Source organism: Catharus ustulatus, chromosome 4, assembly GCF_009819885.2.
Source record: "Catharus ustulatus isolate bCatUst1 chromosome 4, bCatUst1.pri.v2, whole genome shotgun sequence".
Taxonomy (NCBI): domain Eukaryota; kingdom Metazoa; phylum Chordata; class Aves; order Passeriformes; family Turdidae; genus Catharus; species Catharus ustulatus.
In genome coordinates, this window is record NC_046224.1 from 66870916 (window position 1) to 66982010 (window position 111095).

The following is a 111095-nucleotide window of genomic DNA, read 5'->3' on the forward strand; positions in this document are numbered from 1 at the left end:
AAATGCAAACAGATTGTCAGAAATTTCTAAAAGGTCAATTGCCCAAATCTCTAGGTCGCATGCCTTGGTAACAGAGATCATACAAAAGGCGAAAGCTCAGACACATGTGCTTTCAAGCACATCTCTGCTCTAGATGAGTTTCCAGCATCCCATAGAGAGGACAGTCAGACCATGACTGTGGAAGACAAATAGCATAAACAAACACTTGGCATGTTATACACAAGACCAATCCCTAAACAGAGACTTTGTGTTGTGTGTGTATTACACCTTTATCCTATCACATGTTTTGGCCATGGAACATCCTTCTGCAAATATAATTTGGAGATTTTAGATGTGGGAATAATTGAGGTAGCATAGGAATTCTGTTTTTCTGGTATGTGTGAAAAATAATGCAGTATTCACAAAAACTAGTGATGCAGTCATACAAGTTCTCAAATATGGATCTCACCTAGAGTGCTCTAAAAAATATTTTTTTTTTAATTTAAAAAAAAAGAGAAGGGCATTCAGAAGACAAGATGAATTCTTAAACCAGTAGAATAGTGGGATATGTGAGTTTAAAGCTAAATAACATGAGTTGGTTAAAGCAATGTGAGACAGCCTAGTGATCCTCTAACTGTGCAACTGAGATAATGGAGAACCTTAGAGTGTGCCTGATAAGAAGCCAAACTAGTATGGGCAGTAACTGAAATACACCAGGAAAGAAAAAAAGGGCCAAAAATAGATGTGCTGGATAATGTGGTTTTGTAGGATGAGAAGGTGCAGCAGAGGAAGTCCAGGTATTTGCAAGTTGATGTAATGTGTTCAGAGTGGTTAAAGAACTCATGATGAATGGATTTAGGACTTCTCATGGAGATGAGATAAACAGCCAAGTAACAAGTGAATATAGAAGATGATGGCATCACTACTGCTCTTTATATTAGCAAGAGTAAGTACACAGTAGATGCCGTAGCATCTAAAGCTTCTGTGGTTTGATGCTTTTTATACATATACAGTAATTTCACGACTATAAGGCGCACCGGATTATAAGGCGCACTCCCGGGTGTCAGCAAATTTCGCAACTTTGTCCATATATAAGGCGCACCAGACTATGAAGCGCACTATTTTTTTGCAGCGAGAATCTGCACGCAACAAAGTAACGAATTAGTAATGGAATCACGTGATCACGGGGTTTGCTGTCAGGTGCTTAATTTGCAAACATTTTTCACAGATTGGCATAGCCTTTAAATGCAGCCCCAGGCGCTCTCCCCGTGCCATGGGCCCCGGCACTCCTGCCCGCCCCCAGCGCTGGCTGGTATGCCTCACGCGGCTCTTGCGGCTCGCACTTCCAGGTTGGCAAATTTCGGAACTTTATCCACATGTAAGGCACACCTGATTATAAGGCACATTTTCGGGTTTTGATAAAAATTTTAGTTAAAAGGATGCACCTTATAGCCATGAAATTACTGTAATTTATTCCAAGAAAATGATGCATAACATCTTTCTAACACTAAAAAATGGAACCGCTTTATCTCTATTGATATATTGTTTGCAGGACAGCTACCTATAAAAAGGGATGTTGATAGAAATAGGAGTAAGGTGTTCTGTCCATATACTGCCATTTTCATCAATGACAAGGATTTCCATGAAAGTTTAGCTGAGCTATTAGGAAGAAATTCTTCCCTGTGAGGGTGCTGACGCCCCAGCACAGGTTCTCCAGAGAAGCTGTGGTTGCCCCATCCCTGGCAGGGGGTGGAACTGGGTGATCTTTAAGGACCCTTCCAATTCAAACCATTTTGTGATTCTATAATTTGATGATTTATGCATTGTACATATTCAAGAACCCTTCTAGTTCTTCTATGCTTCACATGTAGCAAAAGGAGAATATGCAGATTTAAGCTAGGCAAGTAAGAAAAATTAAAAGAGGAAAAATAAAACAAAAAAAGGTGTTGCACTGATGTTGGAATTCTACAAAGTCACAGGACAGCAAAAATTTATAGCGTTTGAATTTTTCAATCATAATGCATTGAAAAGCAAACTAGCATTTTGTGTTATTCTTGAAAACATTCATTCTGACTTGCACATTATTACAGGAAATATTCTACTTTTAAATAAGATCATTTTAACCAAAAAATTAATTTGAAAAACGTTTCATTTCATCTATTTAATCATGATATAAAGGTGCCACTCTGGAAAAAAAAAGAGTAAGTAAAACCCAAATGCAAGAAAATATATTTGAGGACCTTTTTCTTTTTTAACTCAAATAATAATATTTTTGATCAGGAAGATAAAAGATGCTATTCCATTGCTAAGGGAAATACATTTGTTAGGTACCTCCTCAAATAGGTGGAGGCCATAAGCAAAGAAAAGGTTGGGGCTTAGAGCAGAGCTGGATGTGGGAGACAATGTTCTGGAAATAAGCCTGCTGATGGCAAGTGCTCTTTGTTGTCTGCAGGTAGGGTACAGAGATGGGAGGAATATAGGGATAGAGATTCTATGGCTGAAAATCATCTTGTATAACCAAAGAGCTCATGAGGAAAAAGCAGCTTTTGGAGCAGCAAAATAATTGCAGATACAGAGCCTGGCAGAGGGATGGTGTGAGTATGGGGTTGTTACATTTTATTCATTGGAAGGATTGAGAAATCAGCGGAAAATAACAGGGAATCAGGGAAGATAATGTCATAAAGGAAGTGAACACTGGGAAGGAGGAGTTCATGCTTTTTCATGAAGTTTTGCGTTTTGCCTGCACATTATCCCTCTAAGCCTTTGCAAGCAGTCCCAGGCATTTGCCAAGAGAGAAGAAAATGAAAACAATCCTACTTTTCCACCTCATCCACATGAGAGAGACTGTTTTTTGCCCCTCCTGATTTTACTCCAGGCTTTTCTAATGACTTACTTTTCTCATTCATCACGTATACCCTGCTGCCTGCCTCTTATTCGTTTGTTCATTTCATTACTCTGCACACCTTTCACCACACAGAGGTTACCAAAGTGATGATGAATATTTCAAGGGTGACAAAAGAAGTCATTCATTTAAATAACACATGAAAGCTTGTGCTGTATATTCCCAAGCACATCACTTCTTGGCAGATAATCATTCTTCTCCAGTCTCTTTGTAAGGAAGTACCAAGCGAAAATTATTCAAAATAGGCTGTAAATGCAGAGTTGTGACTGAAAACCAGCAAAATCAAGGCAGATGGATAATGTATAGTTTGGAGTTCCTGTGGTTATAAGACCCTGTGGATCAATTTTTTGAATCCCAGGTTCCATTATAAATTTCACAAACAGCATTCTGTTTCTGGATGTTAACATGCTGAGTGTAGCAAGGAATCAGCTTACAGAAGTCCCTATGGAGAGGGCAATGATATTACAAGCATCTGTTATGCTTTGAGAAATTTTAAGCTGCCTTTTCTTTTAGGGGTTATTACTATGAGCAACCCCACACATGAAAAACCCAAAAGTCATTGCAAATAAAGCTGGAAGAATGAAAAGAAAGGTGCATAGTGTTTAGAATTTCTTTGAAAATCTCTGTACTTATGTAGAAACTTTCCAAAGAAAGTCCCAAAACTACAAGAGAAATTCTACATATTCTGTAGATGGTATTACTCAATCTCTGGGCTATGGCCTTTTATTTCTCTACATGCATTGGAGGAACTCAAGCCTTCAGCTTTTCTCTGCTGGGGTCTTCACAAATGCAGAAGAGAAGGAGACCAGGAACCCAAGAAAGCACAATCCAAGAAACATGCAGAAATAAAGCAGCATGGCAGGGGCAGCAATAAGGTAGGTTATCTTACTAGAGAGTCTTCCAGAGAGCACAGGTCAAGTACTATTTTCTAGCTCATCCTACCAAAAATCTCAAATTCAATAGTTATGATCAAGTAACTTATAAAATTTTTTTGGCTTAAAGGAAGGCTCATCTGTTTGTCATTAATACTCCTTATCCTGTATGTATGCCTACATGTTTCTCTAGGATAGCATTTTTTTTCCCTAGAGTTGATTCTAGCACTAAATATACCTGGAGTTTCCAGTAAAGATAGCTGGAATTGACAATGATAGCAGATAACAACAAAAAGCTTTGTAGTTAGTATACTACAAAGTAGTCGAATGGTACAAGTGATCAATACCTTTGCACAGAACAGAAAGGATTTTGCAAATCTGCTTGCTGCAATTAGGGGTAGTTTCAGAACCCCTTAGGTAGCAATGGGGGACAAACACACGGACCTCTTTGCCTGCTCCAAAGAATATTGTCTATTGTACCAAACCAAGTCTTTTTATATACTAAACTTGAACAAAACTTAACTGAAACTTAACCAAAATAAGCACACATTGGCTGCATACCACTGCAATGTCTCTGTTCACACATTTCTTTACCCAATCTGCTCGCTCATGATGTGGTGTCCATGAGTTTCCCCGACCAATCATTGCCTCATGCACAAGGCGACCATCAACCCACCCTCCAGCCATCCAACCTGCAGCTGAACCCTTCCCAGTGTGCTTTTTGGTGAACAAAAGCAAACAGAAGTGAAGAGGATTTAACAAAAGTGAAAAAGGTCCTTATTCTGTAAGGCTTTTCTTATTTCCCACACCCTTATACAATATCCTTACAAACTGTAAATTATATAAATTCCTCAGCATCCAGGAATAAAAGCCAAAACAGAAATCAAGTCTCCTAACTTGTGCAAATAAACCTTCCACTTGGCACGAAAGTGCCTAATCAGTGGTGAATTTCAATCAGCTTTTCATTCAAGATTTGCCTTGTAGGCTTTGATATTTTTCCTTGTATGACTTTACATTTGTTCCATCCTTGCCAAGACCTTCTATTGGTATTTTGTGTGCTACCAACTGGCTATTGCTGCTAAATAATACATGCATATTAAGTTCTCTGCTTGGGAAAATCATTATATCTGAGATGTCTAAAAATCCCCACTTCTAGAAATAGTGCTACAGCAGCTCCTGCCCAGGAGCTTCATCAAAAGGAGAGTATTGATACATTGGTTATCTTGCCATCTCAAAGTGAAGAGCCGGTGCTGGGTATGCTTTCACCTAGCAGCTGAAATATTCAGAGAAGTGATTGACAACTTCCCCACTTGAAAACTTAGGTCAAAATCAATGGTGCTTCCAGCTTTCGAGGAATTGTTGCTACTCCTGTAAATTAACATCAGTCACCTTGAGAAAAGCACTGAAAATTGAAGAACAGACCTAAAGCCTATTTAAGTAGTAGCTCATCATCAATTATATTTAGACAGAGCCCCCTGTACTGAATTCACCCATCTTTCAAGTAATTTAAATAACTATGAACAGAAAGGGGTCGGCAATTATTTAAACCTGAAGTGTATCTATTCTTCATAGGTCCTTGTGAAATACTGCATTTGTCCCATTAATTTATGCTAACACTTTGTCTCTCATTAGTGGTTTAAAAAGACCAGTCTGCATCTCTGCAGACTGATTTAGTCTGAATCTCTTTTTCCTTGCTTAAGATGAAATGTGACTTGCTGAGGACTCCATAGCTTATGGGAAAGGGCATTTGGAACTAGGAAAGCGCATTTAGCAAGTGAAGAGAGTGCTGTCATTTGCATACTATCAATTTAATTTAGCTTTGTTATTTTTTGGCAAGACATGGGTAGACTTGAAATTACTTGCCCTACTATGCAAAACATTAATCTCTGTTCACATATTGCTGTTCTAGGAATATTTGTTGCTGCAAAATAATTTTAATGCCATGAAAAGTAGCATTATTCTGAAACCTGTCTAAGAAAACTAAATTTCTTTGCTGGAACTCATAGTGCATCATCAGGGTGATCAAAAATTAGAGGTGGCTTTTTAATAACATTGCAAATGCCTCAGGCAAATGTGAGCAGTTGTACAAAGATGTTGCATAAAGTGTTGTTACACGAGTAAAGTGATTCTTAAACATTGGGGACTATTGACTGCGTCAAGTGAAGTAAGCCCAGCTACACCAATTAGTGCCAATAACTACATCTTCAGCTGACGTGAAGTTTTCAATGAACATTAGGATAGAGGTGTCTAAAAAGCACTCAGGGACTGATCCTTGCTGTGCAAAGTACTTGACAGAGCACATTTACAACCTAAATAACCTGTGGGCTAAAGACAAGGTGATAGCAAATATCGACAACATGATTTCTCTTTCTCTCATGGATTTACTCTAGAGAAATAAGTCTGAAGAGACTAGGAGCTAGGAGATACAGTTTGAGCAGCAACCAGAAAGACAGAATACTGAGCGAGAACTGTGGACTGCTGCCTTTTGTCTGGAGAAATGAAGGTTGTGTGGAGATCTCGCAGTATCTGAAGGCCTATGAGGAAGCTGGAGAGATACTCTACTTCAGGAACTGAAGTGACAGGATGAGGGGGAATAACTTCAAACAGATGGAGAATAGGTTTACATTATATATTAGGAAGAATTTCTTTCCTGTGAAGGTCTCGAGACTGGCACAGGTTGCCCAGAGAAGCTGTGTCTGCCCCACCCCTAATAGGGGAGGTTGGACAGGGCTTGGAGCAATCTGCTCTAATGGCAGTGGGTGGGACAAGATGATCTTTAAGATCTCTTCTAACACACAACAGTCTGTGATTCTGATTCTGTCACTCTTTCCCTATTTCTGTTGAGTGCAGGCTCTGCTTGGCTCTCCCCTCTACCATTTCATCATCACCACATGATTGAAGGAGAGACTGTTGCCTCTGAATTGCCACTGAGCACTGCAGGGAAGGGAATCCCCTTTCTCCACTGCTGGCACCCTTGTGGCAGGTTTACCCCTCTTCTTTCAGAGTGGCTGCAGAACACAGAAACAGTGGGAGTGCTGTAATGCTGCTGAAGTCCTGTCCCAATACTGGTGAGACAAGCTCTGAAAATAGGTTCTGTCACATCACCAAGACTGCCCTTGTTCCTTTCAGCATGAAGCTGGTGGTCTCAGGGTTACACAAACCCTCAGCATCACACAAAATTAAACAGCCTTCCCTGGCAGGGGATGGCCAAAATGGAACAGCCTTCACTGGCATCTCACTGGACTGAGTTAAATTTTGCTTTGTACCAAACAAAGCCAGATGAGAGTAAAAAGTTAAGCAGACCTTGGCCTCCAGGGTAATCAAATAAAATGGATTGCACACAACTCATGCTACAATGGGCCAGTGAAAGCCAGTGTCTATCAGCTGTTAAGGTAATACATGAGGAAGCAACGTCCAAAACTGAATTAAGAAGCTAATGTAATGAACATATTTCCAGGAAGGGAAATAAAAGGTCCTGAACTTCTAGGTAAGTCCTAGAATTCAACGAGATCTCCATTTTCTAACTACATTTCCCATAAAACATTATCGTGTCAGTAAAAATTAAAGATGTAATAACATTTGTACTACACCTTACATTTCAAGATTTAAAAATGAGCATTTAGAATCCTAAAATTATAATGTCTCAAAAGTGCAGCTTGTTTCCTGTCATTACTATCTATTTCAGAATCAAAATTTGTACATTAATTGAAGATTCTTTTTGTCAATTCATATGTATCAAATTATATTTTCTCTGGGATGGTTTCAATACACAAAATTTTGCTATAATATTTCGAGACAGATTTTTTTTTTTGTCTTCAGTAAAAATGTCTGTGCAAGATCCACTCAGTGAATGCAAAGTGAGCTGCTAGCAAGCAATATCACACAGAGACCAGCTTTATGGCTGGAAATGTCACACAAAAATCCAAGATACAAATTAAAAAACATCACACAATTCTGTCCACGTTAGATGTCAAAGCAGCAATCTGGAACTCCAGAGCCAGATACATATTAAGGGCCTGTACTCTGGGGTTTTTTTTTTTTGTGTGTGGATGAACTGTAATCACAGCTGCTTGCTTTGAGAAGAGCAAAAAATAATCTGCTGCTGTCAGCATTGAAGCTCATTGAATTTCTTCTCACGCACATGCATTCACATACCCCAACCTGACAAAGCAGAATTTACACTGTATTAAACAAAAAGATAAGGACAATTGAACTGATCTCAGTGTTTAAATACGCTGTAGCATTTTGATGTCCATAAATCTTGTAAAACAAAGCTGAAAAAAAATTAAGAGCACTAAATTTGGCTATATACACGGGGCTAAAATAGGCTCAGCTGGTACTTCCTGAATGCAAGGTCACTGGTACTGTGGCTTTGGAGAAGGAAAAAACTTGAAGGAGTGGGAAGGAAGCATCACTTACTTGTAAGACAAGAACGTATAGGAAAATCTCTCAAGTGGTAAAAAAACATTTAAATTAAACTAATAATACCTATCTAGCTCATAAATATGTAACCCTGGATCTTTCTGTCTTAATTTTCTTCCCATTTTTTTGCTGTTGCATTTTTAGCTTTCCTGTCTGTAGTCAGGTCCCAAAACTGCAGTGAAATATCCTGCAAAGTATATATTTGTCTTTGTGCTTCCCATAAACTGACCACAGGTATTTTACCTCATCTCTTTCAGAGGGTTTACCCATTTCTTTTCATGAGACAGAGAGGCTACTAAGGGCACAGATGAGCCAGCAAAATTCTGAACACAGCTGGACACAATGGTAAATAAATTTGTTGTTTGCATAAGCAATAGTCACTACCTCGCCTCCAAAGGTCAAGTCAGCTGTAGCATCCAACACCTTTGGCTAATGGGCTATGTAAGGAAACAGCACAAAATCAACTGAATAATGAAAACAGATTTAATACAATCTCTTTTGCATCAATCCAATTCTAGAAGACTGCACTTTGTACCAGAAGAATGACAACCAACAGCGACTGGAGCCTCATCAGTAGGAAGGCTAAAGGAAATACAAGCCCCTTGCACCATGTTAGACCAAATATAATTTGGGTAATTGCTGTTCTGCTCTTCTTCTCTGGATAGTAATGTTATTTGCTCCTTCCTCCCAGTTCTCCCTGAGAAAAAACCCAACACAAATCCTCTAAGTAATGAGTTGTCAGCAAGTTCTCTGAGGTTGTTACTTGACATACTCTGTAATACTGACAGAAAATAATTTCCCCTTCCCTGTCATTGTCAAAAGGCACTAAGACATTTTTACTATGTTTTCTATCAATTCAAAAAAGCCTGTACAGAAAAATGGCCTTACAGAAGGATAATCCCAACACATAGTACTTTGCAACCAAAGCTTTAAAGGGCTGGAGGAAGGGCTGTTTAGCATATCACAGGGGAGAATCTAAAAGGGCATCAAGCACTGATCTCTCCCCCTTTGCGCAGTCTGTCTACAACACTGTCTCTCCTGGACAGTGCTGTATTATCTCTACACACTTATCTTTATTTTGCACAGGAGAATTGACATGGACAAGCACCAGGGTGCTCAGTGTGGTAGGCACAAGGCATCATCATACAAGTTAGAAACATCGTGGCATTGATCTGCAGCTAAAATCAGGGAGTCAGCACAGAGCTGTGGCAGTGAGCATCTGTGCAGCCAGAGCCCAGGAACAATGGGAAGCTCTCTGTCCAGTAAGCATGGTGTGCATGGATGCTTTGCATTGCTCACCACATAGAGCATGAGGCACAGCCCTTGATAAATAACATAGATGTGGGTAGTGTCTGAGGCCTAGGAAAAAAAAAATTGAGCCAGTATTTTTCCCAGGCTGCTGTCACTTCTGACTCTCTTTCCCAGGAAAAAGGATTCAGAGAATTCAATAACATAGACCGTTTCGCTTGGCAGTGAGACCAGGAATTCTGCAAGCAACACTAGGTGGAGGCTGTGTCCACCAAGGTACCTGGGCACTGCAAATATGTGGAGCTGGCAAAAGTATTTTCTGGCACTGTCTTCGTGCAGCCTTGATGTGAGCATCCACTACAGCTAGAGAACAGGGCTTCGAAAATATTAGAGGATCCGGATCTGTTTTTCTAGGAATAAGCCTCTCTCCACTGATGAGATCTCCTTAAAAGTGTCCTCTAGCTTTCACTTCTCACTTGTGTCTCCCAGGTCTCTGCTTCACACCAGAACCTGGAGGACTGGGTGTTAACTGGACTATGAAATTATCTGCTCAGTCACAAATTTAGATAAGTTATTTTTATAGCCTTGGACAAGTCCTTCAACTTCTGAATCATTTTTGCTGGATGCTTTAGAGGAATAATAAAGACTCCCAAAGGAAATTATTAATATTATAGTGTGCTTGGGCTGCAAGAATGCTACCCCAGGTTACCTCTACATACTGTAAAATGGGAGCAAAGACCTACACCTGTCCTTGCCTTTACCTATATCTACCTTCTCCTTATGCCTAAAGGCTTTTTTAAAAAAGAGCACAGTGTTCACTTCCACAGCATATAAAATTTATTGATGCAACAACATCAGCAAGTTAACTGTAGCATTGTTTTTTAAGCTAGGTGAGCAAAACAAAACTGGCTACTATGCACTTCAGTATACTACCACACTAATGCCACATAGATAAAAGTACAAACCCCGTTATCTCATGCTTTAAGATAGATATTAAATTCAGTCATTCCTGAGACAAGTATTGCAGGTTTTTCTTTATATCATAGCCAGGAGTAGCAGCATGGAACTTCTATCAACAACAATTCCTCCAAGTCTAATTGAATCATCTCAAACTTCTCTGCAAACACAGTTATTAGATAGTCTCAAATAATCAAAGATATTTGGCAACTTGCAAAGCTAGGTTACTTGTTGACTACATTGAGGGTATATTTTTAAGATACAGATTGTTTTTGAACTCAGCATTTCTCAAGGGCACTACAATTCAACAATGACTGCAAACCTTTACTTTCATGTTTGCACAATATCTGGTTTTCTGTGAAATAAATACACATTCTACCATTATTTCTTAAAAAAACAATGCAGGAGGATCCTGTACAGACTCTTGGAGTCTCTATGTACAACTAATCCACTCACTTCCACTTCAGTGAAGTTTTTTTGATTTAGCAAAACTCACAGGGCACAGTGATAAAGCAATTACTATGTCTCGCTAGACATGAGCTAGGCACCTCAGTCTGAATTTGTTTTGAAGTCTGCCTTGCCTTAAGACCAGCTCTACATGAGATAAACAACTGGATGTAACACAAATCACTTCCCTTTGGATGCCCTGAGAATGTTGTCCCTTGGCTGTGCTGGATGATTGCACCACCTGAAGCAAAGCAAAGCTCTTCTGGTGCTTTCAGTGCCACCTCTTTTGCTACTCCCACAGCTGTACTGATCCTGCACAAGTAGCCTTGTATCCTCCTTATGTCCTAGAAACAACAAGGTGGTTCAGAGCTGTTAACGTTGGAAAAGACCTTTAAGATTATCCAACCATTTACCCAGCACTGCCAAGTCCACTGGTAAAACCATGTCTGCAAGGGCTACATCTTCACGTCCCTTAAACACCTCCAGATATGGTAACCCAACCACCTCCCTGGGCAGCCTATTCCAGTGCTTGACTACCTTTCCTATAAAGGAATTTTTTCCTCATCATTATGGTTTTGCTCAGCATAACAAGAATCTTTGATAGTACTTTCATTGTCAAAAAGGTCCACAAAGTTACTAAGTTTTAAACATTAGTAATCAACTAAATATCCACGACAGGAGCAGTATAAGCAGATGAAAATAGGTAATATTCTGTGCTGAGCTCTGGGGTATAAACAGGGCTGAGGTGAGATGGGAAGATGAAAACATCCCAGCCTCAGCATCCAGAAGCACAGAGGTCACAGTGCTGGCACAGGCACAAGAATGCAAGAGGAGGATTAAGGCATTGGCTGAAATACTGTACCAGACAAAGCACAAGACCACTAGTCTCACACAGACAATAAGCAGATACAGAACTGTGTGTTTCAAGTAAAGATGCTACTCAACCACCTCATGGCTGAAGGGCAAACTTACCATTTTCCTTTACCACTTAGAAGAAAAACATGCCATCTGAACCTGGAGAGACTGGGGGAGGCTTCCTCTCACTGGGGAGAAGCCTGTCATCTTATTGAAGCATTTTGCATGAAAATCACACATGGGAAAGATGGGCTGTGTCACCCCCTCGCTGTGGAGCTTTCCGGGTGAAGGCTCCCACAGTTGGGCTCCTCTGCACAGCGGAAGATGGGCAGTCACTGCACCTCTGACCAGAGGCCTTCCCAACACACACCCAAGGCCTTTTCCCCCCACTCCCAGGTGCAAGGGCCTGTTCAGGCCTGGCTGCTGATAGCTCTGGGGCTGTGGTCTCCATCCTGAAGGTGTTAGGCTTGTGATTGCGAATGTGTCCAGCCCTGAGTCCTTACTTAATCTTATCTTCATCAGTGAAAGGTCTAGGGCCTCTCAGAGCCCCATTCAGGGTGTGGTGGAGGTCTCTGCAGCTTTTATAATACCATTTTAAAAGTCCTTCATGAAAATGTGTAAGTCATAAACTATAATATTTCAGTCTCTGACAGACCTCAGAGGGTACTGGTGGACCTGAACACTGATTATAGAGTCCATGCCGTGCTCATGGCCTGAGGCAGAGAAGATGTTTGTGGGAGCCCTGGTCCAAATCTTTAGGAGGGTCATCTGATCTCTCTGTAGAAATGAATCTTTCAGTTACTGAGCTTCAGCAACCCTACAGCAGTGCCCATGCCTCAGCTGCTGGCTCCTGAATGGGGGAACAGGGAAGGCATCAGCAACTCCAGGCACATCTGGGATTAGAGAGGTGGTGCGTGGGGTGGGAGCATGACAACTATCACAAGAACTATTTGCTCCAGTTCATTAAAAGGACCTTCCACATCTCCACTTCCAACACCTCAGGAGATGGCCCTGCTGTTATAGATATGCTGGGCAGCCAGGACTCTGCCTTTCAGTACTGCGTGTCCATGTTTTTTCCTCTCATCAGGATCTTTCAAAAAACCAATTAATGCCTCAGCAACCAGGGCCTGATGAAATCAAAGGGTGCTAAGGTGGTTGTGTTTCTTGTCTCCATTGGCCCACAAATGTAGACACAAGCTTGACCAGAGACTGATTTTCTTGCAGCAGGCTCAGCATGTTGCTGGAGTTCATCAGAGGGACTTTGGAAAGCAATACAAAGGCATTTTACGTAAAGAGCTGGTTCCTCCACTCTCAGGCACTTCATTGCTTCTAGATGCATTGCAATGGTGCAATCCAGTGGCTGGTTTGGATAGTAACACAGTGAAACTGTACAAACTAATCCACTGCAAGACCAGGAAGCACTGAAAAGGAGCTGCAATACCACAGTCTACAGAGAAGCAGTGTCATCTATCAGTGAGTGATCTTAAAGAGATGCATAGAAGATCCATGGGTTTTTTGATTAGAGAGGCTCAGGACTGGATTATTGGAATCAATCAATTCTCTATGTGCTATAGCTCCTCACAGAACTGCACAACCCTCACCAGTATTTTTCTGAGTGTGATTTCTCTGTGGTGCTGAGCACACTGGCACCAAGTCCAGCACCACATTGCTCTGGAGCAGAAAACATGTCCCAGAAGAGAACCACCAGGGAGCACACTACTTCCACAGCAGCCCTCCAGCGAGGAAGGGACCCAGCCTCTAAAAGACATTAGCATTGCCACCATCAGTAATAAATCAATATTTTAAATATGTTGATTTTCTGAGGGCTAGCTTCTGGAGGCTGGAATGTGGATGTATTAAATTGGCTACTATGGGCATTTTGACCTGGAGAGCACATGGAGAGATGCAAAGTGGACCTGCAGGATTCTCATTCCACTAGGAAATGGTATAGGCTTGCTACCACTGCTCACACAAGGAATCACAGAGGTGAGGCCATGGAAATCTCACAGAAACAGAATGTTGAAAATCCTATTCTGAAGCCTGACTTATCCAGTGAAGGATGAAGAAGGATCTCAAAACCCTGATAATTACCTTTGGGCTCCCACTCTGGGAAAGCATCATCTCGTGGGAGTGACTTAAGCAAACCTTGCATGGTGCTCCTGAAAACCTCTGGTGGGAGGGGAAGCATTTAGGAGTCTACCTTACTCTGTAGAGTTTTTACATGTGATTCAGTCTGGAGAAAAGGGAGACAAGACATTACTAAAGGAAGTTGATCACCACTTTTGACTGTATGAGATGGGAAATTGTCTTCTCCAAACCAGGCTGCAACACGAATATATCCAAGGAAATGCTCACTCTTGGATCATCGTCTTCCTATCTTCACCTCCCATAATTCTTGGCCATGCAAAAAGGAGCCCAAGAAACAGATCCCAAACCCCAACAAGGTTATGGTGGAGGTCTTTCTTTACAGCTTGTAGAGCCAACAACTTGTAGGAGAATAGATTGTGGGAAGTTAGGAATAAGGCTGTAGCTGAGCTTCACCTGCAATGGGGTGCAGCAGTATAAGACAGGTGAACAGCATTGAAGGAGAAGAAGTGTGGAATGCTGATGTGTATTGACCAATCACAAAAGAGTAAAAGAGCACACAGGTGTTATGCATGTGAGAAAGAAAGGTATAAAGTGTTAGGAGCAGAGAGAAGGTTTGGTTTGGTGGCTGTGCTGCAAGGAGGAAGGGTCAGGCAATTGTGTAAGGGACAAGAAGGAGTTAGCTGGTTGTGCAGAGGGAAGAAGGAGGAGGTAGAAGAAGTAACAGAGCAGGAATAAGGAGTCAGTGTTGCATGATATTGTCTGGGGGAAGTTTACAGAGAAAAGGTATGAATGTTTTCACCACAGGATAATGAACTGATGGTGCCAGTCAGTTTGAGACTACAGTCCAGAGGTGCCAAGCACTGACACTGACAACAAGCTTGGTCAAAAAGGTGACAGCAGCTAGATTAATGAGGGAAAAAAGAAATTCCAGTGGAAAGACCAAAGTGCCTAGCCCCTTTGAGTCAGCCCTGTGTCTCACTTCTTAAGCATGCAGCCTGACACTGACACACTTCTAAAAGAGCAACTCCTTACATAAAGCTAGCTTGTGTCATAGAGTGTCCCAATGAGATGGCTAGCAGGGTTACTGTACAGCAGAAGAAATAAAAACAGTACAGTCATCTGTATTAGAAATAGGAGGAATTAGAGGAATGCACCCCGGTGCATACCAAGGGAAGAGAAGAAAGAATACAGGTTTGATTTAATGTATCATCTGTGAAAAAATTAAGTAAAAAAAACCCCCCACCCACTACAAAATTCCTGAACTCCATTTAACAAGTAGGAGGAAAATATATGACAGTTTCAAGGATAAGGGAAAAAAAACCTTATCTTCCTGTCTATGCAACCGTTTAGCAGTGACTTGGGGCTATATCTGAATATTCCTACAACCCAAACTAAGACTGATACATCTGCTGCATTTGTAACAATACACTAAAATTGCAGCATTACCACCCAAGAACCCCTGCCCACACACAAAGCTTAAGAAACAACTTTTGAAAGATGCTAAAGAGGTGATATCAAATTTGTACTTCAGTGCAAGCAAGCCATTAAGTGATTCTTGCTGATAAAAAGTTGGGTTTGTCCAAGTCTGCACAGTAACCTCATGCAAGGCTTTTTGAAAGTGCACGTGTAAAAAGGAGGTATCAAAGCCCAGTTTCTTCTCCTGATAAGTGTGGCACCAGTTTTATTCTGTTTCAACGTGATTTGCCAATCCCAGACTGACAGGGCCAGATCCTGAGCTGTGCCAGATGCTGCAGTCTCTGACGGCAGAAGGTTCTCTGATGCTCTATAGATGAGCTTAGTGGAATGATCTGGATGTATCCATACATTGTGGATGCATCTGTAGTACCTTCTAGGGCTTGATCCAAGCAAGACCAATTTCCAAATAATAGAGCTTTCTGTCAATAATCAGTGATTACTTGTTTATAGGAAGTCAAAGAGGGACTAGTGCCACCACAAATACGTTTGGCTGCATCCAGATCCAACAGTAAAGCCTGGTACCTAAATGCCACTTTGGGCAGGAACAGAGTCTTCGGTGCTTTATCCAAGTGAGGGAGAAATTAATCTGGAAAATAATCCACACCCCAAGCTTGCTTTTCTAATCAATATTCATCATATCCTGGAGAGTGCAGCTGATCTCCTTTCCCCTCAATGCGCACGGCAGAGGCTGGGGAGCTGCAGGAATGTTTGTGCAACAAAGGCCTTTCTTCATCCCTTCAGTCAACATGCCCTGGGGAGCTTTCTTCAGAAAGCTTTTATCCACTTGACCACTGCCCGGTTTGTTAGCTGTAATGTGTACTTGGTTGCCAACACTCCTCACTTCTGAAGTGGATGACACAAAAAACTGTTAAAAATAATTTTAAAAGCCAGTTTTACCAAAGATTGAGAACATTTGAATGATAAATCAGGTTTTAAATTGAACCAGTGAAACTGAAAATGTTTTCCTCCCTTACCTTGACATATTCTTCCCCTCACAAGTCTTATAAAATTCTCCACTCAAGAGCTGTATACAATTTTTTCTTCAGAATAATTTCTGTTCATCATCCTTCCCCAAGGAGGTTTGAACAAGATTTAAGAATGGGGTCAATTACGAAGCTGCTGGTACAGATGTGGAGTGAGACCTTAGAATCACAGAATAGCCTGGATTGGAAGGGACATCAAAGACCATCCAAGTTCCAACCCTCTGCCATGGACAGGGACACCTTCCACTAGACCAGGTTGCTCCAACCCACATCCAACTTGGCATCCACTTCCAGGGATGGGGCAGCCACAGCTTCTCTGGGTAACCTGTGCCAGGGCCTCACCACCATCACAGGGAAGATATTTTTCTAATATCTAATCTAAAGTGCATTTGAAGTCATTTAAGTTTTTCCCTTAAATGGTTTACATCTTCTGTCTGCTCTAGCACCCACATGCCATCCTGCTTCCAATTTTTAGGCGCAGCATTTCCATTTCAACTTTTTCCACTGTATTTTACTGTGTAAAAGGATTGTCTGTAGACGCCCCAAGAGTTACCAACTTCTCCAGCTTCCTGTTGTGTGTTACCTCCCACATGACTGTACCTATAAGGATTAAGAATGGCTTAATACTTCACAGCCAGTGCAGTTTTTCTGACAGACAGACATTGCTGTAAAGAACTAGACAGCACAAATACCATATCTGTATTTTAACATATGACTAAGGGTGAGATCCAGATGCTCACAAACTAGCAACCTTTACATCTGTATCTGAAAACAACCCAGTTTGTGATCACAAAAACCAGAACATTATAAACTCAGATTTCCACAGAACTACTGAAAGTGAGAAGATAATTTTCCTCTTAGGAAATCAAGCCCAATGTCTTCCAGGTTTTTGATTGGAAGAGATGAATGAAGCATGAAGCAGAGATACTTGCTCTTGGGTGTTACTGAGCATATTCAGGCCTGACTGAACACCACAAATTTCAGGGAGATCTAAATTATCTACAGTAATGGGCAATAAAAAGCTCAAAGCTGTTAAGAAGAGCACACGGACTGGAGGAAAACAAAGTCATGGAAGTGCTCAGAGCTCATAAGGTATTAAAGAGGTAACATCAGCTAAAGAAAGCAAACCTAGTGACACTGTACACCGGTCAGTGATGATTGCACTGGAGGAGGAAAACCAAACAAGACATGTAGACAGATAGGGAATGGATGATACATTAGAATCAATTAGCATGTATGGACCTAAATCAGTGGTACAGCTGCATTAAAAGAATGTGATCACCCCACAATTAAAAAAACAAGTGTTAGGGATGCATTGCCAATTGACATTCAATCAATCATCCTCCAACACTCTGTCTCCTCTCCTCTTGCTGTGCACATCAAACCTTCAACCAACAGACAATCCACTCAATGATTCAAAATGTAAGAAAGACTGGTAAGACCATTATTCCTGTGTTCTGAAGAGGTATAGAGATATTAAGTGACTTAAATCTATGCAAAATCTCCACAGAAGACATGGAATTAAGTCACCTCTGTCTCTGAGTTCCAGCCTAGCAATCTGATCCTGAGTTATCTTCACTGCAATGACAAGAGTGCCCTAAGAATTTTCTTCAAATCCTCATCTCCTAACCCAAAGTTCAGAGGGTTAGGATTTTTAAATATAGCTAAAACTCTGCCTACGACAACTCAATTTAGCAAGTGAAAAAAAAAAATAATCCTAAAATGAATAAGAAATAAATATATTCTGGAAGAGTTTGCAACCTTAAACTGAAAATGCTGACAGAGACCCTCAGTAAGAGAAATACATACTTAACCTCCAATCTCTCATCTTACAAAGGCAAGCAAGTAACAGCAGACTTCTGGCAGGTTTATTCGCACAGCAGCTCCATGGCTGTTCAAACACTCAGTTTTCTCTTCCCCTCTGCTGTGGCTGTGGCAGGGCATCCTGGTAGCTCTTCTCTCAGGTAGGTAATCCTGCTATGGGCAGGCAAGCAGCCATCTTGTTACTCCAATGATGCAACACAACATCAGAAAAGGCATAATTTCGAAAAGAATATGATGTTCTCATTTAATTAGTAGTCAAGTTACCTGCTTGGAGAATATTAAAATTAAGTATAATTACATGTCTTGGTTTCAAAGCGAGGTGTCTGCTAAGGAAGGCAAGAGCCTCCCTTGGAATGGAAAATGTAAAACCCCTTGCCCCAAACTATTATAATTTTGAAATTAAGGGGCTTTCAGGCAAAGATATGAGAATAGGAATAACAGCTCTTTACTAGTATGTATAATAAGGCAAACAAACAATAGCATAATAATAACTACAGCATTAACATTGACAGCATTAACAACAAACAGGAACTCAGTCCCAGCCTCTCACTTTCCCCTTGGTGCAGTTCTGCTCACAGCCAGCAGGGGCGTTGCTGGCTCCCAGCCGGGCAGGGCAGGTGTGGTGACTCCCCCACGCCTGCAGGGGGCGCTGTGGCGCAGGCTCAGGCACCACACGGTAATGGTGGCTCGGCCCAGATGGGAAGGGATGAAGGAGGGACTTTGCTTCACATACCCCGATCCCAGTGCCCCTCCAGGACTCTTGGAAGCACCAAGCTGGAACAGCAGGAATGAGCTAAAGATCCTGCCTGGTGGACGAGATGTCTCAGAGAGCTCCGTGGCTGTAGCTGGAGCTGCTGGATGTCCCAGCAGGGCAGGGGTGCAGGGCTACAGTGCAGAGAAACACAGAGCAGTGCCAAGAGTGGCAGGGGTGGGACAGACACAGTGGGCTTGGGATTCCCGGAGCTCGAGCACATGGGGATAGGTCCCTCCTTTAGTGAGGTAGGTGATAATAAGTTCCAGAGTCAGGGGCTGCTCTCACGAGCAGAGGCTCACCCCACAGAAGAAGAAGCAGCTCCGCGCTGGGTTATGGTGGCAGCAGCGAATTCCTTCCCCTGAGCAACAGCTCCAACCATCCTCCTCTGAGGCTGAGACAGAGAGACAGACAGAGACAGAGAGTCCCAAATCTCGTTGTATCTCTGCCATAAACAGGAAACCCCAGGTAAAGAGAGAGTAGCCAGCTGTACCCCTCTCCCTGAGGTGACGACTTCTTATTTCTTCTGTTAAGTATCTAGTTGTTATTATCTCCTAGCAACATGTATGGGGGAAAATTACTTAAGCAGGGGGAAAAAAACCCCAAAAACCCAAAAGGAGAACTCCTAAAATCCCAACATTATGACATTGAGATAGCAGCTCCTTTCTGCTCATCACCCCAAGAGTACCTTCTGAGAGCAATACAGAGGAGTAAGCAGAACCTTTAAGCAAGGTAGGGGAGGTCCAAAGAGATGACTCATTAGCATGATTGATGAAGCCAAGTTTAACCACTTGTTTTTTATGGAGCAACTAGGCCAACAGCACAGCACCTGGGGGAGTTCACATCCACCTGTTTGTGATATTCTGGGACCACAAGAAACATTTGAACCACTCTCTGGGACTTCTTTCAATAGCTAGGGGAGTTTAACTTCTTGGTATAATCTCAACCCCTCAGAGGTCCCAGAGGTAATGTCAGAGTGATTGGGATCCACCTTAGATACCTTCAGTGCTCTTCAGCACAAAATTTATTTCTTTTCCTTTTAAAAGTGTACTTTTGACTTTGTGGAAAGGTGCAACAAGAGTATGACTGCAAACCAAGCATTTCATTTTCCTGAAGAGCATGATGGCAAGGATTTATGTATTATTAAAATGACTACATATGTTCTTTGCAGCACTGCTGGCTCAATTGATATCTGGGTTTCTGCTTCCTTCCTCCAAATTTCGGTACTTTTCTCAAAGTTCTGGAATGACAGTTACACCTCTGTAGACCACAGCTCAAAAATAACACTAAAGAATTTCTGACACTTTCATTTTCAAGATGTTCTTACAGCACATTATCCTAGTAAAGGAGCAATCCATACATTTCTAAGCAGAACCGTAGAGGTATCAGTTACTTTCACACATTCACGTTTCTGTATAATGGCCTTAGGAGAAGCTGGCACACGGCTCTTCTGTTACCACACCTCAGAGTTTAGAGTTTAGTCAGATTTAGTCAAAAGCACCATCAAAACCAGTGTGCCAGGAGCTAACTGAATAATGAAAGTGATTTTCTCCATTCCTGTGACAGAAAAGCCCTCTATTTGGACAGCATTATTTGCAGCCAATTATTCTGCTACTTCCAGCAGCGCTCCAGGAGCTGTATTACTTCTCCACAGAGCTCAGGAGCTGTTCATTAGGTTAAACTCTTTTAGTCTCCCAGTTCCTTTTGCTTGCATAGTGCTCACTCTGCAGTGCCAGATGACAGGAGCTTTGTTGCTCTGTATTAACCTTCATAGGACTTTGGAACCTGTGCCAGCCAGGGAAAGAACAGCTTTGGATTCTTGGATTAGGACATACCACAGTTTATCGTAACAGTGGAAGGGTGAAGAGGAGTTAACTGGTATACTCAGAACGCCATTTCAAGGCTAAGCTCAAGTCACACTGCCCTGTAGCAGGATTTGAAAAGTTCAAAGTCCATCAGTTCATAAATATATTTTGGCAAGAACCTGCACTTTCTCTTTGACACATATTTCTCCTTTGTAATGACTCTGTAGTTTGTCTCTAAGACTCCCATATTCCTGACCTGCTTGTACTGGGATTACAAGTAAATTCTACCTGTCATACAACAGATGCTTCAGGAATTGACAGATTTCTCAGAAGTGCCACATTCAGAGCAAATTAATACAGCCTTGGAAGCCCAGACACAAGGAAACTGTGTCTGAGCTGAGAAAACAGTAAAACAGAAAATGAGACACCAGGCATTGTGTGACATCAGGAAGCATATTTCTGTTTATTTGCCTTTCTTCAAGAACTCTAACTCACCATTAGGCAAAGGAGTGCATACAGGATGTACAAGAAAAAGATTAAAAGAAACTTCTTTATCGTATTCTGTGGCATGAAAGACCACAGTCTTTTGTATTTGGTTGTTTGTTTTTAAAAGGATATGTTTCTACTCTGGCTGAGGTGTTACAGCTCAGAGAACAACCCATCACCTGCAGGAAATCTCTTTAGAAAATTAGAAGTGAGTACAGCTGTTTGCTGAGCTGTTTTCCTGAACAAACACTGTGAGCTGGACTAATAGCGTCTTACCAGACACTTGTGAATTTGTGAACCCCAAAGTTTATAAAGAAATAGGAACTCCATCTGCAGGGATAGGGAAAAGTGGTTGGAGTTGCTTTCCCCTCAGCAGATTCCCACCTGATATAAACTTGTATTTGTTCAGTACAGCTATGATAGCCTGGCCAAGGTTCTGCCCAGGCACAGACAGCTTGCTCATAGTCCAATTCACTTCCTTAGTAATTTTCATATATAATACTAAACCCCACAGTTTGTCTCCTAATATCCTTCACACAATGCTCTGTCTGTTCACATCCACATCGTATGCTGATGAATTGGAACAGCCTCGGCCAAAATCAATGAAAATGCCTTCAGAATCAGAGTCGATCGACTCCAAAATCTGATCCACTATGTTCTCAGGACTGGAAGAGGGAACTGGAAGTAAGGAAGTGTCTCTGTCTAGCTCAAAAGACCTGTGTGGGTTGCCAACTGAGTGGAAGAGTCCTTTCTGTTGCTCAGCTGTGCTGAGCTTGCTGGAGCACTGCACTGACCCAGTGCTGGGCCTCTCCTGGTCCCCTGGCAGTGAGCTTTTCATTGTTGTCATGGAGCTTTTGGAACCGCTGTCCATGATGGTGGTGAGGTTGGAGTACCCCTGGAGCTCCAGGCAGGAGGTCATTTCTGAGACAGAGTGCCTTCGGATGCCGGTTCCGTTGGCAGCTATGCTCTCAGTTTCATACTCGGCCACTGGTGTCAGTAGTGGATTGTTGTAGCTCTTTGATCTCACCACAGGATTCTTGGCAAGGATGTCACCCGACTTGGAACGTCTGAAGAACCGCTTCTCTGCAAACAAAGATCCAGAGTAATATCTGCAAAGCCTCCTGTTATGGTACTAATAATTATGAGTGTTCAAAAGAAATGTGAAGTCCTGAATATTCATAAGCTTTTCTTGAATGAAACTTTTCGAGAAGAAGACATTTTGCTGGTTTTGTAGATTCATAGGCTTCAGATTTGCTATATTTCTTTAGCATCCTGAAGACCCCAAATCTATCTTTACAAATAATAACTGAGATACCCTTATATTCACACAATTTCAGCAGCTGAAGTAAAACATTAAATACAGTGAGAGAGGTGACATACAGTTCTAAATACTGCCTTTAGACAAGAACAGAAAGTGCAATTCTGTTCTTTTTCAAGCTATAAAAGTAATTACTCATTTCTAGTAGCTGAAATTTAACTTTTCCACCCATTCTGGGAAAATAAAGTCTCTTCAAATTTGGAGCATGAGGATTAAGACAGGCAGTTTTTGTACTAATTTTAGAAAACTTTCAAAGTATTGTTCAGAGACCACACAAGGGAGAGCACCAGAGTGTTTGAAAATGTTGGCTAGAGGGCAGTGCCCACAGAAACCTCTTTTTGGAGGAGCAAATCTGCACTCAATCCAGCAGTGACTGCCCGAATGTTGTTAACCAAGCAGGATTTTCACAAAAAATAAGCAGCAGATGGCACCAAGTGAGCATGGAGCTCCCTCTCTGGCAGTAGTTTAGCACTGGAGTGCACTGGCAGTGTGGATAAAATGACCATAATGAACAAAAACACCACCACTCAAACTCTGTGCAGGTGTTCAGATTCACTCACGCTATAAGAAAAAAGAAAGTGGTGTGAATAATAGGTCTCACTTTTGAAGCTTTCTTTTTACTACCCTCACTTTGCCATCCCATGAAAGAAGCACAACGGGATCAGGGGATCAAATTATCCTCTGGAAGTCAACCACAGCCACTGCAAATAAACTCTCTGCTTTAAATCAGGGTGCTGGCATATGTCCTCTGCAAACTCTGCAATTTCCTTTACGTATTCCAATCTCTTAAAATTATGCTATTGTGTAATTATGTGCTTACCTGGACACAAATTCTAATCATATGCTGTACTACTAAAAAAGCCAATTTCTATATTTAAGATTGTATTTTGCAGTTGTGTCTGCCTCAGCAGTGAAATCATCTGATCCAAGTTAATTTTTGGACTTTTTCTTTGTTAGGAGTTTGAGCTGGCAAACAGAAAAGGTTCCTGGGGCTATGAACTCTGGTCACAACATTCAGCATGCTAGCAAAATAGTTGAAGAGAATTAGATGCATTAGTTTAAAAGAAACAGCCACTTATAGAGTGAGCTCACTTGGATCCAGGTTCATTGATTACAGTGAGACACATTTCAGGAGTACTGCTGTATCTACAACCCAGACCGCAGCAAGAGGAAGTGCTCAGCCCACCAAAACCTTCCTGTCATCTGCAGTCATGTAATTAAGACATTTATTTACTAACAATTCATTTCACTGGTGTTTTATTCTCTTTGGGTGCATTTTTTCTATCTTGACATACAATAATTTGTATGTCAAGTGACTGACAAATAGAAAATATCAATTTGGGGCTCCATTTAAATGCTTCTGGTCTTTTAATGGCAAGCAATGAATACAAAGTAGCAATCCTGAACCATTTTCCATAAATAACTAGCCTCTATCTATTCACATAAAACTAATTTTTTTCTTAAAACACCTGCTGCAACACAACCATTTTGCCATTCAGCTTCAAGCGAGAATCAACTACTTTATTGACCATTTCTGATAAGCAAACAGATTGAATTGACTATAGAGAAAATGCGCAATTGAACTTACTTTCCCTTCTGTCTGCTCTATTCAATCAGGCCATCCCAGTATTTACAAAAAAATACTCAGGTACTACCACATTTCCTTTTTCATTTATGCTGGTAGCATCCATCCCCCTTGTATTTTCAACAGATTGCATTGCTATGTAGGCTATTCCACCTTTATCCTGGCTAAATCTTGCCATCACAGAATTCACCAAAGACTTCACAGCTCCAAGAATCAGAAATTAAGCTGAAGGGAACTCAACCTGCCACCAGGTCAGCCCACATTTCCTCTTTGCTCCTTATGAACATGATGGGTAAAAAATGTCTCAGCAGTGAAGATACAATAACCTCCAGAGGAAATGCATGTGAAATGACAGATTTTTCCTCCCTGTAAAATGAGTTCTCCCTGCTGTGTGAGACCCACTTTGTATTTCTTATCTCCATTGGGATGGAGAACAGCAATCTCCTATTCTGCAGAAAGTTTTTACATACTTGAAGGGGGTTATGTGTTAGTCTTCTCTAAGACAAATTCCTACTCTCTTCACTAATGTTAACAGCCTTGTACAATCTTTGTGTACTAATGAACACTAATGAAAGTGAACTACTGAATATTTTAGAAGTGGCTTCTTGCTTCTTCCTCTCACTATCCATAAAGCATCCTGTGTTAAAGCTCTCTTGTTAAAAGGTAGAATGGAAATGCTAAACACATTCCAGATTAATTTTACTGATTTTATTACTGAGCACTCTTATGATGATCTGTTTTTATCTTTTGCCATTGCAAGTTTCATTGTGACTCTGCACCTTGCAAAGAGCATGGTCTTAGAAAAGAAGCCTGATATACTCATGTAAGCATGGGCAGTCACCTCTTGTGCAGGCCCTGGACCTGCATGGAACAAGGGAACAAGGTTTTGTGCTGTGCCAAACAGAGTCTGTGTTGTTCTTACCCAAAATACAGGCAGAGTGCGTGAAGGGTCCGTCACTGGAATACAAACCATATGTGCCCAAGTAAGGAGAAACAACTTTCTGGATCAGGGATTCCAGTTTCAAATAGTCTTCAGTCACACCTTTTGACTCATGAACCCCCTGAAAAAGAGGAAACACCCAAGATGAGCACTGCCACCTCCAACCACAAGCTCTCCTGGCTCACCAGGGCAACCAGAGAAGAACAAGCATTTTCACCAAGTGAAAGCAAAGGTGCCCTGCAATGTGATCCTGGTCTGCTGGTACAGCTGATTCCTCTTCTGTAAAGCCAAGAGATGTGAATCAGATCAGAGCTACTTCCAGGATATTTAAATCCAGGAAAGTACATCCTGCTTAGTGCACAGCACTCAGGGAGGGATAGAGGACATGACCTGTGAAGAGCAATTAAAAACACCCCTGGACTTTTTGGTATTGAAATCTTACAGTGACTGACAGCATTAAGAAAAAGGTGAAACCGAGACCCTCAGAAATATTTCTTCCGGGATATTTTAAACAACCAGTATTTACAGTAAAGAAGTTTGTTCTCTTTCCTCATCCCTCCCTGGCACCTATAATTTTCCAGGCAAAAGTCATTATAATTAGTATGGTAAGAGTCATCCACAGGCAAAATGTTTAGCCTTTAGTTGTTAACTCTGCACTTCCGCCCACAAGCACACTTGTTGGGCTGCAGAGGTGAAAGAAAAACCTTGCAGAGTTGTATTCTCCCTTCAGTTTACAGCAGCAGAGTGTGTGCTCCTGCGATATCTGAGCAGAGCTCTGCACACTCAAAAATAGGATACCTCTTGCAATATGGAGCAAATACACATTTTCCACATGCTCAACACATCATGGTGCAGAATTAAGATCCTAAATACCATACTCAGCAAGAACTCTGCCAGAATCTAGATTTCATTATGTGTTCCTGAGTTATTGTAAAAAAAACGACTCATTGAGATAAAAGTCTCTGAAGAGCAATATAAAGATCAGATGAGTAAAACTGCAACACTTCCTCCAGCACATTAAAGGATCCTGACATTCAGGATGTGTTCACAGCTCAGTACAACTCACCAACCAGAGTCTAGGGTGATTCTCAGATGTGTTTCTGAATGGCTGATCCACCCCCTGGTTGCTGTGCTGCCTCAGTGCTGCATTGTCACTTGATAAAAGTTTATGAATGAAAGACAAATAATGGCCAACAGAGAATTCAAATTTGTACAGAATTGGAATTTGGCCAGGATTTGAATTCCAGTTCAGCAGTTTTTAAATATCAAATAACAATCTTCAATGTTGTGCCATGTCCTGATAAAATCTGGGACATCCACAAATACATACTTGAACACAAAGGCATATCCAGTGGATCTGAAAGCTTACAAACATCAAAGGAACAGCAGAATGAGCCCACAGCTATACTGCCAGGCAAAAATAACATTGGAATAATTCAGAAGACTTAATGAAGGTGCACATATTATTTCCAAATCATTACTGGCCTATTGAGATCTGTTCCAGGGTTTTTTGCTGGGATTTACTCAAGCCCTCAGAAAGGCAACATGCCTGCTACCTTACTACATATTCACAATCTCATAATGATCACATCGAGCAAAGGGCAGGGCTTAGGACATCCTGCATCAGGCTTCCACACTAAATACCTCTGTAACTGGTGTCTTAAACATGACATATATGAGTGCAGAAGCCAGTGATATTTAGCATAGCTCATGCACAGGCTTTGCTGTAGATCTTTATTTACTTTTCTACCATTTTAGTATTTTTTATACTTGTGAAAGACAACTAGCTAAGTATCAGCTGTGGAGAAAGAACCCAGTAGTGTTCCACTGTGGGGAACTGCAAGTTCTTTTAAAAAGAGATGGTCTAGAACAAAATTAAGCCAACCAAGACTGTTGCAGTTGTTGGAGACAGGCACACAACTGAATACACCAAAGTTCATGTGACAACAGTCCACATTTATTAACGGGAGCCCCTTTTATACTGGCTTCAAATTTCCTGTGCTTACACACCTGATGGGTTGGGGTCTTAGCACCACCCACCTCACTGACAAATTAGATGTCTGCAGCCTTGATTGAATGGGATTGGCTGGGGTCCCCTGTTTGAGTTTGAATCCAACCTATCATTGCCTCATCCGAGATTTGTTATTTCTATTCTCTAAGGAGCTATGCTGGTTGAGTTGGGGTCTGTTAGGGCCAATCCATCTGTGCAGCTTACAGAACAGCTGTAGCTCTCATATGAGACAACCTTGTATCCGAGAACTGTTTTTGGTAACCAAAAACAACAACAACAAAAAAAGCAGCCCCACTGAAAAGCGCTAGAAAAGACAGAGGAGGAGGAAGGAAAATGCAGAAGGAATGGGGGCAGAGAAAGAGCGAGACAGAGAGGGAAAGCGGGCATTACCAGCAGCAGGATGGATGCTGTCGGTGTCCCCGTGATGGGGATGTGCCACACGCTGCCTGGCAGCTCTGGCAGAGGCTCGACCCCACAGCACGGCTCCACGGCCACGGATGGCTGCACACCAGGGCAGGGCAGGGCACTCAGGCAGGAGCTGCAGAACCTGGGCAGGGTCACGGCGGGGATCGTGGCACTGGGCTGGACCGGAGGAGACGGGCTTGGACACACATGGCTCAGGCAGGGACGCAGGGGCAGGGTGGCAGTCAGGGACACGAGGAGGCAGGACAGGCAGGAACTGGGATGGGCGAGTGGGCAGGGCAGGACAAAGGCCACACACGAGGCACAGAGGTCAGCTGTGTCCTGCCAAGCGCCCAGATGGAGGGAAGGCAAGTATGGAAGAGTGAGCAAGGGTCAGCAGGGGCAGGAGAGCCAAAAGGCAGGCTGGAGCCAGGGCAAAAAGAACAAAACGCAGGCTAGGACCAGGACAAAGAAGCCCCTGCAGGCTGGAATCAAAGCGAAAACGCAAGCCTCAAAAGGCCCCCAAACTCAAAAAGCCCCAACTCAAAAATCCTCAGTCACCCAGCCAAGAGAAAGGAAGTCTGGAAAAGTCCCCAGAGCTTGTGATGCAGCTCCTTTGATAGCCCTGGCCCCTCCACAAGTCTGCCTGCTGGCAGGAGACCACTGGCCTGGTCCAACCTTCCACTGCGGCCCATGGTGGAGACCTTTGCCATCAGACTGAAGAAGACTCTCTGGGGGGGCAGGGACTCTACTGTCTCATGTAAGCTGTGAAATGGTTGCCAGGAAAAGTCTCCCCAGAGACAAGGCCTACTCCCATCTTCTTCTAGTTGTCTCCTGCCCATGGCACGTGTGCAATCCCTCGCCCACATGGCTCTGGCAATCAGTGTTGATACAAATGGAACTAAATTGGCTCCTCACAAACCTCAGTAACTCACTAGTGCCACACTGCCCACAAAGCTACTCCTACCACCAGCAGAACCGTGTGAGTAACAGAAGTGTCTGTGCCTAGTGGCACCTTAACAGTGTCTGATTTCCTACCAGCCTTCAGGTCTGAAGAGTTCTTTAGGTGACTTGTGTTCTTATGAACTCCTCAAAAGCCAGAGCTATATTCTGCATGGACTGCTGCTCTTGCAGGGACACAAGGAGACTTCCAGCAGCTCTGCTGGGCTGGGCTGGGCTCCTGTGGTAAGCTGAGAGGATGGAGACTCGACGCCCAAGCTACAGTCACTGGGATAACTCTCCATCATGGGGCCAGGGAGCTGTGGAGGGCATAGACTCACCTCATCCCCCCACTGCTGTCCTCCAGCCAGCTTCTTCTTCAGTCTTGCCTTCAACCTTCATTTCTGCTCTTTCAAAGCAGTGTTAATCTCCACCTCTTTTTCATTTCAGTGTCTTTTAGTTGCCACCTTTGAATTTACCATTACATCATAAACCACTCAGTACTGACACAGCCTGCTGTAAGTTTTAATCCTTAGCTCTGCATTCCAAGGGATTCTTTTAAAAACATACTGAAAACTCATAAAATATGTACTGTTCCCTGGAGCCAGTGCTGACTTCTGCCTTGGCACAAACATGCTCTATCACTTAGGACATCCTTCCTGCATTACCCATTGTTCAAAGCTTTCCTGAAGGGACCCGATGGTTCAATCCCCTTAAACTTTTTACTTGCTGTGGAGCTTCTGTCACAGCAGGAGCGTAACAAAGTGCAGATTCTGTCCTGACTCTGAAAAACAGTGTTTTTCCTGCATTCCTTTCTGCTGTCCTACTCAATGACAAGCACCCTCTGGGCCTCTATTTTACCAAATACAAGTACATCTCAAAGTTCACCAAGGACAATTTCAGCTTTCCCAATCTAAACTTTCCATATGATCTAATAACACTGTCACTTATTTATATATCGCCCCACCTCAGGTAGCCTAGAAAAGTGTCTGCAGACTCAGAGCAAGCTTTAGGAGCCTGGAAGAAGCTTGTTTTGATTTAGATGCCAGGCCCAAGGGTGCATTTAAACTCCCATCTCCCCACCAGTGGTTTCTAACCCATCCCCTGTGCCACATGTGCAACGACCTGTTTGTGCAAGACTTCTGGTAGAAGTTTAGGAATAGAGGAAAATACAGTTATTATAAATGTTTCATATAACTGTATGTAAAGATAGATAAATAGATATGTTGTATGTATAGACATCTGTGCACCTATCTACATCAGTATCTATATTAAGTCCCTTTTAGACCCTTCCCCAAATTTGTGATTTGTGATTATAAAGGCAAACAAAATGAGCTTTAGAGTTAAGCCAACCTGGATGGTGATTTGTGTCACAACAGTCTCTGAAAAAATGATGATAGGACTTAAAAGTCACCAATAAAATAGTAATAGTAATAATAATAATAATTATTATTATCATTATTATTATAGTATTTTCCTGTTGTTTTGGGAGTTTTTGCTTCTTGTTGTACTTACTGCTCAATGCCTTACTAGTTCAGTATGTCACTATGAAGCAATAAAGCAAAAGTCATAAGGCTGGCTGCTTAGCTTAAAGAAGCTCTAGCACAATTTGGAGCATTATCAGTAAAACAGAGATTCCACCCGTACCTTTAATGCAATATTTGCTCTGCAGACCTACAAAAACTTACTTAAAAAGATAACTGTGACCTTTCATTAAACCAATCTCATTTTACTAGGAGAGTTTCATGCATTTCTGTGAGTGTGAGATGTATCTATTAAATTCTTCAAAGGCCTTGCCTGACCTATTTATTTCACAACTGAGGGCCAAAATGGCTCAATATCAAATATCTGCAAGCACCTTAGTACTTTTGGAAGAGTGGAACTGCTGAATCAAATCCTCACATTGGTCACACTGTTTCAAAATGCAACCAGAGTCACCTCATTATGTCTCCATTTGGAAAGGATTATAATGTAATATTATGGCAAGAGTCTGCCCTACTCTGAAGGCATTGGGATAATAAGGATCTGAGTCCAGAATACAGAACTATGGAAGACATCTATCAAGAACAGAGACATGCATTACTGCATTAAATATAGTACCCAAGTCCCAAACTTCATTAACCTTAATTAAATGGTTTTGAAACCAAAAATTTTCTATAGTATTTCAAATGCATTAAAAGGGCCCTATGCATGACTGGTTTTGATATGTAAACATGCAAGGACTCCCAGAAGGGCCACATCCTTAAAGACTTCCGGTTATTTATGTATCTACTTTATGAAGACACTGTCCCATCTGCTAAACCAGCCAGGTGCATGGACCCCATTGCTACACTTGAGTGTGGCATTGGAATAACACTTTCCTTATATTTAGGAACAAAACCCTGTAAGTCAAATCCACAATCATTCCAGCAAGTACGGATGCACCAAACTGCTCAGGTTTCCATCTCAGTTAATTCTGTTAACTAACCATGATACTGATTTTTTGAAGGGCACAAGGGCTTCTTGTGAAAGCACGATGGAAGGAATACATGAGTAAACAGGTATGTTCAGAAGAATAGATGAAGAAATTGTACCTAAGCACATAAGGCTACGGCCTCCTTTTTGAATACGTACAATCATAGAATCAGAGAATGGTTTGGGTTGGAAGGAACCTTAAAGCTTATCTCATCCCATACCCTGTAGGGACACCTTCCACTAGACTAGGCTGTTACAAATCCCGTCCAACCTGGCCTTGGACAATTCCAGGGATGGGGCAGCCACAGCTTCTCTGGGCAACCTGTGTCTCACCACTGCCACAAGAAGAATTTCTTCTGTATATAGGATTTTTCTAAGCTTTGAAGTCCTAAAGTGGAGCCATCTCAGGTAGGCATTCAAGGATGTAAAGAGTTGTTCTTAAAGATAACCTTAAAACATGTTCAGTGTTCATTACTTTAACCTTTTATATGCCCTTCACCATATATGGAATGCTTTGAAGATTTTTTCAATAAACATAAATTTTAACAAAAAATACTGCTAAGCCATTATTAACAATGTATCTAGGCACAGGCTACCTGACTTGTAAAGCTGCCAAAAACATAAACTCTATTTTGATAACATTTGCCACAATTTTTCTTTAAATAAATCAATTTTTAAAAATCATCAAATGTCCTTGTTTTGTTTTACCACAGCAACGAAATAAGCACAATCACAAGTCATTACTTCTGTTTCCTATTACATTAATTTTTCCCACCTTATTCTTTTCTCGAAGCAGTGAACATGCAGGCAAGTAATCCTGCCATCACTCCAGTTTGGTGGAGGATACAAACCTGTCTGCAGCCTCTGTCCCTCTGCAACTAGGTGGCCATTGCTGCACCCAGGATCTTTAATCACCATTATAACAGAAATACTTTGGTTTTTTTGTTTTAAAAAAGACACCTAACGTTTCACCAGATAGCATCAGCACTTCCAAGTGACTGTAAACCAGGCTGCCTAAGTCCAGCCCATTGGGGAGGTGCTCTGACTATGAATCGCAAAGGAACCAGAAATTAATCACCTGCCTAACACCATTTCTCACCTGATCTTGGCTACTTCCTTTCCTCAGGCTCTGGTAAGAAACTCAGACATGAAGCAATCCCCATAGATAATGACAGCCATGAAAAACAATTTAAACCGCTGTTAGTTTGGCACATATTAGACAGCCTGACTAAATTAGGATACAGAATTTCAGGCCTCCCACACTTTTGTGAGCAGAGGTAGGGTGTGTTACGTTCTCGTCTCATGGAAACCTGGCACATGGCAGAATGGAAGTTGGGTTTGTGCATCCTTTGCTGCTTATTCCCCTCTCTTCTTACCCTAAAAATTGAAGGTGAAGCTGCAGATCTCCTTTTTACCTGTATTATGGAGCAAAGAGGTAGCAAATCTCCACCATTAATAGCCTGTGCAGACAGTCCAATAAAGAAATACAACTTTATTGGGTTTGCATGGCAAAGCTTTGGTACCAGGGTGGGGGGTACAGGGGTGGCTTCTGCAAGAAGCTGCTGGAAGCTCCCTCCATGTCTGGCAGAGTCAATCCCAGATGTGCTTCAGGACAAGGCTGAGACAATAGAAACGGTGGTAACACCTCTGTGACAACATATTTCAGAAAAAAAGAAAAAATAAATTTTGTCATTGCAGCCAGGGAAGAGCGGGGTGAAAATGTGTGAGAGAAACAACTCTCCAGACAGCAAGGTCACTGAAGAAGGAGGAGTAGGAGATGTTCCAGACACTGGAGCTGGGATTCCTCTGCAGCCCATGGCACAGACCATGGTGAGGCAGCTGTGCCCCTGCAGCCCATGGAGATCCATGGAGGATGCAGAGATCCACCTGCAGCCTGTGGAGGAGAGCCATGCCAGAGCAGGGGGATGCCTGAGAGAGGCTGTGACCCTGTGGGAGGCTGTGGAAGGAGGAGCCCGTGGTGGAGCAGCCTGTCCCTGAACGACTGTACCCATGGTAGGGTGACCCATGCTGCAGCAGTTTGATGGGGACTTTCACCACAGGAGGGACTCAGCAGTTTGCAGGGATCTGTTGCCTGTGAGATGGACTCAGGTTGCAGAAGTTCATGGAGAACTGTCTCCCATGGGAGGGACCCTGGGGGCAGCAGGGTAACAACTCCTTTCCCTGACTAGCAGGAGAAACAGTGGGTGATGCACTGACCATAGCCCCCATTCCCTGTCTCCTTGTGCCACTGGGGTAGGAGGTAGAGCTGGGAAGGAGAGGGATGGGAGGAAGGTGTTTTTGAGGTTTTATGTTATTTCTCATTATCCTGCTCTCATTTTGTTAGCCATAAATTCAATTAATATCTCTAATTAGACTCTTTTGCCTGTGACAGTATTTGATGAGTGATTTCTCCTGATCCTTATCTCAACTCTTTAATATATTTTCTTTCCCCTGTCCAGCTGTGGAGGCGAGTGATAAGAGAGGCTTTGGTGGGTGTCTGGCATCCAACCCACTACATGGGAGCTTGCTCCTGGATCACAGAGCAGCTTCAGCCTCATTGTCCTGGGAATTACAGCCTGTTCACAAGTACTTGCTAGCACAGCACTATGAAGAGCAAAGATGAAATTTTCTTTTTCTTTTTAAGTATTTCTGGTAGCAGAAGAATGATATATTCACCATCCCATCCAACTGCCTTGAAATCTTGACAATAAATGGGTTACACGGATGGAAAAATGATTTCACCTAAAAATCCTGCAATGCACCTGACCAGAGAACTAAGCACAGAACTCACAAGAGCTGGAGACAGAAGAGCTACACCTAAAGCTATCACATACTCTGGCCATCAGGCACACCTCAAAGGGATCTCTCAAGTATGGCAAGAGACCAGAAACAAGCCTGGTTGGTGGCTGTTCTTGCTACCCAGCTGCTTTTCATGGATGTTTGATTTACGTAATTCCACTTCAGGGCCTTAGCTGGATCCCCATCTGGCCATCACTCTTTCATGCCTGATTCCTTCCATTTTTACCCTTTGCTTCATCCCTTTGGCGTCTGCTGTTCCATATTACCCCACATCCATCCCGAGCTCCTCTTTCAGTCCATGGGCAAGACCCCTGTCAGCTGCTGAGCTCCTCTGCTACATAAGCCTCTCTGCATTCACCTTTACCAGAGGCTGCTTCAGCTCTGCCTGGACAGCTGCACATACATTGCCTCAAGTAACTCCTCACTCAACTGTGTATGAAAATCATCATAAAGAACTATTAAATGCCCAAACTGCTTGTGATTGACCAGCAGTAGCTCAGTGTTTCACTGACTACCTATAAAAGATCACAGGTTCTGTGTTTTCCAGTTCTGACTAATATTACCCACCACCTGTAACACCTAGAGATAAATGGCAATTGCTTTTCACTTCCCTCTTTAGCACAGACTATTAAAAGACCATTTACCTAGCAGATTTGAAAGGTACATTGAGAAGTATTTCTAATGTCTAAAGGCACCCTAAAAACTGGAAGCAATGGAAGAACTACATGCCCACCTGAAACTTGTGGATGTGCTAAATCAATGACTGGTCATTGATTAAAGGCTGGAGCACTCACCTTGTACTTTAACACTTCAGCTGATCAGCATGTGTACATGAGTAAGTATTGGTGCAAAGGATTGTCTTCTGCTTCAACTGACAAACTGCTGGATAGCTTTTAAATGAAAAATAAAAAAGAATAAAATACAACATAAATAAAATCTGTGTTCCTCCAGACCCAGGGGAACAAACAAACAAACCAGACCTTCTGGACCCAAGCCCCAGGCCCTGCCAGTAGCAGACAGAGCACTAAGGGATGCACAGCATGTCTTGGTGCTTAGGTTACCAACTTCTGAACTCAGGAAAGAAAGGAGAAAAAGGCAGACTTCTGTATTATTTAACAAAGTAATTTCAGCAATGATCACTCTTAGTCACTTAATGGACCAGAAGAGCAAAGTCCTCTGCCCACGGATAAGAAGTGACTGTATGGTTCAGCTCATGGCCACATAACACACTCTGGACCTCAGTCTGCTCGACCATCCTCCAGATGGGGACACCAGGGGCACCCTTGGTGGCTGGACTCACACCTTTTTGCCTGCCAACAAAATGCTAAAACAGTCTTGACCTGATGCTGTGTGAAAGGAAACACTGCCAGAAGCATTTACAGGGTCAGTTCTGAAAGCAAAATGAGGTCCTGGCCTCATGTACTGCCCTGTCTTAACCACACAGGCAAACAGCTAAGAAGTGTAACTATTTTCTGCTTAAAAGCAGCAGAAAAGGAAAACTCAGTTTGACAGAAAGAAACACTCAGGCAATGGTGACATACTGGGTAAGAATCGTTGCCCAACCACTCCTAGAGAAAACTGAAAAGTCACAAGGCAGAGAGAGTAATATCTGTTATGAAAGCACATTATTCAGCCAACACTGCTGGTGGAGAATTGATAGGGATTTGCAGACTGCACTGCACACCCTGGTGACCACTTAAACAGCAAGATGTGCCACTTGGCATGGTCAAAGAGAGAGCAGCAGCCTTGCTTGTCAAGCTTTGGAATCCAGACCCCTTACAGGTCAGGACTACTTGTTATCCCACTTTCACAGCCTTCTGGAACCTGAGTAGCACAGACCAACCCTGCTTCAGGGCAGGCAAGAAATCACCATGGGGAGGAGCTGGAGACAAATGAGTCACTAGTCCTTGCCACATGCATCATCAATGGCACACTACATGCTCCCAGTTACACTGTGGGTCACATTCTGGATGGAGGTCTGCAGTCCTCCATCTTCCTTAGAAGAGACATATGCACATACTTTACAGCCAAACATCCAATTCACACTCATCTTCCAGACAAAATCACAGACCACTCACAGACAAAACAATGGCAGCAAAGTCACGTTAGGGTTTACTTCCTTGAGAAGAGGCCTCAGGAGTTGTTGCCAGATACATACAACTTTTGTTTGCTCTACAGCACTATTTCATTGTCTAAATCCACCTAGCATATGTTCTGGAGGAGACCACAGTGGTTCTTGGAGCAGCAAGTGTTGCCCAACAGCTGAAGCCTTCCTCTAGTGCACAGCTGTTCAGGACCTGCTGCTCTTACTGCACCACACAGCATTGTCTTGGAAGTCTCCTGTTCACACGCCCTCCATCTTCAGTGGCCATGCACAGCACTCCAAGGAATGCTCAAAGATCTCGTTCTTATACCCACTGCAGGAATTCACAGGTAGGAGGACATACTGGGTTGTATCACCTCCAATGCCCACCCTGTTCCCAGGATGCCAGTCCTGCAGAGCAAATCCTGCAGCATTATACAAATTTTTATATCAGTATTGTACAACATTTGTGTAGCAACATCCAGCCTCTATTTACACATGCAGTCAATGCAAACTGGTGAGTAAACTCATGGAAGTATTAGATGTGATAATGGATTCTACTCAGCTTTTGCTAACTTGACACCAAGGGTAATGAAATGCATAGAATCAGCCATGCACACAAAGAAAGGAAATAGGGCATGCTCAGTGCAGGCTTTCTTGGAGGATATGTTGGCGCTTCTAGTAAACAGGGATGTAAAAACTTGCTGCATGTGACTTTGTAGTAGCCCTTAAGCTTAAACAATCTGTGCTAGAAATCATTTAACAGTCAAGATGAAGATTGTCAATAACTGATACAGTAACTAGTTTCCAGAAAAAAAGCTTCGCTACTGAGTCCTCAGAACAGAGGGGAGGATGCATCTCTGGTACTTTTGCAAAGTGTTTTTCTTGCGTGGTAGCAGCTTTCCTATTTAGGAGTTGGGTGAATGCAATGCTGAATCCTTCTGCTCAGTCACCCTCAAAAACGATGTTTCCTGATGTTCAGAGAGCCTCTCTGTGCCTCAGTCTGTGCTCACTGACACTGAGAACTACTGAGAAGAGTTTGGTTTCATCTTCTTTACATTCTCTCTTCAGGTATTTGTAACAATTGATAAGATGCCCCTGAGACATCTCTTCTCCAGGTTGAACAGCCCCAGCTCTCTCACTCTTTCCTCACAGTCTTTCCTCCTGTCCCTTTACCACCTGCTTTGTTGGACTCTCTCAAGGAGGTCCATGTCTCTCCCATCCTGAGGAGCCCAGACTGCACACAGCACTCCAGCTGTGGCCTCACAAGTGCAGAGCAGAGGGGCAAGATATCTCCCTGACCTGCTGACAATTCTTTGTCTGATGCAGCCCAGGATACCACTGGCCTTCTCTGCAGCCAGGACACACTGATGGCACACATTCTACCAGTTCCAACAGGGCTCAGCATTTCTGGAGGACTCTACATCTGAGAGCTTCAAGTCCCATAAAAATGCTGAGTAAACTCACTGTGAGGGATTACAAGATCAACTGATCCATTTTGGAGAGACATCTCAGTAATGAAATTCCTTGCATCCAAGTAACTGGGAGCAAGGGACAAGGACTGAGAGTTTACTGTACCTGCTCCTGTTTCTAGCCCACTTGTCCATGTTTGCTAGGCTAGAAAACTTCGGGTACTTCCTCCTGGGTTTCCCTGACTTATGCTACTTTCATCCCCAGCAAACAACTCTGACATTTGTTATCCTTTAGAAAATAGATTCAAAACAGAATCAAAACTGCTTCAAGCAAGGACTAAATTTTGCTTTCTTGAAGCCTGTGTTGACTAAGCTGACCTGATCTGCTGGAGGTCTGTGTGCTGCCTTCCCCACAGGGCTCCCTCTGCCACAGCCCAAAGGCAAAACACGAAAATGTTCCTGGGCTAGGAAGAAACAGAAGTCACACCTTTGCAGACTGGAACAAGCTGGAATAATGTAGTTTGCCCTCTGAGAGGGCTCTTTGAGCTCTCAGTGGAGGGTTCCCCCCAGTGGAGGGGGCTGAGAATTCACAATGGATTAACTTCCATTAAACCTCTCAGACTATATTATGTGTGTCTGCTAACAGATATTACCTCATGGCAGAAGGAAGTGGGAAAAGCAGGACTTGTATATAACACATTCTTATATGCTCTAAGTCAGAATAACCCCTGGTAGGTTAACAATTTTATACCAGTTTACAGCCACAGGAAGCTGTGCCCTATTTTCATTCCTAGGCATTGGTATCCTTTCTGCACATGCTGGACAGATGCAACTGCATAATTCATGGTTGTATTGTTATGAACCCTTGATAGTGTGGTCTCACATTATTTTTCCTCTCCATTTTATCCTAAAGCATTGGCATATTTGTAAAAGCCTCCACCTCTTGCTTTTCTCATGGCAACAGCATCACAGAAGGGAGAAGCAGAGGAGTCTGCCATTGCCATATTGACAGAAGTCAGCACTTCAGATCCCTGTTACTGCCTCAGCAAGAAAGATCTTGTCATATTTACTTTAATCTCCAGCAAGTGCCAAATTTTGTCAATGTCAGTGTGAGAAGCTGCTCTGTCTCTTCCTTCGCATTACTGGTGGCACTGAGGCACAGACAAAAGATAAGGAAGACAAAACACCCAGCCATGGTTTGAGTTTAGCTGGTGAGTTTTTCAAATGGCTTGGCTGCACAAGAATAGGCAGCAATAGGATTTTTCTTTCCAGAAGGAATCAAACACTAAAAGCAGGCTAGTCTTTGCTTGACCTACAGATATCCAATGTCTTATGTTTCTTTAAACTGTCATTAAAAATTTTATATGGGACTGTAAAAGAAAAAGCAGATGATAAGGACCAGTAAAAGATACTAAATTATTGAAAGTGAGGAAGTTAATTTGAGGCTTTAAATACTGTGCTTAAGATTCTGCAGGAGCTGAGTAGCCAGTTCATTAAGTAAGACCAAACAAAAATAATGGTATGCATTTCTTCCTTTTATAGCTTTAGGGCTGGAGATTGTCTGATTCTCACCTAAGTGACACCCCTGGGCACAGGCCAGAGCAGACAAATAAGCTCCTGTGACTTTTCAACAACTGAACAAATGAATCAATACAAAGATGAGTGTATCTGAAAAGCTGTTTATGGAATACATTTGAGCTGGACTTAGTTTATCTGCATTAACAAATGCTTTAGGACTGTCACATTACACTCACGGGCAAATACGCACATGCATGGAAATGCACATGCAGCCCTATGCAGAGATCACCTGAGTTGCCAAATAATAAGATGTGATGTTTAATGCTGCAGAGAATAAATCTCACTTTTTTAGGTTCCCTCCTGAAGTTTTTGCTGATCTATACACTTTAGGTTCATCTGACATTGCTGGGGAATTGATGACTTTTAAGTCTGAGCATTCAAGACTTTTACTCAGTCTTGGGTGTTTCTCATTTATTTTAAGAAAATCCATCTTACATTTATTTTCAGGCAGCTACTCAAAGAGAAAAAAGGATGGCACAGCCCTCCCTCAGTGCATCCAGACTGTTTTGAAGAGACATCCAAGTAAAGGTTTTGAAGAGCCACAAACATTAACTTGACTGTTGTTACCCACTTGTGAGGATTTCTGACATTGCCTTTCAGTCACACTCCCCTTTTAAATCATTAATGAGCATCCTCCAAAGTGCTTCACCCTTTGAAGGTGACTGAATCTACTCCAAGAATTTTCTTCTTTTCTGAAATACACTTGAATAGACTGAGCAGACAGGTCAGCTGCACCTTCTGGATTTAAAAAAAAAAAATTCTATTTCTGGTGGCAACACAATTTTCATCACCAGTACTCATCCCTGTAAGCCAGAAAGCAGCAGATCACCTGTCTGTCCTGACACTTTGCAGTTCCTTTTGAGGAGGCTGAGCTTCCATCAATCCCAGAACACAGAAGTTCAGGAGTCCAGGAGCCTGGACCTGAGGCAGCCCTCCGGGCTTGTCACAAGAAAGCAACACATTCCTACATAACAGTTCAAGTTCAGTTTAAAAGTCTTTGCCAATTCAAAATACCTGGAAAGTAACTGATTGGGTCTAGAGCCAATACCCTTTCTCAGCAACCCAATGTGTGGAAAAAGCAAATACCAGCATACAAAATCTGAGTTCACAGCCAGTGCACTCCCCAAACACAAACAGTCTGTGGATTAGGAAGAGCCATCAGGACGGGCTCCAAAGGGCTGAGTTTCCCTTGTCCAACACCTGCCAAGGACATGCAACTCCACACTCTGGCAAAATTCACTAATATTCAGAATTCTTACAATAACCATAGAGAGCTATGTACAATGGAAACCAAAAGATGCCCTGACCTACCTCTTGGCAATATGAATACTACTGAAACAAAATTTGTTTTCTTCCCTCAGTTCTTGCTAGTGCTTTAATTTAACCCACATAATATCACATAGCCGCCTCCAAGGAGCAAGTCTTCTCCTTGCTTCTGTTTTAAACATTATCAATATGGCTATATGTACAACCATATTCTAGAGCTTTTTAGGCAACTACTGCCCAATTCCACCTCTACTACACAAGGGCTTTAGCAGAGCTGGATTAACTTCATACTGCCTAGACATCTGTTCTCACATGTTCAGAGAACAAACAATAGAAATATCCCACTGCTTGTTCCAAGGTTTCGTTCTCTTCAAAGAAACAAGGCTCATGAGTGATACAGGAGGAATGAAAGATGTATTTTTTCCTGGAGCCCAAGAGTCAACCTATAAGAAGAGGACAAGGAGGCCTCTAGGAGACTTCTGACCACTGAGGCCAGTGATAATAGTCATAAAATCACTTTTTAAGATATTTGTCTCCTTATTTCCTTCCATGATGTAATTCACTGTCCTAGATGTATTGAAAATGGTTTAACCCTTGACCCCTGTGGTATTCTGTGGTCTGACCCCTTTCCTTCCCCTCTCCCCTCTGACATGACCTGGTTGGCTGGTGTCCAATTCCCTCCACTCCCATTCTGAGCCTTGAAAATCCCTGTGTCCCCTGTACTCACTCTCTTTCTCTCCTGGAAGCCCTCCAGAAATAAACCTTGGAATTTCTTCAGGACGAGAGAGCTTCTTTTGTTATTTTTTATTCTGTCTATGCAGGGACCTGAGGTTTCCTCCTGGAACTGAGCTAGCCTAGGAGCAGGGAGAAGTCTCTGCTACCCCTGCACTTCCATTCCCTTTTTGTCCATCCATATACATCTACTCTCTCATGTATCAGGTTGCACAATCTGTAGTGTAGAGACCATGTTTTCATTGTGTTTACACAGTGCCCAGTGCATGAAGATTCTTGTCTAGCAAAACAGGAGGCTTGGAGACAGCTGGTGTCCAGTAACAGAAGCAGATGACAGCTCTTAGCGTAGAAGAAATTTAATTGGTTTTATGCAACAGTCACTCCAAGTACAACTGTATTTTGCAAAGCACTTTTCAGACAGATTTCAGCTAGATTTCTTGTCAGAGAAAGTATTGGTTTTTTGTTTGGCATTTAGATCAGAAAGCACAAAATCACAAGGCTCTTCCTAATGACTTCAAACCAGAGGCCTCTGGATCCACTCTCGTGAGCATGTTCCCTCTCTGCGTACCTGCCTTGTCCCACCACAGCTGCTACCCTCTGCCTGATGGATGGTCATCCTCAGCCAAACCATAGCCATGGCCAGCCACTTTGCTCATGCCAAAGCCATAACTGGGGGCACTGGGAAGGGCTGTGCATGTAGCTGGCATGATCTGTCACATCACTGTAACCTTGTGCTACAGAAGTTTCGCTGCCACTGCCATGTAGCTCACTGGTATCAGAACAATATTCACAACAGAGAATGGTTTAAATCTAATAATGCAATCTGAGTCCTGGTCTCTTACATGATTATCTGTTTACCTTTTAATTGCTTGCAATACCTAGGTAGTGGTAAGTTAATGAATTTCACAGTACATGTCACATCTCACCCTGTTTCTTCTGCAGTTGCAACAAAACTAAGGATAAGACTGTGAAATTACTGATAGAAGGCAATTAACAGTGTCTACTCACCATGGGAGACAAGATGCCTCCAAGAGACTCATTCCATCATTCCCCTATCTTTAGTAAATCACAACAAATTAGCCTTTTTATTTTTGGAAGAAATACACCACAAAGCAGTTGCTCTTTGCAGAAGTCCCTATGTCACCATTCTGTTTGCATGGGTTGCTGATTCTGGCACTGGTAACCACACACCAGGAGAGGAAAAGCTTGGGGATGAGGCAGTTCCATACCTTTCACAATTCTTTCCCTTCTCAGTGCACCTTCTGCAGAGAAGGCCAAAGCTAAGACATTTTATATACAGTAATTTCACAACTATAACGCGCACCCTTTTGACGAAAATTTTGATCAAAACCCGGAAGTGTGCCTTATAATCCAGTGCACCTTACATATGGACAAAGTTTGGAAATTTGTCAACCCAGAAGTGCGAGCCGGGAGCCGCGAGGGGCGGCCCCCCAGGAGTGCCGAGCCACACCAGCACCGCGAGCCAAGCTGCGCCAGCCGCGCCAGCCGGCACCGGGGGCGGGCGGGAGTGCCAGGGCCTGTGCCATGGGGAGGGTGCCTGGAGCTGCATTTAAAGGCTACGCCAGTCCGTGAAAAGTATTTGCAAATTGAGCACCTGCCAGTAAACCCCGCGATCCTGCGATTCCGTTACTAATTCGTTACTTTGTTGTGTGCGGATCCTCGCTGCAAAAAAAAAAGTGCGCCTTATAGTCCGGTGCGCCTTATATATGGACAAAATTCGGAAATTTGCCGACACTCGGGAGTGCACCTTATAATCCGGTGCGCCTTATAGTCGTGAAATTACTGTAATTTGTTTTATCACCCTGTTAGCTTAAGTGGAAACAAGTCTTCCCATAATAATGAACTTCTATAGCATACAGAGAGAAACAGGCAAGCATCAAAACCCCAGGAATCACTCCCATGGGAAAATAAAATTCAGTTAGGCAGGAAAAGAGACAGAAAGCAACATATGGGAAGGTAAAAGGTGACAATGCAGCCAGTAAGATGATGGGAGAGCAAGTATCAGTGTTCAAAATGCAGGGAGCTCTGTGCAACCCTTTCTCTGCCACAGGAAAGGCTCATGGAGCAGAAGAATGAGCACATGGGCTGCCTCTCAATCTCCTGGCAGGAAGCTTCTCCACTCACCTTGTGCCTGCACAGAAAGCTTTGGGCATTAGGAAGGTAGAGGTATGGTGAAACCTGTTCAGAGACCAGCCAAGCTACTGCACACCCTGCCCCAGTTCAGTGCTAGGAACTGAGAGTGACCTGGTTCCAAAAACCACGGGAAAGACCATGTTTGCAACACTAGGAAATGACCCCATGCAGCTTTTCTGTTAGAAATCTCTTTTGACATTCTTCTTGTGAACTGTGCCTGGTGAGTCCCAGCAGAGCAGAATGGTGAGGTGCTGCAGCAGCAACCCTGACCACAGGCTTGGCAGCCCCCGCCACCTGCACAGACACAGCTCGGTCACAGAGACAAACCCTTTTGTGCCAGGTACTGGTAAACACTGCTCAGGGTGCTCAGAGTGGGGTGGCTCAAAGCTCTGTGATAACAGTCAAAAAGTTTGTGCCACCTCCTGAGGACCCCACCTGTAGTGCCCTGGGCAATTCAAAAGCTACTATTCCCTTGTGCCTTTGTCTGCCTGGGGTCATTCAGGGAAATGAAATTATACTAACTAAATTAAGAACAGAAATCTGTTAAGATAAATTTTGCTTAGGCCTCTGATGGAGAATTGAAGCATCATTAATTGCCTCCCTTCCTTTAATTCTCAGAATGAGTGTCCATACAGACTTCTAATGAGATTTAATTAATTTTCCTTAAAAGTTGGCTTACTTTAACTTTCTTCTATTCCTCCTGTAGACAACTCATGAATTACAGTATTAAATCACTCTGACTCAAAGGATTCTTGCACCGTGGGAATACTTCCTGCTCAGAGTTTTTCAACTCAAAATTTATATTCTATTATTTATTTCTATTACTATCTTTTATGCCAGATTTAATCTACTAGCCCAAATGGGTCCACAAAAGACATCTGCACAGATTAATGTAATTAGTTAAAATCTTCTCCCTCTCTTACTCAACAAAGTTACAGGGTCTGCAATGACATGCTAATTCAAGTTAAGAATGGTTTTACTGATTTCACTCTATTTTGCTAAGGATTAAGGATTTGCCTAGCAACATACTTGTACTGGTTTTAATAGACTGGTTTAATTACTAGAGGCAAACTCCAGGAGACATTATTTTAGTTTAACCAACCCTACCTGAAGACATATCTTTGGTTAAGTAACTGGTATCCTTCACAGAACTGACACTTTCCCTAATGTAAGGTACTCTTAAAATGCACCATGAGTGTAACTCCCAAAGGGAATCTGCACAATACAAACTGCTTTCAAAAATAATTGTGTTTAATTGGTATGGGCAAAGTTACGGCGTGTTCTGAAAGACCATCCTTCTGCTAAAGATGAGGGACAAGATGCACATTTAAGTTACTATGACATGGTGTTCATGAGACAGGTTCACATATAACGAAGGAAAACTATATCATTTTAGGTTGCTTTCCTGATTTTCTGCTTCTTAAGTTTACGAAAAGTGGTGTTGTCAAATATGCTAAGAGCTCAAGTGGCAATTGACTTCCATTGTCCTTCCACTGTTATAAAGAGGGTCCACATGAGTGCAGAACTATTGAGGTCTATGGTGCACAAGCATGGGCTATGTTGGAGTTACTACTGAACAAGCCCCTGCCTGTCAGGAATGGTTAGGAGTAACCACCACTGCTCCCCAACCTCTGCCCCTAGAGACATAAAAATATGAAGAAACTCAAAATCAAATATGACAAGTACTCTTCATCAGATGCTATGCCTTGTTAAAAATCCCAGCAACACAAATTCATTCCAGGACAACAAACCTGTGTCAATTCAACTACTGCAAACTGCACTTGCTGAGAGACAATAAATAAAGTAGAAAAAGAGAGAACATTGCACAGAAACAAATGAATCTACAAAATATTCTGAAGTGCGAATCTTGAGGGCCAGATTCTCAGTTTTGCATGTGCTCTGCCCTTTGTGTCCTGGCTGCAAGACTTCTTGCCTGACTCTTTATGGGGCTGGTGCAAACAACACAAGCAAACCACCCTTTTACTAGGAAGGAAGAAAACATCCAAATTTATGCATAACCCAGAGAAAGCACAGGTTTTTGACACGGCGATTTGTATTTAAATAAGGTATACAATATATTTATTTATTGGTTTCTTCTTTTTATGTCTTCTAAACCAGGAACTCAGACAAAGGTAAAGAGAAATTGAAAGCATGTGGAAACCTCACACCCACACCACTTTGTTCAACCTATGCTTCAGGTCTAAGAGACTTAGTAAGAAAACCTCCCAAAAGCAACCAGCACTTGTGAAAACCTATGGCAACAAAGAATTGACTGCAACTGGCATCACAGTGTTACAGTACCTCTATACCTGCAGCTTTCTGATAGCAAAGGGTATTTTGTTTTTAACCACTCTGCTGTCCTTTGTTTGCTGTGTTGCTGCTGAGATGAAAAAACAACTCTCTGCATTTCACTTTCAGATCTTGCAATGTACTTTTCCGCTCCTTTAAAATGGTAGGAATTTTGTAGAAATAACAAAAAGATCATACTGGGCAGCTTTATGCATTTATTTTGTCTTCCTTAACAGAGACAACAGGCGAGGGAGTTCAAAGGAGGCACAGAGAGTCAAAGAGGAAACCACAGGTTTTATTTTTTTCTTCAGAGCTTATGTTAAGTGAGGCCTCATCCTCCAGCATGAGATACTGTGTTCTGTTTTGTGAGACCTCATCCTTCAGCACAAGAGATACTGTGTTATGCTCTTCTCATTTTTTTCAAACGTGTCAGGTCACCCTGAGAGATTCTGTGAATTCAAATAACCCTGATGTTAACTGAGAGATGCAGATGAACACTCTTTAATTCTTCTCTTTCAGCTTTCTCAGACCTCAGGAGAGACACCTGGAAATAAGATGTTCCAGTTTCAGCAGCCAGGGTAGTCTTTGACAACATACTTTGGGAAGCAAGTCAGATAGTGATAGTTTTGCTCTTTGTTTCAGAAAGTTCTTTTGTTTACCTGTCTCCCTCCAGTACCCTCATTTTACCCAAACTGAGCTCCTGTGCATCATTCTGTGCTGAAAAGCAGTTTTAGTTCTTTCACTTCCTTCATCCAGAACTCTGCTCTTGAACTCCTTGCAACTTAAAGAGGAGCATCCTGGAGGCACTTCAGCTTGTTCTGCCTGTGAGCAGCCATGAAGGATTAACATTTCAGTTTGTGCTTTGTAACTGAGTCAGGCTATGCTGGCAAACAGCAATTTGAGTGATACAAGGCCCTTCTTCCGAGCTGTGATGAAACTACCACTGACTGACAGAACAGGAATATCATTCCTCCCAGAGCTCTCTCTTTCCTCCAAGATTGCTGGCTTGTAATTACACCAGGTTATAGCACTGGTGAGAAGTAACTCTATTGAACTGAAGAACCTAAGTCTAACAATTAACCTGTGGACTGATCTCTGCTCCTTTCAATGGAGCAGCTCCATTTCCTCTTTAAAATATTACCCTTTCTGTTCAATAACTTGTCTCCTGACAAGTATCAGAATTTCTCCCCTACACCATGAGAAGTTAAAATATAATACCAGATGCACCCTGCATTAGTTCCCAAAGCTCTGCCACTTAATCAGTCTAACAGAGTGGTGCATTTCAACCTCTGACATTACAACTGCTGTCTTACAGAACATGAGCTATTCCTTAACTACATCACACAGTTGCATGAGGCTGTCAAGGACAGAAACAGGAAATCTCAGCACTAAGTTCAACACTTAGTCCAGAGCCAACATCACTGGCATCACCTTCTACCTCTGGGAGTCTGCTCCAGTCACCAAGTTTCTTACAGAAGAGGTATTCACAGTGGACACAAATCAGGATTAGACAACATCCCCATCAAGACATCATGTCTCAGCCCAGGAAATCAAAGCCTGCAAGACTACCATGTGCTCGTTTGACAGTTGGATTGCTCTCTTCCAGCCCCATTAACAAATGGAGTTCAACTAAATGGAGAAAATTCCATTATGTCACTAATGTATAAAATTTGCTTTTGTTTAACACGACATTTGAGTTCAGAAAAAACTCTTTGCTCTGAATTCCAACTATTGACTAACACCGCTAAGTATGTAAATAGCTAATTCCCAGATTTTCTTCTGACCTTTTCCCACAATACCCATTAGGTCTTAAACCACAAGATTAGCAGAGCTATTGCCAAGAAAAGACTTTCACCATCCCCACTACCCAACCATAGGCAAAGTATGCAGAAATAAACACCCAGGGGCAAATTCCCTCTCACTTGGTTATTGATTTCCATGACCAGCTTTGCAACAAGAATGGATTTGACCCTTTGCCCTAAACGGGGCATTCACAGTGCTAACACTTTGAGTTACTGAGGAAAGCAGATTTGCAAAGGAAAAATCAGGATGGTACTCAGCTGCCAGCCCTGAATCCATTGAAAGCCAGATCCTGCCCACAGGTAACACAGACTTCCTAAAGTAATCACAAAAAGCTTGCAGACCTGTTAGCAACATTGCTGCTGAAGCCTGATTTAGAATGGGCAGTTGACCTCACACCTGGGAAGAGCTGAGGCCTAAGAACATTGCTGTGAAGAAGGTTTTTGCAATGGTACTGTCTGGTGTGGAGTCTCTGGCATCTGCTAACGCAGCTGGGGTCATGGTTCAATCACTGTGAATTCCTTGATGCCTCATTACACATTTCATGCTCCACGCACCAGCTTTTCCCTGAGGCTCCTCTCCTTTCTCCAGACACTAGTTTCCACGAGACTCCCATACTGCTGTCACTGTGTCACAATCAGCCAGCAGCTTCAAGAAGCTTCTGGAAGGTGGGGGGGGCTATGAGAAGAGAGACAAGACCAAGTAGACATTCCTATATGATAAGTATCTTTTTCTGAGACACAGGTTAAACACTCCAAAAAATGGAGACTGAGATACCACTGATTTCAGTGAGAAGTGAAATCCCATTTCTTGACCCAGGAGAGAGAATCTTACTCCTTTCCTCAATTTTCAAAACTGGCCTCATTAGATTATCATCTAATCTAGATGCTCTTCAAACAATTTCAGATACAGAACTAATTCATACTGTGATAAAGAGCAAAAAAAAACATTTATTAAAACAATCAGAAGCCACAAAAATCTCAATTTCCTCACCCTTTAAAAGTCCATTCCTGGTTCTCTCCCTTCTGCCTCATTTCTTTTCCCCACATCGTACCTCATGCTTTTCTTTAATTAAGCAAATAAAAATATCTTAAAATTGCCTTTTGCCTGGAATTCCTCATTTTGTTTCTCCTACTACTACACACACAGAAAATATCTAACACTGAAGGCAAATACCAGTATCTGGTCCTAATGTTTTTATATCACCTATTTTGTAGAATTTGGTTCCAGTGACAAAATGTGAGCATGATTCAACCACTGTTGTATGAATTGTATGTTGACTTTGATGCCTACTCCATCAAATGAAACTTCATATCCTGAACTGTTAATGCAGTAACACACAGCATCTAATGGCAATCATATCATCCCCACAAACTTGTCACCTTACAAAACTTCATGTTTCAAGGCCTAGTTGCAAAACAAGTCTGCACTCTCAAATCTCTGGATCTTATGGCATATCTACAGTCCCTACTTTTAGATATTAGGATGTTTAGAAATTAGATATTTTAATTATTATATTACAATTATTTGTATTATACCATTATATGTCACATTATTATTACTATATTATATTATTATTCTATGCTATATGACATAAGTATAATATTATCCTATTGGATAATTTAGACACTAGCCATTAGGATATTAAGATACTAGAATATTAGGATTTCCATATTATGACCACAGGAGCGCAGAAGCTCTGGCAGTCTGGGTAAGAAGTTTTCAATGAATGAGCAAAGTCAGAGACTGTTTAAGAAGACTTCAGCAACACAAAACAAAAAGACAGGCTGAGAAAAGTAACCAATTTACCTGAAGTATTAACAGCATCTGAATAATAGATGGTGGAACTCTGGCTCTGGAACGGGATAATGCATCTTCCAATTTTATATTGAGGGTAATTATATTCCTAAAATGCAGAAGAGCCAATTGCCGAACCGAGGGCTCCTTTCCCTTACAAACACAAAGAAAGCAAGACAGATTATGAGCAGTGTGAAAATGAGTTTCAAAATCCTCTGTTCTAATTTCTTCCTCCACTCCTGAGGGATTGCAAGAAGGGTAAACCTAAACGAAACACAAAGGAAACATAACAAAGGACAGAGCAGCCCCCTAAGTCTGCACAGTAAATTTGATTTGGCAGTAATTAACTCTACACATGCTGACTGCACCTGACTGCAAGTGGAGAGCATGAAGGGTTAGGGTGGGATGAGAGCTGGATGATATATGAATATTCTATATTTTAACAGTACATCACAAATTAAATGCATCATAAGTTCACAAAAACTTATGGTCGAATTTCCATTATTTTGTAAGATTTTAAGTACTCCCTGTTTACTGTCTTCCAATTCGGCAGGAATCCTGACTCACCCCACCTGTGGATCCTCTTTACAGTTTGAGAGACTTCACAATAAGGCAGGAGCAGAGCTGAAGTTTCATATTGCATTTTCAAAACCATCTCTTTTCAGTTCAAGAATACCTTCTCACTGAGGAAAACTCACAGCTGAAGAATGTAACTGCAGCTCTATCTGCAGAAATTAATGTAGATCTTATGTAGATCTGTAAAACTGTTTTTGTTTCTGCCATAAGGGGTTTTTCCTTGGGTATACATGGCTGTACATATAGAAGGTTTGGTATTCAACTAGTGTTGACTTAGGTCTAAAACAAAGAAGACTGATCCAACCCATTCCTTTTCACTTTCTAAATTATTTAAACTGCAGTAAAGAAGGTCCCAAATCTGCTCCAGTTGCCAATTAATAGAATTTACCAGAGCACATAAGCACCAATTGGGTTTTTGGAAGAAACCTCAGAACATGAGCAACTAGATCTATATGAATTTACATGGTACTTAGGACTCTTAAACCCCCAAGGTTTCTTTTGGAAATTCAAGTAACTATTTCCATCTAACAGGGGATAAGACTTGCATTGCTCAAATATTTTCAAAGGCCTCAGAAACACAACAGAGAATAGGGCTGTTTGGTGCAATTTTCAAAACAACTTATTGAGTTCTAATGCTGTCAAGTGCTTCATAAAAAAAGGCTTAGAGCCTACCTATATCTCTGTGTCCAAATATCTTGGATTTAAATTACAGGGCACTTAGAAATATCTCCCATTGTGTTCTAGTATGTTTTTAATAACATCTTATTTCTATTGCTTTAGAGTTTCTAGTGGCAGCACAAGTCATTGGGTGAAGCAGCCCTGTATGTTTTCTGAGTTATTCCCTTTCAGAATTAAATTCAACATGAAATAGCAGCTTTTCCTCTAAATTCATACCTGTAACTGTCTGAAAATGCAAATGGTAATACTGTTAGCACTTGGGCAATCACTTTAGGAATAAAGTCCACTTGAAAAAATAGGAGAAGGTTTCAGAAGTTTCCCCAAATATATTCAGGCACCAAGTTTCCACTAAAATCTGTAGGTGTCTATGAGAAACTGCAAAGATCATTTGCACTTATCTGGTACAGATTTCCTTGAGACTTCAGTGATAAATACTCTCTGGCTATCACTACATTAGAAGATCAAGTATCTATTGTGTATCTAAAATTACTAGAGTCAAAATCTGTTCTCATTTGAACCGGTCAAACTCCATTGACTTTGCTGTTCACTTACCATAGCATAGAATTTGATCTCAGAAATGCAATTCCTTTTCAAAAGCAGAGATGCTTCAAAGACAAAATTCACATTGCAGAGAAGGAAATGCATATATTTAAATCAACACAACTCCACTTATTTCACTGTGCAACACTTCAGTTTATCATTCATAATCCTTTTTGACTTTTAGTGTGATTGACAGATGGACTAACCAGCTCCTTGCACTTCACTTTTGTTTTTAAAGTTCCCTTTCATCTTTTCCATCCAAGCACTGCAAACCATTTGTGTAAGTAACTTATTTGCTTGACATGACTAAACAGAACAGCTGCACTGGGAGATTGGCCCAAGGAGAGAAAATTAAGGATTGTATCAATCTGCTGATGAACCTGTAAAGTAGCTTTTTCCAGTTTTTCAAGATTCTATGATAATAGAGTAATTTTTTCACCTGCACAGGATAGAAAATAGCTTGCAGCATGGGCAGGACATCACTGAAGAAAAAATCCCAGGTTTCAGCTAAGGTATCCAGTAGTTTCTGCCCTGCAAAAACACAAAACAAACTAGTGAAGAGTTTTGGTTGTAATCAGCTAGCTGCAAAAATTAAAACAAGCAGGAAACAATGTGAATCTGCTACTATATGCTAAGATGAATCATGTAGCAGCTACTATTAATAATATGGAATTAGTTATCCATAGTGTTATGTATCAGATCCTTCCATATTTGTGTCTTTTCAGCTGACTCATCTAATGTTCCTAATTACCTCAGAGAGTCTGAGGTTACTCAGGAAAACCCTGTGAAGAATGAAGAGTAATAGCCCAGGTTACATCCTCCTCTTGCAGTAATATTTGCTGGACAGGATTGTGGAGGACAGCAAGGGAAGGACACTGCTGGTTAAATACGGAAGCATTCCTGTAGGGGAATTTACCCCACTGTGCTCCCTCCTGCCTTTCAAGCTGCAGGGCAGTAGAGCAAACCACACTCTGTGGAGATGCTCTGTAAAGCATCCTCTCAAACTGATCCCTTGCAGCTTTTCCACTGTCCCCTTTTCCACTTACACAGAAAAACTCACCCAAGATCCATGGAAAAGAACAATCATGTTAGGGCTCTAATTTTTACTATAACTTTCAAGCAATGCAGTTAGAATTTGCTATGGGGTAGTCCTCACAACAAGGCCACCTTCATGTCCACTCCTTCCCAAGCTGCAGTCCCCTGGAATCCTCCCCAGTGGAATCTGGAGAACCTCTGGCCAGGTTGTACAACCAAGCTGGACATTAAGTTCCTCACAGAACATTTAACACAAAATGCAGGACCCAAGATCCACAGAGGAAATCTGGTTCAATAAGTGGGTTCTGGCTTCAGATTCCAGTTCCTCAAAGTGACCTTGGACAAGCTCTTTATCATCCTTATGCCCCGAACCCAACTGTGAGAGGAGAGCAATGCCCCTGCACCTCCACCAGCAAGTGTAATGGAGATAAAGACATCAGAGATTCTGACCTAGTCGGACAAGACAAAATGACTTACCAGGAGGCAAATTCAGTAGCAAACAATCAATCAATCAATCAATATTACTATTGGTGCCAGAATGTGATACTATTCTTAATTTTTGTATTAGAGCATTACTTTGAGCCTCAGCCAGGAAGTATTTTGCCCAGAATTACACACACATCACAAAGCAATAATGTAGGAAAGCACTGACACTGCTAACCACACTCAAAGTTAACCAGCTGCCAGTCTTTGCTATGGAATACCTGATCCCCTTGCCTTTTTAAACACATGATGAATAACATCAGCTCTGGTGAACCTGAATTATTTCCAGGTTGATGACTTTAAATTCTTTCAGTGACAGATGTAGGTCACTACACTATACTGCAGCTGCTGGCCTGTGGAACACACCAAGGTCTCCTTTTCAGCAGTTCTCTCTGTCCTGTACAGTCATGTAAAAGACTGAAAAGGGTGTTCTCTGTTTCCATTTTTGAAACCTTTTAAAATAGGTTTAGTTCCAATAAAATACAGCAGGGAACCAAATAAAAAAAATCTAGCAGCTGTAGCAGTAATAGTAGTAATAATAATAACAATGTGATAGTAGTAATAGTAATAGTAATAGTAATAGCAAACATGTGTTGGTTTTGGCTGGGATAAGTTTAATTTTCTTCCCAGTAGCTGCTAGTGGCTGGAACAGTGCTGATAACACAGGGATGTTTTAGTTACTGCTGAGCAGGGCATGCACAGAGCCAGGGACTTTTCTGCTCCTCTCCCAGCCCACAATGGAGGGCCTGGGGGACACAAGGAACTGGGAGTGGACATGGGTGGGACAGCTTTTCCCAACTGGCCACAGGGACATCCCAGACCATATGGTGTCATGGTCAGCATACAGAGCTGGGGAGAGAAGAGCAAGGCAGGACACTTGGAGTGATTGTGTTTCTCTTCTCAAGTCACCATGGTGCATCGTGGAGCCAACTTTCCTGGGAAGGCTGTACACCTGCTCATGAAAAGTGGGAAATGAAGGCTATTTTGTTTTGCTTTTGTGCATAATGTTTGCTTTACCTATTAACTTGTCATTATTTCAACACACCAGTTCATTCACTTTTACCTTTCCAACTCTTCCCGCCATTCCACAGAGGGAAGTAAGTGAGTGGCTCCATGAGGCAGAGCTGGTGGTTGGGGTTAAATCAAAAAAATAACCTTGCATTTTAATATCCAATATTAGCGCCTGAAATACCGACATTCTTCCAAAATAAAGCAGATAACTTAGGAGAAGCCCAACCACTACACCCTGAAGGCAGAGTTTTAAGGAGTTAAATTTAGTTCAAGTTAAATTTAGTTCTAGTTCCCACAAGGTGAGGTTAAAAGCCCTTGTAAATCTGGTCCTTTTCAAATCTTGTTGCTAGAGTAGTATGAAGTAAATTACTCTGTTGAGGTAAACATGCCTTTACCGTCACGCACTTATTCCATCTTGTGGGAAGCTTGTTTTGAAATGTAATGGATTTCTGCACAGCAACTCAGAAAGGCTGCAGAGTTGAATGACTTAGGTGAGAAGGCCTTGTATTGAGGGCTGTGGAAGAATTCCCATGATTTGTTGATCATGAGCATCTTTTACACGAAGGAATGTGACTTACATGTGCTATCAAGGATAGATCCTTTTCTTACTGTCAGGCAAAGATCTCTACATTTAGCATAAGCATTTGCTGGATTCCTGGAAAGTGGGTTACTCTAAATGCTGATTTTTATGAAGCACAATATAGTCAATTTTGTATGGCATAAAAAAGCATTTGGTACTTTTCATAGGGTTTCTAAAAGTTAATTGAAACTCATGAAAGAAATGTAAGAAGAAAATTCTTCCCTTTGAGGGTGGTGAGGCCCTGCCTCAGACAAGCTGTGGCTGCCCCACTCTTGGAACTGTCCAAGGATGGGTTGGACAGGTCTTGGATTAACCTGGTCTTGTGGAAGGTACCCCTACCCATGGCAGGGGGTAGATCAGGATGATCTTTAAGGTCCCTTCTGACCCAAACCACTCTGTGATTCTGTGATTTTCAAAATCTTCTGCAGCACAAAGCCCCTCTCCAAAGTGTGGGTTTTTTTCTCTTATGAAAACTTCAACACCAAGCGGAGAGAGAAACTCAAACCACGGGATGGGAACAGACCCAGGAAGCAAGCCCTGCTCAGAATGGGAGCTCCAAGACTTCCGTGCATCCAACTCTGTCTTGGGTGTTTTGAGAGCCATGGAACCACTGACTACAGGATGGACACTGGGGCATTTGCTGCCAATAAATGGAAATTCCAGCCTTGGAAACTCAAGTCCACCAGCAACTCCCCAGGAAAGTTGTGTGTCAGAAACACCTCTGCCTCTGAATCAGAAACCTGAATTACTGATACCCTCCTGTAACTTGCCAGCTTTAGAGAGATAACATTTCTGGTCACAGACTTGAAAAAAACATGACCAGTTTAATTCCCACATTACCAGAATTTCTGGCCATATCTTAATGGGCAACCACAAAATGATACACTAAATCAAAAACCAAAATAAGTTTAAAATTAACAGTTTATTGAAATTTGGTATTTCCTAAACATGGTCCTATATCTGAAAGCCCTTTAGTGGTCTCACATTTTTGGTTTTCATCTAAGCTTTGATCTCAAACATCAGATACAGTATTTTTGATTTTCAAGCTGGTAATACTAGGAAAAAAAAAAAGGATTGGACTTTGATAGGTCTGTATCTCATTTGCTGATTTGATACTTACACAACTACTTCCTTTGTGATTTACAAAGCAGCTACAAAGGCCTTGCAATCCCTACAGCTCCCCTTGTGCTCTACAAGCTTTTATTTTATATAATCAGGGAATTCGGTGTTCAGCTTATGGACTTTCACTACTTTTTTTGTGGGTTTTGGGGTTTTTAATGTGATACTGGTTTTCTTTTTGTGGTGTTCAGGGCTATTGTCTGTTTGTCAGAAAAGACTGATTCCATAACACTACCTTTATATGATCAGTTGTACTGTCAGTAGTGAAAAGTCACATCCAGGATTTATAGATAGCTGAGACTAATGGAAACAGCCATCTCCAAGCCCCTGCTTAAGTTGTATATTTAGACTAAGTGACATTATGACTGTATCTTTGGAAAAGGAAAGGTGCATTTCTTTAAAACAGCATTCTCTACCCAAAGATCTTTTAAGATGTTTACATGGGCAATGACTCTTAGAAGTCGTTATGAAACCTTTTCACCATCAGATGTATAGAATCACAGAATCGTTTAGGTTGGAAAAGACCGCCAAGATCATCAAACCCAACTATGAACCCAGCACTGCTAAGGCCACTCTAAACCATGTCCCCAAGTGCCACACCTACATGGCTTTTAAATACCTCCAGGGTTAGAGACTCCACCACTGCACTGGGCAGCCAGTTCCAATGCCTGAACAACTCTGTTGGTGAAGAAATTGTTTTCTAACATGCAATCTAAACCTCCTCTGGCACAACCTGGATGTCAAATCTAGGACAAGATGGCATATTTAACAACACACCTAAACACCACACAATAGCATAAGACAAAATAATGGCGACTTTAAACCAACACATCAGGTGGAGGTTTATCCTCGATTTTATTTCCAGAGGTGGCACCTCCAGAAGCTGTAGACAGTCAAATGGAGCCTTGCCTTTAAAACAAGAGAACAGTGCCTGACCTCATTTATGTCAGCATGACTCCAGAATAACTCTTAAAACAAGCTAAAGCATTATTTTGGACTCAGATACTTTAACTGGGATGTTTGTGCTTAGTTTTTTGTTTATTACACATCTCAATCTATTTTCACTTTTCCTGAGCAGGATACAGTTGAAGGAGAATGAAGTGTCCTTGCTGGAGGCAACCTTTCCCTGACTCCCTCAATGCTGCTCTAGGCAACCACCTCCCCTTATGAAGGTTAATGACCCAAGAACAGACTGTGGGAATGGATTGAGACATTCATAGTCCCAGGAAGATAGTGGAAAGCATACCAGTGCCTCCAGAGTGCATTTGTTAAAACACCTATGACATACATAGCCATGCTAAAATCCAAGTTACCTTCATAAAACCGGATCTTGTCCCTTAGGATCACCATGCCTTTTGTGAGCAGCTGATTCTGTAAATAAAATATAGACTACATTTACTCCCTTCCGTACTTCCCTACAGCCACCATATTTCAGATTTTGTTCATTCTTAACTTTAGACAGTGAAAAATTTTTATTTTAAAAATTGATCATTAATTATTGCTGTGTCCATCTTATTTACAGGATAAATAAGACACTTGGGACACTTGTGAAATGATGTTACAATCACCTGCTATTTTTAGGACAAGGGATGTATTTTGTGCAGTACAAAGTGCTTCTCAAACTTCAAATGACTGACCTATAAAACGTGTATTTAGAGAAGCAGGAAGAATATTACTTCAGTAGACAGTGGTACTTCTAAAAGTCTTTTCTAGTAACTCTACTGCAATGAACTTCAGTGGTTTACTCAAGGACTTCAATTTTAAGCTAAAAAACTGTCTCAAACCTCAAGAAAGACAGCAATGATCTACAGAAAACACAGTGACAGGTTAGGCTTTCACTATGTAACTATATGAATGCATATAAAATCCAAATCTCATTAATCCATTCATTTCAAAACCACAGAGAAGTCAGTGGACATCTCTGAATGGTTACAAGGGTCTCCAGGTCATAATTTAGAGTGGGCAAAAATTATTTTTCTCAGTAACATAAAACGGAATTGGATTCAAATAAAGAAAACACAGGCCTACCTGCAGATACTCAGTGAAAAATGATCCCAGTTCTGTTTTCAGTAATTGCCTGTATTAAAAAGAGCAAGAAAAGAATTTGTGTAATCAGCAAATCACATTGGCTGTGCACTGCATGAATGAGGGGAAGTCACTAATAGTAAATCATTTTGTAGCAAACACACTTTTTGTGTGTGAGCACAGAGACTGCCATTAATGACTAACTACAAAGAGAACAAACAGGGTCAACAATACCAAGACTCAAACCAGCATTTTTGTGTGTTGAAAAATATTTCCTATCATTTTAGATGCCTCAATTGCGCATCTGGAAGGAAAATAAGATTTGATGAGAAGAGGATGCTTTCCAACCTACATCCATTCAGGAGACTAAAGACAGCTGAAGTTTCATATAGTTTCAATAAAAAAGAGGCAGGAATTTAACAGTTTAGCTCTGCCTTTCATGGTTCCTCTACACTAAAACCTACAAAGCATCCTCAGAGAGCAATTGAGATTCCCATGCAAAACAAAATCCCACAAACTCTAAAATTCAGAAACTGAATTCAACTCAGTCCATATAAGCCTGTTTGTATCCAGATAAAATTTGCCACATGCTAAAAAGATTTGTTATTTAAATCTCACATGCTGGATGATAGATAATACTTCTCTTCAGTCAGGTCACTATTTAGATGCATAAACAACAGCTTGGACCTTATAGAACTGTAGCCCCAGCTGGGTTTTCTGAACACATCTAAATCTCTTCTGAAAACCTGTCTGCATGACCATGTCAGGTCCCATGACGTAGTGATGTCAAATGTGACTTAAAATCCAAACACTCACTTCAGTTAGGGTAATTATGTGAATTATACATTCAGTAGCATGTCATCTATCCATCTGTGTTACATCTTTAACTGACAACTGATTAATCAAATTATTTAACTAGTAAATAAAGAGACATCAAACCAAACCAAATCCAGCATATTCTGTACAAGTCTACAGGACTTGATTCTGATGTTCTTACAACACATGCTTCCGCACAGCCTCTTGAGATCTCCTGAAAATTCAGGAAAGAGAGAAGTATGTCAGGAGGCTGAAATACGGTATCTTGGTTTATTTATCCTTAAGCATGTGTCCACATTGACCTCACAGCTCTGGAAGGTCTAGTCAGAAATTAAACAAAAAATAAACAGAAGGAAGGGCATTTTCAGACGTTCCTAAGCATCAAAGTCTTTTTCAGCCAGAAACTTGATTAATTTGGACAAACTATTCATGAACAAAAGTTCTGACAGCCAGCTGAGGCATTATCCATAGGTCTGCTGCTGTCATGAAGAGCTGTTAGGTCACCAGCCCCTTCAGCATGTAGCTGCAATGTGTGTGGGAGGGGACAGGTCTGGCAGCACCCTGAGACTCTGCCCTCAAAAGCAGCACTGACAAGCCCTTGGCAGGGGTAAAACCCACTAAGGTTGCTCAAGTTCCAGTGCCTTTAGAGAAGTCAAAGAAAACAAGGTTGTGACAGCCAAATTGTAGCATGTTCACTCCCAAGTGGAGATTTACTCTCCAGTGAGGTGACTTTTTCTAGATCACAAGTGATGACACCGAAGGTTCATCTTACTTTGACCATGGATAGACAGATTATTTTTAGGTTGAGCTAACAAGAAAGTTGCAGATTTGAATTCTCCTATGAGAGTGACTATTCATTCTCATATATTTCTTCATCCCACTGTTTCAAGAAAATACTGGTATACTTGATGCTGACAGACTTTTCTTAATTTTCTACCCTCTCCTCAAGCTAGCAGCTCCAGATGGATTCCTCACAGTCTTCATGAGGTGATGTGCAACTACCTTCTCTTTTAGTATTTTAGGTTCTACTGATAAATTCTGGTAGTTAGGTCAGGAAATAAAAATACATGTTCTATTTATCCAATAGCCAGCCTTCTGATAAAAAAAGATCCCATTACATTTCCACTTTTTCAGCTGAAATCAAACAACCAGTTTTTGGGTAATTATATGCACTGGACTGCACCACACCAGGCAGCCCCACACCTACATTAACATCTGTTTACAGGGCAGAAGAACTGACAGCACAATTCATGCACCTGGTTTTCTGAATCCCTAAATTACAGATACTTCAAGTTACTTAATTAATTTCTAGTGAAACAGTGAGGTCCTTAGGCCAAATCAGAACACTGGTATTTGATATTCTTTGTATATATTAATTTAAAAGAGATCCACAACAAGACTGGATCCAGGATATTGCCTGCAGTTTCTTTTTCATCCTTCCTAATTTCCTTTAGCAAACAACAGCTAGGCCATCAGATCCTGGATAATTTCAATTACTGACCAACCTTATCTAGACATGTGGAAATCATGATGGAATCCAGGTAAAAATCTGACTAAACCTGAAGGAGAACCCTGACCAGACAGCAGATCCTATTTCAAGTACATCTGAATTTTAAAGCAGGTATTTTGCACTCCTAAAGCTTCTCTATCACTGACATCAGGTCTTCATTGCCTGTGTAAAGACTTAATAAATTAAGATGATAATATGAATTCCCTTAAAATGTGCTAAAATAGCTCCTGACTTTTTCTCTTCCCTGATGTTACTTCATAGGTTCATTTTTAAATTAACTCTTGCAACATGACTCAGAATGCAAAGTATAACACTGCATAATAGATGCTAAATAAAATTAAATGAAGCAAACAAGTGATTTTACTGCATTTGAACTCTGGTTGCAAAAGAGGAAATGCCACTAAAACGTGCTTTGCTTGCACCATATCAGTATCCTGAAACTCAGAAAAGAGGCAGCTATAAATATGCATTAGCTTTAATACAGGACATTTAGCTTCCACTGTTTCCCTTTGCTTCTTATTCTTTGTCTTAAAAGTGGTCAAAATAAACACTTTGAAATTACATATGTACACTAAATTAAAAAGGAGAAAACGCTATTTGATTATTAATATTGCAGACATGGACTAACAGAAAACAAAACATATGCATGGAGATTTTTATTACTAGACTTTTGACTCACTCTCTAATAAATCACCCAGTAAGGGCCCAGAAGAAGGAATCCACATACTCCAGTGATACTCCAGTTGCTGGGATTTTACTGTGCTTCATCAGCTTTAGCAGAAGAATTCAGGAGTCCTAGCAGTGTGAGAGAAACTCAACTCCCACACTGGTTTTACTGCAATACGGATTCTGAGGGCTGTGTATGCAATTTTGTATTTAAGGCCACTTTTTAATGCCACAGGAATGGTGTGAAAAGGCATTGGTGTAAACAAGTGGCAGCTCTTACGGGCCAAACTTAAAAGAAAAGTAAATGTTACTGTACAGATTTGTACCCATTGATGTTTCCTTAAATAATCCGGGTTCAAAACCTTGAAATGTGTGTTCAGAAGTTTTACATATTTACTTGCATGTATGTGACACATGGTCGTCGAATATGTGACATTCCTGAATCAAAACAATGGTGTGCAAGTTTTGTTCAAATATTTACACTTGATCTGTGAGTCAACTTGGATATTCAGGGTTTATTATGAAAAATATTCCAGAATCTGTTCTAATTCAAGTGGTAAAGTAAGGTAACTTCTTCTACTGTCCTGTAACTATTCAAGAAAGTAACAAACTAATGTTAACCATTTACCTGAATGGTTCCACACTTGAATTCTGCCCAGTAGAAATAACAGATTTGCTTCTCAACTTGTACTTGTGGGGAAATGCATCAAAAACAATTGTAAGGCAAGTGTACACTTGTTTCACTTCTGAGGTCATGTTTATGTATCAGGTATTTTTGCACTCAATAATAACATTAACCCAAAGAAAGTTATTTTGAAATAAATAATAAAAGCAAGAAGACAAGTACTTTTAGCATGTGTCAAATCAGAAATTTCATCATCAGCTCAGGTTTGAGGCACCAGGCATTCTCCCTGAAGTGAGCTATCAGCTGAGATACCAACAAAGCAGTATTATCCCTACCTGAACAAAAAGAAGTGGGTCTATCAAGTATCAGCAAAGCTGTTCATAAAATGGAAAAAAAAAGAAAAAAATCTTGCCTGTTCAGCCACATGAGATGCTGCAATAAATTCAACTCAACTATGTTACCAAGCATCATTGTGGTGCAGGGTTTATAGGCAAGTAAATTAAAGCAAAATTTGGGCACATTTCTATCTATTTGTTGGTTCACAAAAGGTTATACTTGTCTGACACATCAGCAGAAAATTTTTCCTCTTCTGTCCCTCACCAGCAGATGAGCACATTAGGAGAAATGCATTGGGCCAAGAAATTTTAGTGCAGAAGTACCATTTTTTGTCATTTAGCTTTAGCTGAAGAATCCTAACAGCACCTACAATAATAATGATTAACCACTATTCCAGTAAGTAACTCAATGTGATTGATGGATCTCATGCTGACAGACATCCTAGGAAAAGGGAATAACTAAGGATCATATCTGAAGACAGCTAGGGAATGTAATAAGCTGTCTGTCTTTTGTAGTTGCAGATTCTTTTCCACCATTTATTTTATGAAGTATTGGACAAATTTCTATAAGGAAATCTGCTACCTTGCCCTTGCCAGTGAGAGAGTTTGGTAAGTAATAATAAGTGCTGAAAAAGTAGTAAAATGTGAATGTAAATCCAGGTATCAGTTTATACCTTGTAAATTTTCTTTTCAACTGTAACTTAACTCAATGGTAGGGTTTTGTCTTTTTTTTTAAGGGAAGAAAGTTCCCATTATACATCCCACTGGTCTACAGTTAGGCTGTTGCAGACAGTATCATCAGAATATGGGGGAAAAAGTTTGAAGCATAAACAGTGTCACTCAGGCCATGGTGTTTGACGGGACAGCTTTGTCACTTCACATACATTCATGTTGTGCAGAAGGAGCAGTAGATCTAAGGGAACACCAGCCAGGACATCTTTCCTTGCCATGTCTCACTGAGTGCTTGGAGGCTTTACCTCCTCCACAGATGCAAGGGAAGCACCCCAGAGTGGCACCTCTGGAAACTGGCAGTGTCACTGCTGTGCAGTAGGGCTGAATCACTAGAGGGGTCCAGGTTTTCCCTTCCTTAGTTTTAAACCAGCACATCAAGAGAGACTCTGAAATAAACACTATTGGTCAGGGCTGAATTCCTCCCGCAGAAGGAGGGATGGATCAGCTCTCACCCATAGTGAGATGCAGACACACATCTGTAGCAATGATTACTGAGACAAAATGGACTGTGCTGGTCAAAACTGCCACTGGGAGAAAACCATAATGCTCTGCAGAAGCTGTGGAGTGTGAGGGCTGGCAAACAGTGCTGAGCATCTGGCTGAGAACACCTTGTGTGGCCAAGTCTCTTACCTGACTCCTTCATTGAGGTTGTAAAGTTCATGGTCTGGGAGACCCTTACGCTGGAATACCGCTATCACTCCATTGTGGATACTGAAAGAGGACATGATGAGTCATTAGTGCCCAGTAAGATTTGAGAAGGGTATCACCTCCACAACTATCCTAGCATTTCTGTCTAGACAATTCAGGACCTTTTAAAAGTCAGAGATGACTTCCAGTACTCCACCCAAAAGGAAATTGCTGCCCAGAAAACAGATAAATCATCTTTGAAAATCAATTTTGATTTGTTCAAAATCAAAGTTTGTTCACTGTTTGAACTCAGTGATTTCAACACCTGCACATCTGAAATCAGTAATTTCAAAAACTTAGGCCAATATTTTTAAGTACTTTAAGTATGTCAACTATAGCTTTTAATACATTCACAGTTTAAGCATATTTGAATTATTTGAAAATATCATTTTTATCTCTATGGCTCACTGCAGAGACAGCTAACAGCTTCCACTGCACTGGAGCCTGTGCAAGGCAACAGCAATCAGCTTTAGAGTTCTGGAAAGCAGGACAAGGACCAGATTGCCCATCCTGGAAGTACAAGGGTGTGGGGTTGCTGTGTGTTGTCAAGAAAAGCTAAAGGTGGTTGGTATCTGTTCAAAAAGTCTCCAGGGGGAGTAAGCTTCATTCCTGCAGGTGGAAGAGCTTATCATGGAATCACAGGATGTCCTGGGTTGGACAGGACCTAAAGATCATCCTGTTCCACCCCCTGCCATGGGCAGAGACACCTTCCATTAGAGCAGATTGCTCCAAGTCCCATCCAATCTGGCTCTGAATCCATCCAGGGATCCAGGGGCAGCCACAGCTTCTCTGGGCAGCCTGATCCAGGGCCAGATCCAGCTGCATGGGGCTGATCCCACTGCAAGGGGATGTCACTGAAGGAGCTATGCCGGGCAGCAGCAGAGTGCTGTGGGAATGCCAGTGTCCACGTTAAATTTTCCCAGGCCCATAATAAGACAGCTCCTTTCAATGCCAGCTGGGAGCAGAGGATTGGCTGGAAGGTAAATTCAAAACTGTTTACTGAGAGGTTCAAAATGCAGGCACACAATAGCAAAGAGATGCACTACCAGAAAAGCTCAGCCACCTTCATCTAAGGACAAAAGAAACCAAAAGTGGCAAGTGAAGGGTCTGACCCACTGTGAAGAAATACAGATGCAGACAGAAATAAGAACCATTATCCTCTTCTCTCCTGTGTTCCTTTGAAGATGTTTCTGAGGCCTTACATATGACTGCTTCCACAGCAGTCCCTCTTTCCCCCTATATCTGCAACTGCAGACATACATTCACAATCTAACCCAGATTATTTTGGTTGGTTCATGCAGACACACTCAATTTATGATTATTTGAAAATTGGCAGATAAATGTCTCTGGTATACAGTGAAGTGACTCGGGTATTTTAATATTATGAGTAATATGGGAAGTAAGATTAATGTAGTGAATAAAATGAGCAGTCTTTTCACACTCTTCTGATTCAGAAATGAACTTTGCAAAGTTCCCTGCCAAACTTCCGCAGAGAAGAATGACTAAATATCTTTCCTAAAAGGCAACGTGCTTTATCTCTTTCTGGCACCCCTTTCTAAACAAGGGAGAGGTCTTCTCTCTCCAGATTAACAGGTCCATCATTGTACCTCAAAAAAGTAAGGGAGAGCAAGCTTTTTTATCCAGAATTAAAGGGGACAGGTTGTGAGCATTGAACTTATTGTCTATATAGCAGAACAGCATCTACATAAAACATCCTAGCAGAGAACTTTTAATCTGCCTGGAATCTCCCTTGTAGTGAGGGACAATATCCTTGTCTCCAAAACAAGTCTTGGCCTCATTAAGTTGACCTTTCCTTCCATCACAGACAGCTTGTACGGAGGGTGCAGGATACAGCCCCTGCCTGCAGGTTACATGTGAATGGCACTGGAACTGGCCCTCCACACTGGCTTGAGACACAGAGGAGTCGGAATAACTGGGATGCTGCTGGTGGCCTCAGCTGGTGTTAGGATACTGAAAAGTTTGCTTAAATCTTCTGTTACCTTAAGCTAATGAAAAAAGCAAACCTAGACCTTGCCTAAATCAATGGGTTTCTATAACAAGTGATTGTTTAAAAAGATTTGGTCTGAATGGTATAAAGAAAATCTGAGCTGCTGCTTACACACAGAAGTCCTGCAAGATATTTGAGGTGGGTGGATCACTTTACTTGTGCCTGCAACCAGCTTACATTGAGGCTCAAGTCAGTAATATACATAATTAAACTTACATTGCAATAGTTAACCTGAACCGAAAATGCCTTGCAAACTCCCTTCTGTACCTCTTTTACAACATGAAAGTTAATAATGGGTGCACTCATGCACTAATATTACTGTGAACACCTTCTCTGTAGTTGCTTTGTGTGTAAGTGTGTGCACAGAACACGGTGCTGCAGGAAACAAGAGAGTCCAATAGAGCCCAAAAACCTCTACAGAGGAGGGGAAATCAGGATGTAAAAACTGAAGAGACCAGGTTTTTTTGGGGGGATTGTCTTTAGAATGACAACAAAATGTTAAATAGCTCCAGCAACGTATTGTGCTTATCTACCCCACGGGAGCTACAGATTGCCAAAGAAAACCAGCTACAGCCAAGGCAGCACTCACAGCCACAAAAATCAACTCAGCAGCCTAAGAAACTTCATGTCTTTTGAAAGACAACTCATTCCACATTTGACTGAACCTCCGAAGGAGGAGGTGGTTCCAGCTGACCAAAACGTGGGGAATGGCAGCTCCAGCACACACACCATAGACTTCCCCCACCATTAGCTTCACCATGAAGGTATTTGGAAGGTGTAAATCCCTGGAGCAGAGAGCTGGGTGCTTGCTGATCGCACTCCCAACCAGCCCAACAGAGGCAGAGTCAAGGTGGGCAGGGTGGGGTGGATTATTCTGATTTTTGCACAGTATCAATCTATTATTTGCTACTGCCAATTTCTGGCAGAGAAATTTTTCTGGCAAATCAGCAGGACAACACTGACATTCCACAAACATCACACAGATAATTTTAGTTCTCTAAAGCAGTCACTGCCTTTGTGTGCAAACAACATAGGTGAAAATATCATCGTGTTTTTACGAGGTGTTTGCAAATTCTCCCCTGCCCAGAGCTCCAGGTGAAGTCCAGAAGAAAAAACAGTGCTGTGTGAATAATCACACCCTCTGACTATCTACCAGGCAGTTAAAGACAATATTTTCATTTCAAAAGGGATAAAATTAGGGCAATTTTCATCTGCACAGTTACATGATCAGGTAATTAACAATAATTAACTTGATAAATTTCCATCAAAAACTTCTTGAAGACACCCTTGCTCCAAGAGTAAAACATCATTTTTCTGAATTAGCTTAATGCAATTGGGAAGAGTTCATTTTCAACACAGCTTCAGTCCAGCTGCAACTCCACCAGCTTTCCATGAGGCCTTGACCCTTCCAAAATAAGCTTGCAGATGCTAATTCACTTATGTTCCTGGAATTTCTACCCAAGGTAAGGCAACCTGGAAAGAGGGGTAGGCTGCAATGAAGCACTTGGTCGTACAAGTGAAAATAAGCTGGTGTGGAAAACTCCCTCTTCAAAGAGTTTGGGAGGCATTAGTTCACTCACTTCATCAACTATAATCACTGCTCTTACACACCAAGAAATTGAGACAGAGAGGTGAGGAGACTTCCTGGAGGTGTTGCTAAGAGTTACAGTAATTTCACGAATACAAGCCGCAGCAATTTGACAAAAATTTTGGTGGAAACCCGGAAGTGCGGCTAATAGTCGGGGGCGGCTAATATGTGAATAATTTTCTGACATTTACAACCCCAGACGTGCCAGCCAGAGTGCCGAGCCAAGCACCGGCCAGTAAAAGCCGGCATTTCGCAATTGTTACAGTGTTACCGTGTTGCCCTGGCTCCCTGCAGGCAGCACGGGGGGCGGGGAGAGAGGCGGGAGAGCTCTCTTCTTCCCTCCTCTGCTGCAGCCTGGGGGAGGAGGGGGGGGCCGCCATTGCCGCAGCCCGGGGAGCCGACGGGAGGCCCGCACAGCCATTGCCACGGCCCGGGGAGGAGGCAGGGTGCTTTGTCCGCGCCCGCCGCCGGCGCCACGGGCACGGGAAAGCTCCGTCCCCGCCCGCCGCCGCTGCCGTAGGAGCTGGGGAAGCTCCATCCCTGCCTGCCACCGCGGGGCAGCGCCGACCCGGGGTGACCGAGCCCAGGGGCAGCGGCGGCCGGCCCTGAGCGGCAGCACCGGGCTGGGCCACCTGGCCCCGTCAGTGGCCCCTAGCGGGCTGAGCCTGCACAGCCTTAGCTCAGCCAGTAAACCCCGCCCTCCCGCGGTTCTGTTACTAATTGCACGCGGGTCCTCGCTGCGAACGACAGAGCGGCTTATATTCGTGTGCGGCTTATCTATGGACAAAAACCGAAATATTTGCCAACACCCAGAGATGCGGCTTATACTCAGTGCGGCTTGTATTCGTGAATTTACTGTAATATCTCCATGGACTATAGGACAAAGAAGACTGGTTTCCTGCATTCAAGGAAGCGTAAGTTATTCTGGAGGGCTCTGGGGAGTAGCAATTCCCTACCACCACCCCCTGTTACTGTAGTCATGGCTGGAAAATGCTCCATGGAGAGCAGTGGTGGCTGGGCCCATGGGAAGTCTCCTTCACCAGCCCTGTTCTCCCTCCCACCTCACAGTGAGGTTCTGTCTGCCCCCCATGCCCACAGAGTGCCAAACACTCCACAGAGGGCTTCAAATAAAGGGCCAGGGGAAAAAGGGTGATCCTCAGACATGCAGAAATATTCAAAAATATTTCTAAATAAAAACTGAATAACAGAAGAAAGAGGAAAACATGCTGGTCTGGAATATTTTCTCCACTGGAAAAGCCTTCCTGTGATCTGAAAAAAAAATCATCTAAAAATAGGAGATGAAAGTTGTTTTGCATAAAAGTTATTTCACAGCAAGCTGTTGTGCTTTTTACAGCCCTGGAAAAAATTAGTCCAGACCATAAAATCCTTTCAGATTTGGTACGTCTCCTCGGATTTACTGCTGATCTCACTAATGTCACAAGCAACTTACCTGTTTTCTCCACCTTTTCTTTGCTATCTCCTACTCCTTCATGTCTCTATGAATGTTTTGTATTTTTCCTTGCATCAAAGAGGATCCAAGAGCTTTTGACTAGAGGCTTTCCCAGAGCACAACTGTGACAGTATCAGCTCCTGATTAGGCAGTCTGTGCTAGCTCTTTCAGAATGAAACCCTGCCATGGATTTTATTTGGCCTGAGTGGGCCCCCTGGTGTGTGAGCTCAAGATTAAAACCCCTGGGTTTCCCTCTCCAATTGGTCTAGTCAGCATTCAGCCCTCATTTTTTGCCTGAAGCAGAAATGGGGGTTGGGGGCGAGAACTAGAATTTAAGACAGTGCTAGTGAAAAAATTGACACTATTTTAATCCAATGCAAATTCTGTGAGCTGTAATGAAGTGTATTATTCCACTGTGTTGTTGTTGGTTTCTAGAACTGCACTGTGTTTTGCTGCACAGATGTGGGGTTCATGGGAAAGCAAGCTCTGAAAAAGCCATTATATAAAGTCTCATTTGCCTAATAGTAGACAGCAGCTTGGCACCAATTTCCCTTTGATGTAACAGTGCTGCGAAGTTTCACAGCATTTTAGTTCGGACATGAAGGGAAGTCACCAGGGAGGAAGTGACTTTCCTTGCTACCAGAGTGGAGCTCCCCCAGTAAGCTGAGTTAGGCTCCTTCAGGTTGTCCTCCCCTGGTGTCAAAATGGAGAAAGAACCCTCAGGTATGAACAGTCTGAGCTGAGACTGGTGTGAAGGGGGCAGAGGTGGCAGAGGGGACATCACTGGGTCACGGTGGCCATGCACAGAACAAGTGCAGAAGGGCAGCCATGCATCCACCCCCTCCTCCAAAAACACCTGCAGTGACAGACCTGCTGTCCTGCAAAAGACCCCACCAGCAACACTTCAGCTTTTCAGTCCCTGGCATGGCCAGCAGTCTTGCTGTGCCCCAAAGATCTGCCTTTCGGCCAGTTTGTGCAGGGCTGAACCTGCTGTGTGCTGCGCTTCAACTCTCCCCACTTCAGCTCTCATGAACTGGATTCAAAGTTTCTTTGAAAAGCAGATACACATATGCCACACCCGGCCACAGTTGCTAACATTAGGCAAGAAAACAGCAGACATTTAAATATAGAACAGCCAGGCTTGGTGAGAAAGGAGAGCCCTGCTGGTGCATCTTGACTTCCTTGATCAGCCAGCTCTCGTGCTTACACAGAATGAAACAAAACAAGCAATCATTTCATTTGGAAGGAAAAATATTCCTGGAAACCAAAGTGTGCAAAGTGTCCTATGTTGGGTTGTTTGTCCACAGCCCAAGATTTTAAAGTCTCAGACCAGATTTCTGGTGAGTCAAACTTTAGATGTCCAGGAACATTACAGTCTCCCCAGGAGAGATGAACAGATTCCCTCAAGACTAGACCATGCTATATATGTCAAGATGGACATGCAGTGGTGATAGGTGACAGCAGATTATTTCTTAATCCATTCAATTAAGTATCATTTAAGACCTGACCTTCCTTAGGATAAAGACACAGTTTTACAGTAGAATATCCAAGTTTCTTAAAAGAAACAGATGATACAAGTCTTTCTGAGCCTGAATGAACTACCCCCACTCACTCTTTCACCCAGGAGAAAGCCTTGCACTGCTAAATAAGAAATAAAGGCCTTCCCTTTCCCCATGCAGTGCAACCAGCTCATATCTGCAACGCCTGCCATAGCTCTAAGCTGTTAATGCAGGCACACGATGCACACTTGAATTGCACCCACACGACAACCCCACTATTGCTCTCAGGTACCTCAGGGGAACATGCCACCAAAAAGAACAGCCTGGCAATCCACGCACTTGGGAAAGGCAGCCCAGGGGTGGAAAGCACAGTTAGGTCTGAGTTCATGCAAAGCAGTGATAGGACGACTCATGGGCACCTATTCAAGGAACAGGCAACGGGACAGTTGTGTAATTGTTTGGATGAAACGTGCAAATGTCCCGCTCATTGACTGGCAAGCACTTCTGGCCAGAACAGTACCTGTCCTGTCCAAACCAAAAGTAAAACACTCTTGCTTCATCTCAACTAGGAAAATCCTCTAGTCTGAATATCAGCGGCCCTAAGCCTGGAACTCTCTGCCTCCTAGCAAGCCGGGTGACTGATCTGCTCTCCATTTGCATCTGCTTCCACATCTCCCTCCCCACAAGCAAGACTTGGAAAAATTAATCCCTGCCAACAAAAGCTGTCAGCACACTATCACAAAAAGGCTCTGGGGACTCTATTCTGTCACCTTGATTCCCACCCAGGAGTCTCTTACTCTCTGCTGCTTTCCTTAGGGCTACTGGCCAAATTAAGTCCCAACTGGCACAACTCAAGATGGCCCAGTCTATCCTTGAACTACTATCACCATCCATCCACGCATCAGGTACAGCTCAAGGCCATACAAACAGCATGATATTTGAGAAGAAACTCAGTCTCTGTTGTTATCAGCACAGTTTCAGAGTTTAGTGCACTCTTGGCATTCAACAACTACTTCTTAATACAGACGTGAAACCAAAAATCAAGTGGTGAGAAGGACAGAAGATATGGTATTTTATATTTTTATCAGAATTTTAGCAAATGTGTCTGTAGTTCACTGGTATTTTTCTTCCATGGTACAGTTTACAGTTCATGGTACAGTTGTACCACCATACAATTATAAAATACTACAGATGACACTTTCCAAGCTGTGATCCAGGAAGTGACATTTCATTTTCAAAAATGACCTAAGAATTTAATTCCTAACAGTTTAGAGACTTAGTTTCATCTTTTAAGATTGTCTCCAAAATGGACATTAAGATGCTTTCTGAATAGCTGAGCTAATTGATACATTCACAATATAATGTTTGCATAGGTTGTCTTGTAAAACAGTCGTAAAATTAAAATGTATAAACACAATAAAGAAAACAATCAGGACTTACTTTCCCTGTCCAAAGTGCAGGTGCTTGCATGTGTACATACACATATGCACTCATCTATTTGTACTAACATGAGTAAACTTAGCAGACTTTATCAACTACCAGCAACAGCCATGGATATGCAGATAATAGTATATATTTAATAGTTGTGCATATATATTTTTTTAAAAAAATAACCTAAGCTAAACAAACTTTGAATAAGAACATCTAGATAGACACAAAGATGTATTTGTTGCTAGATCCTGTGAAACAAGTAGCTGTCTGTCACAAAGGCTGAAGGGAAGGCAGGGACATCTCTTTGTTATCAGCCTTCAGAGAAAGACTAAGAGCAAAGGTAAAAAAGGCACTCCTGTGTTTATCTGAGTGGGAGCTCCAGTGCATGTACCAAGGCAGCCTGTGAGCCTGCCAAGGCAGGAGCCAGGCAGCCCAGCCTGCAGCCCACAGAGCAGCTGTCAGTCCCACTGCAGGAGCACGGGGACAGTGCCAGGAGCCAGCACGCTGTGTGACCTTACCTGTTCCAGGTAGCGTTGGAGCAGGCCCGGCGCTGCTGGGTCCCCCGCTCATCCAAGGCTGCCTGCTCTCTCTTGCCCAGATCACTGAGGCTGGGCGAACTCATGAACTTCAACCTGCGAAGAGTCCTCATGGTCAAATGTGTGTTTGCGTGTGGCAGCTACAGATACACCATCCTGTTTACACACACACACACGCAGCTGGAGCAGCGGTAGCAGCAGCAGTGCGAGCAGTTCCCTCCGTTTGCTGTTCAAAAAAGAAACTTAAAAGAAAAAGAAGAGAGAACCAGTCTCTACGGAGCACACCTCTGCCAGCAAGAAAACAAACCTTTAATCAGATCAACTCTGACGTCATCAACTGTGGTTAATAATTTCTCCAGTCCTTTCAAAAAATAAGTCGAACTTCTGGCTGCTGCTACAGCACATTGAAGGGGCCCCTTGTAAGCACAGCTGCCCCAAGTGTGACGGCTTCCCTTCCCCGTGGCCCCAGGCACCACGTCCCAGGAATCTCACTCAGCACTGTGGTGCTCCACCTGTCATGGGAACCACTTGGCTCCTCCAGCAGCCTGGAGGGGTCGTGCAGCATTTCCCAACCTCTCCCCTCTCTTCCTGCACTCATAAATGGAAATGAAACTGGAAGGCAACAGGCAGGAGAAAAAAAACAAAACAACCAAACCCAAGTAACCAATGCTGACGTGCTGAGGCTTTACTGGGAAGTTTCATAATCGCCTGTGCCCTGCCACCTTACGACACTGAACACTCTCAGTCATACATCCACACCCTCAGAGGCTGCTCTGGCTCAAAGCCTCACACAAAGGATTGGCAAGCAATATAACTGCAGAATGAAAAGCAATGGTCTGGGGTTTAGCATTTGGAGGAATTTGTGGTGGTGCACAGGAAAGCCAGATGCTTTGCCTTTCTCTGCCTTTTATTTGTTTTATTTTATTTTTAAATTGCACAACTTGAGGCATACCAAGTTTCTACAAAAGCCCCAGGTGTCTTATCTTCAAAGGAAAAATCTTTCTTTCTGTGACTGCAGCAGTGGAGCTGAAGGATATGCTGCTACAAGACTCCACCCCATGCTTAACTTGCTGTCACTCACTTGCAGTTCTGTTTTAAATCCAGGACTGGATAATCTTCTGGGGTAGTTTGCAACAGACTGAGCCAGAATGTAAGAACTACAGCATTGATCTGCAAATACTCTGGTAAAAGCCACAAAAGGCTCGCACTCACTGCAAAGGGGTTTCAACAGAAGAACTTAACCTTTTTTCCTTTTTCTTTTTTTTTTTTTTTTTTTCCTTCTCACTTTCTAATTTCTCTTTTCATCTCTGATAGCCTGTTGTCTAGATTAAGGTTATAACCAGATTTCTTGGTGTCCAAATAACATGACAAAGCTCACATTACAGGAAAACTCAATTTGTCACAGAGAGCTCTGCCCTATGTGCATCATATGCTGACATGTTTTAGTAAAAAAACAATTCCTCTCACTATTCAATCGCGGTCAGATAGGATTATTCCATATAAATATTTACTTCTAAAATTTGTATTTGGTGTTAGCTCCATGGGAACTAATTGCTACTTAGAGAAATAAATCTGTGTGCCAGTTTTAGCCATAGTGGTTTTACCCAGTTGCTTGAATTAGCAATGTATTAATTGCTCTTCCCACACTAAAATTCTCAAATATACAAAGAAACATCACAATAGATGGCATATAGCATTTCCCTTTGGAAGGGACCTGCAGCCCCACATTTAACCTATGGTCAAAGACATTACTATCCCCAGTCTCTTCCAGATGTTTAAATCTTTCAAACAAACAATAAGTTTGCTGCCAGTATGTATATGGCAGCAAAAGGCAAACAAATACAACCATGTATATGTGTATCTATATCTATATCTATCTCAATGTTTTAAGGGATGAAATGTCTTCTGCAGCATACAGATGAGAGAGCAAACACAGCTCCAGCAGAACACTGCTTTATCCAAATATGATGAAGGGCATTCCATTTCTGTGGACAATATGGCTGGGGAGAGCAGCAGAACACAACTCAGCCCAAGCTTCTGCTAAGGGCTCAGATAAAATCTTTGTCTGCCTTGTTCAGTGAAACAGCTAGTTAGATAAGCAGCAATGTAATTCCATCTAATTTCATTTTCCACCTAGCTCAGTTGCTTTTCTGCTTCTCACTTTCTGTGAATTTGATAAGTTTTGCAAAATGTTATTATACTGGATTAAATCCTTGGATTTTTAAACTCTTTGATTCCATCTGTAGGGTGAAATATTACACCTGTAGAAGTCATCCTATTTATGTGCCACCCCATTAATCCCAGTAACCAGTACTAGACTCAGAGTCAACGCATGCACCAAAACCACAGGTGAGTCGGCATTCCAATCTCCTGAAAAATTCTGTAATTACACTTGACCAAATGTTGACTTATGATAAAATAAATAATTTTCAACAAGGGCCACGTCTACCCCTGTAGAGTAATAATACTTCACATTTATGCCATGCTGTGAGTCCACGGGAGTTAGAAGGAGACTTCCAGAAGGCTCAATAAGGAGCACTACAAGCTTCTTAAACAACTGTACTCAGCACAATCACAGAGCTGAGACTGTTAAGTGCTGGTAGGTTAATTCATTTAAACCCAGCATGCCGTACATGGTACTAATACCACTACTTAGCTCACACAAAACCTGCAGCTGAAAGGTTAAGTAGTTTAATCAGAACCACACAGCCACCTCAGTGAAGAAGGCACTGTCAGCCCTAGTTCCTTCTCTTCCCCCCCAATCTCTCTCCTCGTAAAAACAGGCCTGCCTCTACTAGAAAGAATTCTTTGATCTGTGGGGCCCACATCCTGTGAGTGACTGCACAGCAAGTCCCAGAGTCACCAGAGTCATAGCGCAATTTCTGCTTACCTGGACTTAACTTCTATCTCAAGGACTAAAACAATATATAGGTAGATAAATACAGGCTGGAAGTTGAAGAGGATTTATGCTTCTACCAGAAAACCATGCTAACATACAGATCCAGGAACTCGTATCAAACACTGCTTTTAAAATCACAAGGGTTACTCCACGGTTACCTCTTGATACGTCAGTTATGTCTGCAACGTTCTTGCTGGGACCTGTGGTTTAAATACTGCATTGCTGTGCCTAGAAAATATTAGAAAAAAAAAAAATCCAGGCAGTCCTCCCCAAGCATACACTCAGTTTCAAAAAAATGAGGTTTGTTGGAGAAAAAAAAAATTATTTACCTAATGTTATGTAAATTTTCACAGTTTAATTGTACTGTCTACTTACAAGTTTCTTTTTGGCCATGACAAGAAGTGAAAAGAAGCAAAAAGTAATGTTCACAATGCAAAACATTAAGAAATTCTCAATATATGAAATTCATAATAAAGCTGTTACTGCTATAGGTCAACATGTCTTAGACAACACCACTCAGCTACTGCAATGACAGGTTAGCACTGCAGTGGTATCGGTACCAGTGGGACGATATAAACAGTAAGAATTTGCCATCTCAGCTTTATTTACTATTCAGAGCTTTGCCATGAAAGAAAACAACTCAATAAATAAAAATTCTAATTGCAAAAGAAAAAAAAGCAGCCCACTACTTCACTTTATCTCCCTATCTCGCATGGAGAAGAGAGCAGAACTTCCTATAGTGACATTGAGTGGTGTACACTCGGCAAAGAAGAGAATGGTAAAATGTCTCTGTGGCAGAAAGGAGTTAAAAATCTCCCTAGAAAAATGCACTTTACTTTTTCATAAACTACACCACAAAACGTAGGGCATGCCTTGACACATGCCAAAGCTCAGGAATTAGTCTTCTTAGAGAGCAGCACAGCCTTCTTAAAGGCACAGCACATCCTGCCACGCCAGCAGACAAGAGGCGAGACAGAGAGGAAGGAGATGCAACCATCAGGAAAAAATAAAAAGAGCCAGGAGGAAATGAAGTTGTAAACCTTATGACTCATCAATTCCTTTGCTACAGTATTTACAGAAAGTTCCTTTATCATCAGAAAACAAAGAATAAAAATAATAAAGAAAGCATGAAGGTAAACAGGGTCTGTTTACACCTTTCCTCCTCTATCCCACTGACTCTTTGCAACCTCTGGAGATAAAGGTATTCTTAAGGGTGCCTTTTTTTTTTTAATTGAGATTAGTCCTTGCTAAACTCTTGGTTTTGCTAGCTCTTTATCTAATTTCTTCCCTCACCACAGTCAAGCACTGATTTGCAAGAGAGGACTTGGCCTTACTTATACATCTTCCCAACCTTTGGAACATCTCCTGTACTTCTGCATCCCACAACCAACCATGCCTGCATGACCACAGCTGCCTCCCTTTGGACAGCTGGGCTTTCTGCCCCTTCACCTCCGTGTGGGATTCATACATGGCATTTGTCTTTTAGGCTGTGACAAAGAAATGCTCATTATCTTCCTGCAAAGCAATCACAAGGTAACATCCAAGAAGAGCCCTTTGACCAGGGCTAGAAAGGGATGTTCTGCCCCTGTCACTACTTCTGCAGTTAATGGTCCATCCTGCAAAGTTTCAGACCCGACCTTCAGGCAACCCATGGCTGCTGCATTTCCAGAGATACACTGGCTTCCACCAAACTTGGCCATCCATGGCATGGCAACCTGCAGACAATCAGGGTTCTTTTCCTGGACCTTCCCTTTTCAGTGTGAGGCAGAACAGCATGAGTGTGCCCAAGAGATTTTCTCAGCAGAGAGGCCTGCATCTGAACAAAGAACCATCCAGACTGCAGCAACCACCTAATTGTAGTTTCTTTTCAAATTCTGCTGATAAATGATATTTATTAATTGTATACTGAGCTTCTCAGCCTCCCCACCTTGATCCCTTCCTGCTTCTCCTTCACGCTTTGCTTTTGTACTCCCTCTTTGTTTTTTGTCTTTCTTGGCTAGTTAATTCTTCCTCATATAAAGGGAAATATAAAGGGAAAGGAAAATAGTTGGTACTAACACAATATTTGCAAACCACTCTTCAGCTGGCTCTCAGGGAATCAAGGCTTCAGTTTGCCTGTTTGGACTATGAGCTCTTCTTTACCCTTTTTACTTAGGGGATTTACTCTGTTTTTCAGCCAGCAAAACGGGGCCCTGAACTCAGATACAGACCCCAGTCTCCAGCATAATCTTACACAGGTTGTGAATTAAGCAATACTTGCTGAAAGCATCCATGAAATCCCACTCCCTTTGTCAGCAGTTTTTGGTCTTACAGAGCATAGCCATACAAGTAGTTCTTAAAATAGAGTAGACAGCTAAATATTTTTTTGTCTTGTTCTTCAGGATAAAGGCACTAGGAGAAAATTAGGACAGGAATATGCCTTTTACACCCCCATCCAAAACATTAAGCTTTCCATGATAAATCTACACTCCTAGCTTATAGTATTGCTCCTAGTTATCTCTGTCAGGGTTCTGGGAATTAAAGACAGAGCAGTGGTCCAAAAAAAAAAAATGCACTGGTTCTGCTGGAGAAAGTGAGGACCAATGCTCTGGATTATATGACCTGTGGCCTTACCACCTTCCAATCACATGCACCTAGGAAAGGATGTGGGTTTCTGAGTGCCAAATGTACCTGTTTCAGGTATTACTGTTGCCCACTCAGTGAATTAACAGCCCATTGTAACAAGTATATACTCCAAGACAAGTTCACAACTTTGCTTTAAATGGAAGTCAAATTTTATACTTTGATTTAGAAAGTAAGGTCTCAAGAGTTCTGATCAATAAGTAAATTAAACATTTAAAATACTTTGTGCTCTTATTACAAGAACATGAAGCAGTGGAAAATTAATCTTAGAAAGTACAGTAATTTCACGATTACCAGCTGCACCTGATTATAAGCCGCATGTCCAGGTGTCAGCAACGTTTAGGTCTTTGTCCATATATGAGCCGCACTGGATTATAAGCCACACTTCCGTTCGCAGTGAACTTTCACAAAGTTGCCAATTAGTAACAGAATCGTGGGATTGCGGGGTTAACTGGGAGGTGTTGACCTTGGAAACATTATTTCCAAGCAAAAAAAGATACAGACAATAGCTGCGGCAGCGTACCCTGTAAGTTTTATCAACAAGCGGAAAAAGATACGAACAATAGTTTGGTCATTTTACAAGCATTTCCAACAGATCCGCATTGCCTTTAAACAGCCACTCAGCCGGGCAGCTGCACGGGCGGTTGAGGAGCCAGGCAGCCGCGTGGGTGGCTGGGGAGCCAGGTGGGCAGGGAGCTGGGTAGCTGCTTGGGTGGGCGGAGAGTCAGGTGGGTGGGGAGCTGGGTGGACAGCTGGGTGGACGGGGAGCCGGGCAGCCGTGGGGGCAGGTGGGGAGCCAGGTGGGCGGGGAGCCAGGCAGCCGCGTGGGCGGGGAGCCAGGCAGCTGCACAGCCGCACAAGACTGAAAACACTGAAAAAATACAGAGAAATATCATGGGCTTGGATCAGAGGCAATGCCCCGCCGCCAAGGCCGCGCAGGCTCCAGCTCAGGGCTGCTGTGGGCTCGCACTTCCGGGTTGAAAAATTTCTGAACATCATTCATATATTGGCCGCTCTGGAGTACAAGTCGCACTTCTGGGTAAGAACTAAAACTTTAGTCAAAACGGTGCAGCTTATAATCATGAAATTACTGTAATTGAGCTCATAATACACATGATTTTTGGCCTTCCTGAGTTCTGTGTCAATTCTTTACTAAATTGCCATCTTGCATAATTTTAATTGGCTCCCAGAACACCACGACCTTGATGCAGCAGCTACAGTATCTCAGTGCTGTCTTCTACAGTTATATATGGCACTGTGCCCTCCAAATCTGTGAACCCTGAGAGAGGAGAAGCGTGTGCTGCACAGTGCTATTTTTCTTATATCCAAACATTTCTGATCCAAGGTCTTCCAAGAAGGCTCTGATTGCCTTGGAAGGTCACCAAGATAAAGAACCAACCCACTTCAGCAACTCACCGAGTTTCTAATGAACTGCACTGGCGGGCAGCCGTTACTTACAAGTAATATCCCGTCTTTCTCTCAAAGCCATGACATCGCTTGCATAATGCTCTCTCTGAGCATGGCTAGAAGCATGAACTGTGCCTTGAGATTACTGTCCCCTCCTGTGCCTAAGTCAGGGAGGTTACTTCAGATCCAAGCAATGCAAGAGCCAGCTCTGCAAACTTGGGGGATCTTTGACTCTGGTGGTATCACACTGCTGTTATTTGCGCTGTACTATAGCTCTCTGAAACAAATCCTGTAGTCCTGCAAGAATCAACAAAAGCCTGGTATTCAATACAAATTGATTATTTCAGAAAATTCACCATTCTCCCTTTGCCTCATAAGAATATCTTTCTGAATGGAAAAATTGCCAGAGAGACTTAAAAGACAATCCAAAATTGCAACATCTGTCTGTGCACTTGGACTCTGCAGCACTCAGCCTGATGGAACTTTCACAGGATGAAAAAATGGGGACTTTTTGCCATCCTTCATACACACATCCTTCACACTTTCTCATGCTGAGGCAGTCCCTGCAGACTCAGATACTGGGCAGTACAAACAGCCAGAGTATAAAAAGCCTTAATTGCACAAATTATTTTACACTTGTACCTTTAAATCTTCATTTCACCAGGTCAGCAGGTCCACGTATGCATCACATTCTGAGTGTTTTCTCAGGATGTTCTGGGAAATAATTTATCTCAAAGAGTAGAGTGATGGGATTTTTTAGACTCCACAGCAAGGTTTGGACAGTCTTCACTGTCACTGCAGCTCACTAGTCAGTCTCAGTCTTCAATCAGACACAATACGGTATCAACACCTGAGTTATCACCTAGGAGGAATGTCTCATCATCAAGGAGGTAAAGCACATTCCATTACATTTCCTTATAGGAAACATTTTTTCCCCACAAGGTAGCAACAACTAGATACTTAATTGTACTCCTCCTTCTCTAAAGTCAGTTGTCTTAGGCTGCAATAAGGAATGTGATCAAAAGTGTGAGCTGGGGCTGTGTCACTTCAGGCGAGTAGGGAGGGAGCCCTGAAAACAGCCATGTAAAACACAAAAAACCCCAATAAAACGTGCCTGTCTGTGAACACATGCTTCCTAGGATATTGCTTCTAACTACATTTTAACTCTGATGAGCTCCTCACAGGGCAAAACAGCTTAACTCCCACAAAGGTTTACAAATCAATGGCTATTTGTCACATGTGGGTTTTTTAATAAAAGATGCTCCTCTTTGGGTTTTCCAGCAGGCATGGAAGGGGCAGTGATGGCAGGGCAAACACAACAGGAATCCCTGCTACTTTCCTCCCCTAGGCAGCCTGAGGGAGCACCCAGTGCCATCCCCTCTTTAGAGGGGCCAAAATTCTGCACCCCTCCTTGGTGTGAGATGCTGCCCACAGGACAATCTGTGACCCTGGCAAACGAACAGAACCTTCCTGTCTTGCACTTTTGCTCAGTCCTCCACCCATGGAACACAAGGTTTCTCCACCGACACTCATACTTACCTGAACAGCAGTGGCACCACTGTGAGTCTTGTAGTTTTGCTGCATCTTTAAAGCTTTAGGCCCTGCTGTGATATTTTGGTGCTTTCAAATCATAGGGGCCATCAGTCAAAAGATAGAAAAGGGGGAAGTGATGTTTCTTTTTCTTCCCCCTCAGTCTCAGAATGGTCAGAATCTGAATTAATTTTATCCTGTGTTGGTTCATATTTTTTCCAAGCGAGTTCATGCATTTCTAGTTGCAGAAATAAAAGGTCATGAATCCAGCCAACTCACTCTCTCTCCTAAAAGGGGTGAATCCCTTCTAAGGAGTGAATCACCAACATATGGAAAGAAAATAAAATAAAATGCAAAAATATCTTCTGTGGGACTGGAATCATAGCTGCATGCAAAATGGACAAATGGACAAAATGGACAAGGGGACTTTGGATGCCATTTGTTTGCATCAATTTTTAGGTCATCTGTTTAATTTGACTGATGAACATGGGGAAGAAATTAAACCAAAACTTTCATCTTCTTGCTAAAAATAAATAAAACAGTCTTGCTTTCTGCAGTGTTTGTCTATGCAGCACAAACCTTTGAGCAGACTGGAGGAGTTAGGGAGGAGGACAGTGAAAGGACTCAAATCACTTTTTCATAAAATAAGGTTAAAATGATCCTGGCCCTCATCTAATCCTCCACATGTTCAAAAGGAGATATGTGCATGAATATATGTGCATGTCATTATGTTGGTTTTATTAGTCATCTGTTACAGAGATTAGTTCCAAGAGAAAGTTTTGGATCTGGATCTGAACTCCCTGAGCAAGAAGAGTATCCAGAACTGAACTTTTGATTACAACTGGCATAAAGATAATTTGAATCCAGGCTTTTGATTCATTGACTGAATTTGGATTTCCTTGATTTGTTTTGTACAAGAATTTAGCATGTCAGTTGAAAAGTAAACACAACTTATTCTGCTGGAATAAAATAGAAAATTTCACTGTTTTTTTACTGTAGTATATTGTTACTTATCTAATGCTTTCAACAAAACAAAATCTTGGTTCAAATGTTTTCAAGCATTCTTTTTAAAAAGATGAAAAGCTTTCCAACTTATTGCTGGTACTCAATAGTATTAAAAAAAACCCAAAACAACAAACCAATAAACAGTATAGAAACCTTAATTTTAAAGGCTAAATTATTAATAGTATATAACTGTCCTTCCCTAGGAGAGGGACTAAACTTTTGTAGTCAAAACCAAAGGCATCCAAAACTATTAGATACTTTATGACTTAGTTGAGAGGTTTAATGAAAATATAATCTGGACTCACTTGCACTTCAGCTCAAATGAAGAACACAAGTTCTAAAGACATCATAAAAAACCCAATCAATTTTCAAACCCATATCATGATTTTTTTTTTAAGTCCTATTTCAGAAATCCTCATCATTTAACTTCTGGAGGATTATTCAGACCTCAGTGACATGACATGAAGAAAATGGAACAGGAATGAAAGGTACTACTTTTACCTTCCTTTACTTACCACAAAATTCAATGTAATAAAAGTAAGCTGTTACACAGTAGAATTATTTCACATAGTATTAAGTGGTAGATCTACAGATATTCATGCTTGTATCTGTACTTTACTACTGCCTGTACTTGTGAGATTGCAAATAATTAAAAGGATTGAAATTGGAAAGAGCATTTGAATTACTTTCTTCCTTTTGTTTAAATTCTCCATAAGAGCTATGAAAAGAGAGAAGACCATAGCAACAGCAGTATAGTGGCCTGGGAGGTCAGAACTGGAAGGTGCAGTTAAGACACTCTTGAGATAAAGATCTGTCATTCCAGTTTGATCTTCCATTTTTTAAAGCTCATTCAGCTCTAGCTACTAGAAATGTGCAGAAAAATTTAGATCTCATTCTGTAACTGCTGGAGAAAACTGGACACATTCAGGGTGCAACGCATTGCATCCTTTAAAGGATATTTCAGCCTGGGTAGGAAAGTCATGGTGCGTATGTGCCTGCTCTCTCCACTGGCTATAAAGAGATTATAATGTGAATTGTTCAGATATGGTATGGTATTCCAAGTGTAAATACCTAAAATCAGACTACATGAATGTCATCTCCAGCTTTTTTTTGCCTGATTGATAATAATACAAGTGTAAATAATCTGGCATCCAATTAACGAATGTTTAATTTCCTCAAGTACGTGCTCTGACCCTCGATGAAGAAATCTGTGAGAACTATTACTGGTACAAGCTCAGCTGCTATTTCAAGGTGGGAGATATTAAATTAGTATTTCTAGGAGAATCTGCTGCTGACCAAAGGCATTGAGAGATTGAGAGAAAAAGGGCAAAGGCTTTCATGAGACAGCCTCAACAGAAAGACTGGCTAAGAACATCTTCTGGCTAGGGAATCAAATGAAATTTTAAGGGAGGCTTCAGCTCAGAGTTACACCCTCCAGCAGGTGAACAATAATTGAACAATAAATGAAAATACTGCCAGGTTCTCCTCCTTGTAGGAGGAGAGCAAAAAAGGGAGCAAATGAATAGTTACAATTTTGCCAGGAATTTCCCATAATTACTACAAAAATGAGAGTTCCTCTGCTGTGACACAGTAAACCTTTCTAACCTCCTTTATTATCTCAACACTCTCCTACTGACTTCTGTCTCCTCATGAGCATAGCAAATGTGTCACTTTGCCATTTCTGACTAGTCCTGACACGCCAAGGCTTCTGCAAGTGCTGCATTTGAAACCCGTGACATTTCAATGAAATAACACAGGACACATCCAGAAAGTAACATACAAACCTATGTACAGTAATTTCACGATTATAAGCCACACCCTTTTGACTAAAATTTTGGTCCCAACCCGGAAATGCGGCCTATACTCCAGAGTGGCCAATATATGAACAAAGTTCGGAAATTTCCCAACCTGGTAGTGCGAGCCGTGGGTCCAGCCGAGCTCGCGAATTGAGCATCTGCCAGTAAAACCCACAGTCGCACAATTGTTACAAATTAGCTACTATGTTGTGTGGCAGGGAAAAGCGGGCTGGGCTCCCTCCCGCCAGCATCGCAGGGGAATGTGGGCTTCCTCCCTTCCGCCAGAACCACAGGTGAAAGTGGGTTCCGTCCCTGCCTCCTACTGGCACCGCGGGGCATCGCCAGGCTGGTGCAAGCGAGCCTGGCAACAGTGGTACAGGTGGCGGGCAGGGGCGAGCGAGCCCAGTAGCAGTGGCAGCGGTGGCCGGCTGGCTGGCCCCGCTAGCACCGCGGCAGCGGCCACCCCACTAAGCAGCGGCAGCTGGCCCCGAGTGGCCCCGCCGAGCGGCAGCATCGAGCTGGGCCACCTGGTCCCGAGCCGAGCCAGTAAACCTGGCAATCACGCAATTCTGTTACTAAATCGTTACTTTGTTGCACATGGGTCCTCCCTGCGAACAAAAGTGCGGCTTATACGTGGGTGCAGCTTATATATCGACAAAGAATGAAAAGTTGCTGACATCCGGAAGTGCAGCTTATAATCAGGTGCGGCTTGTAATTGTGAAATTACTGTACATATACTGCCTTTGTACAAACATTGGCAAGGCTGTGGCCTGCAGATGTAAAGTAATGGTGGCCTGAAGCCTTCAATACCTGTTTTCTATGGCCCCGTTACAGTACAGCCAGACTCCTAAGATCTTTAAATTATGGCATACCAAATGAAGAGTAAGTAATACTTTCAACTATAAAAATACTTTCAAATATAAAATTTTAATACAATAAAACTGTAAGCATTGCTTAAAGTTTACTATATTGCCAGCCAAGTAATGCATTTTTGCAAAGAAAAAACCCCAAGTGGTTATAAAATACTGGGTTTGCAGTGGGAAGGCAGTCATTTTTCATAAGACATTGATATTTCCAGTCAGCAAACACTCTGTCAGGGTGGCAAGTTGCTCAAGATATAATGTCTAATAATGTCTTTTCACATGGTAGGAACTCTGATCTGACTGTCCAGCACAGTAAAGTTACAGATTACATAGCAATCTATAAACAGTTTATAATAGGATAGTTTGTAAATGCTGCACTAAGAACAGAGGGCTTACACGTGTGTCTGTTTACTCTGAGTTATTTAGAATAAAAAGTCTAACAGGGAATAAATCAAAGATTGTACACAGTGAACATTTAAAATATTTCAGTGAACCATGAAAGCAGCTTCTAGTTCTGCTGGCTGTGGCTGAATCTTCCTGGGAGCTATAGTTGGAGTTGTGGCTGACAGAACTCATGTTTGGTAGCAGATTAGTTGGTAGACCAATTATTTAGCTAAGAGCAGATGTGGGCATTTGTTTTATAGAGAGTTGTAAAGTTCAGGAGCAGAAACTTTCTGGGTGCACTTGAAATAATGCAAGCAAAGGTAGCAGGGATTTCCTGCCTGAGTAATTGTTCCCTCACCTTTTCCAGAAGAATCACTTAAGAAGAGAAAAGCAATACCCATACTCCTCATGACTTGGGACTATCAAGTTCCCATTGTACAATATCCCCTCTGCTACTGACATCCTTAACTCATGTTAGGGAAGGGAATTCCCTCTGGAAGGGAATCCAGAGTGGCATTACCTGAACAGCATTCTTGAAACATTAAGGGACAAAAAGTGCAGCATGAGGAAAAACACGTGATCTCATTTTTCTCTCCATCTGAAACGTCTCTGCCCAGTTTAAAGGACAAGATAAATTCTGCTGCAGGTTTCAGCCTTGAATACATCCCTGGAAGTGTTTAAGGCTAGGTTGGACATAGTTTGGAGCAACCAACTCAACACTGTGACTGTGATTAGAGCCATGCACAGTTCTGGCTACAGGGGACCATTTACTCCAACAGCCTGGGGTGAGATAAGCAACACTGTAGGAAAATGTAGCTACCACTGCAATAAAGTAGCACAGAACAGGATTTCCTACCATTCCCACACCACACAGATTGGGAAGAAAGTATGCATTACTAACAAGTAAATCGAAATGGAAGTTTTCAAGAGTCAACACTTTAGAAAAGACCTCATTCCTTAAAAAGCAAAGGAAAAAAACCAAAGCCATGGCAAAGGTTAGATTCTGCAGTTTAGTGATAAAGTAAATAAATCTCTATACATTCAGAAAGAAAATTCCTTCGCAGGAGGAAATTGACACTTGTTTTCTGGGAAAATTTCTAAGTTGTTTTGAAAAAAACAAAAGATCCTACATGAGATGATAATGTTAAAAGGAAAACAGAACAAAGAGTAAGTACATTTACTTTCCTTTCACATAAATGCACTTGCACACCACTGTACACACTCTTCTTTTGATGACTAGCATTTAACAAAAGTGATTTCAAGAAATCATTAAAAATATTTTTCTTCCTAAAAACCTTGACTCCCAAACACAAATCCAATTTTAACAATGAATATTAAAGGTTTGGCCAGGCCTCCCTGCAGAAAAGCTGCAGCTGTCTAAGACATTCCTACAGCTCAGCTGTTCAGTGTCCCTTCTTGCCACACCCACACATATATCCTATATGGGTCATTTGAGAATTCCTTGGTGCTTTAGTGCACAGCCAGCCAGGGCAATTAAATCTTTCTCTGCAATACTGACTGCAATCTTGGTGAACAGTAGTTGAATGCTCTCGTTCAGTTTGAGGGCACTGTGATGAGTGACACCCCAGCTTTTCCATCACCCAGTCTGGTTCTCCTCTTCAGGGCTTTTTTCCTCAAGTACACAAAGTTATGTAGAGGCTTCTCTCAGACAGCAACAATTCAAGCAATTTTCTATATTGCTTGCTCACAATCCTGATTCAGCTGTAAATGGATTACCAACTGAAAGTTCATGCATAGCATTTTCTGAGTTGCATTAAAGCTAGATGGATGCAGACTGACATGCACTGATGCTAAAGACTTCAAAGTACTGCACTATTATTCAGATATTTTCCTGTCACAGAAATTTTGGAGGAGAGATGTTAAACCTGCCAAGTCCAACAAAACAAACTCTCCAAGTGTCTGAATTCAGAAACATTTTCCAGCTGGAGTTAGTATTGCAGAAACACGTGCTTACCTGCTAAAGGAAGAAGGAAACAGGACTGTTTAGTAAACAGGGAAGACTCTGCAGCAGGTTTCCAAGAGTCAACATGAAAATTCTTGACAGGCAATACAAGCTGGTTGAAAAAAGTCAGGCCTTGCATAAAAGTCACCTCTGCAACAAAAGATGAACAAAAGATCAGAACTGTAAATACTGGTAATCTACAAAATGTTTTGTGAGTGCACTAATAAACCCATAATGACACACAAGCACAATAATCAGTGCTGTTCTACCTCATTGCTGACTCAAATATTTCTTCTTGCACTTTTCCCTTTTCTGTTTTTTTTTTTAATTCATGGGGAGCAATTCATTGGCACCAACATTAAAACCTATACTTATCTCTAAAGATGGCAAGAGAGCTTCCATGGGCACAGACAGTGCAAGCAGTTCTGTGTCCCACCATTAAGGAGGTGACACAAAAAGGTCTGAAATATGCTGCATGATCTACTGCGATCAGCTTTGGAGAGCAGATGTCCGGGAAGGTCCAAGAAAGTCTTAAATATATCACTTAGAAATACTGGGAACTCTTTCTTTAGGGCTTCAAATGATGGGTACAATATCACTGTCTGCCCTGGGCTGGTCTTGAGGTGCCTCTCTGAGGTGACTATTAACACAGTTAACATCCCTAGAGTGGATAAACAGATGAAGCACAGAATTATGTGACTTCTAACCACAACATGAACACCTTCATAATTTAAAGATTATTTTTCCAAATAAATATAGAACAATAATAGGAAAATCATATATGTGTGTGTGGGTATACACACACATACATATATACATACATACACCATATACACACAGATACATAGTGGTATTCACATGCATCCACATTCTGTGTACAGTCCTTCATGCCTTGCACTTTGCACAGTCATTAGTAGCAACCCAACACACTGCTAAATTTAACTAAAAATACATGTATGTCCTTTTTGGCTTAGTTCATCCTCAGTATAAACCACTCTTACTTTTGTTTGGTGACACTTCATACTCACTTTGCAAGGATGTGACTGCATGTGTTTAAAAATAGGTGTTTTAAAGTTAATCTTTGCTATGCTTAAGAGAACTAAATAATCCCCTTATACTCTCTCTTTTGTCTGTTCCACAGGTATGAGTTTCATTCTGTTACCACTTATTTTAGGCAAACTTAGTGGCGTTAGCTAATGTCAGAGCATTGGGCAAAGTCAGAGCGTTGGGCAAAGTCAGTGCATTTTGCCTGCAACGTGTTCAGGAGCACAAACACAAGCAGCTCAGCAGAGAGCTGCAGAACTGGAGAAATTACTCTCAGCTTCGAGGCTGCAGAGCCTTGAACTGGTGTCCTGAGCACTTGGGCCAAGGATAGGGAAACCAACCTGCCAGCATCCTGTGGGAGATAGCACATGAACAAAACCGACATGAGGGATGTAGTACAAAAACACAAAGTACAAACAGTCATGCCAGAGCAACAACAGCTGGACACTGCATGAGGATATGAAAAACTGCTCTAATTGTATGAGAAATTCCAATTATGTGCTTAGGCCTGAGCAGCAGGTGTCTTAGCCACAGCTGACTTACAAGATAGACCCTGGGCAATATGTGAATGACACCATCAGTATTATTTAGCTAAAAACAGATAATTGAGATGCTTATGCTATTTAACACCAAACCCAACTTTAGAAACTTTCACATGACCTTGTGTAATTATCTGCAGAAAAGGTAGCATTTTAAGAATGCTAACATGAACAGAGACTTGGTTGTAGGATATTTTAGGGGAAACCCTCCCACCTGAGGTCTGGGCTCTGGCCAAGCCCTGGTCCCTGCTGGCCAGGAAATGTGCCATCAGATCCAGGAGTTTCTGTGCTAAATTATAATCAAGCCACTTTGACTTGCTGATTGGGGCCTATAAAACCTGGACCCACTTTCAGAGTTAATTTGGAGATCTCACCTTTACACACTGTGTAGGATTTTCCCAATTGCTGGGAAGGGTTCTCCAGGTCCTCACTGTGAAACGGGGTTCCCCACTAACTGCAGGCTCTGGATGATGGTAAAGTATTTTGGTAATTGGTCATGTATCATCTTTCTCAATCACTACCCTCTCTCTCTAACACTAATGATTAGGTGCATTACCTTGCTTATTTTTGCTTGTTGCTAAAGCCAAGTGTGTAGTTTTACTGCATGTATCATCTTACTTTTGTGTTGCCTTAATATTCATAGTAAAATAAGATCATTCTTTCCATTGGTGTCTGTGTCCTTTAAATGGCCCCATCAATTGGCAGAACACCTCCTGACTTCAGACAGATATTACAGACAGTACAATAATAGCTAACTAGGTCTCAAAAAATGAAGCACTTACAGGTATGAAACAAGCGTTTTGCTTTGAGAACCTGCTTTGACATTTCTATGCTAGCAGATTAAAAAAAAAAAATCCTACATTTTGCCTATAATCAGTGATTATTTGATCTGCCAGGATAGTAAACAGACATCATAGTGCTATTCTTTAGGATTTAGGGGGGTCATTTCAGAATAAAATTCCACTGCCTTTTTTACTTTACTTTGATGATTAAAGCTCAGGTATTTCATAAATGTAAGTATGAATTATAAATTATCTTTTTTTTTTTTACTTTGTGAAATACATTTATCTTGCTTTTATCTAATATTCAGTATATCCTAAACTATGCATAGGTTCAGGAGAAAAAGAGAATGCCTAAAATAACCCAACCCAGGATGCTGTTGGCACAGAAGTTCCAGGAGACTGTAATTAAATATTCCTTTTTCCAGCTGAGCAATCGGTGCATTCTTTGGCAGATAAAGCAAATGAAGAATTCATCTGTCATCAAGTATTGATGCCATCCCTTAAACCAAGCATTTCCCAGAAGCAGAATTTCAGAATTGCACGACAGTTTTCTCAGGCACATACTGATGGCCTACCCCTCCATTTCATGCCAGGTATAGCAGCAACTGCAAGGCTCTCAGAAGAATCCCTGTTAATGACCCAAAATTACCTCAGGCTGTAGCTTTAGAGATCTGGCCAGAATGGAAATAAACCTGACTCCAGAGGTTTTGGGACCCTAAAGCTGCCACAAAATCCAAAGCCACCTCAAACTGCTCTGAGTCACAGGGCAGTAAAATTTCTACATAAATTCTATGTGTGAGGCAGAGGAGGAAAAAATGCAGTGTGGTTAGTGATGCTGTTTGGGACTTTGTTCAAAACCAAAATGTTACTCCTGGTTGAGATGATAGTTGTCCAGGTGTTATTGAACATACAATGCATGCAAAAATAAAGAGCAAACCACAGGGTCACTCCTCACAAGTGCATTACAAATAATACAACTGTCCTCCCTTTCTAAGTGACCGTATTATGGAATTAACTTATTTGTGTGGGTGAAATTGATTTCTCATACGACATGAACTTGCTTAGTGAAGGCAGTATCTATTCCTCCTCAGTACAGACAACAAGAACTGCTGTAAATCAGTATTGCAGTGATGCCCCACTCATCATCTATTGCTCAGCCAGCTACAGCCTGAGAAATCAGTCACACAGACTCTAATTCCAGCTGTTACTGTAGATGTCTTTCAAATCAGTCATGAGTAGCCAGAAAATAATCCCTATGTCTCGGTTTGAAGTATAGGTGTCTGCCAAGGGAGGCGGGAACTTCCTTTGGAATGGAGAATTCTCCCTTCCCACAGAATTATTGTATCTTTAAAATTAGGGGGCTTTCAGGCAAAGATACAGGAAAAGGAGTAACAGTTCTTCCCTAGTATGTGTGTGTAACAAGGCAAACAAACAGAACCGAATCCCAGTCCCAGTCTCTCACTTTCTCCTTGGTGCAGTTCTGCTCACAGCCAGCAGGGGCGCTGCTGGCTCCCAGCCGGACAGGGCAGGTGCAATGAGTCCCCCACGCCTGCAGGGGGCGCTGTGGCACAGGCTCAGGCACCACACGATAATGGCGGGCGGGCTGAATGGTGAAAACAGGCTGGAACCCAAGCAGGAACCTCGGAGCAGGGGCCAGAACAGCAGGGTGGGCTCGCCCAGGGCAGAAAGCAAGAGGCAGCAGAAATTCCACAGCTGTAGCTGGAACCGCGGGAGCATCCCAGCTCCGAGCAGGGCAGAGGGTGCAGAGCTGCAGTGTAGCAAAAAAGCAGAGCAGTAGCAGAAAAGAAATGGTGGGGGGCAAGCAGCAGCAGCCCAGCTTGGAGCAGGGCAGGGAACGGTTCCCTGGGAACGGGAGAGGGCTTGAGATCGTAGGGGTTTTTCCTGAGGCACCCCAGTAGATGGTGAAAGTCTTTTTTTAGTGAGTTATGTTATAATAAAGTCCCAGGTCAGTGGCTGCTCCCACAAGCAGAGGCTTGCCCCATGGCAGAAGAAGCAGTACCGAGATGGGCTTCAGCAGTGGCAGCAAATTCCCTCCCCAAGCTGTAGCTCCGACCACCCTCCTCAGAAGCCGTGAGACAGAGCCAGCAGCTACCCCAGCCCCTTCTTTTTCCTACCCAGTTCTTGTGGTATCTCTGCCCCTCCAAGAGAAACCCTCAGATAAGAGAAGCTCAGCCAGATGCCCTCCTCCCCTGAGCTTGGCAACATTTTTTGTCTCCCCTAAGTACCTGGTGGTTATTGTCCCTTAGCCACAAAATGGGACAAAATTCCCTGAGAGAAAGAAACAAAAGGAAGAATCTTACACCCCAACACCCTATCATTTCAGTGACTGCATTCGACAAAAGGTGCAAGTCAAGAATCAAAGCTCTCCTGCACATGGTGATTGCAATTAAACTCTAATCAGCCTGGCAGGCTGATGTGATCAGGGTCTGTTCTGTTAAAACCCATTGTGGCTCTATTATGGACTTATCCCTACTGCAAAACTTTAATTTGGGGCTGCAATGACAGGGAAGTGTATCGATGGCTGGGGACTGAGAAGGCCTCGCTCACTACTTATAAAATTTTGCCAGCTCAGCTCAATCAACCAGAAGTGTGGAAAAAAAGTGCATGGGAAGAGTGAAGTGAATATAAATATAAAATCATCAATATAAAATGCACCATTCATACTCTTGGCTTTATTCTTCAAGTTACATGCACAATGATTTTCCTTTTCTTTCCTTTATTTCAATGGTCTTATGTACTCCTAGCATTCCCCTTCCCTGCTACTTAACTAGTCATCCTACAACTGGTACCAACAAAAATCCACATGGTTCAGCCTATACTCAGCTTCCCAAGCACCATGGCTCACTTTTCTTTCAAACCTGTGAAAGGTTTTTTCTTTTCTTTTTTTTGCCATCAATAAAAAGATGACATTACAACAGTATGGCTTTACATCAATGATCTTTCTCCTTCAAAACAACACTTTGATGAAATAAAGTTCTTACTATAAATTCAAATTACAATTAAAGGATGAATTCTGAGGAGTTCTGGCTAAAGAAGGTAGAGATGAACTTTCCTGGGGCAACATGGTACCTCAGACAAATAATTAGATTGTTTTCAAGGCTGACATTTCATAGCAGATTTTTTTGCTGACAGTCTGTTTCTGTTGCATGTATTCTAACTTTGTTTTCTATTGCATTAGAGACACTTACCTGCTTTTGTATCTGTGAGGTCATAAACTAATGAAGACTGAAACCTAAAGGAAATAATTCTCCCAAAAATCTTAAAAGAAGCCAGACGAAAAAGTTACAGAAAGCTCTTCATTTAAAAGTGTCAAATCTAACTCTAGAGACAAAGAGAAAGCTACAATGTACTAAAAACAAAAATGAAAATTTAAGGGGCTGATTACAGCATTAACATGATCTAAAAGCATCAATATATCCCCCATCTTATCTCAGATTATGACTATTTCAATACTCAAGGCTCCTACTTGAAAGCTCTCTTCACACTTAGAGCTCCAGTAGCTCATATTTAGGATCTCCCTCATTCTTCATTTCCTATGGACTGACTCCTAAACACTAAGGACTAATTGACTGCAGGAACAATTATGCAAAGATCCCTGCCAGCCACTTACATGGGTGAGAGTGGTGATGCTCCAGTTTGCAGAGAGCATCAAGTGAACTGCATTTCACAGCATCCCAAGTCTAATTCATATTCAGCTAAGTGAAAACACCTCACAAGCAAAGCTTCCAAATGCAACTGCATCACTGCCAGCATTTTCACACTGCAAGCAGGCTGTGAATTTAATCCCAGAGATAGAAACATAGCATATTCTTCAAGGGGTGAACTACAATTTAACAAAAGAGATTATAAAAACATCATGATGGTAATGTTCCTCAAATTCATAAATGTCTTTAAAACTGAGACTTTTAAATCTTTCTGCACTGCCTTAATGAAAATAATAGAAAAGTATTGAACAATTTCAGCAGGAAAAGACTAGAAAATCCTATTCATAGTATGCATAATTTGAAGTTATTTGCCTTTGACGTATTAGTGCCTTGGTTTACAGGTTGCCCATTTACAAGTCTCACATTAAAATCAACATCCCATCGTGATTTTAATAAAACATTAAAGTTTCAGGTTAACTCAAGGAGAAGAGCTCTTGGATGGGTGGGCACAGCATATCTAGACACCAGAAATTCCCTTTGAACTCTCCATGAGCTCTTTCAGGACAAAACAGAAAGATTTCTCCTTTGCTTCCATTAAAGCACTTGAACTCATGAATTTTTGAAGCAGCATTTAGGGGGTTTTGCTGCTAGAGGATGCAGTGAGTGTAAACGAGGTCATTTTGTAAGAATTTCGCTTGAGAATCCGCTGGCTCTCCTTTACTGGCTCAGTCACTTTAGGAATCTCAGAAACAAAAACTATCAACTGTTTTCCCCCTGAATTAGAAAAGTGAAAAAATCCAGGTAGGATTTTTTTGTGCAGCAGCCTAGTACTACCTCTGCAGGAACACTTCTCTGCCCACCCCAAAAAAACAAAATAAAAAAAATGAAATTTAAAAAAAAAAAGGCATTCCACTTCATCTTCCTTTGCTTTTGACTGAAATGCCAAATCCCAACATCAACATTTCTTACTGGCTTTCTTCCTCGTTCCCAAGAGCTGTAGGAGGCAGGAAAAGAAAAAGGGAACATGTCAATTTGTCCTCCTGTTTATGAGCAATTGCTGCATGGTGGGGAGATCCTGCCCAGAGACATCCTCACCCAGTGAGCCCAGTGCTCAGCCTGTCTGCAAGGGGTGTCAGACCCCATGTGGAAAACATCTCCAGGTATAGCAGCTTCCTATTAAGAGTAAGAGTAACCCTCTAAGGAAAAAAAGACAGTGATGGATGCTGGGCAACTTGGACTTACGGCCAGCTTAGAGAAACAAATCTCACCCTTCTCATCCAAGCCACTGCTCCTGGCACAGCCAGCAGCAAGCAAGCTTTGAAAGGAGCATGAGGAGAGGGGGAAGAGAGGCATCTGACAGCAGAGCAGAGCCAAGAGTGACTTCCAGTGCAGCAGGAATTTATAGTCTGCATGGCAAAAAGGAATTACTAAGTCACAACACACAAACCCCTTTGACAATTTATCTGTCTCTTTTCACACTTCTGTAGGCTTTGCTGAATATGCTCTAAGGATCACCAAGGTTATCATTAACATGCCTACTCAAACCACCAGACTTCTGGCACACCACCTTTCAGGAATTCACCTCTCACATGGCTTTACTTTCAGAGCAGGGCTGGGCTTACTTATTTCCATGGTGGGGATCACAGAGCCTGACGATGCCAGCAACAGCACCAGATGGACATGTGCAGAATTTGTAGTGGAGCTTTACAAGAGATGCTCACAAGGCCCCAGTGGCAAACAAAACCTGTGAGTGGATGGCCAGACTTGGGCAAAAGGAATGGAAAACATTGTAATTCTCAATTTCTGGAGTTACTATGACTACAGGGAAACTTTAAAAAAAAAAAAAATTAAAAAAAATTTTAAAAGGAAAAATAAAGAGTTTAATCTTTACATGGGCAATACTCTACCGTCATGAATCCTGAAAATAGAAGTAACTCTCACTTGCATTTAATAGTATGAGGGAAATAGGAAACAAAAATGAATAAGAATATTAAGTAGGCAGTTCATCCTAAGTTCATTAGAGATGGCTTTCAAGTCTGCAAAGAGAAATTTAAGAAATTATGCCACTACTATCCCTTCTGCCTCTCCTCCTACCCTACCAAAGAAAGGATGGTCAAAGGGCTGTGTTCTACTGTTGCTGTGTAAATTCTGAGTGGCATCAGCTCTGCTGCCAAGGGAGGTGAAGCTTCACTGAAGGTGCCAGATGAAATAGTAAGATACTTTCTGCTCCAGCAGCCTTGCAGGTTTTGAAGAAAGCAGCAAATAGCTGGGGGCAGCAACTTCTTATATTTCCTCTGACATTTCTACCCCATTCTGAGACACAGATTCTGACTCTGCATGGCATGGCAGCTGCTTAGTCAAAAGCTTCCCCGGGAAACCCAGAAATATGAGAACACAGCCTGCATCTGCTGCCATTCTCAGAGCACACTACTGCCTGAACCCCTTGAGAATAACAGGAGAAAAGGACATAAAAGAATCTTTTGCCTCCTCTCCAGTGAGGATGGTATGCCTGAACATCAGAGAACAAACTACTGTGGGAGGAGACAGAGCAAGTCTCTCATATCTTAGTTCACAAAGTCTGGGGTGGCGTGAGTATAGGGCTGGACTTACACAGAGGTTGGCAAGTTCATGGTTCCATTGATTCTCCACAACTGAAACCAGCCAGAGGCTGTATGAGCCATGCACCAAAGTTAGGGCTCAGTGTGCTGGAAGCAGTACGTAGGGAATGGTTTTGTGGGAAATAAATTAACAAAAAAAGAAGAGCTGAACAGAAGCAGCAGCAATTATGGGGCTATCACAGAAAGCATTTGGATTCAATCAATTGTCTTTTTGTGCTCTCGCCATCACTAATTTATAGCCCTACACTGCAAATATATGTGATGTAAAGACTGCCATCCCATCATGACCTCTCTGCACAGTTATGAGACACCTTGAGCCCCTAAACCATATTCAGATTTTCTGTAATGACTCGCTTGCAGAGCTATTCTCAGGGATTAACAACTGCCTGAATGGTCCTTCAGACTCAAGAAGGGACACTTGCCAGTGACTCATTTCTGGAAAGTCTTTATCATCATTAATAACACCAGGAGAGGAGTATCCAAAATTGTGTTGTGCTGGATTTTTCTTTTTTTAGGTTGAGTACACAAACTATTCTTCTATGGATGTCTGCAGTACTGGATCCGGACCCAGGGTGTCATGAGACCACATCAGAGGCTGTGGCTCTGGGAGAGAAGTAAATCCCACATTCCTTGCCCTGGGTGAATCCCTGAAATACCTCGAGTACCCAGTTGATATTTCAACAAAGGTATTTACAGCCATTCACAAGAGTACACTATACCTTTGGAATTTTTGTTTAGTTTTGTGTCTGTTACCCTGCAGTTCATGCATGTTTTCCATAGCACTTGATGCAAAGAGCATTTTCTTCACAATTAAAAGGAGATCATCTTCCGCATATCCCAGGAGCATTGGGACCCTCAAACTGCGCAGCCCTGGGTAGCAAATGGACCTGAGCTAATGAAGTATTTAAACAAATCCTTAACTAATTTTAAGCACAGTAGTACTACCACTGTAACTCCAACTGGCCATTCTCCTTTGTTTCTAGATAACCTATCAATGTTCCAAAACTGACTGTGCTGCAGACGCAGGATTTGGTCCAGAAAAAGCACGTGCACTGAAATGTTTGGCTCCCAAATTGTAAAAGTCTCTGAAGAGAAGAGTGAATTGAGAGAGAGAGAGAGGATTTGTAAGGTTTTCAAGCAGCTAGAGAATTTGCCTCAGGGTACATTTTGGCTATTTAGCAGCACTAGTCTTCAGCTATTCATGTTCACCATACAAGTCGTTCGGCTGTCTGCAACGAGTGGAGAGACAGCAACCTGTCAATGGCAGAGCAGCTGCACCACTCCAAGCAGACAGATGGTGAGGATGCAGTTCAATTCTTTCCTCCCTTTATTTCCCTCCTATCATCTTATTTTATCCAACCCCTCTCTCTCTCCCAGTTCTTTTGGCAGGGGGAAGGAGATCTACTTGGACCTCAGTGTGCTTAAAGAGTAAATTATGTTTTCGATCCAATTACTTCCTGGGTCTCTGTAGCAGCAATCTGTCCTCACCCCAGACAGAAAGCAACTGCTGTTGCACAGCTGGTCTGGCACCAGCAGTGCTGGCAGATGAATGGCAGGCAGGTGTGATGTCACTTCAGCTCACAAGCTGAAAAGAAATCAAGGAAGAAATCCCTGCCTGTTGCAAGAGAGAGTGTGATTTGGAAGCTGTTCCTGCAGAGTGGCTGGTGGCTTAATAAGAGAAAAGCCTAATGGATGAGTCCACTAATTCTTGGATCATGCCAGCTGGCACTGGGCATTTATTAGAGGACTGAAGGAGGCTCCCAGATCCTCACTGGCATCTAGCTGCCACGGTTGTGGGCACACAAATACGAATGCCCAGGATCATCATGAGGGCAAGACTGGTATTAGATGAATTAAAGATAAATAAGCTTACCACAAGAAGAAGGTAATAAAAGGAACCCAAATTCATCAACATAAAGAACAACTTAAGACTTCTTCCCCATTCTACTTCACTTGACAAAGCAACAAGTTACTTGGACCACCCAACAGCTTGGCAGCTTGGCTGAAGCTCTACACAACTTCAAGCTTTTTAAAGTACAGTAATTTCACCATTATAAGCCACACCATTTTGACTAAAATTTTGGTCTGAACCCGGAAATGCGGCTTATAATCAGGTGCGGCTTATATATGGATAAAGAACAAAAAGTTGCTGTTTTAGTTTGGAGGACAGGTGTCTGCTGAGAAAGGCAGGAGCTTCTCTTTGAAATGGAGAATGTAAACCCCCTCCCTCCAAATTATTATAATTCTGAAATCAAGGAGCTTTCAGGTAAAGATATGGGAATTAGGAATAACAGTTCTTTTCTAGGGAAATCAAAATAGAAATACAGTACTACAAAGAAACAAACCCCAAACCCTGACAAAGTCAGAGTACAACCTGACACCCTGTCAGGCAGGGTGTTGGCAGCAGTCCCATTCCATGGTGGCTGCATCCTCCTGCAGTGACAGATGTGATTCAGTTGGAGCAGTGCTCCTGTACAAGGTGTAGTTTCCCTCTGGAGGTCCAGTGGTGATGTGGAGAAATCCGGTTTTCCTCTGGAGTCCAGGGGAGAAAGGGGCTCCCTTAGTGTCCCAAAACCTCTGTTTTTATCTTGGTAAGAAATGTTGGGCTCTTCCTCCTGGCTGGAGCAACTTCCAATGGGATGCAGTAATTTTATCAGTCCCACAGTGGGACTCAATGGCCATGAGCAGAAAATGACTGGCTGGAGGAAGGATGGGTTGTGAAAAGATAAAGAACAATGCCCCGCCTGGTTTCAATGGATGGCCCATTAGCAGAATATCTGCCGTTGAGATAAGGATCACTGCCCCTGCCCTCAACAGATGGTGATAGAATAGATACCTTTTATCACACTCTGTATTGTAACCCAAGACAGTTGCCGACATCCGGACATGCGGTTTATAATCAGGTGTGGCTTATAATTGTGTAATTACTGTAAAACCCTTTCCAGTCTGGGTGGTGGTGTCTTTTTCTTCTCCATTTTCGTTTGCCAGGTTGGCCTCAGAGGTTTTCCCTGTCATGTCGTCACACCTATCAAAATTTCCAAGACCACTGAAATTTTCACACATGAATGGGTGGATGAGTTTGTCTCCAGCAAAGGAAGAGTTACGACCTCCTGAGAGAACACAGGCCTCCTGCTACTAACATGGAACTCTGTGAGCTTTGTGAGTCTGTATAAAAAGCACATGGACAAAAAAAGACACTCAGCTTCGAGCATCAGTCTCTCACCAGGTAAAATAAAGCAAAAGAGCTGATAGAAAAACAATACAATTTGGATAGGAATGTAAAGGTGAACATTTTGCAGACTAACACATTATCAAAGCTCACAGGAACCCTCCAACTCTTCCAGAACGGCTAAATGAATTTATCTAAACCAGTCTCTAAGCTTGTGCTTGGACACTGTCACCCTGTGCAAACAGATCCCTTAGTGGGTGCAAGCAGGAGGGTTAAAGCAGTCACCAGCATGGGGATCCCTCCTGCCTGGCCAGAAGAGGAGCAGCCTCAGCAGAACTAAAGTGCCACCCTCACTGAAGCATCTCCTATCCACGGGTTAACCTGAGCTTTTTGATTTTACTTCATCTGGTTCTGTTCTGCTAAGCAGACACATGCAGGACCAACTGCTGGCAAAGGGGCACTGCCAAACAGCCAAGGCAAAAGGGCTGCTCCATATTTTAACTGGAAGCAGTAATTTGCAAAGTTGATGGCAGTGCAGCACCTCAATGCAATTTTCTGATGGGACAAGAAGAACCCAAACCCATGAGCTTTTTAAACACTAGTTCCACTGCCCTGTTGCAAGCATGTGACAACCCTATGGGAATAGTAGAAGTCATTTAAAACCTGAACAAAGCTGCTTCTTTAACAAAAGATGATACAGTTGAAGAGTTTTCAAGCTTCCATGAAAACAGAGGAAATGCTAGAGACCTGATATGACAAGTAACTGAAGAACAACACGGTTTAGACTTTAGATCCAGTGGCACAACCCAACCAGAAGATTTTGCTACATATGAAATGAAAACCCGGAAAATCTTACAAAATTACAATAGCAAAAATTAGGTGATAACTGAAGAGGAGGAAGAATCTGGGTATCAAGGCATACTGGGGAGCTCGTTGAATCTGTGATGGTGGAAAATACCGACCAGTAAGAGCTCTAACCTTCACAAAATGCTATTGTCCAACCTCTGTTGAATTAGAGAGCACTGTTTCTCCACTCCTTCCCAGCAGGTCAGCTTGAGAAGCTGCCAAGGGTCCAGGCAAAACAAACTAAGAGGGAAATCCCCCCCAAAAACTAACCCCAAACCTGAAAGGTGCTCAAAAGCCTGCAGAAACCTAAGCACCATTTCTTAGACTTTTAATTCAGGGAAAACTCTCTCTCATCTCCAAGGGCAATCACACCTCAGTAAAAATAAACTGCAAGTCAGGCAATTTTTCCCCCAGACTTTATGGAGCAAATACCAAAAATGCAGTTGTATTGAAAGATTTAGAATTATTTCTTGGGGTTTTTTTTGCATTATTCTCAAACTATAAAACCTCATTCATAGACTCACAGACCAAAATCTGACAGAGGCAGATGCTGTGGAAGGCAGAACAAAAAAAGATAATTAATCAAAAAGAGAAGCACATGTTCTCCCAGGATACATTCTAGGCACAATCATTTATGGGTAACTAAAGAACAGTGAAAGCATTTCCACAAAATCTCACAGCAGGAAGCCACATGACTCAAAAACAAACCTCAAAACTCCTATATCCCTTCATTTTCAAACAGTGAGGGAGAAAAAGGCATTGCAGGATGTCACAAAAGGCTGGTGGACTCCATTTATGCTGAGTCAGCACCTCACTAAATACCAAAGATGTCACTGAGATAAGGCAGCAGTTCACAAGGAAAGATGGGCCAGGTAGATCCTTGGTGCTACATTCTCCACACAGGGTCAGTGCAGCTTTTTAATTTCTCAGCAGCACTTTACTTAAAGGTAATTAAAAAATTAACTTCCTTCCTCAAAACTAATTCTGAAGCTTCAGAAGAAGCTGAAAGACTACTATGAATACTATGACTGTTATTAAATCCTGGGCATTCCTTCAAATTAGTTTACTCTATACACCCACCAGAAATATGCTGATTTTGCAGAAATATTGATGGGATGATGTATGGTAGCTCTCACCTGATAATTAAAGGGCAGAAGAAGAGAGACAGTCTTTCTAAAAGGTTACATTTCTGCCATGACAGTGATGCTCAAGGAAATGAAAAAAAAAAAACCCAGCCAAAAGGAGCCCTAAAAAGTGAAAGACAAAATCAAAGTGAAGGGAACCACTCCCTCCCTACCAGCCCTCCAAGTCCATTTTCTGCAGGGATGGAGCAGTCTGTAGGCAGGCCTTCAAGGGCTGATTTAATATGCTGCCTATGTAAGGTGGTGGGATTTGACCAGACATCTTAAAGTTTTGGCAAAAAACAATAAATGCAAGAGCCTCTCTTGCCCTGCCTGTCCTACTACAGTAACAGAAACAGGTTGAGCTGGATCTGGCATGATATTAAAAAGAAATCCAACAGAATTAAAGAAGGGTGTAAGTGCTCTATATTTCCCTACATGGTCATCTTCAAGCCTTGAAAACTTACATGTATTTGTTTCTAATCTTTACCAAATTTGACCTTCACTTTGAGACAAAGCTGAGAAAAAGGAGGCAGGTAAAGGCTGGCAGAGAGTATGAAATCACCTGCAAAATGAGAGATTAACACAGATGCCTTTGTGCTCATGGAAAACATACAAAGAGAAGTGACAGGGGAGATGCTGCCAGGGAGCCATGAAAGCACAGCTAACAGCAGACTGCAGGAGGCAGTAGGCAAATACACCAGAGGGAGTCAAGGGGTTTTGATTCAGTAAAAAGCTCTGCTTATTTCTGTTTGAGTACAAATATTCTCTGTGTAACAAGAGGACCTCCAAGCTTGGTATTCCCATAAGAGAAGGCTCTTCCCCCGAGACAGCATTAGACAGACTGGCTTCAGGCCCAAACACAAAGGCATTTTGGTGGCTGAACCAGAAATAACTGACATGAAGGCCAGACTTCTGTTCTGCACTAAAGGTGGTGGGTTGAATTGGTGAGTTTTTAAACTGCTTTAGCTTCATGGTGACTTCAGAAGACCCAGGTTTTCTTGGGAATTATTTATGTCCTTGTTTCCTGATGCCACTGTCCCCTACTGCCTGACCTTGCTGGGACAAGGTACAAGATCACAGTAAGATGCAGCCAGCTGTTCTGTGCCAGTATCCATCTTTCACTGAGGTACCAGAGAGCTGCCATGCACTTCACTTAGGTGAGGTACAGCAGGGCTGGCCAATCTGCACTCTTCCCTAAGTTATTCTATGCATAAAGGACGTAGTACATATTTCCCTTGTATTTCTTCAGGCTTGTAATATTTGCTCTTATATTTAGTGGAAATTAAAAGCCTCCAACATGACCTAGTACCTTAATTCACATGATTTTATCTTTTAGGCTGTTGAAAATAAAATAAAATTAAATTAAATTTCATTAAATTTCATTAAAATAGTCAACAGACAAACATAACCCCAGAGAGTAATAGGTTTACTGTAGTAATTTACAGTTCTTACATGGAAGAAACTGAAACATAATCACAGAGACTGGGGAAGAAGGAGAGATGGGAAGCAGGACAGTGCCAAGACATGGTTGTCAGTGCTGCAAGATTCAGCTACAGCACAGGATAGCACTGTTGGCATGGAAAAGTTCCAAGGAAGAGGGCATACAGGGCTGCTGTACCTAAAAACTCAGTACTGAATAATCAGCACCTTTGGCTATTCTAAATGCACAGTCATCACTCAACTTCTCTGCACTCACTGACTTCTTACCCATGTGCTCCTCCAGAATTCATCCAAGTCTGCAAGAGGACCCCAGTCCATCACATCCCCTCAGCAGCTACAAAGCAAGACATGAACACTGAGATCTGTTTGCATCGAGGCTGGACTCACTGTTACCAGACATGTCCTGCCACAATCCATTTAACTTCCTCACGGTAAGCCAAAACCACCATAAATTAAGAACAAAACAATATTGGTCTGAGCAGGATCTGCAGCACTCACATGCTAAAGATTTCTGTTCCCAAGGTAGGAAGATAAGGGCTTTGCTGTAGTCAGCAAAAGAAAGTGTTTTTAAAGTATAATCAAAGCAAGTCTCTTTCTTACACAGCTTCAAATGTCGCCTATGACTTTGCAAATCCTGACCAAGGGCACTGTCTTGCAGCACTTTATTCCAGCACAGCACTCTGTGCTGCTCAGTGGTATGAACTGTGTTCAAATTCCACTAAGTCGACTTTTTTTTCCCCATTCTTTATCAGCTTAATAAATCTGCTCCACTGCTGCCTCATTCATAGAGGCAGGCAGGAGATTGTGCATCATAGCAGATTCAGGAGTTAAAAAAAAACAAAGAAACAAACAAACAAAACCCACCAATAAGGGGGAACCAAAGCGAAGGCTATTATTTGCTTATATCTGGGATCTTTGAATGCATGCACAGAGCTCTGCAGCCAGCCAAAGCAGTAGCAATGACTACCCAAGCTCCCTCACACTCCTCCAGGAGGTCTCCTAATCACTGGGGCTATCCCAAACCACAACGTGCCTCCAGACTATATGGGATCCCATCCCAAAGGAGTTGGGGCATACCCAGAGATCAGATTATTGCCCCAAGTTATGTCTATATTGTTCAGTAGGGCTTGTGGATAGAAACCCATTCTGAGCTCTTCAAGGTTCTACCAGATATGTCTCACCAGGTTTTGCAAAGCTCAGGTGAATCAAGCAGGAATCCCAATAGTTGTGGCAGCTATTCCATTGGCCTTCAGGGCTGTGCAGCATTCTCAACATTCCCAGTAAGAGCATGAAGCAAGGAGCATCCAAGTGTATCTCCCAGAGTTTTAAGCTACATCCAACCTTCCCAGCAGCTGATGGCCACCACAGAGAGGCCATCCAGGATCTGGCTGGACACACATTCTCCTGGCTGAAAACAATGGCAAGCCTCATACACATTTCACCAGCTGCATCAGTACAAGAAATACATCATCTAGTCCATAATGTGTGCTTCTGGGAGTCATATTCAACTCAATTCCCCAAACAAGGTTACACCAGGTCCTAGGAAGGACACACTGCACACACAGCAGAGTGGCGGCCTCTGGTTTAAAAATAGTGGCTTAGCTATCATGCTCAATCTGTAAACACTGTATGTCCATATGTTTATCCATGTACATCTGCATGGAAAACTAAAGGAAAAACAAGGAATGCTTAGGAAAGAGCCTAGCTCACGCCCTAACATCCACAAGCTCCATGCCTCTGAACCTCTGCTGCTCACAAAATCACACTCCAGGCTCAAGTCTTCAACGAGCTCGGAGCGCTCAACACACAGGAGTCTGTGTTCAGCAATGCAATGATTTGTAATTTCAGTGTGCTTTTATCATTCTTCATGCCATAACAGACTCTAGGACAATAAATGAACCTTTCTAGTTTAACCATCTCTGAGGGAAGCAGGACACCCTTCTACACAGGATTATACTAAATTATTTTAAATTTTTAAATGTTTTTCTCCTGTTATTTAAAACTGTGAATGAAGAAGCTGTTGCAAGAAGGCAAGCAAACAAGAAGGCTAATAGGAGGGACACTCAACTTCCAAGCATCTATCAAGCATTTGCTTGAATGAGAGGAAAAGGAGGGAAGAAGAGAGGAAAAATTTTCCCTATGCATGCAGATGATAGGTAGTCTTTATAAACTTAAATTCTTGCACTTCCAACAAGCACGGGAATTTTTTCAGCAATAATGGTGCTCATTTTTAACTATTATTTCCCTAAGCTGGAGATTTACTTTCTAAATGCTGCTGAAGTCTGTAGAGGTCTGAGCACAAGGCAGTTAAGAGGAATCTCTCTCATTTAGCCATAAAACAAAAGTGTTAATGTGCAAGACAGGGAATGCACTTTGCTTTGTGTTTATACTCAGCCTAGCTCAGGGTGGTCTTAGTGCCTCAACCCAAGGGTTTAAAGGTAGGAAAAAAAAATCACCAATAAACAATAGATACTAAGGCAGATGAGGAACTGGAATTATTTGTTAAATAAACATGACAAAGGTTAATAGAGTTAGCACCTGTGGGATGTTCCATATGCTACAAAATAATTAGGAAGGCCAGGATTATAGTGCGAATGATCAAGAAACCTTCCTGAGAATTCAGGGAAGATCTTGATGTATTCAGAAGGAAGTAATAGCTCTGCAATTCAGTTACATCTCTCATTAAGCATTGTTAAAAACTCCATGAAAGGGAAATGAAGTTAATTGAATTTAAATCAGCTAATAAATATTCTTTTGCATATTCTTTTCCCAGAAAAAATTTAAAAGAAATTATGCCAGGAGTGTATTACCAATATCGAAAACAGCAAAAGAAAGAATTTACTGTACATGAGTAAAATAAGCTAAGCATAAATCTTGTATCTTATTCTTGTCTGGGATAATTCTTCAAATCAAATATTCAGGTAAACTGGGAAATGGTGACTGAAACACAGTATACATAGTGCATTGGAAAAAATTCACCTTTTAACCTGGATTAATATTTGCTGTCTGTGTAACTGCAGACAATTCTGGTAGTCATACAAGCACACAGTTAAGCCTGAGTATCTCCAGGAAATAGCTTAATAATGATAAATGAACAGAAGTCAGGCAGAATAAAACAGAAAATCAACTCACACTGGAATTATACATTACAGAATTAATTTGGGAAGCATGCTGTAATGCCAAATTTGATTAATGGAAGCAAATCTCACTAATTCAAGCCAACATCTGGCTTCTTATCTGAACTTTCCAAGCTGCTTCTCAGTTACACAAAACTGGCTTGGATATTTTGTAAGAACAAAGTCTCTCAAATTTTCCAATATTTTCTGTCGTCAAGGATGCCAGAATTACCACAAGAATGTATTTTTCCTGGCACTGTGAACTGCATTTATTCAGACTTCACTGATAGGTGTCCTGTTTTGAAGGCCAGGTATCTGCCAAGGAAGGTGGACTACACTACAGGATAATTTATACCACGAACTTTAGGAGTAGTGGTTTTGTTGCGCCAGTCCAAACAAATAATCTGTTACATCTGATGACCCACCGACAGCAGCCTTTGCCTAGCCCTCCACAGCAAATATGAAAATAAATTTTAAAAATACCAAAACAAAACACCACAAAAACCAGCAAAACAAACAAGCAAAACCATGCCAACAAAGTCTGGTAGCCAACAGTGCAGCAGTCAGGAATGTACTGACACTCTGCCCTGAAGTTCTTAGTGCCCATATTTTAAAAACTACAGTAATTTCATGATTATAAGGCACACCTGGTTATAAGCCGCACTTCCAGGTGTTGGCAACTTTTTGTTCTTTGTCCATATATAAACCGCACTTTCATTCACAGCGAGGACCCACATGCAACAAAGTCACGAATTAGTAACAAGCACGCAATCATGGGGTTTGCTGGCAGGTGCTCAATTTGCAAACATTTTTCACGGATCGGGGTAGCCTTTAAACGCAGCCTAAAAACTAAAAAATACAGAGAAAAATCACTCACTTTTATTAAACCTGCTGGCTCTGCTCTCGCCCAGGCCCGCCGGTGTTGGGGGCTGGGAGCCCAGTGGAGCCGCCTGGAGGGGCCATGAGGGGCCAGGGAGCGCCGCTGTTGCCCCAGGGCCAGGGAGCACTGCCGCTGCCTTGCCACCGGGGCCAGGTGGGCTCCAGCTCGGCTCGGGGCTGCTGCGGGCTCGCACTTCCGGGCTGGGAAATTTCTGAACTACATCCATATATTGGCCGCTCTGGATTATAAGCCGCACTTCTGGGTTCGGACCAAAATTTTAGTCAAAATGGTGCGGCTTATAATCATGAAATTGCCGTAATTGCCATACCTATGGAGACAACAGTGGGCATTCCTTTTAAAGAGAAATTAGAAGGTGAAATTTATTTACCTGATAATTGCCAAATCAAATCAGTTTTCTGGTATTTCTCTAGATCAGCATATAGTAGTTTGAAAAAGAAGTGGCCCTCCACTCTTCCTGGAGAGAGCCTTAACACAGTATTTTACAGAAAGAAAAGTTAATACAACGTTGAAAGGAAAACCAGCAGTACTGGCTTTCAGCGGGGTTGGATGAGCACATCCAAGCTGGGTTAAGTTTCTGGAAGTCACTTAACTTCTCCCAGCTTTCTGATTTCCTTTGCAACCAAGACAACAAAATCTCAGAACTTCTTTTCTTCTAAATCTTCACTATAAATGGACGATGCAGGAAGTGAAAATCTTATTCCAAGTCACCAGATTAAGAACTTCTGTGACTCAAGTTACACTTAATTAAAAGAGGCTCATCCTCAAACCAGCATTGTAAATGCTTGTCCATGTGTTACCTGCCTGCCCTTCAATAAACCATTCATGCTGAAGACAAACTGTCTCCAATTTTTAAAGCAGCCACTATGAATTAGAATAAACATAATCCTCCCTATCTCACAACAATATACCATCTTGGAGCCCTTATAACTCCACCAGTTCTGCAGGAAGAGTATCTATATAAACTCTTAGTTTATTGTGGGATACAAGAAATTTGGTTACAACATCAAATCACCCAGGAGATGCAGGTTATCATACATTGTACTCCTCAGTGGTCTGATCAGACTTTTCATGAACCGACCCACCCTGTATCTGAAGAGAGAAAGAGAACAGTATCATGCCTGTGCAGTAACACCATAAAACCCAGAGCTGCACAGCCCTCCAAAATGGCTCTTCACACTTTAGCAACAAGTTGTGCCTATCACTGGGCTCAGCAAAGGAAGCTGCAACTGCTGTCCAATACTAGCAATTTTTGCCAGTAATGGCTGAAACTTAAAACAGGAAAACACCACAGGCCTGTTGCTTTTCAGCTTTTCTTTAAGAGGAGAATTCAGCATGGGTCCAAGAACACAAATTAACAAAGTCAATGCAAACCCAGTAATATTTCTAGTCCAGCCTGCTGTGCTCACCACTTCCATCACTTGCCTCCTCCCATATTCTCTCACCACATGATCAGAACAGAATTCAAGATGCTCCAGCATTTGTTTTAAAGAATAACAGCAGACATGCTAGCTGCCAGCAAATGCTCATGTATTTCCTGGATCAGAGGCTAAAGATGGAATGAGACCTATTAATTCATCCATACAAATCCAAGCTACCAGGTAGTAACTGCCCTTCCAGCAGACTACAGAGGGGGGCATAGCAGCCAACTTCCAACAGAGGACCTGTTTCCAAAACCTCCACCCTAAATCCCCAGGCACAGCCAGGGAAGATGTGACTCCGAATGACCAGCCCTGCAGAACATTTTTCCCTGCTCCATGTGAGTGTTACACAACACCAAACATTACCACCATTTTTCATGGAAGATTATTTAGCAACATTGCAAGCAGCTTTTCTTGATGTTCAAGTTACCTTCTCTTTTGCAGCCCATTATATCTAATCACACCCTCTTGCAAAGGCTAAGAGATTATGTTTCTTGAGTAATCAGACCTGAAATCAATAGAGTCTTTACTTCTCAGATAATCTATATTATTTTTAATCATTCCTCAGAAACAAGTCACTGCTCTCCTAATCAGCTCCTTCCGTTCCCTCAGAAATTTTCCAAGGGTAAGTATTTACAGTTATTCCAGGGAGCCAAAAGCATCCACACTGCACACGTAAAGCCTTCTATTCATAACTGGGATATCATGGACTACTGTGCTGTCAGTACTACTGCTGCACTGCAGCAGCCACAGCCAAGCACAGGCCCTTGATTTGTTCCAGCCCTGTGACTGCAGGTGCTTTTCACACCCAATACACACATTGACCTATCAATCATTTTCTTCTCTCTTTCCAGCCTTCAGTCTCCTCAGATTGTTCTGCATCGTTGGTCTGTCTGCACAGGGACAGTTTATTGCCAATAACTGCAGGCACCTAAGTTTGACACATGAAAAGGTAAAACCCACCAATGTCTTCTGATGCCTTTCACATTCCTCCTCCAGTTGCCATCATCCTGGCTTATACATCTCACTACTCCTGAGAAGAAACATGTCTTACTCTCGTAGAGGAAATGCATCTCCACATTCTCGGAAAGAGCTGCTACTTGTCTGCTCGCACAAGCAACATAAAGGTAACTCTGTGGTGATATCCAGCATCTTTGGGATCACAACTGTGCCCCTCTATCCACTCATCAGCCTCCCAAGCAGATTGAATTTCAGCTTAAGCAACACAAAGTATATTGTGGCTATCTAACGGGCAGAAAGGGATTTGGACATTCCAGTTTCTGTGAGTTTTCAAGCTGTTGCAGGGTAATGTGATGGAAAGTAAAGATCTTTCAAGTGAAAATATCTCAGAAAAATAAATTGGCGTCCCATTTGTTTTCAGAACCAGTCTTCATTTCAGATCCATAATCATTAAAAGAAACAATCTTCAACTCAATTGTCTGAGCAGAGGAATGCCCAGCATCACTGTGCCATTTTCAGTTAGCTGTCAGGTTTCATTTAGCATTCTGCACTGGTCCTACAGCTTGGTTCCCCTGGAAATTGTAAATGCAAATGTATTTCCAGGATGGCATGAGAGAACAGTATCAGAATTTTACCTCACACAACAGCTAGTTGCTCGGTTCCATTCAACTCCCTTTTCCTCATTCTCACATACAGAGATTTGCTGCTACTAAAAAAAAAAAAGGCTTAAACAAGAAAATCCTGCTATTTTTTCCTGTTGAAAGACTTTCCCTCACTCTTTTGTTTAAACAAACCTAAACCACAGCTAAATAATGCTTTAAAATTGCCTACAGCTCAAACATGAGACACAGAGCAGGCAACGAATTTCTTTAATAGCAGGGAATAACAGCACTTAATTCAAATCATCCCCATACATTATCTTCCATCTTCCAAGGGCTAAATACACACTAGCTGATTAATTACTCTTTTAGCAACACCTCAAACTCATTGGTCTTATCCTAGGAAATAGGAGAAAGCAAACACCTCTGAGAGGATGTGCTGCTGGACAAGCATTTGTCATTTTTTCTCTTCTTTGTGCTCAGTGTCAATGAGTCCTGGACCACAGATATAGGCAGATAATCACCAGCTCTTGTAAATCAACAGTTCCTTGAAAGACTGTGACAGGGTTATTGGAGAGGCAAATTTTTCACTGACTTTTTATGAAGGCATTTATTGAGCAGTGACATTGAAAGAATTCAAACAGTGTTAAACGATCAAAACCAGACCTAATAGTTCTCCCCTGGTGCAAAGATGTACTCAACCATATGTGAGACCAGCCACTCATGTAAATGGAGGCACAACCTCAACATAGCTCAGCAGTTTGTGCTGAGCTACATGAGATCAGAACGCATTCTAGAAATTACAGCGCCTTCATAGTACAGTAAAACAAGCTCCAATTTTCACATTAAAGAACAGCTTTTTGATTTGCATTTGTGATTTATTATCAAACACATACACAAAAGTGATACTTTAAAGGAAAATTAAGAAATTGGCTAGGTCAGCAAGCATGAATGATCTGAGCCTCCAGCTCTGGACCAATCTATCTTGCTGCAGTTAATATCCATATTTAACTCTACTGTTGAAAGAGGAAATACTATTTTTAGGCATTACCTATTACTTTTGTTCAGAGATTAAGTGCCACATACAGTTCTATTACTGTATTTACAGAGCTATTCATCAATCATAACTGCTTCTACATTAAAAAAAAAATTGAAGTAATTTTACTGGCATGCCTTATTGTGGCTAGATTTTACAACTGTAATTCTATCTGTTGTAAAAATTAAATGGAAGCACCTCTTGAATGGAAATGGTGGAGTTATGACCCTAGGATCAGATTTTTTTAAGTGCTCAGGGTATGATTTTCTTGTCTGTTGATGATTGAGAATTTGGCTTACAATAGACACATTTCCCTTACTGTCTCCCAAAGTACTCTGGATATAAAAGTTTGAATACTGAAAAGAAAGACCTGGAAATCTACCAATTAACTCTGGAGCCTAAATACAAGCTAGGAGTGTTCAAAAATCTGTCTCTGCCTTGGGTGATGAGTAAGTACTTCTGGAAATTCCTCTTACACTCTGTCTCCTCTGCAATGTCTTTTTTACTGAGTTCCACTGGGACTGTGTCTTAATTCCATATTCCTTCCAGAGTTTTCCCCTAATTAAATTGTTAATAAGAAACAGCAAGATGAAGCATTAAGTCACTCAATCAGTGATGTATATTATAGATATGAAATCCCTGTCAATACATTGTTTCACAACAAGCCATTTATCACTAGTCTACCACAGAGGAACTAAATTTATACACTGTATTCACCTGACTCCTAGAATGAAGTTTCAGCTCTGCTTTGGCTACAGCAGACGCTACAAACAATGAACAGTTTTGCCAGGCAGTACCAAGCTCTACATTCAATTACATGCTAGATCGGTGCATTATTCTACAGCTGGCTGGTCTACAGTGAACAATTCCTTTAATTAAAGTTGTAAGAAAGCTGCCTAATCATCACCTAATAATTGTCTTTTCCTAAACGCTAACAGGTGCAAGAGACAGAAGAGATGACAAGAATTTATTTGAAATGAAGCATCAAAATTTAGTTTTAGACCTACCTTCTATTATTTGTCAACCTGCTAGAAAATACAAAACCTGATTGTTTCCTGCAATTTAGTATGATTTGCTGACACGTATGCTAGCTGGAAATGATAAGCATTAGGAAGGCTAAACAATTTCCTTAAATCTTTTTTTAAAGGCTGTTCTCTCTTGTTGCTTCTGCAGTATCAAAACACAGGAACACATCCAGCCTAACACATTCCTGAAGAACACGAAGACACGCAACCTTTACCAACGATCACTTGTGCTTCAGTCTTACAGCTGCCGAAACTAACAGCGACCGCACACACACACTGAAAGGGACAAGCCCATCCCCTGTAGGAGCCCTCGGAGACAGTGCATTTCAGGGTGGAAACATGCAAAATCATTCTACAAAAAATATTTTGCTCACGCATGGAGGTCTTGCGTGAATAAAGCTCACAGCAGCCAGACCACAGCCAATTCTAGTTATCTGAGATCTCTATTCCAGACTGGAAGAGAAGGAGAGCAGTGTCTGCACAAAGACTGAACATTCATGCAGGGAGTTAAACCTGGGAGCTCCAGCATTCCCAGGGAGCTTCCGAAAGACGGCCAGGGCTGTGTCTCACCGCAGCTCACAGCCATAAACAAAGCCAGGAGCCCCCCGCGCCCGCCGCTCCCCGAGCCCCCGGCACCGCAACCCGCGGAGCACAGAGCTGCTCCCCCTTAGCCCGGCCAGCCCCGCGTTGATGGACCCGGCGGCGGCATCACCCGCTTCCTCCGCACCGCACGACCCCCACTCACCTCGCCCGACCCCGCACGGCACCTCCGAGGGAAGAGCAGCAGGCGAGGCGAGGCGAGGCCCGGCCCGGCCCGGAGGGTCGCGGGTGCGGAGCGCCCAGGAGCGCTGCCGAGCTCCGCCCGGGGCAGCAGCAGCAGCCGCACAATGCGCGGCCGCGGCGGCCACGCCGGCGGGGCGGGGACGGGCGGGCCGGGGGCGGCCCCGCGGCGCCGGGAGGGGCGGCAGGAGGAACCTGGCTGCGAGCCAGAGCCTCCAGCCGCTGGATCGCCCAGCCCCAGCCCGGCACGGCGCCGGGGTGCCCCCAGCCCCGGAGTGGGTCGCGGCGGTGCTGTGCCACGAAGAAATGATGCTGCTCCAGGTGCTCCAGTGCTGGAGGAGCCGGAAGGCCACTAGGAAGCATCACACCTTCTTCCACTGGCGCACAGATCCGGGTGTGCTGAGGCGAGGGTTTTGCTGGAGCACACAGTGCCGCGTGGGACTAGCCGGAGTGTTCTTCATGGCCCCTGTATCATCCCAAACTGGTGGTAGTTTTGATCTGAGTTAAGGGATTTTAGGTACGTCTTGCAAGGGTTTAAACCAAAGGAAGATTTATAAAATCAATTCGACCTTGACTTTCAGCCACATCAAATCATAGCTTGGTGGTGATATCTGGCAGGCACTAGTTTCATACCTGCTTCAGTTGTCCTGCTTGAGGGAATGACAGTGCCAAGAAGCAAGTCCAAATGACAGGCGTGTTTGCATGTCAATACCCCTGTGTCACGTCACAGTACCGTAGGTTTCAACCTACATAGTCTTAGGGACTGTTTGTGCTTCACAGTCTTACAGTAGAAGCTGGACATCACCACTTACTGCAACAATTTGATGCAGTTTGCATTCCAACCAGAATGACTTCAAATGGTGACGGTATATGAAGGAATCTAATAGAGGAGAAGTAAGGATCATATTAAGGAGTCCCCCTTGGCAACGTTCAGGGCAAATTATTACACTTTTATTACGCTTTGTTGTCTGTTTCTTGAC

General features: G+C 42.2%; 1 protein-coding gene across 4 annotated transcripts; it reads right to left on the reverse strand.

The window, feature by feature from the left end:
* Positions 1-21048: 21048 nt before the first annotated feature.
* LOC116995752 (proline-rich protein 5-like) lies at positions 21049-110129 on the reverse strand. Of its 4 annotated transcripts, none has more exons than XM_033058694.1 (10): positions 110081-110129; positions 85066-85203; positions 70567-70680; positions 62016-62096; positions 56705-56753; positions 55990-56047; positions 50888-50979; positions 48667-48807; positions 24921-25059; positions 21049-22178 (listed from the first exon to the last, which is right to left on the reverse strand). In XM_033058694.1, exons 3-10 carry the CDS (start codon positions 70668-70670, stop codon positions 21628-21630), a joined length of 1215 nt encoding a protein of 404 aa, XP_032914585.1. In that variant the 5' UTR covers positions 70671-70680; positions 85066-85203; positions 110081-110129; the 3' UTR covers positions 21049-21627. The 4 variants fall into 4 exon arrangements, with proteins under 4 accessions (XP_032914585.1, XP_032914586.1, XP_032914587.1 ...); XM_033058695.1 differs by lacking the exon at positions 110081-110129 and adding an exon at positions 109710-109788; XM_033058696.1 differs by lacking the exon at positions 62016-62096.
* Between the last annotated feature and the right edge of the window lie 966 nt (positions 110130-111095).

Coding starts and splice junctions, on each gene's coding strand:
- LOC116995752 (XM_033058692.1), bottom strand. CDS start 70,697: ATGAGGACTCTTCGCAGGTTGAAGTTCATGAGTTCGCCCAGCCTCAGT. Junction 48,808..50,887: donor CTATTTTCTATCCTGTGCAG/GTGAAAAAATTA, acceptor TGTGTTTGTAAG/GGAAAGGAGCCCTCGGTTCG. Junction 25,060..48,666: donor AGATGCTGTTAATACTTCAG/GTAAATTGGTTA, acceptor CCTCTTTTTCAG/GGGGTTCATGAGTCAAAAGG.